Raw genomic sequence first — 105,441 nt, forward strand, 5'->3', positions numbered from 1 at the left:
GTAACACTTCTATGGAAATGGACCAGAAAAGCTAGCCTTTCTCCCTTCACATGCATGAATTAGCTTTGGGTTTTCATTATCCTGTTCTGTTCACCAGCTGTCCTTCCTTAAACCACCTTAGGTAGGTAATAACCAATGCATACAAGGAACACTGTTTTGGAAATTTATTAGTCCAGTCACTTAATATCACATTTATTGAACTTAACCTCCTTGGGCAGTCTAAATATGTATTTTTACACTAAAAGCAGACCGTTATATGGGCCGTTTATATTTTTATACAGGGTGATTAAAATCCCCTCTTAAACATCTCTTCTCAAGGGAGAACAGATTCAGTTCAGCTAATCTCTCCTCATAGCTGAGCTCCTCCATTCTCCTACAATCATGGACTGCATATTCCAGATGTGGTCTGACCAATGCTTTGTACAGGGGCAGGATTATGTCTCCATTTATGCAGTCTATTCCTCTTTTAATACAAGAAAGTACTTTGCTAGCTATAGATATTGCAGCTTGCAACCATTGCATGCTTTTATTAAGTCTATGATCTACCAGAACCCCCAGATCCTTTTCCATTTTTTACTCCCCCAAATGTATTCCTAGACAGTATGAAGGATGCATGTTGTTAGCGCCCAAGTGCATAATTTTACATTTATCTATCCTAAATATAATTTGCCACTTGGCTGCCCAATCAAACCATACATCCAGGTCTGCTTGTAGATTATAGACATCCTGTATAGACCTAATTCCATTACATAGTTTGGTGTCATCTGCAAACATAGAAATTGTACTTTTTTAATCCCAAACTCTATATCATTTATAAAGATGTTAAACAGTAAAGGTCCAAACACTGAACCCTGAGGTACACCACTAATAACCTTAGACTATTAAGTGTATGAATCATTAATTACAACTCACTGGATGCAGTCTTTAAGCCAGTTCCCTATCCATTTACAGATTAACTTTTTTAAACCTATTGACCCAAACTTGCATATTAACTGTCTGTGGGGTACAGTGTCAAATGCTTTAGCAAATTCCAGGTAAACTAGATCAACTGCTATTCCACTGTCTACCTGTTTACTTACTTCCTCATAAAAAGAGAGTAAATTTGTTCATCAATTTCTGTCTTTCTTGAAGCCATGCTGACCATCACTTATAATATTATTTTCTAGCAGAAACTACTCTATGTGGTTCTTAATCAAACTCTCTAGGACCTTTCCAACTATGGACGTTAAACTAACCGGTCTGTAGTTACCTAGTAATGACTTTGCGCCTTTTATGAAGATAGGAACCACATCTGATATCCATTAGTACCTTGCCAGTGACTAAAGAGTCTCTAAAAATTAGAAATAATGGCTTTGAAATAACCGAGCTTAACACCTTGAGGACAGGTGGATGTAATCCATCAGGTCCTGGTGCTTTGTCAACCTTAATTTTTCCCAGGTGTTTCTTAATCATATAAATTCTGAGCTATTGTGACTCATTTAAGGCAGTGACATTGCTACTATGAATTTGAACTTGAGCTCTGCCATTTTCCTTTGTGTACACAGAGCTAAAAAAAAAGTGTTTTGTAAATCTGCCTTGTCTTTATCCCCAGTTACCAACCCAGTGACATGCTTTAAGGGGCCTACATGCTCAGATCTGGTCTTTTTGCTATTAATATGTTTAAACAAAATTTTGGAGTTTGCCTTACTTTCATTTTGCAATCTGTCTTTCATTTTGAAAGTTTGCACTTTTTTTCTCCTTTTTACATATTTTGGTATATTCTTGAAATGAAACATTTTTGAAATGCCATTTTCTTGTTCCTAATGGCTTTTCTAACATCAGCTGTGATCCACATAGGTTTTAATTTTAGCCTCTTAAACTTATTTCCCATTGGAATATATTTTTCAATGTGCTTTTGTAGAACAGACTTGAAACATTCCCATTTCTGTTCTGTGTTCTTTGAGGACAATATTGTCCCCCACTCCAAGTCACAGAGAGCCGCCCTTAATAACGGAAAATTTTCTCTCTTAAAATGAAAATATTTTTATCTTTCCTGTTTTGCTTCCTGTTTACAACTTACATTAAATAAAATCATATTATGGTCACTGCCACCCAGATTCTCTTTTATATGCACATTTGTTATAAGCTCTGCATTGTTAGAAACAACTAGGTCCAGCAGAGTATCATTTCTAGTTCCAGATGCCATCTCTTCCAGATCAATTGCTGACCTGTATAAAAATAAAATAAAAAAACAAAATGGTTTTGTTTTAGCTTTATATTAATTTTACACTACAATATTATTGGGAAAATATATTGCTTTTAGGAGAATAATAAAACAGATAGAGTGGTGTATGTTTAAATTACTATCTTTTTATCTACTGGCATACTGGCAGTGAATTTTCCTAATTGGAGTAATAGTGGTCATAGAAACAAAATCTAAGAAGCAATCTAGCCAACAGAGACTCGAGAAAGCAATATAAACAGTGTTAGCAAAAAGAAAAGTATTTCTAACTGTAATTTATAATCAGATTTTATTTTCATTTTAATTTACATTGGGAAGAGTTCTTTAACTTGCTGAAAGTGAGGGGACACAGACTACAATGTCAAAAGTTCCCTTTTAAAAATCTAATTAAAATTTAATAAAAGTCTTACCTGGAGATTCATTAATCTATCTTATGTAATGTTTTTCTTTGTATAAAAATCTGGCTCAATATGTTTGGTATGAAATGGAACAAAACTAAATTCCTTATCTAAATAGGTAACACTTACTTGACATTTTCTCTTAGTTGTTTCACAAGTTTGATGTTAACATCTGCTTCCAGTAAGGCCGTACATACTTCTTTCAGCATAGCACTGAGAACCTACAAAGAAAACACACAAAGATGGTCCTTATAAATGCCAGCTAACATAGCCTAAAAAGATTAACATGATTTTGATCAAACTAAATAATTTCAAAATCAACAGTGATGAACTGTAGGCACCACATCTGTGTTATTCTTTAAATACAGCCTACAGCCGCTTGTTTCCTAGGCCCATGTATGCAGGGGGGGGTTCATCTGCTGCGTACATCAAAAACAAGTCCAAATGCTTTTATATTAAATGGGCACCCCAGCTATTAGAACCCAAAAACCCTAAAAAATGTCATACAACAAAGCATTTGTAGGTTACAGGAGATACCGCAATATGACCAACTGATTAATAACAAGATTAAAACCATAAAACATCCTTTTAAATACATTCTACTCATTGCTATTTTTGCCAGTAGCTCCACTTTCATCCTAGTGTATACACACAAAAAAGGGGGATCATTTTTAGGTGAATCCAATCAGAATTCACTAAACTGAAGTCCGGGCGACACAGGATTTTGCAGTCATTACAGATGTAATGTGCTTTGCATTAGAGAAAGTTGTACTGGCAAAAGATCATTGTACGTGTTAAATCTTCTAGAATATGTTAGCTGGGATGGACAAAATAGTTTACACATGGAGGGAATTTAGTTTACGTTAGTGTGAAATGAATTAAATGCATGTACATCCATTCAATGAACTATGAAAGGCTGGGAACAGCTGGACACAATAACTACCCTGCCGCTGGCATTATCTCTGATGAAGTTTTACATGCTAGTAGACAGAAGTGTGTAGTTTAGGCATATCTCACCTCCTCATTAATGATTGTGGCATTGCTCAAAGAGCGTAGAGCCGACGTAATCTTCCTTCCAAGGTCTGCTAGAACCATTTTGGCTTTTTTCTGTAACGCACTTTACACTACAAAAATATACACAAAGCAAGAATAAGTACATGTTGGCTGAGGAAAAGGTAGCAAGGTTTGCGTAAATATTTACCCGTCATTACATTTTTTATAGAACGAACCTTTACATGAAGAAGCTGCTTAGTGAGTCACTGACCCAGAACAACCAGATACATATTAGGTGTGCAGGCATCTAATATACAGTATACATGCTTGTTCCATGTCAGTGACTCAATGGTAAGTGATAATAACAAAGGAATGTACCTCTGCAAGTCAGAAATAGAAACCCTAATAGCGACAGACATTTCTTTATAAAAAATTACTTATCTTCCCATACAGGGCTTCCCCGTCAAGCCCCCCTCATGCACAGAATGAGCAGGGAAGCCCGTTCGTATCTAGGAAGCATCCGTATGTCGGATGTCCTTAACCCGGGGGCTACCTGTAATATATTCTGCCTTTAGAACATTTACCCAACTCAACTATGTTCTTTTTATTGCAGTTATAGTGGTCGGGCTACTAATACCTTTGTATTAGAGATTCATAGTGATTGTTTGAATTTGTAGCTGGACAGCTTCTGCAATTTATTACAAGGCAGGGAATGCCATGGACATCAGTAGCTGAATTGTGATTATCAACTCAACCTGGTGATTCTAAGGCTTGTTCTACATTTTGTCAGAAAGTCAACCTTCTGTAACCATAAATAATCACTGATATTTTACTAATTGCAATTATTTTATTGCCGGCAACAAACAAAAACAGAATGATTAGCGACTGGCCAGAAAAAAGGGTGCTAAAAAATATCCGCAACCAACCCAGAATCCACAATTATTGTGTGTGTCTCCCTCATAATACTGTTAGCAAAATAAACTACAAGGCCAGAATAAGACCAATCATTCAATATGGGTCTTTAAAAAATCACCAAGTATATGATTTTCTGTGCATTTAGTCTCAACACCAGGCAGACTTTCTGAAATAACTTTTCTTCTTCACCTAGTGAAAGAAGAATCTTTTTCATTGGGAAGATTACAGCATGGAAGATCAGCAGTGGTGCCAGATACACAGGGATTGCCTTTAGGCCTAGCAGACTTGCATCCATCAAGACTGATAGACACAAAAGTGTTATAAGTATACAATACGTGTGTCTTAACCAGGCTTAGAGGGTATGATTCCTTGTTAGAAGTCAGTCACAGTCCCCAAAGGCAAATGTCTCATACATAATATCTGGCAATCTCTGAAAATGGCAGCACTACCAAATCTATTGCTCTACCTAATGTTTTACAGAGGTTCTATAAGTGGAGAAAACAAGAACATGCTGGAAAATATAAACAAGCAGACCTGAGATCTGACATCACTTCCTATGGTTGTCCTATCATGCCCAATTACCAAACTTAATTTTCCAATCTATGACACAACTAACGAGAAACAACCTACAAATTACAATGGAAAACAACAGCACCTGGGAACTGTCATTCCAAGTATTTTCTATTACCTATCAATGTGCATTGGGATTATTAATCTGATATTACTCTGAATAGTCAGTATGCAATCCATGCTGGGATGTGTGTATATGGGGCTCCTGTAAAACTGTTTACATGAGAGGATGTGTTTTATATACACTGCTCATACAAGGCTGACCAGGTTTCTTGTAGGGATACAGTGTTCTCCCCAGGCCCATTTTAGCCGGGCGCACCACCCGGCACTTTCCAGCAACCACTTGGCTGTTTTTGTGTGGTTACAGATGAGATGGGCCACAATTCAGGGGCTCACACACGCCTACAATTACTTCCCACACGGCTTAAAAAAAATTCTGGGTTGAGCACTGGGATGGGGAAGCCTTAGTCTAGTCATACATGATGCCCTCTGACTGGGCAAAAAAACATGGCCTTACAGATTGCAATTTAGGTCAGGTTTAGTCATGCAACAGAAATCAAGAAATCCCACCTAAGTGCTCCTGAAAGCACTTAGCCGGCTTCTTGGTCACTTGCACCGTAGCACTGGCTCTTAAAGAACAAGCACCTGCAGATTTGACAGCGGTACTGAACCACTCACTGCCACCCTGAATAATTTCTATGGGGCTGCAACAGTTAGAAGTTACACATAGTGTATCCCCCATGGCAGAAGTTCACTGGCATGAGGAAGCGGAAACTGCGCCACAACCTCATACCAGTCTGGACACAGCCAAACTGTACAATCTCTTTTAGACTTCAAACTGTAATGTGAGTGCCACCCAGAATAATGCAATTTATATCTCATCATAAGGCAAGCCACTGAGCTATATAATCACTTGCAGAAAGTAAAGCTGGCTGTACAATCAGACTGTAAGGTGTAGAGTCGGCTTTACTATACATTACTATAGAATATAGAAAACCAAAGTCAACAACCCCATCAATGTACAGCCAGGCAGACACACTGATCCTCACACTGCAAACCTATAGGAGATTGTACAGAATGTGGTTGGCTTAACCTCCCTGGCGGTAATCCCATGTGTGGCTCGGGGTGTATTTTCCATACAAAAAGTGGTAACCCCCGAGCCATACTTGGGGTGGAATTGCCAGGGAATTTAAAAGTCCTAACTGATTCCCATGTTCCAGTGGTGACCTCCAGCGGTGCCATGGCGTCTTCTTCCCCTGGCGATGCTGGCTGGGCATCTGCGCAACCTGGCGATGCCCAGCCAGGATCCATGTTCCCGGCATGTGATCGTTGGGGACACGAGGCCAGGGGAAGCAGATGGCGGCCAGGCATCTGCACGTGAGTATGTGGCTGGAGGGCAGGATCGTTGGGCTGGAAGCTGGGAAACTTAAAATACTTTAAGTATTTTTAAATGTACCGCTTTTACATTTTAAAATACTTTATTATTCATACTGCCTGGGAGGTTAAACACCATTTACATACAGATGAAGGGAATTTAATCTATAAGCCTTCCCTGCCTGGGATCTCTCAGAGGAGGACTTCACCGGTTCCCGCTCACTATTTCCCCATATGAGAGAGCAAGAGGATATCTAAGCCTTTCTATTCATAGAAACAAATATTTTATAGTATGAAAATACAGACATTGTGTGTGATCAGGCAGACAAATGCTCTGCCTGCCTATAGATATTTATCTTACCCAGTCTGCCATGTATGATCATTGTAAAATATATCTAAAGCCAATAATAATACTTTTAGATGTAAACAGGGGACCATGTGCCAGTTTTGTGCTGTTTATCCTCACTGGGGAGATTCCTCCAATAATTGTTCTGGTAACCATTGCCACCAAGACAGAAAGTGATGGGAAATCCAATCATAATAAGTTGTCATTAGATCAAGAAAAAAGAGAAATATCTAGAACAGGGACACCTACTTCCAGGACAACTTTGTTAAATTAATATTAAACAGTATTTACATAGCAACGACATATTATGCAGCGCTGTACAAAGTCTATAGACATGTCACTAGCTGTCCCTCAAAAGAGCTCACATTCTAATGTCCCTACCATAGTCATAGTTTTTTAATACAGTTGAAGGTCAATTTTGGGGGGAAGGCAATTAACCTAACTGCATGTTTTTGGAATGTGGGAGGAAACCCACACAAACACGGGGGAGAACCTGCAAACTCCATGCAGATAATGTCCTGGCCGAGATCGGGACCTGGGACCTATAAAGGCCAGAGTGCTAACCACAACTGGAACACAACTCGCTTTGGCGAGATTTCCTGTTCCTTGGCCAATAATGGAAGTGAAATATAATTGTTCCTATGGGGCAAACAGAACAAAAGTGACTCACATGTTGGTTTATTGGCGTCTATACTCAAAACGTTTTGGAGTTCACATTTGGTCTAAAACCCAAACATTTTATTGTGTTGTGGACAGGATGGGGTATGGATAACAAACCTGTTATTTGTTGGGAAGATTTTTTCTGCTCATTTAAAAGAGAACGCAAAACCCAGTTTTCAGAATTGCCTACCCCATCTTCTTCTGTCTCCTAAACCCTCACTGCTTCTCACCATTCCATATCTCCCCTCCTATTGTGTGATACTTCCCCCACCTCCTAGATTGTAAGCTCTTCAGGGCAGGGTCCTCTCCTCCTCCTGTGTCTCTGTCTGCATTGTAACCCCTATTTATTGTACAGCATTATGTAATATGTTGGCGATATATAAATTCTGTTTAATAATAATAAAAACAAGGACAAAAGTCAAAGCAAATGCATTGCTCCGGAGGGGGATCCCCTCTTCTCAGCTTTCACCTAAACAAATATTACCATTAGGAGGATCCCCTCTGCTCCAGGGACAACAAACCCAAGGGGGGATGGGGGGTCCTGGGGGCCACAGAGAGCTAAAAACCCTGACAAATATAACTCATTCCACACAAAACCAGAATGAAGGCCTGGCCGCTATCTCAGCTGGAAAGTATCCCTGTAAATAATATGATGTCCGAGGCTGCCTGGCTCTTTAGAGACCAGAGGCTCCTCAGCAGCTGGAACCAGGCGGTCAGGCCGGTGTATATTACCGAAAGAAGATTCCTTTCCACTCTGTACAGCCCCCGGCGGGCCCGCTCTCCCCGACGCCTCTCCTCCTTCTTCCTATAAGGAAATCCAACGATCCCCTTCTACAGAACCCCCAGCACGGCAGGCAACCCCAGCAACAACTTCCGCTCGCTAGGAAACGTCACCATTCCCAGGCGACCTCTGACCTGTTTTCTGTTTCCGGGATTGCGCCTGTACCATAGAGTTGACATGACGGCCGCTCCTTCCTGTGATGTTTTCGATGGTGAAGACGCCATATTGGTACACCCAAAGGGTGGACAACGTGTAATGGGTATTGGTAGAAGATGGATCTGCAGCAGGCTCAGCGAACTATAATCAATCTGCTAGCACAGGTGTCCCCGGCCACCCTGCCCAGGGTTATCCACTGGATGAGAAACAGCAGTAAGCAGACACAGTGCTTATTTGTTGCAGTTAAAGCCTTGTGCTCTTATTTTGTTTCCCCAAATAATTTAATGCTTTGAATTGTGTATGTGTTCCTGAAATCAGAACAAATCTAGTTACTAGTCAGGTAAATGTAAATCTACTACAAGTTAGCATCATGCATTTAATTATCCAGCCAGCAGGTGGAGCTCTGTTTGTTTTTAAGATTCCTCCGCCTGCTTTGCTCCTTTCATGGTAAAATGCCATTGTTTACAGTTATCAATAGCTCAGGCAAAACAGTACACAAGTAAGTGAAGGATTCTGATGCAGTCCTTTTTATATACAGGTAGTCCCCGACTTAAGGACATCCAACATACAGATGATTCCTAGATACAACGGGGCTTCCCTGCTGCTCTTCTGCAGGGCTTGGAGGGGGCAGTTTGCATGACTTGCAGAAGAAATCTTGCTAAACACAGCTGAAGTTGTAGGTGATCTTGGGGTGGTGGGGGGGGGGAGCTCTTCTACCTTTTAACACTTAAATCACCAAGACAAACTCTGCAGTTCTTTCTTTTTGCATATCAAAGCACAGCTTGCAGAAGTTAATGAATGTCTAGGCTCCATAAAGTTTTTTTTGCTTTGTTTGTGATTAACTCACAATAAGGAATTACAAAAACTGACACCAATACTAATACTGACATAACTCACAATAATATGTTGAGACAAACATCTGTCCTAATTGCATTTATTAAAATAATGTACCTGTTCTGACTTACATACAAATTCAACGTAAGAACAATTCTACAGTCTCTATCTTGTATGTAACACGGGGACTACCTGTATCGGGTATATTTGTTTGTAAACTAATAGTAAAAAAAATAACTTGCCTATTAACTAATATGTTTATGATTCTGGTGGTAGGGTGGGTAAGAAACCTTTGGGGAAGGGGGCAGATATGTTAAGTATTTTAGTAATTAACCCCTGTATTGCTGTGTTGACTATTGGCCTGTGCTCAGACTATTGGCATTACAGTTTTTACAAATTTACCAAGCAATAAAAGAACCTAAAAGAATCCACCCTGACCTCTCCAGCTGCTCGTACTATGAAATAACGAATCCTTAAAGATCACAACAAAGTTAGTTTTAGTTACACAAGTAGTGCTGTATATGTGATTCACCAAAGACATAAAGCAGTTGATGTTAGCATACTGAATGAGCTTGTATACTTGTAAATCTCTTTATACAGATGAATTAAATCAATTATTGACTTGTTGTTTAGGTGAAATAGAAGATTTAATCAGAAGTAACGCTGATGTGCTCCTAAACTGCATTGCCGATGACTTACGAAGCAGCCTTCCAGTAGAAGCCATGGTGGGATCAGAGAACCAAGTGAAGGAAATTGTGAGAATTCTAACTATTCAGATCTTCTTTATTGCATTAGGCAGTTATTTAGCATTTTGTTTTTTAGCATTTTTTTCCAGTGTATCTGATTGGCTACTGTGTGTAAATACAAATTATATAGAAGGACAACAAAAACTTAATTCCAAATATTCTGATATATACATTGTTACATTTGTAATTCTGGTAATCAAAACGATTGTATAGTGTTATTATTATACAGGATTTTTATAGCACCAACATATTGCACAGCACTGTACATTAAATAGGGGTTGCAAATGACAGACAGATACAGACAGTGACACAGGAGGAGGAGAGGACCCTGCCCAGAAGAGCTTACAATCTAGGATTGTGTTTTCCCCAGATTTTTTTTTCTTTAAGCTAAATGGGAAGAAGCTGTAGGTGGTGGTAGCCCCTGTATTGTGACCCAACTTTTCAGTAACCTCCCAAAATCAGCTGGGTGGTTAATGAAAGTGCCGGGTGGTGCGCCCAGCTAAAAGGGGCTAGGGAGATCACTGTTGTATCTTTCTCATACCTTCTTTGACCGTACATAGTTGAATAGTTAAGTTGAAAAAAGGCACCAGAAGTCCTTCCAAATCAACCACAAGGTAAATTAACATGAAAATTCTAGATCAAAACTTATATGTTGGATCGATCTAGAGGAAGGGAAAAAAAAAACATTATTAAGCTTGGATCAATTTACTCCAACAGGGGAAAACATTTCTTCCTGAGTTCCTAAGGCAATCTGATAATCCCTGTGTCATTCCTTTTAAAATGTAATACCCATTTATATACTCATATTATGTGTTGTGTTTGTTTACAGATTCAGAGTCTTCAGAGGCCCACACTTCATGTAGATGCTTTTCTTTATGATGATGATACAATTGACACATTATGTGAGGAAGGAAAAATGAGCCGTAATTATTGCACGTCATGTGGATCTAGACAAACAGCGCCTATAGGTAAGTCAAATGCTGAACGCACTGTATTGATACTTGGTGTGCTCTTTTTTTTTTTTTCTTTTTTATGAAAAATATGATCTAAATACAGAGAGCATGTAGTGACACTTTCGACGATGGAGGCCCCAACCTCCTTTTTTCTGGTCAAGTTAGGAGAAAGATTGATTTTTGCCTCCTTAGATGTAACAATTTGTGACTGATCTTAGAACAAGCAGTTGGAAACAAGTGATTTGTCAATTAAATAGATCAAAACAATGCATCACACACAGTATAGTTTTACACATTGCAATCAGAGTAAAGTATGATCTGTCTGTCATAAATCCAAAGATTCCATTAATGATTATTGTGTAAAATCTGCATTATGCCTAATACTTTAATACATATTCAGACATATTTTTTGTCGATCAATTAGAATCAATTGTCAAATTTCCCCCAGGGTAGACAAAGTTTTATGTTGCAGCAGAGCCCTGTAAAAAAATTAAAAGGGGGGCTTTTAAAACTTGTATTCAGTTTGATTGATTATGTTACATTGAATGATCATATCGATATGGGGCTGCACATGTACATGCATGGGAGTTACGTCATCCCAGCCCGGCAAATTAGGATAGCCGAAAGTCACGTATCTCCGTTGAGAAGAACAAGAAGGCGCCACCCATGATGCACTGACAACAGGTAGGTATATTAAAAAAAATGAGATCAGGCAGGTTTTAATGTGTTTTTATTTGATTTAATTTATTGCAGAAGGGATATTTGCCTGTCCCTTCTGCAATAAAGCACCTGCATGGTTGCAGCTTTTTCATTTTTACATTTAATTCTGCTTTTCTAGTTTGTAGCCCAAGGATAAAACTGTAATTGAAAGTAATATTAGATTTACCAACGCCATCCAAAATGCTTGATCAACTATAGAGAAACGTTTTCTTTCCTAGCTTTAGAAATGCACCCCTGTCTTTGTTGTAGTAGCAGGTGCTCCTTTATACTGATCTCAGTGATGCAGTCCTGGATTTGAAGAAGATCTCTTTATTATTAGTATGTCAAATTCTAGATTACTGTGCTTCTACATTGCAGGACTATGGAATAGGAGCTTACTTGGTTGTAATCCCCTAAGAGACTTTTAACTAATTTGTTCAGCAAGCATGTGTGACTAAATGGCAGAATTCCAGTATATCACCATCCAATATCTTCTTCGTTTTTATGTTTACAGACTTTATTTCTCACTCTTTTTCTGTGGCGGAGCTCAAGTTTCTGTTCCAGCAAATGTTGCCAGACTTGAGTGGGAAAACCCTAGTGGATGTGGGATCCAGACTTGGAGCTGTCCTATATGCAGTAAAACATTATTTTTATTGTTAATTTGTTTTAGCATAGGATTGTATCTTTATACAACAATGAAGTTGATGACAACTTGCAATAAATATGAGAAAAATTTGCTATTAGACTAAAGCTACGTACACATGTCCAACGGTTCCCGCCCGATAATCGGCTCAGGGCCGATATCGGGCAAGAATCTGGCGTGTGTACAGCGCCAGTTGTCCATTGTCCGAAAGATCGTCCTGCAGGGTGCCGCTCCGTCGCTCTCCCCATCCCCTCTCCATAGAGTAGAAGGGTGATGTATGTACAGCACTCGTTCATGCATTGTGCAGTGCTAGTCGTTGGAAAGGATTGTGAAAGATCCTTTCCAAGGAGTATTATTGCACGTGTGTATGTAGCTTTAGAGCTTACCAGAGCTTAGAATTCCTCACAAAGTATCAGCATTCTCTGTTCATTGTCATCTTGTACCTTAGCTTTACTGAAATTATCTTTGATTATCTCATTACTTCTCAGTTGTAAAGTTAAAAAGTTTCTCTTGGGCCCCTTGAGGTTTCCATTAGAGCTTTAAAGTAAAATTGCTTTGCTTGCTGTCACTTTAAAAAAGTTTTGGTACTATTTGTAAAAAAAGATTTATGCATACAATGAAAAAACAATACCTGTAGTTCAAAAGCACTTAATAAAGAAATCTAAAATAAACTGTTATCCTTTAATGAATGGTACAAATCGGAAGTATATAAGTGCTGAGAATAATTACTACTGAGCTCCCGCTGGCTATTTTTCTGAGATCATGGGTAGCTTAAAGCCACAAAAAGCTTTCATGCCATTCGTTAGCGCCTTGTGGTTGCTTTGTGCGTTCCATTGGGGAAACCCTACAAGAAATGTGTTGTATACAAGGACATACATTCCTATTACACACTTCTAGTTATAGTGAGTGGATGAAAACACTACTTGTACATCAACGACATCAATAATTCATGGTCTGTTTTACATTGCTGATCATGGCAGTTTTATCAAATAAAAAAATGATCAAAAAGTTTGTGTTTTTGTATCACACTTATATTGATAGTAGATCAATTGAAGAGAGGCGCAACGAATCTCAATGATTTAACAGTCTACAATTAATTCTTTACACAGTGTTAATTCATCAATATGAATTGGGCAGCCCAAAGAACCTTTAAATTAGGAAACTGTATGAACGTAAATGTTTTATGTTAGAGATGTGTATATAACCTGTACTGTTTTATCTTTGTTGGCTTCAATATAGGGCTTTGTTTACAGCTCAGCCAGTAAACTACAAGGTGTAGAAATCAATGCAGAGTTCTGCCATTTGCAGGAAAGAATCATAAAGAAGTATGACTTTTCAGACAGAATTCAGGTACAACATAATATAGTTTATGTGTGATTTGGGAATTTATGCTGCATAACAATTAGATGCAGAAACTTAGTAAATGACTGGATATGAACGCTTATAAGAAGAATGAAATAAAGGGCAATGATGATATATACCAAATATCAAGCAATTGAAAATTTCCATCTGTTGCATTTGTAATTTGCCAGATTATAATAATGTAGCTAAACACTATTTAAAGTGGAACTAAAACTATTTAAAGTACCACTTTGAAAATTCATTGATCAGGTTGGTGATTTTTGCAGACAGGGAATAACCTTTATGCAATAACTGTTTTTGCTTGCCTGATCTCTGCCCAGCTGTCAAATTCTGCCCTGCAATGAAGGAGGATAGGATGAGCATTGTGGGTTTAGTTCGGCTTTAATAAGTGAATGGCAGATCCACTGCGGGGTGGTTTTCAAAATATATAGTAATGTATAAGTAAACCTTTTCCTCCAATACTCAGACTCTAGTCTCTGCTAGGGCTATGAAAAGGGAAGTAGACCCAGGGATGGCACTGATCTTGTGGCTTGGGACCAAGGAGGTAATATTTTCCTATTTCTCTACATAAGATCATGATTTTTCTCCTGCTATTACTTTAGATGGGGGAGTGGATCCAAACATGACATCATTACACTCATAGTTATGGGGGTGATAGAGATGCAGTTTCAGAATCTAGGATTTCTTGAAAGTATCCTTTATGTATGAAGCTGTGATTCCTCTCCCCGCTTTGGAAGGGTACTGAACCAAGGAAGCCATCATTACTATCATAGTAAGGTGTAGAGATTCATAGTCATGATCTAAGAGGGAAAGGCATCTTTTCAATCTGGTAATCAGACCAAAGTTCCAGTCTTTTCTATAGCTGTGAAAGATTTCTGTATAAAAGCATGATGCTATCTATCCAATACAGTTGTGGAGGAGCAGTGTCGGGAGCTAAAAGATCATTCTTTCAGGTTATGTGCGTGATTTCTGAATGTTGTGAAAAAGGAGTTCAGTCAGGAATGATACCAATACTATTCAAGTTTTATTGTTTGGATGTAAGTGGATGTTATTGTGTTGGTCACAGAATCATCAAAATTAAACTATTGTATTGTTTCCCAAATTTGTGCAACATTATAACTTTTGGCTTCTATGTATATTGCATTTCCTTACAGGTTTTCAATTCAGATATTTGCTCTCAGTCATCCTTGCTGAACCATGCTGATGTGGTAGTCCTAAATAATGTTTTTGAATACTTCCTGGACAAAGAGGGACAAATAAGGTAATGTACAAATCTGATTTCTGCAATGTACTGACACTGAATAAGATTCAATAATACTTAACCTAGACCTAGTATCAAATATTTGTTTTCATGTTAAATGCACACATTCTATGTAATGTGTAAGTTTACCACTTCCAGTTATTATTTCCCAGAGAGATCTGCGTATACCCCCCACTTGTTTTGTGTTATTATTAGAAGGATGGCACTATCCTGTTCAGCCAGGGTCACAATCATAGACTGGGATGCTGGCTCACAACTGATACAATCACATAAATCCTGGTGTCTGCACAGTTCTTGGTTGTGTTCACAAATACTTAACACACATCGATTCCCTGCTATTGCCTTTCACCATGGCTTGCAACAATATTGCAGCCTGATCACTGGGGAAGAGAAGAAATGCTACCTCTTGTCTTCAGCAACAATCGGTCTTGGCAACCTCACTTGACTGGAACCCAAGTATTGATGTAATAATGAATACAATATACAATTGAATTGTTGCTTTATTTTGTGACAGTTAGGAAGAATTTAAAGTTACTGACTGCTCCACTTTTATGGCATTACAAGCTGTTTGTACAGATTTATCATGGCTAGAACAGTGAATTATGAAAACCCATGCTAACAAAGTCAGCACTGCCCAACTGATGTAATTCCTTCTTATTTGTATATGTGGATTGCTATTGTTATTTTTAAATATCCCATTCTATTTTAGAGCCTGGGTATTTATAATGGAAAACATAAAGAAGACAGGAAGCCTTATAGTAACGGTACCAAGCCTAGAGGAATCATTACACAAACTTCAGGTCAGTGTTTTTTCTACCACTACTAGTTTTTCTGTAATTACTCAGCTACAACAGGAAACAAAAGGAGTATAGAAAACAATTACTTTCTATGCATAGTTTTTTTTTTTTTCAATCAAATATCTCCACCCAAAGACAATTCAAGCATTGTGTCCTTAATAACTAAAGTTGTACTTCCTAGAATCCTAGAACAATGATTTCCTTGGCATAACTGCAGGGAATATGGGGACAACAAAAATGAAAGTTTGCCACTAGAGTCAAGTGAGGCTGTATGCAGTCAAGGTGTTTTTAAATAAAAACTACAGTAAGTAAGTTGTTTTTTTTTTTTTTGGATCTTCAGCTGTTCTGTTTCTCTATAACAGCCAAATCATATTTGTGTTTTTTTACACAAGGAAGGCATTCTGTACAGTGTTTGTGTAAAAAAACTCCCCTGAAATCCTTTTACCTGCTTGTTCAGCTCCTCCTGCTTTTTTCAGAAGTCTGCATTGAGATACACACCTGATACATTACAGAACTTTTCCACAGTTAAATGGATGCAGATTATACTTTCCTTTTGCAGCCTTTAGAATGCTCAGATGGTGATAATGAATGCAGATCATCGTACTTAGTTTGAGACATTTTTGTTGAGATACATTCAAAGGTTCTTCCACACCTAAAGAAATGCAGATGTGATTGATTTAAAAAAATAGGATTGTTTAAGTGGTGGCAGAATTCAGCAGTAGTAGAAGATTTAATTTACAAATCAGTTTAAAAAGGATACAGTAACATAAACAGCATTCAGAACATATGACCCCCATGTTCAGGCACAGGTGTGCTGCTGTGACCTGACAAGGTGTGTGGCATACCTGTAGCCTCTTTATAAATGCACTATTAGCTCAAATACAAAACCTATTTCTGATTACAAGCTGTTTAGCATGACATGGGTGACAGGCTGCAATGCAGCAGTGCTCTGTGAATAAGAGATAAATATGGATAGTGGACAGTGCATTCTCTTTCAAACCACACGCCCGTTCTTGTCTACACATTAGGTTTTTTTTTTTTTCAGCTCCTTCAGTTATAGTGTCCATATTGACCTTTTCATTGGAGTTTTAAATCTGTCTGTTGTTAAAGGGAAACTAATAACACTTTGGAGTGACTTTATTCATATAAACTTAATATCTCCTTAAACTGATATGGTGTACCTTTTGTTCTCCTAAGTAAAATTGTTGTCAAGCTATGGGCATTCACTTATTTAAATGTCCTTACTAAGGACCAATTGGGATATAAAGCAAACCCCTACTGACCTTTATAGCAGCAGCAGCAGGCACTAGAGAGCAATCCAATGTTGTATTTCCACTACTGGGATTTAGCTTTAAATGTTTGACACCAGCTGACCAGAACAACAAAGACTAATCTGTAACAAGAAGCTTGATATCAGACTTAACATTAACAGATCAAATCCTGCTTTAAAACCAAGATGAATTTTGCATGAAGTATACTGAAAAAAATAGTTCTTGCTATGAATATATATTTTTTTCATGCTTTACTTATTAAGGCTATGCTTTTTTTTCTGCAGATGAATATACAGATTGATAAATGGGTGGAAAAAGTCACCCTCAGTCCAGACATCGACCTTGGATCAGAGACTGATGAAGAGTCAATTCGTGAAATCCATGTGTACAGAGTCCTTTAGAAGAATCCACATTATATTTCTTACTATCGGTTTGCACTTAGCCACTGTGATAAAGAATCTTTGATTTTTGGAAGAAGGCTGATTACATATATGTCAGAATTTGTAAAGTTGTATATTACCTAATATAATGGAAAAATAAAAACATTGTTTATTTATTGGTTTGAAACCTTAGCTACAAAATATATTTTATTACAGGTAGTCCCTGGGTTAAGGACATCCAACATACAGACGCCTCCTAGACATGAACATGAGCAGAACGGAGGTTTGAAGGCTTGGAAGGGGGCAGTTCGCATGACTTGCAGGAAAAAACTTTTACTAAACACAGCCGAGGTTGTGGGTGATCTTAAGGACTGAACTTGTAACTCTTTACAAACTCTGAAGTTGTTTCTTTTTGCATATCAAAGCACAGGTTGCTCCAGAAGTTAATGAATGTCTAGGCTCCATAAAGATTTTTTTTTTTGCTTTGTTTATGATTAACTCACAGTGAGGAGTTTATACAGTAACTGACACTACGCTGCCTAATAATATGTTGAGACAAACATCTGATTGCTTTTATTAAAATAATGTACCTGTTCTAACTTACATACAAATTCAACTTAACAAACCTACAGTCCTTATCTTGTATGTAACCCTGGGACTACCTGAATATGACTTGCTGCCACTACTTTTAAAATAGATGCTAAAAAATGTCAAAGAACAACTTTTATTTCTAAAGCATTGAAAAAAGCCAGCCAAAGTAATTATTAGGTTTTCATTCTTTTTCCCACAAAATCTCTTTTATGATGCATTCAAACTGTGCTTTTATATGTATGAAACTAAGTTTGGTATTAAGCTTTTAGGAGACTTTAGAAGGTGTAGCCTGATGACAGATTCTCCAGTCCTGCACCACCTAAGCAAGGTAGGAAAAAAAAAAAAGTCCTAGGGTCAGACGGGGGACCTCGGGATCAGTGAGACAGTGTGCCCACCGGAGTGCATAGCTTTCTTGGCACAATGGCATTTTCTATTAAGGCAGCAGGGGTCAAGGGCTAACCAGAGGGCACATAAATCTAATGCCTGGGGTCCATAGGTTTTTTTTCTGGTCATCATAAGGTCTGCCACTTTGCTTGCAGCCATCTCTTACTTTATTAAAGGACTTTGATTTTTTTTCATTAAAAGGTAACACCTTTTGTTTTCATGCCTTGTGTGTTTTATGTGTTATTATTAGGGCCATTCACACTGCATTGTGGAACTGCTTGGCAAACCACACCTTTTAACCCGATGGATGCTAATATAAAGTACAGTGTGCATTGTTTTTTTTATTCATTTAGAAGAGCAGCCTAATGTACTCAGCCACCAATGCACCTGCTGTACACCCGGATGCCTCCTCATTAAAAAAATAGCAGACATTACTGGTCGATATCAAGAATAGCTGTATTGAGATGACTGCAAATGACAGTGACAAAAATCTGGTGTCTGTACGCAGCTTTACACAAACTCCCTGTGCTCTTAAATCAGGGTGTGTGCAGACAACAATTATTCTGGCTGTCTGGTTTAGGAGATCAGTTCAATTGTGTCTTAACAGCCCTTTCAGTTTTAAAAACTAGAGCATTTTAAAAGATTTTGCATGGAGATCAAGAAATCCTAATCCTAATAAGAAACATTAAAAACAGTGAGGTCCAACAGTACAGTTAATGAGTTAATGCAGCTGCTGGTACCCCAGCCCCTGATGTGATGAAGGCTTGCTGCCATTGTTTCTGCTTGGACAAAAGCCAAGACTGCACACATCACAAACTGAATTCTATTCTGCCAAACAATAGAGAAAAAATATGGTGGGATCACTGTTCTGATGTAGTAATCATTCTCCATAGCAGAATAATATTGATGAAGAAAAGCTAACAAAGAACAGATTTTATATTATATTTAAAAAAAATATATATCCTGAATTTTATATAAATACTAACTTCAGGACAAATATAAGTGTATGTATGTATATGTAAAATATATATATATATATATATATATGTCCTAATATTCTAGACTTCTAGAAATCACATTTCCAGGATTTAGCACCCAACTATTCTTATAATTAGTTCACTGCCTCTCTCTGCACAGGTAAAAATTACAAACTGGATTATTACATAGCATCCTGGCAAAGTCAACCAAAGTACATTTGCATATCTACAGGCATTCTAAGGGTGCAGTGTCTTATATTACAACACTGGGAAATATATGATTATAATTTATATGGAGTGTTTGAAAAATCAGGCCAAACATTTATGATTTAGTTTGATTCTTTAGGAAGAAAATATCATCAAGTGAGCAGTGTAACCTCTGGCTGATGGTCGTCCAACAGCTAATAGGAGCATTGCACACTTTACTCCAGACCAATGCTCCTCTAAATATAGTAAGGCTTTGTACACACGTGCAATAATTGTTGTTGGAAAGGATCTTTCAATGCATGAATGAGTGCTGTACATACAGCATCGTTCTGCTCCATGGTGAGAGGAGGGGGGAGAACGACGGAGCGGCACCCTGCTGCGCTCTCTCCCCCTTCACTTCTATTAGGATCATTTGTCGTCCGAGGATCCACCAGGATGGTCTTTCAGATGATGGACGATGAGTGCTGTACACACGCCAGATTCTCGTCCGATATGGGCCCTGAGAACCGTTGCACGTGTGTACGTAGCCTTAGTTTTGTATCTCATAAATCTCCCCTCTTCTGCTCTGCAAAACAAATAACTGCTAGTGTGCAGGATTTCCAACTTTGTCTTAAATCCTGAACTGGACAGATACCCTACAGCCAACCATAATTTCTCTAATGATAAAAAAACAAAAACAAAAACAGGGTGAATCATTTCCTATTTCATTGACCTGGATGATGTTAGAAGAGAAATAAATCCACTCTCCAGAGATCATAGTACTCTCTGCTCCATAATTCTATGTATAGACCATGTACATCTACAACCCTCTCTTAACTTGCTTCATAGAATATTCCCAGTTCCACAGTCAGATTATCGAATGGACAGATCCAATCTTCATGGATTCACCTCTCCATGGATGATGGAGATTCTTTACTCTCCAGGGAACAAGCAGAAACAGATTTTCAGCTAAATAAAGTCCATGGACTACTTCGAGCTTTACATACCATCAGTTAGCTCCATCACAGACCCAGTCTCGGTTTTCTTCTTCTTTCCACGGCTCGCAATTCCGTCCAGCGTTGCCATCTTTGTTTTTCTGATTCTTCCTCACATCACCCGATCTCACATTGCTCAAGCACAAGATCGGGCGATATGTCTTCCTCCAAACGTAAAAAAAGCCCATTTTTTATCCCCGCTGCAAGTAAAGTGTTGACTAAATGGCTGCGGGCACTTATGTCCAACCCTCAGAGGAAATTATTTGGTTTCATTTATTATAAAAAATACAAAAAATAAGAATTGTAACCAATCCAAGATAACCTCCTGGGAGTAAAACAGGAAGTCACCCACTAAATAATGCTAAGAACCTGATAGGGGGAACCACAAGGAGTAGGAGGGCTGTTTATATGTTGTGGGGAAGCTATGATGAGACCATGGGCCTGATTTATTAAAGTTCTCCAAGACTGAAGAAGATAGACCATCATAGGAGAACCTAAGTGATTCAGCAAATCAGGAATGAATTTGCCATTAGTTGGCAAACGTTCCTAATCATTCCAGGTTTGCTTGATCACCCAGGTTCACCCATGATAGTCTATCTTCCCTGGCCTTGGAGAACTTTAAAAATCAGGCCCATAAGGTAGAGCCAAAGAAGTTAGAAAAGTGATAAACTGATACAATACAGAAATAAACCCCGGGGTCAAAGAACACTGGAGACAGAGGCATTCAAAAGAAATGATCTCCATTGGGCAACACACATTTTTAAGAGCAGGAGCGATCCAGTGATGGATTTGTAGTAACCTGAAATTTTCAAGTGACAAGGGCACTACCAACATGCAAGATTAGTAAAAAGCCAGGAAGAGTGTGAAAAGTGTGGAAAAGTGTGAAATATTCTTTTTGATTAAACAACTATTGACTTTAATAGGAGACAGAATAAAGTAAACTTTTCAGGCTTGGTGCCTCAACCCCGTTGTCCTAAAATGAATGTCTTAAAATGAAACTTTTTTAAGCGTTCACTTTACATAAAAGGGTAAAAAATTTTGATTGCCTAGGCACCTATGTCAGGCATCTTGGCTGCTCCTTCTGTGCATGCCTGAGCTTCTCGGGAATGCGCAAAAGGAGCCTTTTCATTAAAAGGGAAAAAACTGTACACATGCGCAGTGAGATTGGCAAGTTTTTTCCCAATCTACGTCATCCAATCTCACACCTGGGTCGGGTGACGTAGGAAAAAGAACCCGGAAGAGAAGATTGCGGCGTCTGGCGCGCCAGCCTGAAGACGGATACCGGGATGGCATGGGACCTGATGGAAAAAACCTCCCGACGGATAGACTGCTCTGCAGGATTGAAAGTGTGATTTTTTGGGGGGGTTTACTTCCTCTTTATGTGTTTTTATCTTTTGCGGACCCTCGTAAACATTTGCCTTAAAGAGGAACTCTTTCAAAACAAAAGAAAATTCACTTACCGCAGCGCAGTCTGATCCATCCAGAGGTTTCTTCCATCAGGTCCCACGTCGTACAGGTGCCGCCATCTTTTCCTCTTCTTCCAGGTTCTTCTTCCTACGTCACCCAACTCAGGCGCCAGATCAGGTGATGAAGAAAAAAACTGAGATCTGCAATTTTTTTCCCTTTTCACGAAAAGGCTCCTTCATGAAAAGGCATGCGCAGGAGCAGCCAAGAGCCTCCCGGGAAGAGTGACGTTGGTATCCCGAAGGCTTTGCACTCCCATTCATTCTCGATCGCCTAGACTCCTTCACTGCGTCCGCAATCTCCCTCATCGCTGCTGCGTCCATTCTCCTGGCTTCCTGATTGGTCAGGCCAACATGGCGCCTTGTTGTTCACTTACCTCCCACACATGTGTATAATACACAATAAACCGCTGTGTATGTAAGAACAGGATCATGGAAAATAATACATCAAACCATGTGAATTAATACAATGAATGATATTTATTCAGCTATTAAACCCTAGCGGTGACCCATAGCAACCAATGTGATCGGAGTCTGCCATGAAGGGTTGCTATTGGTTACAGCAGCCATAGATGAGTGATCAGGCCGCATGTGCAGAGCCACCAATAGGAGAGGGCAGTGCAGTCAGCACACAATAGGGGAACATCCTCATCCCGCCAGCGGCAACACCGACACAACAACACAGCCCGCCACCTTCCATCTTCCCGCCTACCCGGACCTCCTCCAGCTGCTCGTAACCGGAAGTTCCCGGCGGGACTGGCAGAGCGCGAGGCTATCACCGGGGCAGCTGTGTAGGAAGGAGCGCGGAATACCGGAGATCACATGGGTACCGATATTTGTTCTACATGGGTCTACCGACCTCGTGGCGGGCCTCGTCCTATGATAACTTGTATAATTGTGTGTGTTGTGTCTCCTCAGTGCCATGCCGCTGCTACACCGGAAACCGTTCATCCGAACCCCGCCGCCAGCGGACCTGGACCCCACCGAGCGCCTCTTCTACTGCCGGGTGACCAACGAGGTGTTCAGGGATTACGAGTAAGAGGCCGGCTGCTGCCTTTGTTATGCTGCCATTGTACTGCACAACTTCCCCTCCCCAGCACATGTCAGCGCTATTCCCAGCCTTAATATGAGGTGTATATCACCTCAGCCTGTCACTGCCATTCATGGCTGAGGAAAGCCCTGACTAAAGTTTTGTGCTGAAGAAGTGAAACCATTTCCAAGTTTTATTGTTATCGGAGGCTCCAGACAATGTAAGCAGACCATCACTAAATCTCCACATATTTTACCTGACATACTGTCAGTCGGGGGAGATTTGTCACAGCGGCCAGTGGAACTCACCAAGGTGGCGTGTCACAATATAAAGTGCACGTATGTGTTTTTTGGGGTGTTGTAGCCCAATCATAATGAATGGGCTGCCATGGCACAATGTTGTCACATAATACAAGAATGATAATGTGTGAATGGGCCCCTGATTTATTCACCTAAAACAATAAATAGGCAGGGTGTATTTCTGCAAAGAGCAGATTCACCGTGCACAGAATGTTATACATTGTTCATTTATCTTTGACTTGGAAAAAGACTTTCTCTAGAGCTGCCCCGATTCTCTGGAATGGTCTTCCTCGTACTATTCGGCTTGTGCCTATTTTCTGTTTATTTATTAGAACACTCAAAACCCAACGCTTCAACCTTGCCCACCCGTCTTCTTCTGTCTCCTAAAACCCCCACTACTTCCCACCATTCTATATCCCCCTCGTATTGTACGATTCTTCCCCCCACCTCCTAGACTGTAAGCTCTTTGGGACAGGGTCCTCTCCTCCTGTCACTGTATCTGTCATTTGTAACCCTTATTTATTGTATGTACAGCGCTGCGTAATATGTTGGTGCTAAACAAATGGTGTTTAATGATATTAGTAGGTGATTGGGTGACAATAGGGGGGCAAGGATGGCATTGACCTATTGTAATGACTACCAATCATGGCCTTTATTCATTACAATAACACAGCTATTATTATAATTATATTGTATTTATATAGCACCAACATATTATGCAGAGATGTACATTTTAATAAGGGTTGCAAATGACAAATATAAAACAATGACACAGATAGGAAAAGAGTACCCTGCCCCAAAGAGCTGGGTGGATGACAGCAAAGTGACAACTTAAGTGACTTGAAGGGTGACATTAGGTGGGCAGGATTGGTTTAATCCCATCAATGCTATACATCCAATCGATATAACAGGTGGATGAAGACCATTACCTAAGCAAAGCCTGAAAGTTTAAATAAATCTGGCAAGTTGGGACCTTCAGGTTATGTTGGGAGCCGTAAGATTGTATTGATTCCTCGTCATTGACATTAAAAATGCTAATTGCCACCAGATGTAGCAGGTGGGTGCAAGCTATAAACAAAGTGTGGTCATAAAACAGCCAATAGATATAGCAGGTGGGGGGTGCAAGCTATAAAGTGCATCTTGATGACACGGCTTTTACATGTGGATGCAAATAATGAAGCACAGTTATTATGTAAATACTCATTTATTCCTCGCTGTTACCAGATCTCATAATATAATCCAATCCTAGAGTTAGCTTGAAGTGGAAGTCTACTTTAAAAAAAGCCAAATGTCCTTATCTGACCTTGGTTCAGTTCATTGAGTGGAAGACGGCTGGTAGCCAGGCATTCGGTATATTCAGGGAGGACGATGTTACCCACCTTTCCCAATGACATGTTTCTTGTATCTGTGCTGTGGGAGTTGTGGTCAGGGTGTTATCACTTAGTAGTGTAATAATTTCACTTAGTGATGGTGTCTGGCATTGGCTGACTTTTCTCCTGCACTTGCTGTACTTGTTATTGATTTGTAGTCTTTGTGTCAAGTTTATCTTTAGTTTCACTTTAGTTACAAAATTTCAGTTTGTTTTTTCTCTCCTTTGTATATATGTAACCTGGATCTAGATGTTTGTTTTTTTGATGTTTAAGACTTTTCTTGCATTTTCCTATTAATGATCAGTCAGCACACAGCTGGCTGAAACTTTTGGAGCTCAGCCCTGTGTTTTTTTGTTGCAAGCCATCTTCCTCTTCTTTGTTTTCAGTTGCTTTTGTGTGAGACAGACACAACTCCATGTCTGTTGTTCCCTTTGAGTAGGAGAGACATGCAGAGAGTGCAGCAACCAGCCTCTGAAGACACAAAGCCTCCCTGTAATCTGAGAGCCTGCCGATATGTATTGTTCAAGTAGAAGTTATTGTTCTGGGAACAAACTGCTCAACATGTGCTTTCCTAACTGAAACTTGGCCTTATTTACATCTACACACTTTTTGGTAGAAAATGTTTGTGTGTATTTCTTATTCGTGGTTGTTTCTGTGGTTTTCTTCATGTGTCAGAGTTAAAGGTGGAGCAATAGTATGCGGATACAGCTTGTCCTTTTCTTATAGCAGAACCTAATTCAAAAATATAGTTTTGGGATAATGATTTGTATTTATGTAAGTTTTTTTGATGTTTGCATAAATTGGGGTATTTCCAATGTGTTCACCAAGTTGTGACCAAGAATGTCTGCTGTCACCAACGCTTATTAACACTGACATAATTTATGTGTTCCTTTATGGGTTAGCGACCTGAGTTACCCTTTCCAACCGCGCACAACTCCTTACGCTTTTTGGGAACCTGCAAATAGCTGTCACTGTAACAAAAAATGAAGGCTATCGTTACAGCATTATGAGTAATGAATATTTTATGAGTCGGGCTACAATGGCAAGCAGAGGTGTGATGACGGCTATGTCCTAAGATTCTGCATTTTCACAGACAAAGCTGTAGAATATATTTTTTTTAAATAAATATGTTCCTGTTTTACAGATAGGCTTCTTACACTTTGAATGGTACTTTGAATCATTGAGCATGGTGTAATAAAAAGCAAGTAGTAAAAACAGGAAATCTGACTTGTCGTTTGTTTCCCTGATTCATGTTCTTATGTTAGTTTTACATAGTGTTGCATTGGGTTACTGCCATTTACATAAACTCATTGCATAGGACTAAACCTCTGGGGACATCTGTACAGATGCTAGATTTTTACCCAGCTGAATCGCAAATATCCGTTTCTGGTGATAAAATCTAGTGTCTGTACGTTTTTCTAGGTGTTTTTAGTGTTTCTATACCCCAAGCAGTTAAGTTTACTTCTGTCATATGACCTAACCACGCTGCCAGGATCCCACTCTTGCTGCCTTGGTGGACTCTCCTATTCATCTACAGTGTGTAGATTTAATCACATGTGTACAGAAGCTTGCTTCATACAACTTCATCTTGCTTGTTTATATTCTAAGTTTCCTGACATCTAACTTGTAAAGATAGTTTATTTTCCCTCCTTCTCATTTTTTCACAGTGAATTTTTTGAGCGTACTATCCTGTGCAACAGCCTTGTATGGAGCTGCTCCTTCACTGGAAAGTCTGGACTCACCTATAAAGAAGCGCTTGAATCTGAGAAAAAGGTGAAGAAGAGTTTGCAGAATTTCCCTGAGCCCATAGCAGTGCCGGTGCTATATCTTGTGACACTTGCCAATCATCAGAAAGTATCAGACCTGTGCGATGACATATATGAATATGTGAAGGGTCGCTTCTTTGTTGGTGAAACAGTTACTGTTGTGAGAAACAGTGGTGCAAGGTAATAAATTCTAAAAATGTTCATTTGAAGATAAATTGTGTTCATCATTTTTTGTGAACTTTTTCTATATACTAGCTTATTGTGGAAGGACTGATAATGTTGCCCAAACCAAAACCTTGTTGCAGTGGTCAACAGATATTATTTCCTTCACGTATGGGGAAAGGGGGTTTAGATTAAAAACCTTGTATTTTTTTTTTTTTTTTACAAGTAAGAAACTTAATTCTTTTTTAGTAAACTTACAGTATTTTAAGACAAATCTACAGCTAAAATGTTTGGGTTAGAGAAAGGAAGGTGTAAACCCCTGTCATATCCTGTCATTTCCTGTTCCAAAAACACAACATGAAGTGAGAGGAAAGGGGAAGTGTTCCATCTTATAGCCGAGCTAAACCCTGGGGATACTCATTTCTCTTTGTCCCAGGTGCTGTCAACTTCTTCTGTATCCCGATCTTCAGCTATCTTGATTGGTTGGGCTGGGATGCATAGGCACCCAGAAGGTAATTTGGGCTTGGTAGACACATGCAAATGGTTCTCGTCCGATAATATTGCATGTTTACAGGACTCATCGCCCGAACAACCACCCCGGCAGGTCCAGGGACGGCCAGCGATCGTAATGAAAGTGAGGGGGAGAGAGCCCCGTTGGGTGCTGCTCCGTCGTAGCCCCCTCCTCTTTATAGATTGGAAGGGTGCTGTATGTACAGCACTCATTTGTGCATCGTGCAGTCATTAGTCATTGGAAAGGATCGTGAAAGATCTATTCCAAAGACCGTTATTCCACTTGTGTACGTAGCCTGTACTGGCCACTGACAAGGGAAGCTGAGATTGCTGGATATCCCTGGCAACAAACTCAGCTCTGCCAGTTTTGACAGATCAGAGGTGATCAGGCAGGTAGCAATACTTATTGCAGAAGGGAATTTTGCTGCAGTGCAGATCCTTGGACCACAAGCTCATGTCCAAAAGCGACATGCTCTGATTTTTTTTGCAGCCACGTAAAAAAAAAAAATGGGTCCCAACTTCTACTACTTATTGTATACAAGACAAAAGATCGGTTTATTATACACTTTAAACTGTTTACTTTGTGTCCTTGAGAAAGTTGTAAATGTGTATATGCATTTAAAAGCAACTTTTTTTCTTTAAAAATGTTCTACTCTGGGAATGAAAAGTCTTTGTTCTTGGATCAAAGACTTGGATCTGGATCTGCAGCTTGACTTGAACTTTCTTTGTTCATTTGGATACATCCCTTAAAGCAGTCTTAGCGTGTCACAACTTGTGTATTTATGTAGTGTGATCATCAGTGGCTCACTTTATGTTTTGTATTAGGTTGGAGTGCAGAATTTTGGAGATCAAAGCCCCTCCACAGCAGAATGGGATGACAAACGGTCATGACGTCAAAGATGACACCATTGTCATTAGTGATAGCGATGATGACGAGCCTCCAGTACCAGAAAGCTGGTAAGCAGAATAAAATAAACCTAATCTGTTATGTGCACGGTTAGTAATATTCCTGTCTGTTCACTCACATGTCTTTGTAACAACTGTAAAATTAAATTTGCTTTGTTTTGGTTGCAAGGTCAGAAGCTGTTCCTAATAGAACCAGTACATGTAAAATCTTTACTGCAGCACTACATTTTCTTATGTGATTGTGTGAATACAATTTAAATCTTTCAGAGCTTAAACATAGTAATTGCTTTAGTATTTTTACATTTGTACTGTAATGCCCTTCTAGAGTACAACCTTTTGGCTATTTGTATAGCTTTACCTTTTGTGAAAGGTGGCTACTGTAAGTATTGGTTACTTAAGTCTACCCAGTTACATTTACAATAGTCAGTTTTAGTGATCCTCAGCCCCTTTAAGCCGGGTGTACCATCCGACACTTTTCAGTAAACACTTAGTAAAACAGTAAAGTCGGGTCACAATACAGGAGCTGCCACCCAGCTTAAAAAAAAGTTCTGTGTTGAACACTGCAGTTTAGTGGGATGACTGACAATTGTACAGAGGAATAATGCTTTCCTGAACATATCTATAGAGAAACATTTAGTTAGTTTTAGTTGATGTTGGGGTGCTTGAAACTAGCAAAGCACTACAGATCTTGTAAACAGGAGAATCACAGTACACCTAGAAGGAGTTGATGTGAGTCTCCCTCTTCCTGTTGTTAAAGTGTTTTTAGCATTACAGTTGATAAGGGAATTCCCTTAGATCTCCTAACTTCTGCACTATATATCAATGATGCCATATAGCCGGTTGCTATGAGAGATATAAATACTTGAGTGATCTAACTCTCCATCATAAACAAAAATAGACATCTTTTTTTTTTTTTTTGGGTAAACTGACCCTAAAGAAATGGCAAGCTATATTTTTTCTTAACGTCTTATTTTCGAAAACTAAAACAAATTTATATTTATCAAAATACTTAGTACAAATGATAAAATATGGTTTTCAAATAGTATATTCAATTCCCAGATAGATGGACCAATAGGAGTAAAACTTCCCTAAATAAAGCATTACAAAAGACAGAATGTCTTATCCATCTAGATCAGGGGTGGGCAAACTTGTTGACTCGGGGGCCACAATCTGAAAACAAATTTGACAGAGGGGCTGGGCCAATGGGAGAGTGGGCGGAGTTATGCCATCATGACACCACTGAACGTGACATCATGATGGTATGACCCCGCCCACTTTCCCATCCAAGATCTGAGCCTGCGATGGGAGTGTGGGCAGGCTGTGTCACTGCACACAACCCGCCCACTCTTCCATCTCAGGCTCAGATCAAATGCTTGTAAAAGCAAATCTTCAGCTTGGTAACTCAAAGCAAAGTATAAAAAAAATTCTGTACAGCAGGAACCTTAAAGTGTCTGGTCCTTCTTTCACCATGCTTGTGTTCTTTTTCTGCTAAAGATCCAAGAAATTGTTCTAGAAGCTTATGTTTGCATACATCTACTCGGATCTCTACATAGAACAGAGAATCAGGATGGTAATCGTCTCGGCCCAATGCGTTTCGCCGTTAGGCTGGGTAGAGAGCATTAGAGCAACTGTAGTTTGTAATTAATCTATGCAGGACTTACTGGGTCCAAATTAACCTAGTAGATCATTTTTTTTTCAATCAATAAAAATTTAAACTTCTTGCTCAGTATGTCTCAAATTATGATTTTCAGGCAGTTTTGCAGATGTTTGAGTCCACATTTGTTGAATACTTATCAGGGGGAAAAATGGTCTATCACTTCTATACTACATTTTTTATCAATCCACATACTGGCTTGTTCATAATTCTTGTGCAAATGATTTTTTCATGTGTGCCTGTTTCATTTTGTCTCCTGTAGGAAGAAAATTGAGCCAATCAATCCAACCCTATTCAAATACAAAGTGAAGCCTGTAGTTGAAGCCATGTATGAATCTGTTACCGTCCGACAGTGTCAAGTCAGGTAAGCATGAATGCTGTAAATCTAGTAAGACAGCATTGGGAAGATTAGGAAAACAGCTGATTAAAAATGTAAATCTTCAGTGTGACTGATGGGTAAAGGAATGGTCAAAACTCCTACATGCCCTTTTGTCCACAGCCACGCCTGCCTTCTTAATTTTAAATATATGAGGTATAAACTACTGAAAGCAGAACAAACAGAACTTTCTCACTACTATTTTTTTTGTAGCTCAGGCATCCACCCACACTGTTTCCTTTTTATATTGAGTATGGAATGCTTAGAACCTATGCAGGTCCACTGTCATCCAGTAGTCATTAAAATCCAGATATGTAGAAATAGGAGTTTACACAGCCTGCTTACTCCTCTGTCGTTTTCTGCAGATTGGGAAGTTCACATGCCAGGAGTGGCTATAGAGTAGCTGGCGTAACATGCACGTGCCAGTAGAATTCTGTTTTCTGTATGGCTAGACCTTAGCTTTTCTCAGAATAGCATGTCTGGGAATACTGCATGGGGGAGTGTATGCTGCTGTTTCTACATATCCGTTATAAAACCAGTTTTTCTGAAAAGAATTAGGGAAATATGAATGTGTTTAGAGGTACTAATGCTATATTTGTTTTAGGATAAGGTATGTTGGCTAATAAAGATTATTTAGGTTTGGTAACATAGAAAATGAGTATAAAACTCCAGCCTGGCATTAATGCATTTTTCAGTTGTTCTTTTTATCATTTTTCTTTCCTTTTTTTTTTTTTCTAGTCGAAAGGCTTTCCTGTTTTCTAAAGACAGACTAAAATATTTCCTAAAGCTGCACTGTGAAATACAGAATGGAAGTGTAAAGCCTAAGGTAAAGAAGCTTGAAATGTTGTATTGTTGAAGCCGTGGAAGTATAATCTAGACAACTAAATTCCACTTTTTTACTTTTAGGCAAATACAATTTCAAAGTATCAGATCTTAGAAAAAAATTATTTTCGTTATTTTCCTGATGAGCCTCCTAGATTTGAGATGTCAGCAGACAGAAAACCTCCACCAAAGGTAAGTTGCAAGGCATATCTACAAAAAGGGGCAGATAGAAACTGTGGTTTTATATGACATGGAAGGGTTAGAGCCTTTTGTTGGATTTTTATCTCCTAACTTTCTCCTATCTGTCTTTAATAGAGGAGAAAGTTAAGAGAAATTTGAAAACTGTGACATGGGCAGCAGTAAAATTGATGTTTTTAGCACAGAAGTTTTAGTATCTGCTGTCAAGATTTTATTTGTCTTTTTTTTTTTTTTTTTAACATAAAAAACTAAATTTCCTCTCTGGCTGATTGGTGTCAAAACAGGAAGAGTGAAAAAATCCACCCATACTTTTCTAAACTAAACCAATATTACCTGGAGTTCAGCTTTCAAGCATGCCAGACCTGCTAATTGTTATACATGTGGAAGAAACTCCTCATATGAGTGTTGAGGGAGGGTGCACAGCATGGCCCTGGCTAATGCACAATGATGTAGACATGTCTGGGGTATCTGTTTTTTTACCTAAAGCAAAAGTAAACCTATAGCAATAAAATCACACTTACCTTTAATCCTGCAGATCAGTCTATCCGTCTGTAGGTTTCTTCCTTCGTGTTCAGGGTCGTCCCGGTATCTGTCTTCGGCCCACTACAGAGGGAGTGCTAGGTGCTGCCATCTTCCTCTTCCTGCTTCACCCGTTCTTGCACTGCGCAGGCGCGAGATCAGGTGGCCTAAATTTGGGAAAAAACTTGACAAACTCACTGCCCATGCGTGAGATCGGCAATTTTTTTCTTATTGATGAAAGGGCTCCTTTCATGCATGCCTGAGATGCTTGTGCATGCGCAGAAGGACCAGCCAAGAGCTTCCCGGGATATGTGACCTAGGTATCCCGCAAGGCTCTGTGCTTTTATTCTTTCTTGATCTACTAGGCAATTGAGAATTATAGGCTGTACCCTTTTTTTTTTTTTTTTTTTTTTTTTTTTTTTTGGTGTTGCACTTAAAAAAAATACTAATAAACACTAATAAACAAATTTTTTTACTTTGAATAAAAGGTTTGTCTACCCTTTTTTTTTTTTTTAAATGAAAATTCTGAGTTTAGGTACGCTTTAAGCCAGGCATGTCTAAAGCCTGGCCCGTGCGCCAATTTCGGCTGGTGTTTAGTTTCCATTGGCCCACAGCCTCTGTCATCACAGGGAATCCCCTACCTCATTATAGTGGGCTTGTGCTGTGCGGGACCCACACGGACCACGCCCACTCTGATTCCAAGAACATGATCTGCACGGAGCCCGCATTGACATAGACTCTGTACTCAGGGAATCCCTCACGTCACTCTGGTGGGCGTGTACTGTGTGGGACCCGCACAAACCACACCCACACTTACCCTGGTTAATGGTCGGCCCCACACATTTTCACCTCGCCTAATCTTGCCCTCTTTGCAAAAAGTTTGGACACCCCTGCTTTAAGCAGTGAGTGAGACAAAATGAGGTGATGCTTAAAAATGTGAAAAACTTTTTTTTCCGACTTTTTCTGTTAATGTGGCCGGTTACTTTTGTAGGAGAATGGGATGACTCCCAGACAAAGCCTGCTCGCTGCTGCAAAGGAACGGGAGAGAATCATGCAGCACAAGAGGGAGCTCAGAGCTATGGGTAAGATCATTTTTAAATCCATAAATGCTGGAATATTTGTAGCGTCCCATTTAGTAAAGGGGGTTGCCTCCATCAGTTTATAACCCCCTTTCCTGAGTCACTGGAGATTTTTACTTGAGAATAATTTATTGATGGGGCTCTTTCTCCAAAAATGTTGACACCCTTTTATTCCTGTATTCCTATTAGTTTAATGTTGGTAATGTTTATTATCTGGTGCTGTTTTGGAAAAATATAAATGATGCTTCGCTATTGTATCAACTTTTGTATGTTTATGTAGTGATATCACTAAAAAACAAGAGTATAACTATTTTCTGGTATTCCATTGATTGTGTATGTATGATATATGATATACCATGGGTAACCAACTCCGGTCCTAAAGGGCCAGGATTCATACACATTTTTTAGATGTCTTTTACAAAGCCCCAGTAAAGGACTGTTTACAGGAACATTTGGCTTTTATGTACACTTGGACATCCATGGGATATATCCCTAGTACTTGGGGAAACTGTTAAGTTAGAAGAGTTGATTTCGATAAACTATTTTTTTCTGTAGTATTTTGACTACAGTGGTTGTCAGTTTCAAAAAATGCAAAAGTCTTATTTTGAGACTATGAGATGAGACCTATTAAGCTGCAAGCACCAATCAATATATAGTGAGTTTGTATGTTAGTGTGTGTTAAGTGTGTGAACCTTAGAGTAGTATTTATACCTCTGCCCTTTACATGCTTACTTACACACTAGTTTTTAAAAAAATTCTGAATTATATTAGGATCTAGTCAAGCATTGGCAACGACGGCTGCCATTTTTTACCAACTGGATCTTCTAAGTGTTATTTGCATGTCCGGCCCTTTGGGGGGAATATACAGTTATTACAGTTGGTGGGCGGAGCTTTGTTTACTTGCTGAATCGCAGAGACCATTTCTTCTCTATTCAAAAACATGGAGTGTTCAGGAGCTGGACCACAGCTTGCATAACCCAATACCACTGGTTGGATGGTGGCTTGTGTTCAGTAATCACTGTCATTGAGTAGGTGAAGCAAGGTTTTTTTAAGCATGGGCTTCAGATTTCCATTTCTGTAACTTTTAATTATTTTCTGCTGCATCACTTCCCCCCAGTACCTGTGTACAAAGGGTGTTTGAGTCAATACCTAGTTGTGGTTTGGTGTTGTGTTGGTGCTTGTCACTGCTGCACACTTAGTATTCTCTCTTTCCTGTTGCTAGCAACATTGTGGACATATAAATACGGCCTTTTTGTAATATTAGTTTACCTGATCACACGCAATAGTAGTTGTGTAAAACCCCATCCAGGTCTCTTGGCCTCAGACCTCACTAGGCATTACTATCTTATGTTGTTTAAACCTTCGTTACCTCACAAAAAGTGACTTAAAGTAATTTGTTTTTTGCTTTTACCCTCAGATAAGGGCAATGTTTTGGATTGCTGTCTGTCCTAGCAAAACATGTGGAGACTTGAATAAGAGAGTGAACACAACAAAATTTGCTCCATCCTATTCCAAGGAGAAGGATGGATAGTTTTGGAGCGCAATTAAAATGTGATTGTTACAACACATTGGTGTGATCTGTGAATGGTGTGGAATGCTTGTGAAATGCTTGCATTTCACAAGCATTCCCATTGCATCTCTGACAAATAAACCAGTTCCTTTTAGAATTCTTCTCCCCTGACTGAAAAAACTGAGAAATCTATTTCTGTATTTAGTCAGGGGAGAGAAAGAATGTCCCTACCTGTATTTCATTGTGGGGGGACAACAAAGATCGGTCCCCAGCTTCTGTCTCTGGCACGTCTCTGATTCTTAGTTATTAAGGTGCAGAAGCAAGCTACATAATAGAATATTGAAGTCAGCAGTTTTAAGATAGCAGATCTTGGTTTTAAAGGGACTTTCAACACAGAGTAACGGTTCTGATTTCATTTCTAGATCAGTTGAGAGGTTTTATTCAAACCTCTAAACTATCCTGAAGAGGAAAGGCCAGCTCATTCTGGACCTAGAAAGACCTTACCAGTTTTGTATGCATTCATGATAAAATGAAATCAGTCTTTGTCTCCTCCCTTCATATTTTTAAGATTGCCCACCCCCTCGCTTTATCTGCCTTTAGTGCTTTCCAAAAGGTTACTCTACATACGCTGGATATAGTTGGGGGCATTCAAACGTACCAACAAACCATCTCATCCTTTTTGGTGTCACATAAATGAGCCCCCCCCCCCATCTTGTGTTCGTAGCATCCTACTCCTGCAAAAGGCACAGTGACCTACTGGTTTTGGTTGTTCCATTGATCAGGGTTGTTTCTCTTTATCAACTCTTTATTACCTCAGAGAAAAGTGGTATTAGTCTTACGGATTTCCCTTTTTAGAGCTGGAAAAAGAGAGAATGAGACGGGAACGCACTGATCGTATTAGGTCCAGAGCCAAAGAAAGACAAGAACAAATTCAGCAGAAGGAGGAAATCAAGAAAATTGCTGAAGATGCAAGACTAAAGAAAAGAGAAGCGAGAGAGAGTATTAAATTAGAAAGAGACAAGGTAATTGTTTTACTCAAACTGGCACACAAAATATATTGCCATGTGGTTAATTGTGTGTGTTTTCCCCTTCCCTGTGTTGCTCTTGTCTTTTATTATTTGTTATTCAAATTAGTGTCTTTCTATGCAAGTGCATAAGAGATTTAGTCATTTTTGCTTTCATTTTAAGGAAAGGGTGAAAATTCGTGAAGAAAAACGAAAATATGCAGAACGCTTAAAATTGTGGAGTAAACGACGAGATGATATGGAGTGTGATGACCTTAAGGTCAGTATGTTATGTAGAAGTGTTGACCTTCTTATTGCATGGTTAGATAAAAATATATACATATATAGAATCCATATAGATAGTTTTCTATTGTTAGTAGAAATAATTGATCTTGTAAATATTAAATATTGCATGTGAATATCATGCAGTCTTTTAATCTAGCCAGTATAAAGGGCTCTAATATTTTTATTGCGGTCTCCTATCTCCTCTTGGAAGAAGCCCACAGTTTACTGATTCAAATAGATCAATGTGATATTTACACACAAAACTAGATGAGTAAACACAATTACTAATTTTTTTTTCAGTGAAAGATCTGTGTCTAAACGAGAACTACATCTACTGACCTGTCCAATCATCCAAACCATTGCGATCAGGGAATTGTTTATTATTTATAATCTATTTGATTATAGCAGATAATTTGACATTCACTGAAACATTCCCTGGTGGAGAATCTTCCATCTCCATGTGTTTCAATGGCTGTACTTGATTCTCCACCAGGTAAAGTTTCATTGAATGAGTCACTGAGTAATTTTGAGTCAAGAGAATTATTCACAGTTTGGGTTCTCAGTAGTGATTTGTGTGTCTGATTTCTCATCTTCTAATATAATGTATGAAGGACCAACTGGTGGTTGATCAGTTGAACTGGTTTATATTCACAATAAACATACTCTTTGACATCTTTTTACTTCAGATGTATAAATCGTTTAAAACATTATATTTACCAGATTTAGTTACATATTCATGAATATGGAGTATTTTGTGTAAATATTTAGCATTTTCATTTCCAGCTACTAGGTAAAGCTCTGTTTCTGGTCTTCTGTGTGAAAACATTTATTTTATGCTATTTTTTTTTTTTTTTTGAGGAAGAGTCTGTTTAGTCACTGAAAGTGTTGTTTGTAAGTGGTTACATAACCCTGTTCTCACTCCTCCTGTCTGTCTTGATGAAATGAGCGTTTTGCAGATTTGGTGTGTAAAAGCAAATTTCTTCAGCTATCATTTCTAAAGATAATTTTAGAATTATCTGACACAGGTATACCTAATAATAAACCTTGATTTGTAGAAAAAAAAGTATTTATACACTCTTTCAGAATCCTTCTAACACATGACAATGTTTGTTTCTAGAACAGTTTTTTTATAGTGGAAAATGCAGGAAACGTTAATTTAAAACTTTTACATGTAAAATTAAAGCTTAACTCCATTTCAACAGTAAAAACAACAGATAAAATTACAGATAAGATTAGTGTTCCTTGCCATCTAGTCTTAGGAATAAAACAGCGCTGTTCTGTCTGGCAGGGGTACAGAAACAACTTTTATGCTGCTGCTCAGTCTCACTTCTTCCCCGACCTACCTAGTGAACGGTAAAAGGAGAATAAGCAGATTGTTGAGCTCAGCTCTCTTCTATCAATATTGAGCATAACAACCTCACTGTGCTACCTCTTCATCCCTCAGCTTGGGCTCTGCTAGACACGGACTATGTGAGGCTAATACCAAGTCAAATTTAAGTACTTAAAAATGTTTTTTTAACCACTTAAAAAATTTAATCTCTGGGGAAAAAGTAACCACTCTACCATACCCCAAAAAACAGAAAAAATTGGTCACATGATGCCTAATTTTATCCAGAGTAGGGTTTTAACTTAAAATATCAAATCATCTGTTTTAGGAGCTTCCTGCTGCCATTCCTGTGAAAACAAGACTTCCCCCACAATGCTTTGGGGATGCTCTTATGGTTTCTGAGTTTCTTCATGCATTTGGAGACCTGTTTGATCTTAAAGATGAATTTCCAGATGGAATGTCCTTTGGTATGTTTTACATTTTTTTTTGTTGCCTACCATATAGAGGTGTGGGCTACATTTTTCAGCAAATTCTGACAGCATTGTATGTGAATATATATTTTTTTTTTCAGATATGCTTGAAGAAGCTTTGGTCGGCAGTGATCCAGAAGGCCCCTTGTGTGAACTGCTGTTCTTTTTCATGAGTGCCATTTTCCAGGCTATGTCTGAAGAAGAGGAAGAAGTAGCAAAAGACCAGATAACAGAGGCTGAAGCCAAAAGTTGGTTTTAGTTTTTTATTTTTCCAAGATTTGTTAATCACTAGAAGATATTCAATCATTATATAATTGATTTGCGTCTTTTCAACTGTATATGATGTGTGAATCATCCCTAGCAATAATTGCCATTATAAGTGATAGTCAGCATTGCTTCAGGAAAGACCGAAGTTATCAAACAAATGTACTCTTTTTTTTATTTTTTTTTATGAGGAAGTAAGTAAACAGGTAGACAGTAGAATAGCAGTTGATATAGTGTGCTTGGACTTTGCTAAAGCATTCGACAATGTACCCCACAGACCATTATTATGCAATTTAGGGTCAATAGCTTTAGAAAAGTCATTCTGTAAATGGATTGAGAACTGGCTTAAAGACTGAATCTAGAGAGTAGTGATTAATGATTCATACTCTGAATGGTCTAAGGCAGAGGTCAGCAAACTAGGCCGTACTCTCTCCAGTCCCAGCCTAATGGCTCCGCCTCCACCAGAAACGCCCCCTGAAGGGAAATCCCTCTTCTCTGCAATGCATACAGAGTAGAGGGAATGTTCCCTATTTACCCCCGGGGACGGAAGTGTTAATGCCAGCAGCGGTAATTAGGGAAGGGAGCCACAGCACGGAGGCTGAAGAGCCGCATGCGGCTCTGGCTTTGGTAGTTTGTTTCAGCTCCGCCGCAGGTTGCCATCTGGGATTAGGCCGGATCTGCCAGGGGGCGTTAGGCCGGAAACAAACTACCGGCTAGGCCGTATCTGGCCTAAAGGCCAGAGTTTGCCTACCTCTGGTCTTAGGTATTAGTGGTGTACCCCAGAGTTCACTGTTTAACATCTTTATAAATTATATAGAGTTTGCAATTTAAAGTACCGTTTCTGTGTGCAGATGACGCCAAACTATGTAATGCAATTAAGTCCATACAGGATGTCTAAATTCTACAAGCAGACCTGGATGGTACTGTTTGATTGGGCAGCCAAGTGCCAAATGACATTTAATATAGATAAGTGTAAAGTTATGCACTTTACACTGCTAACAACATGCATGCTTCATGCTGTCTAGGGGGAATAAATTTAGGGGAGTCTGAAATGGAAAAGGATCAGGGGTTCTGGTAGATCACAGACTTAATACCAGCATGCAATGCCAAGCTGCAATATCTATAGCTAGCAAAGTACTTGTATAAAAGAAGAATAGGCTGCAGCAATGGAGACATTATCCTTTCCTGTACAAAGCATTGATCAGACCACATCTGGAATATGCAGTCCAGTTTTGGGCACCAGTTCACAAAAAGGACATTGTGGAATTGGAGAGAGTGCAGAGAAGGGCAACTAAACTAATAAAAGGAATAGAGGAGCTCAGCTATGAGGAGAGATTAGCTGAACTGAATCTATTCTCCCTTGAAAGGAAACGTTTATTGGGGGATATGATCACCGTATATAAATATATAAATGGTCCATATAGAGAACTCTTTTCCCAATTATTTACTTTGAGATCATTACAAAGAACAAGAGGGCACTCTTTGGGTCTGGAGGAAAAGAAGTTTAAGCTCCGGTTAAGGAACTGTAAGGTCTGAAAATGTGGAATCGGCTCCCTCAGGAAGTAGTTTCAGCAAATTCTTTAGATTGCTTTAACAAAAAGCTGGATGCTTTTCTAAAAGCACAGAATATAACTGGGTTTTAAGGATTTAAAGCAAAGATAACAGATACTGTTGATCCAAGGAACATATGATTGGAATCAGGAAGGAATTTTTTTCCTGTTGAAGCAAATTGTACCAGGGTTTTTTTTTTTTTATTTGCTTTCCTCTGGACCAACTATGTCTTTATAGGGTTTTATACCTGGAATATGTTTATTTCCCTAGTGGTTGAAATTGATTGTTTTTTTTTTTTTTTTCAACCTAACCTACTATGTAAATATGTCAGTGGTGTCAGTAACAAGTGGTAGCAGTGAGCATCTTCCCCAATGGTGACTGTCTTTTGGCATAGTGCTTAGATATTGTGTCATAATGGTGTCACAGAGGAGGTCAGACGCACTTCCTTACCCAAAAAAGCTGAAAAGTTTTGGCAGTTGAAAAGAGTAGAGGCAACATGCTGATGAGGGGTCATATACAGAGATCCTTGTGCTGCCGAGTTTGAGTTGTCAGATCTTGATGTGTGTTGGTAACTTTAAAACCTGTTTACATTCATGTGAGCAGAAACTGAATATGCTGAAGGTAACAGTTGTAACTCCTTCACCATTCATTATAGTGGGCAGTATGTTCATTTTCTCTGGAAACACATTGAATGGGTAAAATATGTTTGGGTGACATAATATAATGAACCAGTTACCTTACAACACTTTTAACTTTGTTTTACAGGATTAACAGAAGCTTTAGGCGAGGGTACGGACTCTGCAAATTATGCTCTTTTTGCTGTAGCCTCTTTGGCAGCAGCTTGGTCACAGTTAAATCATGGTATGTATTTATGCCTTTACATAATTATATTTTGAGAACCCTGCTGCTCTTTTCAAGCTTGTCAATAATAAGCATCATAAACTTTACTTCATTGCTCAAGTTAAAGTGTACCTAAACTCAGAATTTTCATTTTACATAAAAGGGTAGAGAACCCTTAGATGCAAGGTAAAAATTCATCTTTTTTTTTATTTTAAAGAGTGCCACATCGTCCCCCAACTCTCGGCCGCCTAGGTGGTCGAGAATGAATGGCAGCGCAAAGCCTCCCGGGATACCTACGTCAGGCATTCCGGGAGGTTCTTGGGCGCTCCTTCTGCGCATGCCTGAGCATCTCAGGCATGCGCTGAAGGAGCCTTTTTGCTCAAAGTGAGATTGGCAATTTTTTTTTTTTCATCCTACGTCTCCTGACCCTGGGCCTGGGTCGGGTGACATAGGATGAAGAACCCGGAGGAGAAGACAACGATGGCGGCGCTCGGAGCGCCAGCTCCGGGACGGATGCCGAGATGACGCTGGACCCGGTGCCAGACACCCCTAAAGTCATCAGACTGCCCTGCCGAATTGAAGATAAGTGTGTTTTGTTTTATGAGTATAGTCCTCTTTAAGTTTAAATTGTAAAAATGTATATTGTGTTCATCACTATCTTGGTTTAAATTTGTGTTTAAAATTGCCAAATATATTTGTGCCGTGTGATAATCTGTTCACAATTGTCGTTTCTGGGCAACTCTACCCTTTTACTTGGGTAGGGTAGCTATATGTGCTGTCTCTTTTTTTGTGTGACAAATGAACTAACATGATGCACACATGATATTAATTCACAATTTCATTTCCAAACTGTGTATATGTTTATTTTGCGTTTAAAAAGAAGACCAGAGCTTCACCTGGTGGCTTATTATTTTCATGTTGCAGATACAGGAGTTTGTAGTAACAAATATTCTGTAATTGTTTCCTTGCAGGCTGCAGTCTAAAAGAGCTGGACCTAGATAGCTGCACACTTTCAGAGATTCTTCGTCTTCATATTTTGTCTTCTGGAGCTGACTCAAACTCAGCCAGTGCCAAATATCGATATCAAAAACAGGGAGGATTTGTAGCTACCGATGATCCCTGTATGGAACTTCGCCTCAATCACCCTGCAATTCTAAAAAAATTGACCACTACTTCTGTGTATTCCTTGTCACCTGGTGAGCTCATTCAGACACCACTTGAAATTAAAAAGTCTGACCAGTGTATCTTTTACTGTATATGAATTACTACATATCTAAAAGGCTAAGTCCCTTCTACAGCCAAGTGAGATGCGGTTATGTAAAATTTCTTACATTCAGAATGTAATGATTTGTGCATCATTAGGAAAATTTTAAAATGTTAACTGTGCCTAAACAATACTCTTTATACTCTTAATATATTTATGTAGTTTATATTTATTTCTTATATCAAGCAGCACATTTGCTTGCAGATTTTACTGTACCAACAAGCAGCTGAGATAGCTGCAAATTTGGAATTTATTAAGGGGGACACCTGTATTTGCTTAGCTACAAGCTTTAGAAACTTGTGTTTTTTGTTTGTCTATAGAAAGATAATCTTTCCAGGACCTAACTAGTAAAATAGAAGTGGTATTTGTTCTGTGATAACTATTGCTGCTGGTAAAATCCTAACGCAACAATTTGTTTGAGGTTAGAGATTAAAAACATGGTGGTTTGTGCCACGATTTGATGTATAATGTATTCCTGTATTGTGCTTTTAGATGAAAAGTTGAAGATTCTCCACGCCCTGTGTGGCAAGCTGCTTACGCTAGTGTCCACAAGAGACTATGTTGAGGATGGTGTGGAAGAGCTAAGACAGGCAAAGCAAGAATTCAGAGAGCTGAAAGCTGGACAAAACCGCAAAGAGCGTGAAGAGGCTGCAGCCAGGTTTGTGTATAATGCTTTAACAAACTTCCTGTTCGTTTTTGTGATCTGTGTTAGTTTAAAAAAGTGATCCTATTTTCAAAAATAAACAAAAAGTAGCATTGTTCTCCCCAGAATTTTTTTTTTCAGCTGGGTGGTGGGAAACAAAAAGTTAAAAAAAAAAAAAACTCATCACTGTTGATATTCTATGGGCAAAAAAAAAAAAATGCAAATTTAAGTGTGTGTAAAGTTCTCCTGCCATATTCTGCAGGCTAACAACTCACAGTGATCAAACCTTCATATCTCCTAAATTGTTGGTACACGGGACTTTCATAGCTACTAATAACTAAAATTGCTTTAACCCCCCTAGCGGTAATCCTAAGTCACACTTGGGGTCGCTTTAAACTTAAAAAACACTTATCTTGCTCCGTCGGCATCCCTCGTTGTCCTGCTTGTCCCCGCAGATCCTAGCGACACGTCCTTCCTCTTCGATCTCCAGCCGGCGACTGTAGTGACGATCTCCGGGGTTTCCCGGTGACGTGTGGGCAGGAGGATCGGCGGGAAATTAAAATTATTTTGTATTGATTTCAATTCAAAATAGCTGTATTTAATCTAATACAAAAATCTTTATATATTATATATATAGATATATATTATATTTATAATATTAGAGCTACTGTACAGTTATATTACATGTTTAACTATTTTTTTTAATTTTTTTAACAGCTTTTTTTTTTTTTTATTTAAAGTTTATTATTAAATGTATTAAATAAACCACTGGACATATTTCGGTGAGTTATACCTAAGAATTATAGCCTACAATGTAAAATGAATTTCAATGGAAAAAATGTAACGCTTTTTGCATGGAAATACGGACAGAATTAGAACGTTGGGGGGGAGGGAGGTTAAATAATATCGGGATCACGAGTTTAAAAACCTATGAGAATTGAACATTTGGGTTGCTGTTTTATAAGAAAGGGCACCTAGAAGCCCAAAATTGAAAATGCAAATTAAGGACCCCGGGGGCCACTTATAAAGCAAAGAGCATTGGTGTGGGGCCCCTAAATTTTTTACCTACCTTTCACAAAACTTTAACTGTAATGCTACTCCACATTTTCTGCTTCTGTTCCTTGAACCCCAATTTATCTGGAATGGGGAGGTACAGGAAACTGAAAATGTAGGTGCAAGTGGGTGACACTCCCTCCTCCAATTTTATTAGCATGGCATCATTAGAACATTAAAAACCTCTGCCCATCAAAACATGCTGCCCTGTTACATTTAACTGTCCGCTTCCCTAACTTGAATCCTAATAGAATAGAGAGGTGCAGGAAAAGAAAATTAGGTGTAAGAGGGGGAAACTTTCATCACTATGGCATCATTGCAACATATACTCTGCTCATCAAAACGTACCTCCCTGTTACACATGACTGTACCCTATCAGTACCTGAGCCAGTATTTGATTTTGATGGGCAAAGTTTTTTTTTTTATGATCTAATGATACCATAGTGAAAAAATTTTAGAGTGTGTTAGCCCCAAACATTGCCCACACGTTTTCAGTTTCCTGCTCCTCCCCTTTACCCAGGGCAGTGCTTTTGACATAGTAAAGACATTTGTGTGTGTGTGTCTTTGGGGGGGGGGTGTAGCCGAAGGTGTACACACTGCACCCACATTTTTAGTTTTGTACACCCCACCATTCTAGGGCCATTGGGATACAAAGAAGAGAAGCAAGCAGGGTAACATAGTACAACAGTTATAGATTTGTGACAAGTAGGTATCAATTTAGGGACCCCACCCCAATGCTCCTTGCTATGTAAATGGCCCCAGAGGTCCCCAATTTGCATTTTCAATTATGGACTCCTAGGCGCATTGCTTTTGAAAAAGAAACCCCAATATTATACTTTCACAAGTTTTTTCAATTGTGATTCCCATATCTTTAAATTATCACCGGGGGGCTGAAATTGTAGCTACTATTGGATATGAGGGTCCCCTGTGCACCCTGAATTTTTCAAGTCATTATGACATACAGTTTAAAAGATAGGAAGGTTTGTACACAGAGAGCTGTAAGGATGCATAATGACATGCAGTTACACACACAATGCTCTGATGACCTCATTACACATTGTTACACAAGGTTTTTTTTTTTTTTTCAGAAGACTCAGCACAGCTAGAGAATAGGGGAGGGACAGCATGTGTCCCGATCTCATCCTAGCTGTGCTGCTCTTAGCAGCAGCTGTAATCCTCTTGACAGATGACCACTGAAAATGGAGCAGGCTCTCCATTGTCATTCAGAGAATCGGAGCTGCTTATAAGTGCTGGGTGGAGTGGACAGGGCAGCTGGGCGGCCCGCCCACCAAAAACGGGCTGGGGAAAACTATGAGTAGTTTTTCTGAGTTATAGCATTTTGTGGAGCAATTAATTTCTAGACGAAAACTGATTGGCAAAGTTATATACTGAGCAAGACCGGTGGGTGTAATTAAAAACAAAAACAAAAAACAAAAACATTTTCATCATTCCACGGACATTGTCTGATCCTTCTGCAATGAATACCTGTCTGGTTGCAATTTTCTGTTTGTAAGGTTTATAAAAAATTTAGGCTTTTCCTACTATTTCCAAAAGAATTAGAATTCTGGAAATAGAATTAAAAAACATTTTTAACAAGAAACTGTTTATTTTTGCCCTTTTTATTTAATATAGAATTCGTAAGCGAAAAGAAGAACGACTTAAGGAACAAGAAATGAAGATGAAGGATAAAGAAGATAAATTGAGAGAAGATGAAAATAAGGATGTTCCTAAAGCTGAAAGGTAGGGTGGAATTTAAAGTAGTTGCTGGGGTGGTAGATGTTCAGTTTATATTGTATGCATCCTTTTACCTCACCATCTTAAGCTCTGTATAGTCATTTACACATGCTTAACAATGTTTTTTAGAAATGAAGTGCAAGAGGAATTGCAGACTGAAACTGAAAATAAAGACTCTGAGAATAAGGATACTGAACAAAAGGAGCATGATGCAGCCACTGAAGATGAAGAGATGCCATCTGCTGGCAGGAAAAGAAAAGGTAGCTATCATACTATATAGTCTGCTGATATCCAGATCTAGCTACTTTATTTTTTTCTTGTGCAGTTACCATGATTATGTATAGTTGTATATATCACATCTAGTAAATAAATCTGCATGGATACATTTATGTTCAATCTGAAGTCAATAAAGCCCCCCAAACTTAAAAAAAAAATGAAAAAAGGGTACCATTGTATTTAAAATACATTACACATAAATGTGGTGTCCTGACCTCAGGAATCCTAATGACCCTGCTTCAGGGGATATTCTGTGATAGTCTGGGTTTAGATGAAATGACCAGCTTCATCTACTTAAAAGATGGAGTGCATCTTTTGTGGGGCACCTTTGAGTATTGTAGTAAATCATTGTTTTTTTTTTTTTTAATATTATTATTTATTTATTGCTGTTTTTTTAACTTACCCAGGGCTGCTTCCCCCTCAATCTTACATGGTAATTGCACAGGAGGAGAAGGTGCAAATAAGCCTCTGTAGAAACTTTTTTTTTTTTTTTTTTAAGATGTATTGAAAATTTATGGTATTTTTGTCATTTCTCCTAATACCCAGGTATAAAAGGGCAGAATGGCTCCAAAGAGAAGAACAGAGATTCACTGGGTAATAAAGAAAGTGAACCTGTGGACGAGGCAGAACAGAAACAGAAAAAAGAGAAACGAGAGCAGGAATTATTAGAGAAAATTCAACAATTCACAGCCTGCACGAACATCACACCTCTAGGCCGAGATCGCTGGTACAGACGGTTTTGGACTTTTTTCTCTGTTCCGGGACTGTTTGTGGAAGAGGACTATACTGGAATTACTGATGACATGCTGCAGCCTTGTCTTGCCTCCCATCGAGAACCAGAAACAAATCCTGCAGTCAATGGTCATGATGGTTCTGTCCAGGAGGTAAAGGAGGAGCCAAAGCCTGTGAACAAACCCAATCGCTGGTATTATTATAGCTCAGTAGAGCAGCTAGAGCAGCTGATTGAGTGTTTGAACACACGGGGGTACAGAGAGAGCACGTTGAAGGACATATTGGTACAAGAGAAGTCACGAATATGTCAGATGCTGAGTAGCTTTCCAGCTGAACGTTTCAATATTTCAGGTATTTCCTAAAAAATATACTAAATATACTATATTCAGAATTCGTTAGTATACTAAATTCAGTTCTTTCCTAAATTTAATAATTGTTACTTTAAAATGGGATATAACTAAGGCCAGATTGTTCCCAGAAGCCAGGTATCCAGTGCTTTTTAAAGCACAATTACAGTAATGCATTGGGCTTTAAAACTTTCATTGAGTGTATACTCACATGCAATTTGCACTAAATGGTATTGTTGCTGTGCTGCACATAACCTTTGCTGAGAGCAGAGCTGTAGGAGGGAGCTAGCAGCTTCCTGCAGAAAAGTACTACCGGCTTGGGGATAGTTACAAGACCAGTCAGACTTTACAAATCAGCTATTACTTTAAGCAATTATTTCTTAAATAAATCCAGCTCCTGTAGAATAGTAAAGTTTGACACTGAGTTGTGCAAAACTGGAAGAAATACTCACATTGCAGTCAATCTGTGCAAAGACTGCTAATGGTTCTCCATTTCAGTCTTGGTTCTCTAAAGCATATTGGGAGTCTACAAAGGAAGATATTCTAAACCATGCTTGAATTGTGGCCACCAGCATTCAGAATTTGCAGTTCTCTGCAAAAGATATGAGGTATTTATGGGGAGTAAATATTTTCCTGTCTTTGTCTCCCGATCTCGCACAAGCCTTGGTGATCTTTTACTAATCCTAAAATAGGAAGCAGTATATTTTGTTTAACTTTATTTTAACTGAAAAATGCCCTTTAAAGGTATTTTCCTAGAATCTTGGTACTGACAAGTGTATTGTACCCTGGGGATCTAGCTCAAATGTATGTTCAGCATTTGTGGACTCTGGCTTCCATTAAAACTTAATTACAAGATCAGTAAGTTGTTCTTGTAAAATGGCATGCTTTATTGGGCGCTGTAGCCCAGGTTTAGCTTTACGGTTTAGGTAATTCAAGGTTTTTTATTATTTATGGGAGAGATTAGCAGAAGGATAAGTTCTTTAGTGTACTTACACTTAACTAAAGGCAGAGGAGAAAAGTTGGGTAAATATCAAAGTGACAAAAATGACACATGCTTGACAAATGTCAACAACGTCTCCTATTTAGTCTTGGTTCTTTGTGTGTGTGCTTTGACTGTATTTGGCAGGTTGCTTGGAGTTCAGATTCAACTTCCAGTTAACATCTATACTTGTATGTACTTAGTACTCCTGAATCTAAAGGCAATGTTTTGTTTCCACAGAAAGTCCTTCACCTGAAGATGCAAAAACTGGTCGAGCAAAATCAGTAAATGCAACAGATTCCACACAAACCTCCGGAGAGAAGCAGCTAGAACTAAGGCTTTGTGAGCTTCTGCTGGACATTGAAGATCGCATCTACCAGGGGAGTCTCGGTACTGTAAAGGTATGTCATCAGAGGCTAATGATAAAGTCTTCAATTATTTTTACAGCATGCAGCACCCTGGCTTCATAGAACAGATGTGCTGTGTATCATCTAAATTCATTTCGGAATTGAAAATGTTGGCGTAGGGAGGTGTTAAAGGATCATCAGGAGAGATGTACATGATGACATTCTATAGGTAGTGACTGCTTTCTCATGCTAAAGGAGGTGTCTTGCACTTTCTACCCATCTTTGTAACAGGCACCTATTAGAACATCCAGTTTCATTTGATTGGTTTTATCACTTGGTTTACCACTTTTATTGCAGTTGCTTTAGTAATACTGTGAAGCTGTAATTAGCTATTCAGCCTTAGCCTACTTTTTGTTTATCCAGCTTCAGGTTGTCACAATTTCTATATGTGACAGGTGAGCTCTTGCCCACAGCAAATTTCACACCTTACTATTTTTGTATTGGTTTCTGCAGGCTGTAATTCAGTGTCAAAAAGTGCCAGAGGTCCTTATCTCCAATTTTGTTCCAGGTCATTGACAGATGGCACTGAAACGTTAGCATGAGCATGACTACCTTGTAGCTTGCATTCACAGAAATGATGGCCTACCTACTAATAAAGTGGATTGTTTTCAGGGAGTTGGCTGACCAAGACTTGCATTGTAATAAGTGAGATGAAACTTTTGTGTGGCACTGCAATGCAGGAAACAGAACCTGTTCTTGTAATTCTATGTACCAAGGTGTGTTTTTCGCCGTACATTTTGAAGATGCTCTAAATATGTAAGTTTTAAAGAAAAATGAGTAGTACTTTCAATTCTTAAACAAGCAGCTGTCTAGTGGTGTTGTAAACAAATATTTACATTTCTAAATTAATTGGTCATTGATTGTTTCTTGTGTAAAGGTACCAGACAGGCAATTGTGGAGGGCAACATTGGAGAAATGTTCTTATGAAGTCTTAGATGAAGATTCAAAAGATAAATCCATGAAAGTAGAAGACAATGATGTGGAGGATATGGAAGTTGATGTCAAGCAAAGCACTGGGTTAGTGGTCTTTGATGTTGATTTTTAAATGCTATACATATTAATCCTACACTAAACTCTTTAAATGTGAGGGCTACATATTTAGTATATCTCTTGCAATGTATTCACATTTTTTTATGTTTTGTCACTTTAAAAAAGTATTTTGTTTAGCGGGGAAAGGTTTTCAATCCATTGAGAGAACCCGGGTAGGATTGAAAACACATTTAAGATTAGTCAGACAATCGCATGGCAGCAACTCAAGGCGACCTGCTGAAGTTCATACCGAGCATCTGCGTGGGGAAGAAAGGGGATTTAGGTGACTTTGAATGTGGCATAATTGTTGGTGCCAGGTAGGCTGGTCTGTTTTTTTCTGAAAATACTATTGTGCTGGGATTGTCACACTCAACCATCTCGGGTTTACAGGTCCAACAAAGGGAACATATATAGTAGGCGGCAGTTCTCTATGTGAAAAGGCCTTTTTGACATTGGAAGCGAATGCCCTGACTAGTCTGATAGAACCCCAACCTTAACTCAAAAAATCACTTGTTAACAAGTAAGGCATGCAGGAGAGCATCTCTAAATACACAACACATCATACCTTGAAACTTATGGGCTGCAGCAGGACTGCCTGGGTAATGAGTATTGATTTCTACTGTGACATTTTAGATGGTAGGGTCAGGATTTTGCATCAACAAAGTCGAACTGTTGACACATACTTTCTTGAATCAATGCTTCAGGCTGATGGTGGTGTAATAGTTTAATGGGACAATCTCTTGGCACACTTCGGACTCCATAGTACTAAGTGGAAATGATTTAAAGCCACAGCCTACCTTAACATTGTTGCTGACCATGTCTATCCCTTTATGAGGTACTATATTTATCTTCTGATGGCTATCTCCAGCAGTAAATTCACCCCATGTCTCCAAGTTCAGATAATCTCATACTGCTAGAGCAGATTTGCTTTCTAGATGTACGGCAAACAATTCTGCAGCAACCCTGTGACGCTGTCATGTCAATATGGACCCAAATCTCTGAGAAATGATCCCAGGACCTTGTAAAATCTATGCCACAAAATAGTTATGCCATTTTTTCCTGCATTTTCAGTGTTTCTGTCCAAGTAATTTAAGGGCTTTAGAGCAGGTAAATACCTTTAAATATTCTCTGCTGTCTATGTTGCAATGTGTACACCATCCAACTACCATTGGTGTGCTCTAATTACAAGTGCAGGTAGAATTTTATTGGATGCAAAAGAGCATGTCAGATGTAGTTTCCCTATTGTGGCCAGGATTGGAATGATAACTGGCTTTTTCCTAATAATTGCTCTGTATTGGAGCAGGAATGGCACATTAAAACTAAGACTAGCACTTCTAGCTGGCTGTTATGCTTTGTGTATTGTTTGGATGCTAGCATTGTATAGTACTTTAGTATTATATTCATATGAACACTGGATGTAAAAATCATTCAGCTGTCATGTTGATAGAGTACTGATTAAACTACTGCTCCTGTTGGTTTTCCTGTTAGCACCTCATGAATCTCTGGGGTGATGGCATTTGTAGTTTGGAAAATCATGTTACCCTGTTACTATCTCTGTCTCGCTGGCATTGAGTGTAATCAAGTTTCCAGCTTGGTCATCTAAGCCTTATGGCACGACCCAACAATGCCCTATGGGGTATTTAGCTCAGTTTCTTGCTGATGCTAACGGTCAAGGTTCTTCATGCCCATCAGCACTTTTCTCTGCAGATTCTACCTTCAGTCTGTCATTTGGTGCAATGGCTTTAGTGCCTTTGACTGCAGGGATTTTTTCAAAATAATTCTAGGTCTCTTCATTCTCTGCCTGAAAAAAGTATCCATGCAACTCCGCTTTGTTGGCTTCTCGTTTCACTTTTTGTTATGCACTGTACTGACGTAGTTTTGCACTTCTCTACAGATTGCAATCTATGAAAAATTACTTTGGACAGGCATGCTACCCCAGTCCATCTGTTCTTCTATTCTTTTATGGTTCAGTCCATGTTGGCCTTTGGCTCTGCTGGGTACACATTTTCCATTTCTTCCACTTCCATTTACCAGTGCCTATGTTGCATCATGTGGAGCTTTAGTTGCTTTTCATTACTTGGAAGGTGGCTGCTTTCAAGGTCTTATGGGGGATATGGTGCCAGCTTGGCACTGGGATCCTGTGTGTATTATCTTCATGTTCTTGGGCTCAGTCATGAATCTATGCTCTTCACGCTTCAGGTTTTGGCCCAGTAATTTGAAAAGCTTTCTTCAGGGGAATTGGTGTTTTTCCCTCTGTCTCGCTGCCCCGTTCTCATATATTCACAGAGTTTCATTTTCCAGCATTTCTACTGGATGATTCGCCTCAAAGATATTCTTAGGTGTTCCTCCTATTTAATACTGTTATTTTTCCTTGTTGACTTTTGGCTTGTTTTTTTTGTGGTGCTTAGATAGTGCCTGTTCTCTAAGACAGTTTTTCTCCCTAATTCTGGACTCAGGACGCAATAAAAGGATTTTTGATTTGACATCTAAGTCCTTTGCTGCATTTTGTAAGAATTTCTTGAGCAATTATCTGTTAATTTTCCCAGGTATGCAGCATTCTCATTACTTCTTGTAAACTATCCTGAAAGAAGAAAGTGATTCTTTTGTTTTGTTTGAATAGTACAATCTCATTACCCACCTAAGATGGTGAATACTTATGCAAAGTGAAGTAATTGCAACTAGAAGCTTCTATTGTTTTAGCTATGCAGAAATTGTTTGAATTGGTTACTATTTACAGTTTTTACTGTAAAATTTCCCTGTCGAACATACCTGCTGAAACTTCTAAAAGTTCTAGTAAGTAGTGTTGCTGATGGACTGTAGTACTTCACTGTAGGCAATAGAGTAATAGCATCTGATGTTTGCCAATAGGAAAGAAATAGGAAACAAGGGCAACTCTGTAGAAAATTACTTTTTCCTACATTTCCTACTAAATTAGTTTTTCCTACACATTAACAATGGAATTATTCATCTTGGTAGCCTAAATTCTGCAGTACCAACCACATCTACACCGGAGAAGCACATAAAATTAAACCTTTTTCTTTCCTTTTGAGCAAGCCAAATGTCATAGGCCCAGTCTTTTACTGAGAGCATACTTAGGTCAACATAGCTTAATCATAAAGCAGCATTAAACCATAATAGTGGAAACATTGCAAACAAGCAGGTGCTTTTTTGCAGAAGAACCAGCCTGTGCACAATTTTGCAACTAAACTGTTCTCACTCTGGTGCTAACATCTTCATCTGGTTCTGTTTTGTTTCAGGACCAGTAGGCAAGGTCATGGTGATGCAACTCTCATACATGCAGACAGAAGTGCATTCATTTCAGCTAGTTTAGCTATGGTTCTGCTTATCTAATCAGCATTGTATTACATATATTTTTAATCCGTCTACATATTTTTTTTTTATTTTTTAAGGTTGCAAGGTATGAAACATGAAGAACAAAGTGTCCCATCTACAAATGCCAGCACACCTCAACCAGTGGCTAACTGTGTCCAGTATCTATCTCAAGCATTACTTCAGATTGAGCAAGGTGTAGAACGCAAGTACTTAAAGGCTCCTCTTGGTAAGAGAGTTTTAACAAAGTAATAAGTGCCTCTTAAATGCATTTGTGATGTGTCATATGTATGATGTTATTCGGTTTTTGGGTGTGATCAAAGACCATTTTCTACACAAAGCCTATTTATGTGATCCTGGTATTTGAATTTCCAATGTTTTGCCCCAAACTTAATACTTCAAACTACTGTGGAGCATTTTCATTCTATGTTTAATGTAAGTAACTGATGGTGACAGACGGTGAGAGTGCAGATTCTGTAAATGCTTAGTAAATTCTGAGGTCTGAAAAGGCTTTCAAGGGACTGCAACTTTCTAGTTTTATAACATTCCCATTATTGGCAATAGGCTTGCCAAGAATGATAGGTGTACAGAGAGATCTGCTTAGGTTTCAGGACCCTCCACAATGTACATCTTTATTTGGGTGACTAACAGATGCAGTGCACATCCTAAATACATCTTGTCATTGTTTTTTTGTTAACCCCTGCATGACACATTTATGAAAAGTGATGTTTAATTTGTTTTAAATCTCATTGCTTTTTGGAACTCTGAGCCTCCGAAACTTTGCTAATCATATATTTTGTGCTGCTAAACTGGAAATCATTTGCCGTTTTATTCTACAGGGGATGCAGAAGATACTAAGAAAGACTCAAAATCAGACAAGAAAAAAAAGGAAGAAAAGAAGAAAAAAGATGAAGATCAAACTAGTGAAAAAGATGGTATGTGATAATTTCATTTATGTGTACTGAGCTGATCAACTCACCCTCAGTGTAAAACTACTATGAACCAGAATTTCAGCCCACACATTTTATTTCTTGTTCTCCTTTCCACAGATGCTAGTGATAATGGCCGCATTCAGAGGACTGTACTGGATCGATGGCGGGAATCATTACAGTCATCTGGTAGCTTGTCGCAGATCTTCCTTCATTTGGCTACCCTAGACCGCAGCATTTTGTGGTCACGTTCTATTCAGAACCTTAGATGTAAAGTGTGCCGTAAGAAAGGAGATAGTGAAAGCATGCTCCTGTGTGATGGCTGTGAAAGGGGGCACCATATCTACTGTGTACGACCCAAACTAAAGGTTAGTTCTTTTAAAGCTTGATGCCCAGATTGTTTTACTTAATTATATGTTAAAGTTGGCTTTTTAGCAGATCTTGACAATTAACATAACATTTGATCATTACCTTTGACTTCTCAGATATTGTATGAAACCCATCTAAACAATCCGTATAGTAACCTTATATGTAGATTTGTTGTCAGCAGTCATTTGTATTTATTTATTTTGAAAGCATACATGTCTTTCTTGCAATCTGCCTAATATTCTATTTGGGAAAATTATGGTTTCCATGGGTGTCGCCTACTGCAGCAAATTAAGTACTAGGGGGGCACAGAAGACACCTGGGGTGTAGACCATGTCTCTTTTTCTGCTGTTTACACTCTGGGACACTATTCTTATCCTATGCCTACTTTTTGTTGGTAAGTTATAGCATTACATTCAGAGAGTTATGCAGCTAGTATTTTTTTGGTCAGGGGAAGCAGGAAAGGAAAAAAACCTCAATCCTCTCACTTAACTTGTGGTTTCAGTTGGCCTTACCTGCATTACCTCAAACATTTTGTATAAAGATATAGGCCGTGAAGGACTAATTACTAAACATTAATATTCACATTTTACATTAATTACAAAATGAGTGTCTTTTTTTTTTGGTAAGATGTAGATGATTATCCTTTTGAAGAGAAGCTAATGCAGAAATGCAAACTATTCAAAATGTAATAAAAATCCAAGACTTTGGTTAAGGTATCTGAAGAACTGTGTTTGTGTGTGTGTGTTGCAGTTTATTCCTGATGGTGACTGGTTCTGTCCCGAGTGCCGACCTAGACAACGATCCAAAAGACCTGATCGTAAAAGGCCTTCCATGGATAGTGATGTGGAGGAAGAGGATTTCACAGAAGAGGAGGCGTTACCGGGAGATTCTGCAAATGAGGAGGAAGAGGAGGCAGTTATGTCTGAGGAAGAGAGGTAGGTGATGCACAATAGGGAACATGAAGGCTGCCATTGCTAATGTTGTATGCGATAAATTATTCAATTCAAGAGAGTTCCAAGTCTGTGGCTTTATATATTTAAGCTACAGGGTCATTGTGGCTGACAGGCCGCTACACCTTCAGAAGCAAAGTACATCGTTAGTGGCAACCTCCAGATTATTGTAAAAGGAATCCATTAGCGTCTTCAGTGTATTTTCTTTTTCTTTTTAAATTGCACAATGAAATTGCCTTTGTCTGATCTGGTTATACAATAAAAAAGCTTACCTAATTACTAAATATGTAGCTGTTTTGTTTAAGGTCATATTTTACAGTGAAATGGTATAAGGTGTGATATCAAATGTCACTAAATCCTCTTTTGAAATAACTCCTAGGAAAGTATAAATGTTTAATAGATGTTTTATCAATAATCAGCTTTTAAACTGTATTTTCTGATTACTGTACTGTCATGCCCCAAAAATCTCAGCATCCCTTCTTGCTGACCGTCTTACTGTTTTATTGGGTTTAGTGACATTGACAACTGAGAGGGTAATAATTGATCCTGACCCTTTTTGTAGAAATTGATGAATACCATTCGCCTATTCGTCATTAGCTGTAGGGGGTGACCAGTTTGTTTAAATGACAAATTACATCAAAGTGGAACTCCAGTTTTGTGAACACTTGACTTTCTTAGTGTTGGCAATTCTTGCAGTGTTTTACTTTGCTGCTTTGAACAATTATTATGATTTTAACAGGTCACTAATAAAAGTAACAGTTTGTGCCCAGAATCTTAATAGACCTATTCCAAGTAAAGTAATAGAGCTCAACATACTAAAGCAGTGCTGGATGATATCTAGAAATTTACTTCAAACTCTGGTCAGTATTTGAGTAAATCTGCAAGCCAATCACATAAACAGGAAATAGGTTTTCCAGAGAATTCTGTATATAGACTGCTGCTTTGAGAATTATGTTGTAGTTGTAAAGAATCCTAGTTGGCTGTAGATTAAAACGGGCTTGTATAACTCTGCTCCTCAAAAAAAAAAAATTCTGCTTAAATTGGTTTCACCAACAACTTTTTTTTGTTTTTTCATTTTAGTAAAAAGAGGAAAGGAAGAGCCAAAGTACAATTACCTTTAAAGATAAAAGGAGGCAAAACTACTGGAAAGCCTGGACCTAAAAAAGGTACTCCGAAAAGTCAGCCGGGAACTCCAAAAAATCAGCAAGGTACTCAGAAAACCACTCCCCCTTCAAGGGGAAGAGGAAAAAAAATCAACTCAGCCCCTCCACAGGAGAAGAGAGGGCGTCAATCTGTGCACACTTCACAGCCAAGTACTGAGGCCCATGGGACATCTCTGCTGGAGCTGGTGTCAACGGCAGGTCGTGGACGGGGTAGAGGCAGAGGAAGAAAGATCAAATCTGTTGATAACACACCGGTGGGCAGCCCTTTTGCCTTCCGTCCATTTAGTTTGGATAATGTTGAACAGACGCCTAAAGGAAGAAGGGAAAAATCCGAGGACATTACACCTACACAGAAAGGCAGAGGAAGGGGCAAGAAGCGCTTGTCAGGTGAGTTGTGTTCATGTCTTATTGCTAATTTCCGAAAGATACGTTTTATTCTGTTATTGGATCTCTCGAGTTTTCATATTTCTAAAGAATGCTGACAGTGCTGCTTAAAGCAAACCAAAACCCAAATATAAAATAAAGCGCTGGAGAAATTCTGCTAGAATAAACTCTTATTTCCTAGCAATGTTCTGTTTGTGTATGCTGCCCCATGTTCACAGTGGTTAAAAGTTGCCTTTGTAATTCAATGTGCAAGAAGTAAAAAAAGATGGCATATAACCTATAAGTGAAAGATTATTTTGAACTGTGCTGGCTGAGGAACCTCGCGTAATGAGAGATAAGTGTGGCATAATATGTTCAACACAGAATTTTTTTAAAGCTGGGTGGGAAGGAATTCTAGGTGGGTGGCATCTTCTATATTGTGATCCAACTCTTTACTAACCACCCAAAAAATGCCGGGATTTTACTGAAAAGTGCCGGGTGGTGCACCCAGCTAAAATGTAAAAGATGCTGGGGAGAACCCTGTATGCAAGTATTTTGTCCCAAAAGCCATTTAGCTGCAACATAAGTATTTCTGTGGCGCCAGCATCACCATATGAACCAACTTGTGACCACTATAAAAGTCACACTCAGGGTAGTTAAAAAAGCAAGTAAAAAAAAAAAAACAAACACTTCCCTGGTCCCATCGGCATTTTCCAGGCTCCTGCCATCCTCTGTCCTCTTCCTCAATTTGTCCCCCAGCGAGTGCGCTGACGTTCCCCGGGAGTTCCTGGTGACGTCGTGACGGGAAATTCAAATTATTTTGTCAATACAAAATAACTGTATTGAATGCAATACACTGGATTTATATGTCTAAAAGCGTTACATTGTCTTTCATGAAAATGTATTTTTCAGTATAATAATAGTATGAGTATAATAAAGTTTGAAACACAAAATCATGTCAAAGTTTATTATTAATTTATTTTTAAAATGTATTTAATTTATTATTTTGACAAGATTTTGTGTTTCAAACTTTTTTTATACTGTAATTTAAATTTTCACGATAGACAATTTACTGCTTTTAGACGTATAAATCCAGACAAAAATAAACCGCCCAGGAGGTTAACTTGACACCACCTCCTCCTATTTGAGTTGCAAGCACAAAGTTCTGGATTTTTTTTTAACTACAAATTCTACACTTACAGACAATTTTTGAGACTCTTCCTCCAAAGTGGTTTCCTGCTGCATTGATTCATCAGTCCCTAGCATGATTTTTGACATCTCCTGTCCCTTTCTACAATAATGGCCTGTCTGATCAGGAATTTGTTAACCTGTTAGTTCCACTTTAATCTCATTTACTGTTTTAAATCTGTTTCCTTTGAGCAAGGAGACTGCTGTTTTTAAACCACTTGAACTACTCGTTTGTGTGTGACCCATAGCTTCCTTCTCAAAAGTTCATTTTATAATTAAATTGTTCTCCACTCTTGTCTTTCTAGTTTGACACAAAATTTCACACGATAAGTCCAATAGCTTGAACACAACTTCACAAAAGTGCACACTATAAACAAACATGGCTTTCCTTGGCAACAATACCTTGTAGAATAGTTCCTTAGTGCTAGCCCCTAGATATCACCTCTAGTATCAACATGGCACGCTCCGTTGGGGCGAGATAGTCTCCTTGTGGGAACTTTTGACATGCACCTCATAAATTTTTCACTAATATCATGCAATAATAGGTTGTGCTGTGACATAGAATATCTACAGGGACTTCTCTTAAAATATCGATTCATTTATCAGAAGATCATCTAAAACATTGTATTAAATGTGCATTTTGGTATTTGTGCTCAAAGTAGGAAAAAACGGGGAAAGGGTTAACCCTCTAGGTTATTCCTCATCTTCTTGTGGAGAGGAGAAGGTTTTTTCCCCCCCATTTACAAAGTTGCTCTGTTAGAGGAGCAGAGGAGGCTCTGCATTTCTGTTAAATGAAACTGCCAGTAGGAGAAAGTGACACATTTACAGAAAGGCGTGAATCATGATTGGCAGATATTACTCATCAGAGCGTTTTAAAGGTAAACACAGAGGAATATGCATCTATGTACCGTACTCAAGGAAAAGCTCAGCATGAGTAAGCATCTTTTTTTTCTTTTTTTTTTTTTTTTCTTTTTGGCCTCTTTTGATGTGGGAATAACGTGCTAAAAGCTCTGCCTATTACTCAGCCAGGACATTTGTTCTTTTTTGATTTCTGGCTCTAGTCTACTGAAGGATAATTTATCCTTTTCCCATCAAAGTGCACTACTAGATTTGGGAGTTCTTGGGTTTTTCAGCATCTGTTTCCTAGATTCCAAGGCTGACACCTGATTCTTTTGTTGTCTTATTCTTCTACTTTGAGGGTAAGGTCCTTTTCTGCTTTGAGGGTAAGGTCCCCAGTTTTCTCCTAGCATGCATTTGCTGTTTTGACCATAGAGAAAAGAGGGGTAGTAGACTGGTACTTGTACCACAAACAGTTGCCAGCTGTCAAATGTGCAGACGCTGGTTCTTTAGGTAACAGAACAGCTGGCAAGGTGTCATCCGCCAGGAGCCGTCGTAGATTGTGTGACTCCAAAATAGGTCTAAACCAGCCCCAAGGCATGCTGGTAGTGGGAAATGGTTTTCTTGGCTGGCTATACAGTTTTTTTGTTCTTCCAACTCCAGTAGTACTACTGAAAGGTAATATACTTTCCTGTGTCACTCAATAGACTCAAAGGAAAGGATTGTACAATTCTATTTTAGCACTTTAGTTTTCTGTTTCTAAGGAATTAAAAGTATCTGTGCCTTTGAACTAATTTGACAGAAAACCGCATTTTCTGGAGAACCTATCGGTGGCAGCCTCCATCCTTAATTCAGGTTGTCTCTTTCTGTGCCAGAGACTAAAATGTGCCTTACCCACCATTGTAGTATAGGTTCATGAGAGAGGAGCAGTCATCGCTTATTGTGGAGACAAACTGGGAACAAAAGTTGCTGTTGTTGGTGACTAATCAGAAAACTTATTTAACTATTGAACAAACTATTAAATATGACGGGTCAGTATGGATGACAGCTTTTTTTTTTTTTTCATTTTCTGCATTCTGTCATCTGCATGTTTCTTTTATTCAATGGTTCATAATGTCATAGATGCAGGGCCTTATATTCTAGTTGTTCTTTTATTATGATGGGATGTAAAAGTACTGTAAAAGAACTTTCCAATGAAACCTATAATTAAATCTATATATAAATAAAACAATATAATACTTTCACAGCCATGCCAGGCTTTTCATGGAAAGCTTACCATTGAGGAATCTTCTTATATAGAAGAGGAGGCTTTCCTAAATCTAAAGGTTGTGGGATCATAAAGGGCATTTACTGTATGAAGATGCGAGATTTTGAGAATTCATTAAACCTGCCTTCAGGTAGATAATGTGCAAAGCAGGTTAATGTCTCATCCAAGCCACTTTTATTGGTGTGAGAAACTCAATGACACTCTAAGAAGAATCCTTACTGCAGCTTTCATTAATGTTATATCTGTGCTTAGCTCCAGAAATCTCTTCAAATGATCAAGGAAACAGAAGGAGCTCTGGACGACATCAAGGTGTACACGAGTTATCTGCTTGTGAACAGTTGGTGGTGGAGTTAGTGAGGCATGATGACAGCTGGCCTTTCATGAGACTGGTTTCCAAAGCCCAGGTAACAAAAAAACAAATGTGATGATATCTTATAGGACATTATTGATATTGTCCTTTATATTGCACTGACCGCTATCTGTCAGAAATACTCTTTTGAAATTAATTTTATTTATTTTTTATCTGTTCTTTTGTTATTGTGATTTTTCTTTATCCTACATCAGAAATTGTCCTGATTCTTGAAAAGAGAAATGTTTGATTTAAACTTAATATTTTTCTTCTAGGTTCCTGATTATTTTGAGATTATCAAGAAGCCAATTGCCTTAAATATAATTCGTGAGAAAGTGAACAAATGTGAATACAATTCTGCAAGTAAGTAATGTGGTTAACCTGTCAAATATGGCTTGGATGTGTTTCCTTAAAGAAAATGCAAGAATAAAACATAGGAAAATCATTTTCTGAAGAAGTCCGAGAAATATGACTGCTCACCTGTCACCAGCCTATATTGGTTTTCAGAGGCAGCCAACAAGTGAGCAGTAAGTTCTAGCAATATTTACCCCTTGTGATAGCAGTAAAGTTTATTTTTTCCTTGTAATAAGGGGTTAAAATACTGCAGCTACAGGTTATCCGCAATTGGATTATATATTGAGTGTTTTAGATAATCTTCAGTCATAAAATGTATTTTTGGCTTGGGGTTTTGGAGGCAAGATCAAGATTGTATTAGGCTTTGTACAATTCATACAATCAATTATAGATGCGATTCACATACATAAAGGTACACCCCATTAACCTCTCTGGCGGTATGAATACTACTGTTAAATGTAAAAGTAGTACATTTAAAAATACTTAGTACTTTAAATTTCCGCCTCCCAGCAGCACGCTCCCACCCTCCAGCCACACACTTGCGAGCAGATGCCGGCCAACATCTGCTTCCCCTGGCCTTGCATCCCCAATGTTCACACGCCAGGTGAACACACAGATTCCCTGCCGGTATCGCAAGGGAAAGAAGATGCCAGGCCTCGCTGGAGGACGCCGCAGCATCGCTGGAACCTGGGAACCAAGTAGTACTTTTTAAACTCCCTGGCAAATTCCACCCCAAGTGTGGCTCAGAGTTACTGCTAAGGGTATAAAAAATTCCCCCCGAGCCACACTCGGGATTACCGCCAGGGAGGTTAAGTAAATCATGGGGGTGGTTCCTGTCAACTATACAGATTGGTAGCTACATATGCTTAAAAAAAAAAAAGAATGTCTCAAGCCCGATGTGTTTCATAAATTGCCTTCATCAGGGGATATGCTAAGAACCTAACATAGCTATAAGCCTCCAATGATCAGGACAGCGCTATGTGTATAGCACTCATTCATTCATCTGGCACTGGAAAGGATCACAAAAGATTGTTTCCTGCAACAAATATCTGATGTCCATCTGACATTTGTGTGAGACTTAAACTTGTTTTCCTAAGAATTAAGCTGCAAAAATAGTTTCAGATTGCTTCCAATGTTAGAGTGATTGTCATGTAAAAAGGATATTGTAGGTTTTCTTTAGCTTTTAAAGTGTCTGGGGCTATCACATGATATGCAAGTAATTTATTTACTTTTTTTTTTGCAGTTGAATTTGTTGAAGATGTTCAGTTGATGTTCTACAACTGCTTTGAATATAACCATCTCAACAGCAACGAGGCCAAAGCAGGGGTTCGGTTGCAATCCTTCTTCATCAGTGAGGCTCGAAAACTAGGCCTGGAGGTTTCTTGCAGCAAGCCGAACATTCCTTCTGGACCCTCCAAAAAGTCACGAATCTGACGACCTGCTGGTTTTTATCATTGAGACTTTTGGGGTCATGGTTTTCTTTATTGCAGTTTGTTTTCAGAATAAGAATCTCCTGATGAACTAAATCACCAACTGTTACTCAGCCGCGTCAAGCAATAAGTCCAGCCGTCTTCGTAATGACCAAGCACTGATTTTTTTTACACCACAAAGCACTCAGGGTGTTTGCAGCAAAAAACTGCTAAATAGGGTCCAACCACGTATGTGTATTTTATAAAAGTATATATACTGTATATGTATATCAGATTTACTACTGTTTTGTTTTTTTGGGGTTTTGTTATTTTTTGCTTGTTTATAGCTGGAAGAAAAATGTTCAGACTAAAACTGACATTTCAGTTTTTGGTTGATAAAAGCAGGTTGAATAACCCACCAGATCCTCATCAACTTTTTGGCACTGATTTCTTTAAAGACAAGTCCCTGATCTGTTATGGGGGAGTTTCATTCAGTCCTGCAGCTGGATGCTCATGGTATCAATTTATTTTTTTAATACAGGGAATGCAGCAGCATGCGTGAGACTTCTGCTTGGCTTTATAGTAAGGAGTAGGGCTTAAAACCTCAAGCAACTGGAGGACCAGAAAGAAAAAAATAACAGTACTATGAAATAAAAATGTACTGGTTGTGAGTGTACCTATCCATCAAGTTAACCTGAACAACACTACTTGATTAAATTCATTGGGGTATATTTTTGTGGGATGAAATAAGCGCTGAGAGTATTTTTGGTTATTCTAGATATTTATTTAGTATTCAGAAGAGGAAATTTGTGAATTTTTTTGTTTGTATTTATGGAACTTTTGTACCTGAAGTTAAAGTATTTGTTAAGTAAAATGTTTTTCATGTCTTAAAAAAGTTTCTACTATTTTTTTTTTTTTTCTTGAGACCTGGAAATTCGTACGCATTTACATTTTTTTTTTTTTCCACGTTCAGAATGACAAGAAATAAAAGTGTTATGTAATTCTATGCAGAATTGGGTGCTGGATAAAGATTATTTTGTTTTATGTTACCAAGGATCTGCTTCTTGTACACTAGAAATAGAGGCAGTACTGGAAACTGTGTGCTGACAGAAGTAGTGGGAAGAGGATTGAACCTATCTGTTTCATACTTCTTCATTGTTCAGTCACAGACATCAGGCAGGGTGGTGACCTAGCTGTAATATTTAGGTAAAAAAATAAAAAAATTTGTTGTACTTGTGGAGCCTGTGAAGCATTCCTCTTTTCTTGTGATAGAGGATGGCCCTTAAGGGACATTTCATGGTGGGGAGACAGTCCTCAGCACTTTACAGTGCAACAGGGAACATGTGTACAGAGCATCCTTTCCTTGCTCCCAGTGACAATGAGTTCAGCCGGGAAGTAAAGAAAGATTGCAAGTATATGCTCCTGGGGGAGGCAACAATTAAGGGGTTGCTATGTCATATAGAGTAAAGTACAGCTTCACTTTAAAGCAGAACTACAGTTTGGCTTTAAAAACAAAATCTGTGATAGGGCAGCTCTTTATTGCAGAAAAGGACATGTGATATCGCTTCTACAAAAAGCATTTATGCCTGCCTGATTGCTGCCTTGTTCTGTCAAAAAAAAGCATGCACAGCTCAGAGTAGCATGTCGGAATACCCAGCACATCCCAGCTTCAGCTGCTGGGACTGAATATACTTCCTTTGTGGTAGATGTCATTCCAGCACGACCAAACTTGATGGCCAAAGAAACCAGGAAGAGGAGCTGAAAAAAGATTGGTGGTCCCATGGGGGACAGGTGAGTGCAATTAAAAGATTGGAATTGGCCAGGTAATGCTAATTTTTTGCAGAGGGGACATCACCTGTTCTGTACTAAAGAACCAGCCTGGTCTCAGTTTCAAAGTTTCATTTTTAGTTTTGAATATAGAGGGAAAGGTAAGAATGTGTGTGTTTTTTTTTTGTCTGTACCAATGGTAAGACTTCTGCTTACTTGCTCTCACTGTGAAGTAAATTGTGCCATTGAAAAGAAAGACATCTGGTAATCTATATAGTGTTAGAAAACTATGAACACAGGTACTGTCGCGACAATGTGTGGCACTGGTGCCAATAGATCAGATACTCTGAATGTCACCAACACCCCATACTGGTCAATAAAAACTTAATTGGTAACAAAACTACATGTTGGACTTTGTCTTTATGTGGCAAATAGAAGATCTTATTGAACAGTTAGGTGTGTTGGTAAATGTCACAGCTTATCTTCCTACTGATATGTGTAAAATGCTCTATTGTAAATTCTCTATATAGACTTTGTCTTTGATACCCATGCAGTCAGAAGACGTTCCTTTCACAGTTTGCTCCCATACAATCTCTGGGAAGCAATGGTTGTACAGTCCACAGTAGTCCCACCAAAGAAACAAAGCCCTGAAAGGCTTGGAGAATCTGTCTTGAAAAATATACAAAACAATATGCATAAAAACATTATGCCCAGCAAAAGGTTAATAAATGAGTGAGTAAAACTATTCGGATGAACAAGCAATGAATAGTAGAAGCACACAGCCAGTGTGTCATATTTTTGTCTTGAAATTAGAATCTGTCACTGAAATATTGTGGAATGTACAGGTGTCAGGAGGTAACATGCATGTTGCATTACCTGTACCATGAGGTGAAAGGTCTTCTACTTACCTGGTATCTTCCTTCCTCCTGCACATGTGCCATGGCTGTGGGGAATGTTGGAAATAGAACCTGCTGCCATATAAGGAAGCTGGCACTACATCCTTGAAAGATGATCTCTGTAACATTGCAGCTCCTCTATGGAAAGTTTAGGATGTTTCCAGTAGAGATGGAAAAAAACAAGCACTGTGAATAAAACATTATACACAATCTTACTGGCTGGACTCTATTAGAAGACTGTGTTTTATTAAGTCACTTTCTTACAGATCACAAGTGTAGAGTTTGTCAAATGTATCAAAATTTGCAAAGCTATTTTAAAGTATAGGTGACAGCAGACTTGCAAGAAAGAAGACAACTGAACCAAACTATGCAGAAACGTATTGTAAAGCAAATGTTCTAATTGTGCTCAACATAAAGTATTATTTAAATTGTACTTTAGAGTTTACATGACAAAATATGTAGATTCATACACCACATACACATGACAATGATAGAAGCTTGTTTAGTCTACAGAGGTAGGAAAGGGCAGAAATACCTTATTACTCATTCCCCTGGTATGTACTTTTTCTTTCTCATCCATTGAGGGATACAGGAAGTGCTTTGAGGGTATTCTGCTACTACAGGAGGAGCAGACACTGGCACACAAAATGATAGACAAACCCAGCCCAGGCTTAGGTGGACAACGCCAGAACGATTGGAGATCTCCTGACCAGAACTTTACCTTCCATCCCTGTCAGCCATCACATTTTAGATGTGAATTGAACTTCTTTAGTACTCAAGTGTCTGGAGCAGGGAGAGTTATTATACCAAGAAAGTTCTAGGACTTGAGTCACAGGTGAAAGAACACTTGGCCAGATTCCTTACCAAACTAGAAAGGTTTGTTTCCAGGTGGACAGCAAATATCCACCACATCCATTGGCTTCTTACTATTTGATTAGGATGGTGGTGCAGGGAGTCAACTGTGTGGTCACCTTTGTCAATTTCACTTTCTTATGATCAGAATCTGGTTCCCCTTTTGCTTTAGAAGCCACCATCTGAACCCATTAGAAACTTCTTTTATTATCCCATACAAGGTTGCTTTACTTTTACCATCACTTCTGCAGGACATTTGTCTGCACTGGCATCCTTATCCCACAAGGGGGACAAGGTGAAAGCAGCACTTCCTTCTTGCTTAAGGTAGTGTCTACCTTTCACCTTACCCGGGACATTGGCTTTTTTTTTTTAGGCTGGTGTTCTGCAAAAATGTATTTCACATCATTGTCTGAATGTGAATCTAGGCCCTGATTCTTTCATGAAGACAAATTCACTTTTTGTCATTCCAGATAGCCCCCTTGAAGGGAGCCTCGGCTTCTCAAACCATTTCTGGGTGACTCAGGAACACCATTGTTTCAAGAATAGGGTTCCCCTTCTTTGTTAAAGCACAATTTGGTTTTTGAGTGTCTTTTGGCATCAGGCAACTGCACTGCACTGCACACCTTTGATACACATGTTGCAGCACACCACAATACACAATAATGCACTCCTGTACAGGCATACAAAAAGTAGTATTAAGACCTTAATAATGTGGAATGGGCATCCCACACACCAAAGCAGCACAACAGTCCTAATATCTAACATTTCTCCTAAATGTCTTGGCTTTGTAAAACTACTTTTTTCATAATTGTAAGAAGAAGCTGGAAAATGTGTGATGTTTTTCTTCAGGTTAGGACCATAAATATTTGGACAGAGACAACTTTTTTCTAACTTTGGTTCTGTACATTACCACAAATAATTTTAAATTAAACAACTCAGGTGCAATTGAACTGCAGACTTTCAGCTTTAATTCAGTGGGTTTAACAAAAAGATTGCATAAAAATGTGAGGAACTAAAGCCTTTTTATTACACAATCACCTAATTTCAGGGGCTCAAACGTAATTGGACAATCGACAAAGGCGATTTCATGGGGGTGCGCTTGTGGAGGTCTCCATGCAGGTGAAACAAGCCATCCTAAAGCTGAAAAAAACAGAAAAAAAACATCCGAGAAATTGCTACAATATTAGGGGTGGCAAAATCTCCAGTTTGGTACATCATGAGAAAGAAACAAAGCACTGGTGAACTCAGCAACGCCAAAAGATCTGGACGTCCACAGAATACAACAGTGGTGGATGATCGCAGAATCATTTCCATGGTGAAGAGAAATCCCTTCACAACAGCCAACCAAGTGAACAACACTCTCCAGGAAGTAGGCAAGAAAAAAGTATGGAGAAGGCGGGGAACAGCTCATGATCCAAAGCATACCACATCATCTGTATAACATGGCGGAGGCTGTGTGATGGCTTGGGCATGCATGGCTGCCATGGCACTGGGACACTAGTGTTTATCCATGATGTGACACAGGACAGAAGCACCCGAATGAATTCTGAGGTGTTCAGAGACATACTGTCTGCTCAAATCCAGCTAAATGCAGTCACATTGATTGGCTGTATGTTTTGGGACACAATGACCCAAAACATACAGCCAAAGCAACCCAGGAGTTTATTAAAGCAAAGAGGTGGAATATTCTTCAATGTCAGTCACCTGATCTGAACCCTATTGAGCATTTCACTTGTTGAAGACTAAACTTAGGACAGAAAGGCCCACAAACAAACAGCAACTGAAAGCCGCTGCAGTAAAGGCCTGGCAGAGCATTAAAAAGGAGGAAACCCAACATCTGGTGAGTTCAAGACTACAGGCTGTCATTGCCAGCAAAGGGTTTTCAACCAAGTATTAGAAATGAACATTTTATTTTCAGCTTTTTAATTTGTCCAATTACTTTTGAGCCCCTGAAATGAAGTGATTGTGTTAAAAAAAGGCTTTAGTTCCTCACATTTTTATACAATCTTTTTGTTCAACCCACTGAATTAAAGCTGATAGTCTCCAGTTCAACTGCATGTTGTTTCATTTAAAATTAATTGTGGTAATGTAGAGAACCAAAATTAGAAAAAAGTTGTCTCTGTCTAAATATTTATGGACCTACAATCCACAAATTTTTCAACAGTTCTGCACAAGTGATACAAAGCACTACACTCACCCTCTCTGCACTCTTTTTACCTACCATCTCATAACATTTTTACTAACTATGTACAAAACCATTAAACCTTCACTTTACCTGTGTTTAGATCGTGTTTTTTCCCAATGTCTTAAAACAAGTTCCTTGTATTGTCCCCAGACTTGGGTGTTTCCTCTTCTAACAAATGAAACTATTTGGAAGAGCCAGTTACCTAACAAAAGCTGAAATATTTCCCTTTTCTCAGTATAGACGAAATACTTTGTGCAGTATAGTGTCTGTAAATACCAGAAGTCATTGTACCTATTGGTGTAACAAAGGTCACATTTTAAAGCTGAACTCTAAGAACACATTAGTGTAAGTATTTTAGGCTAACGTTATCAGCCTTGCAATCCCTGTACAACAATATTTAGGCTGGGAGAAGCTAAAGAAGCACCAGCGCAGGTTTGCTATAGAAGCAGTAGCCAACCGGTGGTCTGGAAAATTTTGATGGTCAGAGCATTCGTGCATGCGCGGTCCGGGGCCGATAAATGTACTGGTCCGTGGGTCCAAAAAGGTTGGTGACCACTGCTCAATAGCAGCACTGAAGTAAAATGCTGTTAAGTTTTCAGAAAGCTAAGGGCCCCCAACCACACACCATGTACGATCTGCCTGGATTGCCCAGAGAATGAAATAAACACTGTGATTATATCATAGGAACTAAAGTAATGTATGTAATTTCTTTCAAAAAGGAATGAGCATGTTGGGGAAACATATAGCAAAGCAACTGCTTGTAGCGCACAATGACGATTAGTACTTTGGCTAATAAATGATAATAAACTGAAAGAGTAAGAAGTATTCAGCACAGGAGAGATGACTATGCAAAGGGGTTGAGTTTGTATTAGGAGGGTATTTGTTAGGGCTGAATTGAATACAGAGGGAGAGTTTGGGGTAAATTACAGGAATAATTTGGTGCAACTAACAGCAGCACCTAACACTGATCATAACTCCCCCCCCCACCACCACCACCACCACCACCACCACCACCACCATCACCATTATTCTAATGCAGTGTTTTCCAGGGTTCCTCCATAGGTTGCAAGGGGTTTCTTGAGCATTGAGCAGTTTGCACCTCTCAGGTCACCAATGATTCTTTTAGCTATCTGTAAGGGTGATGTGCTTCCCACTGACCACCAAGGTAATGTACAATGAGCTGTGAATATAGTATTTATAGAATGGGTTCCCTAAAAACCTGAAAGTTAGTTCAGTGAGTTCCATATTAGAAAGGTCAACTCAGCTCTAATGTATGCTTGATGAGAGGAGGCTGCCCAAAATCAACACTGACTGCAGAGCTGTGATTAATGAAAGGAAGTGTCCTAAGTCCTTAGAAAACGATGACAGCTGATACTTTTATATGGGGATTGTGTCTACACGGGGGATTGTGTCTACACCTCCTGATATAGAAAATGCAGGCAGACCCAGAGGAGAGGATGGTAGGACATGCCAAAGCTTACAAGAATCTAAAAATGGTACCAGCCTTTTGTCAAAAGTTGGCAGACATCCCTGCTTGAGCACATAGGTATGATCCAAATCAATTCATGGTAATTTGCAATTTGTTTCTGCTTATTTATTATTTATCTCTTTAGCACATCAGTAAAATTGTCTTGTTTTTCTGGCTTCTCTGGATCAGTTTCATGGAGAACTCAAGCTTTGCCTGACTTGTGGGGGAGTGCAAACCTAAGATCTGCTACTTTGGGATCCTGAGGGATGAGGAAGGACAGCAACAGCTGCATCAGCACTAAGGATTATTATCAAAGCAGAACATGCTCCACACTCTACACATACTGTACTGCTCCCTACTCCTTCAGGCAAGTCATTCACAGGAAGCTGGAGGCCAATACTTTCAATGTGAAAAACTTACACATATCCAAAATAATGTGAAAATGTTTTACAGGCTTGCAGTGAATAGAGAAAAACATATGTACTTCTATTTCAATCAAAGATGACCAGATAAGTCCTTTGCACTGAAAGCATGGATTATGTGATATTTGAAGAGATAACATAAAATATTTGAGAATTAACCAACAGCTTCAGATGTATCCAATCCATGGACTTCATAAATGAAGAGCGGTGATGGCTATCAGTGGTTGGTGCAGAATATTGGTGAATAGATTCAGGAAAAGGGATGCAGATCACTAAATGATTGAATAGCACAATAAAGTTTGAACTTCCTGATGACTGCTTCCTCCTCCACCAACCTAAATAATTTTCACCTTAATATAGTACAGTGAAAGGATTGTTTTTTTTTTTTGGGGGGAACCAAGAATGGAACGTTTTGGTTTGAACCAAGAATGGAACGTTTGGTTTGCAAAGTTGAAGTATGTACTGAAAGACTACAGGACCACAGGGAAATAAAATGAGGCAGATAGTGCTTCAAAATAGTATTTAGTACACAGATAATCCGTATGGACACAACTGGTTCCATAGGGCTGTACTATCTAATATCGTTTTTGATGTAATTTATATCAGTGGTCGCCAACCTTTTGGATGTCACGGACCACTAAACTTACGAACTCCGGCCCACGTATGCATGGGGAGCCATGTGTCACTCAAACAGGAGAAACTTCCCCCAGAGTGACGTCATGATGCTAGAACCCATCCACTCTCCCATCACAGGTCTGAGCCTGCAATGGGAGTGTGGTGTTCAGAGAGACAACCTACCCACGGCCCTGAGCCCGCAATCTATACAGGGGCCATGGTCCGTGGCTCTGGCTGGTGCGTCCCCAGTGGGGTCTTCTTCTGACCTCGCTGGGGGGTGCACCAGCCAGAGCCAACCATTTTCTCACCAACATTTTCTCACGGACCACCAGTTGGCAACCGCTGACCGCTACAAACAAAACAACAAATACAGTGTTTTACTTTGTAGTATTTTCTATTTTAGTGTGTTTTATAGTAATATAGAAATAAAATATTGGATATTTTGATATATATTTGTGATCTTGGTACCATCAAAGACCCAGTTTTAATATCATTATCCTGCACATACTATATAAATATATATATATATATTATTATTATACAGTATTTATATAGTGCCATCATATTACACAGCGCTGTACAGAGTCCATAGTTGTGTCACTAACTGTCCCTCAAAGGAGCTCACAATCTAATGTCCCTACCATAGTCATATATCATTAATGTAGTCTAGGTCAATTTAGGGGGAAGCCAATGAACCTAACTGCATGTTTTTGGGATGTGGGAGGAAACTGGAGTACCCAGAGGAAACCCACACAGACACGGGGAGAACCTACAAACTCCATACAGATAGTGTCCTGGCTGGGATTCGAACCTAGGACCTAGTGCTGCAAAGGCCAGAGTGCTAACCCCTGAGCCACTGTGCTGCCCTATCCACAATATAATATCCCTACCATGGTCATATGTCGTTAACACAGTCTAAGGGCAATTTGGGGAAAAACAAATTACCTAACTGCATGGTTTTTTTAGATTCTGGAGGAAACTGGAATCCCATGCAGATAAGGGAAGAACTCCATGCAGATAGTGCCTTGGCCAAGAGATCCAAGTGCTGGCCACACTGTCCCACCCATAATAAAGCTCTAAGAAAAGCCCATTGCTCTGATGGAGTTAGATTATTAGTGGCCACCCAATGGTGGAAAACAAAGTCAGAAAGTGAAAAAAGGATCCAAGAACATGGCAGCAGCAGCAATGGAGCAATATGGGAAAGTGCTGGGGAAGCACAACCTAAATTTTCCATACAGTGAGAACTTGTACACTATGGTGGTTGTTATTTAACCATCAAATAATTTGAAAAAGAAAATCATATGTTTATATATTTCTCCCTAGTGTACATATTTATCTTTGTATCATTTATTGTTTGTAGGTAATATTACAAACAGTAGCCAGCAATTATGTTGTAAGGATTACCATGAAATTATATTCTGCATTGCTACTTTATAGGTTCAATCCTTGGTTTGGCAGCAATCCAAACTGCATTGCTGACAATAAAGAGTTAAGTGTGTGCTGGTGTAAATGACTGAGCTATAGTGCAGCTGTCAGTACAGCATGTGTGCTATGAGCAAGAGCAGGGCATTGAGTGACTGGCCTCCTGCCTCTCCCTAAACTCCCCACCCTACCTCCCCTGCACTATATTACACTTGTGTTCATGAGACTAGCCTCTCTTTGCCTGCCTCCCTCTGCCTGTCCTACAAATCCAAGCATTGTGACTCTAGCCCACATTTGCCTTCTCTCCTCTTCTGGCTGCCTCTTCTTTCCAGCAGTTGTCTGACACTCAGCCCCCCTTCCACATTTCCTGGATTTCTTAGCAAGCTTGGAATTTAGCTGCAAACTCCAGACATAGAGATTTCCCTACACAAACCACATCATGGTAAGAAAATCTGATGTAACAACTACTCCTCTGTATAATTATTATAATTTTTTGAAAAATCTTTTTAATCATGTTAAAAATTCTTAGATGCTTTTTACAGGATTAAAAAAAAAAGTTTACTCTTCTGTAAAGAGCTTTGCATAGCAATTTCTGAATGTCTGATGGTTGGTTGAATGGTGCACCATTTATAGAAATGTTTAGTTAAAGCGCAATTGGCATAGCACACAGCGTTTGGCGATGATGTAAAGCCTTTGTAGTAGGGAATAGATTACTTTGAAATGTTTATATTTTATAAATATCAGTGACAGATTGCCATCCAGTGCTGCCACAGCTTCCAAGCATTGCTGACATAGTTCTGGAAGCGGGTAACTATAAGAAGGGGTCACTTTGTTCACCACCCCGCATGAGTCACCTAAACTGGAAACTTCTAGAGCCAAAGTTTCATTTTTTTTCAAGTTGAACAAAGTTAGGTTTGTGAAGGTGGTGTATATACCATACTGGAGTGAGTGGATGGAATACCTGCAGGATGAAAACATTATATCTATTTTTCCCACAATGACTGCTCCTTATGCAAGAACACCTTAAAAGGGCAAGTGATTGGGGATAATCCTCAGCATGGTTTGGTAGTTAAGACACAGCGCACTGTTCTATAAACTCTTAACGCTGTCTGCGAGAGTTATGTAATGTTTACAGATCAGGCTGAAGTTTAAATATTCAAAATTAAATCATTGGTAAGTCTCGGCAATGCCAGAATGGAATAGGCAGGATATAACTGCAGACAAGTTCTGCTGCCCAGGCCCTTGACACAAAGGCCTTCATGTAATATCATGGTGCAAAGTTCACTTGTGTACAGATATCCATGACAACTAGATTACAGCATTTCAGTTACAATAAATGAAACGTGTTTATGATTGATTAATAAACGTTTTACTCTTGGCTTGACGTAGATAAACCCAGATTGGATGATAACTTATTTGCTAATGCACTATGTATCGTAAACCTTTTATCCTTTGGTGCTGCTGATTTCTTCCAACTATTTGGTAGCCATTTCCTGTCTATATGCAGAGCAGCAGTGGCAGGGTGTCATTGATCAGGGTGGGCTTCCTAATAGAGAAGACAGCCGAATGTAACTGCGTAACGAGCGTTGACATGCTGCTTAGTGCCCTTTAAAAACGCATTTGACAGATGCAAGGATGGGAGCGGTAATTAGGAGACAGGGACAAAGTTTGGTCACCTTACTGTGCAACAAGAAATGCCATTCGTGCCAGGTATAATTTAAATAAAAAGTATGAATTGAAAATAGGAAAATGTCTTTTGGAATGAGGTTAACAATAATATTATGACTGTTAAATAGTATTTATATAGCATCAACATATTACGCAGTGCTGAGAAGAGCTTACAATCTAAGAGGTGGAGAACATGTTAATTGCTTTATTATTCTTTGCAACGTACTGTAAGCTGTTTTGTTAAGCCCGTCAGATTTCTGTTGTAGGAAACGATCTTTCACGATTGTTCCCAGTGACAGATGAAGGAGTGAACACCGTACATACACCCAGCTCCATTCTATTCTATAGAAAGGGGAGGCAAATAGCTCCTGATCAGTCATTCATCAATCCTCCATGGCAGACCAGGTCCGGGGACAGCTGTATACACACTAAAGACAAACTCAACCGTTGGTCTTGGGTGACAATCATCTGACGTGTGTACGTAACTCTACATTGTAATATATTATGCTTTTATGGGTACAATTCATCTTCACTTAAAAATAATTAAGTACAAATGTCAGCCAAAAAGATACATGCCTACTATTCTTTGGGCCTTAAACTGATTTGAAGGCATTTTTGTTACCTGTAGTCCTCTGCAAGTAGTTACAAACCATTTTCACGTCAGAGTTTACTTAAAATAGCCTCTAACATGAACTTTGGCAACCTTGTGCTTAAAGCAGTCAGTTGTGAATGACAATACTAACAATAGGCAGTCTGCAGCTGCTTTTATTCCAGGCCCATTTTTTTCACCCATTTTAGGGCTTTCTGTAGGTGGAAAAAGAGCCACATAATCCACCAGGCAACCCGTGCAGGAGCCTAGGGTTCAGTGAATGTCAATGGGGCCCAGGACTGCCATCGTACTCTGTGTCCTATTGTAATCCTTATCAATGTCAACCCAATGAATGGTGGGGGAGGCACAGCTACTTCCTTGCCTAGGGCCTCATCCTTCTGTAAACCATCTCTGGTTGAAAAAAAAAGCTTCCATATTAGTGGATGCACAAGCAGGAAATCCTTCCTGTAGTTAGATTCAGAGGCCCCATGACATGATTAATATAAGGTCAGTGGACAGGGATGGCAGGATATGCCTTTGATGAGGCTGTAGAAATCAGCTAGAAGAATGGAGGGTGGTGAAGGCACCATCTAGAAGATGGGACCATCACGTGTGGAAGTGCTCTGCATGCTAACTGCTTTGTCCCATTTACCTTCAGTAGCCAAACCTTTAAAAGTTTAAAGTATAGGTCTACTTTATTTGTTAGTTCTAACATCAAATAGATTAGTGTTTAGGCTCTTTGTTGGGTTTTTACTGTTGCTTGTGTCCCCATTGTGTAGATTTGTCACGGTCTTGTCCGGTGTCAAATGGATAGAACAGATAAAAATCAGTTCATTTCTTGTTGATCATCTCAGTAGAAGTATACGCTAGATATTGCTGTAGCCAGGTGGCAATACTGCTTATTATGCAGCAAAATCATGCAGGAGAGTTGTCACCCCGTAGGATAGGATAGTTTTAGTTGGACAATTAGTTTTGTTCAATGGTATGTTAACTCTACAAATATTGCTTAATTTATGCACTGGTGAGTCTGCCAGCCCCCCTTTCATTATTCATCCAACCATGCATTCAAACATGGAAGACTTACCAGCCATTCTCAACCAGAGTCCCTCCAGATGTTGTTAAGGGTTCCTTGGCTTGTGGTTGATTGCCTGTGGTGGCCTTCCGAGTACCAGGGCTCTTGGCAGAGCCAGCTGTAGGACGCCAATGGTTGTTTAAGCTGTAGGGGTATTCTAACCCCCATGGTAAGGAGAGGCAGTCATCCCTCTGACCACCAATATGGAAGCTATTTTTTCTCACTGATCAACAAACAATTGGTTTTAGCAGGGGATTCTTGAGACCTTTTTGGTTTTTGGTAAAAGGGGTGAGAAAGAGTGCTTTAGACCTAGACCTCTGAACTTTTTGCCTGGATATACATGATGTTGTGCAGACACATGACTGTTGATATTGTGATTGCAGTTTTCAACTATATGAAAATAAAACATCCCAGACAGTGTTATATGGCTTATCCCAACCCTCTTATATGTCACTTTTGCTGGACAGCTTGATCTATTATAGGAAGTGGGAAAACGGATCTACAGGTGTTTTACAACATTTTGCAAAACCTTTGCCAGCACCTACCTAAATATTACCAATATGGAATTTAGTGCTGAATATTGGCAGGGACAGCCTTTATTTTAATTTAAATATTTCCATATCCCATATTTGCATGTTAAGCACATCCGTTGTGAGGCCTGAACTGGAATCTGATACAGGATTGCTGAAATTTAATGTACATTTTTTGCTTTTTGTAAGATAATGACACACCCACACCCCTTTCTTTTTATTTTATATAAAGGAATGTTGACATTCCAACCATCATCTCTAACAGCTGAGAACCATTGCCCTGTGCAATGTCAGCAATCACACCCATCCCCAGCCCCCCTATTAATATGATATTTAATCAAATAAATGATACAACACTTTTCTTGTGTCTTATATCCTAGCCATGAATAGATTGCAATATCAAGCACATTGGCTCAGGTATTTCATTTAGCAATCGTGTATATGAGCCCTAACTATAACTTGCCTTGTTTTTCTTTTGGTCTTTTAAACATCCCACTGTAAGTGTCTTGTTATATCTGTTCAATGCCTGTTGTTCTCACTATGAATCTTGTGAACTGATGAACCCTTCCGCTGATGCTGACTGTCACCAGTTACATTGTTCCTAGCTATCTCTATGGCCTTCCCTGTGTTATGGCAATGGGAAGAGGGGGAAAGTGTTCAGTAGTCTCAGGTCACTTGTGTGTGTAAGGACTTCCTTTTACTATATGCCTGAACTGCACTTTGAGGAAAGACAATGGACGGCCCTCCCACTGGTGCTAATACTCAGGGCTTGGCTCTGGGTTTTATTTATAGCCCACTATACCCCAGACAGAAACAAATGATGACATGCTGCCATATTGTCTCCTCCCATTATGAAGGTAAAAATAAAGTACGAATGGGATCAGCATGTGGTTTGTTTATTATATGAACCACTACATATCCACTAATCAAGAGCATCAATAAAGAAATGGAAGAAACCCCTGGTCCTGTCTGTATTTACTCACAAAAAAAAACTTGGGGTTCTTGTATAAAGAGGCAATTTTTTTAAAAAATGACCCATTTATTAAAAATATGGTAGTCCCCTCCTATTGTGATACTTCCCCCACCTCCTAGATTGTAAGCTCTTCAGGGCAGGGTCCTCTCCTCTTTCTGTGTCACTGTCTGTATCTGTCTAATAATAATATACTGTATGTATAGACAACACATGTTTAATACTGGATATAGTGGGTAAGGGTTGTATCCCGTCAATGTTTTACTTCCGTCTGGGTTTCCTCAGCCACCCTCCATATTAGACAGAAGGTACATTTTTTAGTTGTCTTCAGAAGGTGAAAGAAATCGAACAATGGGTGACAAGTGTCTAGGAGAGGCTTTCCTCCCTTTGTTGCATCTCTAGGACAGGAAATCTTTTTATCCCAATGGGACATCAACAGGACAAATAGAAAGACAGAGCTCTAACATCCAAAACTAAAAAAGTTGTTTTGGCTATACAAAACTTTCAGGTTAAAGAACAGCTAGTATTTCATTTGGAAGATAACCTATAAATGATACATTTAGGGTTTAGTTACATTCCAACCATAACTTTTTATTTTCTGTTGGACAGATCAAGGTACAATTAGAGGTTCTATCAGACCAAAGACAACCATTCGCTGGCGTTTACCGAAATGTATGCCATTACTTATACACAAGGCTGTCAGGAATTGATGAGTTCCATAAGGCCATTAACATATCTGATGACCAGAGCAGGATTGCTCTACCCAAGCACGTGTTCCAAAAATTCAAGCAGCTGGTGTTTTTGTCAGAGTTACTAGAAAACCATTCCCTGGTATAGTGAGAAATACCCCATGTTTTTGAATAGCACTGGAAATATAGTCACAATATTAACTCCAAATAATTTTACAATCATCTAGAAATACACAGATATGTATCAATCAAAATTTTTCCGCATATATATTTATATTTATCTGCATTATTTATCCGCATTATATATTTAACACACAATGGTCAAAGTGGGCCCTCTTGGCAAGTATTAAAAAGACTATGGGGCCTCTTTAAATAGCTCCCTATACCATTCTCTATACACCAAACAATTTAAGTGTAATTAATTTATTTTATTATACTTTACTAAACTAATAATACTAATATATATACCGTATATAATATGTAAAACTATTATAAGTGTATAAGTTAGTGAAAAGTAACACTCATGGGTTTATACAAACTTTTTACATATATTTCCTTATGAAATACATATTAGAGACGTGACAAAGGTATGTCCTTTGTCTACATAATTTGTTCTGTGATGTGTACAACTTTGTGTCTCACAATGTTTGCAGCTATGTCCCAGAGAAAGAAATACCTGAAAATATTTAACATTGTTGATCCTTATTTCCACCAAGAATGGTCAGCTGAGGGTGTAGTCCTATGATATCCATAGACATCGGGATTGCTCCCCACTTTGGCAAACGGTTTGAGGGCCTATTTTTCATGGCTATAAGTGTATTTAATACACAATTCTGAAACTTAAACACATTATAAATGAAACCTATTATATTGTACTTTCATGGTTCCCTGGGCGGGAGCAGTGTGCCTGATGGATTTGGCAGTAAAAATGAGAAGGTAGTCCAGCGAGGTAGGAACAGGACCAGGCTGGACAGATTGCTGGTCAGTGGTCAGGGCCCATTCCTAATATGGGCCCTATAGTAGCTGTAGCCAAACAGCCCATCTGTATAGCAGCAGGTGTTTGTTTGTACTGTCACCCGAACCCAACAAATGGTCATAATGAGTGACAAATGTCTCACAGCAGGTTGAAAAACAAAAGTCAGGAAAAACATCAGGAGCTTGTGCGTAAAGCAAAATATATTGTTACATAAACAACACTGGTAATAGTAAAAAAAAAAATGAGATGACTGTCTGAAGGAGTGGATGATTCTAGGCAAGTGTATTTGTAGGCAAACTGCCCTAGGTGACCTCCAGTCAGATGCTAGACCTCCATTGAGGAACTGAAGACCAGGTTTTAAGCATGGTGGCCCAGGGACAGTAAGTAAAGGAAGGAAAGGGTTGGATCAGCAGTCCCCAACCTGTGGTCAGTGAGAACATTTTGGTGGTCCACGGCTATGGCTGGTGCAGCCCCCAATGGGGTCTTCCCCTGAGCCCACTGAGGGGTGCACCGGCCAAAGCTGCGGACCATGTCTCCTGTATGGATCCCAGGCTCAGGGTGGTGGGGGGTTGTTCCTCTGGAGTCCTGCAATAGGAGAGTGGGTGGGTTCTGGCATCATGGCATGACTGTGAGCAAAGATTCTTCCCCTTTGATTGACACACGTCTCCCTGCTCATGCGTGATCTGTAGTCTGTAATATTACTGGTTCCTAATGTCCAATAGGTGCGGGACCACTGGGTTAGATGATACATTGGGCTCTGTTTATAAAACAGGAAATTGGACATTCCCTCAAACATTAGTGAGAATCAATTACTGTGATTGAAATACATGGACGTGGAAGATTCCTATGAGGGGAATGATTGAGGGAATGTCCACCTTGATGTCCACCAGCAGGAAAAAGCGGTAGGCCCTATCTGACATTAAAAATTAATTTGGCGTTAAACTTTTTTGCATCGTGTAAGTGACAATGAAAAAGTGGACTGTTTTTGTATCTAAATATAAATTTGGCTGGGCATTAACTAATCTTGACTAATACCGCCTGAACATGAGTGAGTGGATTCATTTCTGGGAACATGCTGATGGGTAGTCATGCTGCAATATGAGCTTGTTTTGTAAACATGAAAAATAGGACATGTTGGGTAAGTCGTAATGACAGGGCAGATAAGATGTGCCAACCATAAAATGTATAGAGAAGTAAACATCAACAATTAAATGGAACCTAAGGGCACAGTCAAAGTGACAAATATGACGTCAGGATGTCAGAAGCAATAACACAGCAATTTTTTATTTTGTCAGAGTCCTCCCTGCAGCAGGAGATTTGATATTTCTCTACTTAGGGGTCTATTTATAAAGTTGTGAATCTGACATTCACTAAAACTTTCTCTGGTGGAAAATGAATTACTGCCATTAAAACACATGGATCTGGAAGATTCCCCACCAGGGAATATTTCCATGAATGTCAGATACACTGCTTTATAAAAAGACCCCTGGCTGTCATAGGGGGACAATTCTGTGCATTCTGCAGTGAAATCGCAGAGTAGTGTTGTCACCCTGTGGACATCTTAGATCTTAAATGGATCTTCAATCAACTTTAAATAAAAGACAAAAATTAAATTAAATTTTTTTTTTAGTTCTATAAATAAAAGTGAACCATTATAAGACCCCAGAAGATGCAATATTGCATTTCTCAACCTTGTAACATTTGCCTGACAGCTTGACCTGTTACATGAAATAGAAAAATAATTTTCATAAAATAATAATTTTTTTTTCTTCTGACCTCCGTGTGTGTAAAGTGGTTATAAAGGTTTTTAGAATCAATGCAAACTTAGGTGCTCACTTTTGTGTGTTTGACTTTATTATGTGTTTGGATAAACACAACTCTGCTCCAATATAAATCCAGTATGGTGATTGAGTGTTGTCAGAATCACCAGGTGGAAATAACCAGGGTCACCAATGAATGCAGTTTACAAGGATAAAGAAATCGGTGCCTGGTACTTACCGGTATTTACTTTGTTTTACTTTATATAGTGTTTGAGTACACACCGCATTCCCCGTCCTACTGCTTCCAAACTGTATTTTATCTTCATACAAGCCAATGTGAATGTAAAGAATGGCAAGTCGGAAGCATTTCAAATTGATCTTAAAGCCAAAACTTTTTTCCTTAAATAGCTGCACATAACCTGAATTAGTTACACTGGCATTTCAAGGCAACAAAATTAAGTTGTAGTATGATCTAAAATATTAGAAATAATTGTGTGCTGTTATTACTAAGTAGTTCAAATCTGCAGTTTTTAAAACGTACAACACTGTTACAGAAGCATATAGGTTTCCTTCCAGGCATCCCACGTGTCATATCCTATAAAGAAAACCTATTCATTTTAGGAACAATTTTCCCAGAGGATTGTAAATTACCACATTTTATGAATGTTATTTACCCATAAAAGCCTCCCTTGTGTAGACATTGAAAAGCCCTGTGTCTTGCGGCTGTAGACTACCTTTCCTGAATGTGATGTCAGCAGACCTAGGGATGTCACTCAGTAGTGTTCTCCTACATAAAAGTTTATTTAGCTAGGTAATAGGAGGGTCTGAGGAGCTGGGACAATGCACAGAGTACAAGGGAACCCCTAAATAGGAGAGGGCTATGACATGAAGTGGAGGGGTGCTGGGGAAAAAAATATTAATGTAAAAGGAAACCCCTTTTTTGTGCTTATGCAATATTTTAAAGTTGTCAGGGTCCTTTTAATGCTACACTGACATTTTACCCATACCTTAAGTCCTTAAGTCCCCAACCTTTTGAAGCTCACGGACCACTAAACGCATAGACTCCAGACCACGCATGCATGAGTGTGCCCCCCCAAGTAGGGTCCTTCTTCTGACCTCGCTGGGGGGGTGCACCGGCCAAAGCTGCGGCCCACCAGTCAGACGGCCGCGGACGGGGGGTTGGGGACCCCTGCTGTAGAGAACATTACACACTATCAGAGCTCTGATCATTGTCCTGAGCCTTCAAGGGCTTAGACATTGGACCCTAATGAAATTGTAACATCAACCTGCACACTGATAAGGTCAGTAGAATGTTCATTTATTGAATTTGAGAAATTCCAAGCATAATTAAACCAGCTTCTGTATGCAGATTTTATCTGTGTATTAAGCTGGTTGCCTGAAGTTCAAATTTACCAGTTGTGTCCTTTCCTTTTTGTACTTTTATTTAACCTGCCCAGTGTTTCAGATAATAACAACAGGGCAGCAAAAGGTTTACATTAATGGTGGTCCCATAAAGCTGGTCACCTTTTTTTTTTTTTTTTTTTTTTTTTTTTTTACATCTCCACGGTTCCATTTTGCTGCTGGTAGTCACTCAAATTAATTTTTAATCCCAATTGTAAGTTAATATCTGACTTACCTTCCCCTAAATACCAGTACTGCTACTTGACTAAGGGCCATTCAGGCAGCCAGTACTATTACACAATGGTGGATGGAAGTTCCCACCTCCCAAACGTAGTAGCAAGGATCAAAGGGAAGGTGGCTAGGTGCATCCAGTGGGGCCGCTATTGAACCTGTTGCTTTGTCATATATATATATTATATGTTCACTGTGATCTTGGTGGATTTTGGTCTCTTTACTTACTATTCCCTAATATAATTTGTTATTGAGTAGTATACTACCTGCTGTATATTTTAGTACAAAGACATTGGGTATAGTGAGGACCTCTTGGGGTTACTGGACAGATTCCAGGAAAGGAAGGGATATCCATTTTTGGGTGGGAATTTCCTTTAAGATCAAAAGCTATAGCACTGTTTTGTATGGCTTTTATCTATGTTTAGGTTATTACACGATGGTTTATGTAATGGAAAATATGATGAATAACTCTTTCCTAATACTGTTAGCAAATTAACCCAATGATGATATAACTAGGGCCCATCATTGCACTACACACCTTTAGTGTTGTATACTTTTAGCAGGGCTGCCATCAGAAACTTCTGGGCCTCATTGCTAGGTGTAAACTTCCTGGACCTCCCTCCTTCATGTTTAAGCATCCAGCATTGCAAAAGTCAAGAGCCAAGCACAGAACTACCTCCTGTCCCCCTATTGATGGCGGCCCTGACTTTCAGGTTTGACTGTAGTCAAAGAGCATAGTTTAATCATAATTGAAATGCAACCTATGCTATGACTAACAGTTTTATTATGTTTCTTAGTAGCAAAGGATAATCCTTGACAGTTTTAGGGCATGAAATCACTTAGAAGTCATTGTGAATGTCATTTGAACATATCTCCAAAAGGCAAGAGGGCTTAGAGACCATCTGATACCGGTATGTTACTTTCACTGTCGAGGATGCTAAGTAAAAATAAAAAGCAGTAGCCATACACAGCACACATATATTGAGCATGATTTAGTTTGCTTTTGGCATTGTTTAGGATTTCTTATAGAATATTATGTAAATGAAACTCATATACATGAGACATTGCTAGTAACGACCCTGCTTTCAGGTGTAGGATCTGCTACAAAGTTTAACATTATTTCAGTGTCCACAAAGCCAACCATCAGCCAGGTCCAACAAATGTCGAGTGATCATGTTTTATGTACTATGGAAGTGGGGTTCTTCCCCATTATGGCATTATGTGCCTACATTCTAATATGAGTTGAGTAGTGACCAATAAAGTCACATACCTTAAGTATATGTTTTAAACATGAAAGGATAGGGAAACTGGGGAGGAATGGTCTGGATCAGGGGTCCGCAAACTTTTTCGGCCACTAGGCCATTTATGGGGTGGGCAGGAGCACCCTATGCCGGACTCTCTCTGAGTCCTGCCCTAATGGCTCAGCCCCCACTAGGAACGCTCCCTGAAGGGAAATACCTATCTTCCGCATGCATTGCAGAGGAGAGGGAATGTTCCTTTTTACGTTGGCGCCGGAAGTGTTAACACCGGCTGCAGTAAATAGAAAAGGGAGCCACAGCAAGAGGAGGCTCAAGAGCCGCATGCAGCTCTAGAGCTCTGGTGGCTCCAGTGGTTTGTTCCGGCCTAATCCCAGCCGGCAACCTGAGGCTCCGAAGCCACGCGTTGCCAGTAGGCATTAGGCCGGATCAGCCAGGGGGTGTTAGGCCGGAACAAACTACCGGCTAGGCCGTATCTGGCCTAAAGGCCGGAGTTTGCCGACCTCTTGTCTGGATAATGCTTGATGTGATCAGTTGGGAAATCTGATAGGCAAGTGACTAGTTGCAGCTTCTTATGCTCAATGTGAAAAGTCTGTACAGTCAATTCAAATTCAGTAGAAAATAAAATCTTTTACAACTGTGCAATGTTTGGGGTTTAACTTTTAAACACCTAAATACAAGAGATGATAGTCCTTTAGTCGGGCAATTTTAATTCAAAAACTTGTTCCAATTGTCAATACATCCCGTAAGCTGGTAAAGACCACCTTCTCCTCCCCTACTTCTCCTTTCCACTCTTTCTGCAGACATACATTTTGAGAAAAAAAAGCAAGGATCATTCATGACATGGTTCTCCATCTTCATATTATAATATAGATCAGACATATCAGCAGTCATAATATTATGAATTATAGATCACATCAAGATCAAAACACTCTGCAGGGTACATACAGCTTTTCTATGAGTAAACTCATACAGAGACTTCTATGAGTCCTGAGCCAAGAGTTGGACATCTCCAGCCAGCTACATGCCTTACATCACAGGTCTTTACATTATCTATACCATGTTATAAATAGCCTTGTTCACATGTGTAACACAGATACTAAGAAAAAAAAACTGATAGGTTAATCTTTCTCAACCTAATCCAAAACTAAAAATAAGATGCAAAGGCAAGAGTGCTAATCACTGAGCCACCGTGCCGCTCATCTCAGACATTATATGACATTTGGAGAAGCAAGCACAACCTATCTTTCTTTATTTACACCAGACTCCAGATACGACTGTCCATATCCATTCTTTGCAGAGGGTGGAGATCTTATGCTTCAGACACCCCAGACTTGGGCAAATTCTTCTATATACCCTACAGAGCATTTGTGCACAATAAAGCATATTTATTCCTAGTGTGCCATACTCCAGTGATGAGAAAGAGGTCCATGCATCCCCTGGTTGCTGCCACTGCTTTATACTGAAGTCTACTGTCTTTCATATTCTACCACTGTCTGGGCATTGGTGATGGTAATTCCATACACATAGGCTGTTGAAATCCCAGGAAAAGTTAGACATAAACACAATTACTTTGGCAGGTTAAAAAGCTGCCATATGTTTTACCTGTGTATTTACCTGTTTGACCATAGCCTCAATTACTTAGAATTAGTAGTGTTCTGGAATGGCCAAGTAGGGGGCTAGGCCTCAACCCAGCAATTATTTGAAGACAAAGATTTATTAAAGATCTCCAAGGCTTGAGAGGATACACTTTAATAAGTGAACCTGGGTGATCGGGCAAACCTGGAATGGATTTCCTAAAAGACATTTGCTGTTTGTTAGCAAATGTTTTCAATCCTGGACCAGATTCATTCCAGGTTTGCTGGATCACCCAGCTTCACTGGTAAAATTTTATCCTCTCCAGCCTTGGAAAGTTTTTTTTAAATCAGGCCCAAGGAATCCTAAACGTATCAAAGCTTCAAAAATGATTTTGCAATGAGCTATAGTTTAAATCCTAAAAGTCTAATCTCAAATCTAAACAGTGTATTGTGACGATCTATTGTGACCTAGTTGCAGTTCAGGACACATATTTGAATATACTTTCTGCTTTTCTTGCTAACTTGATAGAACAGTCAAAGACAAAGGAACACAGTCATGTGTCTGGGGCTGTGTATGTGAGCTGATTAGAACTTTTAAGATCTGATTTTTTTTTTTTTTGTAGTCACAGTACTACAATAAAAAATAAACTGATAACTAGACATTGTCGGCTAATATAAGGACATATGTTTTTGGAATGAAGGTGCTTTTCATATAGTTTTAGATAAAGCAGAGTAAGGTTAGTCTATCTGTGAACTTTTTTATTGCACTCCTCTTTTCAGAAGTCGGGAAAAATACAATATTTTAGAGTTGTCCCTAAAGCAAGAGACAAGGTGTAAATCAGTCATTGGGAACTCCAATGTTAGCTCTATAACTTTGGAAAGTTTTATTCTCAGTTTTTCCTGTTGTATCTTCTAAAGGAGAAATGGATGGGAAACATCCCAAGGAGCTATGGGTGTCAAAATAAATCAACTTGATAAGGTTTTTATCACTTCCCTATTTTACACCCCTATAAGTATTCAAGTGTTGGCTTTACTTACTCTTTCCATTTCAAATCATTTTATATTTATAACACTGCCATGATATGTGTGTGGTTACAATGAGATTGTAAAGACACTACAGTAAGTACAGTATTCATATCTTGCTGTCTGTAGACACAGGAGGTCATGAACAGAAACCAGTATCATAGTATCCATGTTCCAGAGGTGTGCATGGATTTCCAACTTGGCAGAGACTGACAGCATAGGGAACACGGACTGGCAGCCAGTAGTCTAGCCAACTCTAAGCAAACATGATATATTATAACATTTGCTGTAAGCTGATTGACTGGCCAAGCTAGATGATTAAGGGAATTTATTTAGCAACGTGATTAATAAGAGAAGCAGAACAAAACTAAAAGAAAAATATTAGAAAAGTGTGGACTGTCTCATTGTGTACTCATATTGAAGTGGGTACTAAAAATGTAAAAGTAAGTGTTATTCTTCATCTGGCAAGTGATAGGGTTAGGTGTCCCCCTCCACCCCACGTTATTAGCGTATCAAACAGATTAACTCTCCACAAACAAAACACCTCCTCCACCCTTCCTAGAAAAGCACTGGAAATTGCAGTAACTGCTGCTTAACTATGACCACCATTTTGTTCTTCCATGTAGGTTTATTGAGCCTATTCAAAAACCATGAACACTGAGAAAGTCCTTGCCTATGGCACTCATTATGAATAATATAATATCTAGCTCAATCCTATTATCAGGATGGTAATTCCCTCCTATATTCATATTTATCATCTGCCACCCAAGCCACTATTACAAATATCAGTTTTAATAAAAGTATGCACTGAGACACTGCTATAACCCCCCCAAATTCTCTTAAATGTCAGCTAAGCCTGGCATGTGCCTGTAAATTGCTTTTGGAAAACGGGAATGTCTAGGTCTGTCCCATACCGGGTATAACCTGGACTAACTTGGACCAACATAAATGGCAGTAGTAGACAGCAAGGTTTCCTATTGTACAGTTTGGGTATTGGGATGTATTAATGCCGAGCTATAATGGTGTGCTATACATTATATACTCCGGTATTGCTGTACATTGTGTTTACCAATTTATCCAATTTCCCAATAGGCACACTTTTACTGCTGATATAACTAAGGAATAATATCAATTAATTATTAAATCATTTTATGTTATTTGCAGGCATCTGGTGTGACAGTCAATGATGAGGTCATCAAAGTTTTCAATGACATGAAGGTGAGAAAGTCTCAAACCGCAGAGGAGGTAAAGAAAAGGAAGAAGGCTGTCCTGTTCTGTCTGAGCCCCGACAAGAAGGAGATCATTGTGGAGGCAGATAAGCAAATATTGGTGGGAGATATTGGCAACAAAGTCGAGGATCCATACAGGACCTTTGTTAATCTTCTGCCACTCGATGACTGTCGTTATGGACTGTATGATGCCACTTATGAGACCAAGGAATCCAAGAAAGAGGACCTTGTCTTCATCTTCTGGTACATTCCTTAGAAGGGAGTTGACATGTGGTGTCTCCAGAATAGCAATAATACTAAAGCAAAATGTGTGCACACATGGTTTTGTTTGCCCCACTTTCTGAAGTGAACACGTACATTGATAATAGATGGTGAAATTAAATTCACCAGATAAAATGAAAAATAGTCCAGTAATATTTCTGATATAAGTTAGTATATATATTCCCATTCAGGGCCCTATCTGACCCATATGTATGAAGTGCATGAATTAAAATTAATAAATAATGCACCTGCATTACTTCATGCTAAAATATTTATTTTCCAAGGCTCCAAGTATATGTCCATAGTAAAACAAGCTGCAAGCCATTCCCATTTACCATTTAACTATGCTCATGCTAAATGTTATGTTTAGCCCTTGCTTGTAAAGGCCTGGGTTGTAACTGAGGTGGTGGGGGGTTAAACTTGAAGTTGATCTCCAGCCTAAAATAACCCCTTTACTTCCTGTCCTGGTAAAACAGAGGGTGTACATCTCTAATTACAAGATCAGATAGCACTACAATCTGACAGTGGTTCTTCCTTCCCCACTTCATGCAAAACCAAGAAAAAAAGATTTGCTGGACCAGGGGCATTTAAGTTAAACTCGTATTCCCACCAACCTCAGTGCATTAAGCATAGAATTAGCATGATCCAGAGCTACAAAAATGTTTGTGGCTTGACACTTTAACACAAGGTTAACACTTTTAGGCGTTCAATACACACATTTAGTGCATGCGGCTTTTTTTTTGGACATTGGAGTGCATTGTGGTGTGGTGCTTTACGCTCCAAAATGGAAGGTGCATTACAACAGGTTGTGTATAAGTGTTACATAGGTTGAAAAAAGACACAAGTCCATTAAGTTCAACCACTAGGGAAATAAATATATCCCAGATATAAAACCCCCATGGACAGTTGGTCCAAAGGAAGGCAAAAGAACCCCTACAATTTGCTCCAACATGGGAAAAAATTCTTTCCTGATTCCATAAGGCAATCGGATGTTCCCTGGATCAACAGTCCCTGTTATCTTTACTTTAAATCTTTAATACCCAGTTATATTCTGTGCTTCTAGAAAAGCATCCAGCTTTTTCTTAAAGCAATCTATAGTAGTTGCTGAAACGACTTCCTGAGGGAGCCGATTCCACATGTCATATTCCCTGTTACCATAATATATCTGTGTGAACAAGCTTTTATTATTCCTCAACAGAGAATTGGTAGTTCTTATAGCTAAATATGAGCTTTGTGTTACCAAGGTGAAATGGGAGTGGCTTTTGGCATTTTATTCAATATTTGACTCATGGTACCAGTTGTAGTATCTGTGGCTACATCAGTTACCAAGTTAGACACATAATTTAAAAAAAAAAATAATTCTATTTACCTAATTTAGGTGTAGCCATAACTAATACTTAAGTCAGCTCTACATCTGTTCGTATTTCTAGAATGTAGAACTAGATTTTGTGACGTATGGCTCATGTGATGTAATATATCACAAGGTCATCCGTAGTTGTCCAATATTAGTGGTATGCCAAATTTAATGGCCTTAATGGCAAACAGATTTGTATGGATACAGGTTCAGTACAATAGTATGCAGAATACTGTGGTTATTGTGTAAGGTCAATATGGAACTTTGGGTAGTCCTCATTTAGAATAATGTGCACAAGTATTGAAAGCTTACTTGCAAAAACATATTGTTAACACATAGGTCATCCAAAGACTGGCAACAAAATGGTGCAAGGTTTAAACATATTAAGAAATACTGCAGAGGGGCTAGGTTAGAATGGAGGGTTATTAGACACTTCTGGAATAGGATGGGATTGTGACATGCAAGGAGGGAAGCAGTATGCTAAGGAATTGACTCTTCCTAAGGTAGTCATACTTGCTAGCAAGTTTCGACACATTTTAAATCATTTATGGAAAGGAAATCCTCTGTAAGTAAGCTTTGAAAATACTTGATTTATTTGCCTTTACGTGCAATATTATGAGTCGGCCTTTTTAAAGGGGGGAAAGCATTAGCAGGAAAATATGAGAAATGTTTGGAAATATTATTTTACCAGAGTAGCAGTTAATGCTTAGAGCAGACATACAATAGAGGTAATCAGTCAGGCAACAGTAAGAGTTAATTCACACTGCCCGTGAGGCTGTAATCTATAATAAATATAGTGCTTAGCTTAGTGACTTATTATACATTGTTTCAGAATCCATTCTGATCCAATCCAATCTCCCAATTATCCTTGTCACCTTCTCCATCCCATTCTGTTTTAAAATACCAAGGGTGTATTTTCCCACATTGCGCTTTGTAAGCCTTCTTCTGCACATGATAGATCCAAGTCCCTTACTGCTACTTTAGCAACAATATGCTATGGGTATATCTCTTATTTACAGTACATTATTAATATATCCCATAACTCACTACAAACTAGAAGGGGGTACTTTGTAAATTATTCTTGCAAGGGAGATGCAGCTGGCACAAGCTGATAGCTGTGTCATCTGTTGCTACAAAAAGCTGGGGCTATGGATGATGCAACAAGTATATCAGTTGAGATGGCAAGCCTCCAAATGGAAAGCAACTCAAGAAAATCACTGTGGGAATGAAAGAGCATAGCGATATATTGTCCTTAGAACTTTGTTTCTTGGACAAAGATGATTTACTTACCTTGAAGGAGGCAGCCAACAAATAGGAAATTGTATTTCACTAGTGGTAAGTTACATTTGGCCAATGGGAGTGTAATCAATAAAAATTTGCAAACCATGGACATATTGTTAGGTGGTTGCTAATGCTTTGCATAACCCAGCAGCTCAGTGGAAAAATAATTTTCCCATCGCTTGTGCAATTAGTGAATATCCTAATGCATTAGTGATATTGCAAAGTGTAACTCCTAAATGGAAACAGGATGCCTTTCAGTTCCATAATATATATAGCCACAAATACTAAAGTTATATAAATAGCTACATTTTTCTTTTCTGAGTTTAGCTCTACTGTAAGTGTTTTTATACCCATTCATGCTGCCAGTTTATGCTGTTCATGGTCTTCTTCATTTTTAGTATGTCCATCAGATACCGATGTTGAAGGTTGGGGTTCACCCTGTATTATCCAAACCCCTATAGTCAATGAACTATGTTTCTTCACGGACAGCAGCTTTAACCATTTTATCTTATACCTTTCTGTAACTGCCAGTTTTATTCCAGGTCTGCTAGATCATCCAGCTTCACTGATGAAAGTATATCCTTTAATAAATCAGGCCCAATGAAGAAGTATGAATTTTGTTTTTCAAGGTGGTACACAATAGGTTAAACCTCTGACAGTGATCCACCTGTAAAATAAATAGATAATTGTAACTAAATAAGTATTATTTTTCAAATATAGTGTTACTTATAAAACAATATGCATCTGAATTACTTTTACAAAGTTGTTCTGGTGTAATGGTCAGTTTTGTTTTCTATTATACCCAAGGTCATGAAATTAAGGCACACCATAAATCTTTTAAAGGTTGTAAAATTTGAGCCTTGCCAGTGGTTTTTCTGTCCTGCCTATAACATATCCCCAGTCATACAGAAGTTAATGGCAGGTGAGACCAGGCCTAGCCTGTGCAGAACAGGAAAAATGAGGACTATAAAAAAATAGGAGGTTATAAATATTAATATAGAAATGCTGCTAAACAATAAACTACTTTCAGCAAAGCTAAACTTATCCAAGCTAAAATCAACAGCCAATATTTAAACCTGCAACCATAGACACAGAGGCAGCCCATTAATCATAATACCACATTCAATTACTGTAAAAACCAGGAATGCAGATTACTATTTATTTGAATGCAAGTTTCAGTTTGGAGAAGTGAATGTTCTTGTTTGCAATTTGCCCAGAGGTATTGTATGACACTACATTGCATACAGATCAGTGAGAGATGGATTGATGGTGCTTGTAGTCCCTCAGACAAAAAATAAAAAGGATTTAGAATACCTGCTGCAGCTTCTAATGGAAGGTAAATGGTTCAGGGAAATGGGACTATTCCCTTTCATGTCATGAAAGTGTAGATAGAAAACGTAAGGTTGGAGATTAGCTTTAAGAAAAGCTATAGGCAAGCAGCTAAATATTTAATACATACTGTACATAGAAATAGAAACATAAAACACATATACATAAAATATATATAGAAATATAGGTATTTCAATGACATATCTCAGTTTCAAGTGCTGGGGGATCAGCAGCTCACTAATTACTTTGTTTTCTCCTGTATTGCAGTATCATCATTGTGGCTGCTTCTCCTCCTTAAAACATAGTTATTACCAATACACAAATATGTCATCTTGAGCTATTTCTACATAGCGCCCTAGTCTTTCTTTCTATTAAGTTCACACTATTGGTTTTTGCATTGGTATTAAGCATTTTTATATAAATCTGGAAACCCCTTGTTAAAAAAAAAAAGCAAATGCCTACAAAAACCACTTCCAGGCATTAACCGAAAGGCATAGCACAGGTTACAAATTACAGGTTCGCTTTCATCTGGTTCTGTTTAAAATCCAGGTGACCAAAATAATATATCACCCCTTTCATCATGTCACTTTGGCCATTACACAATATAAAAACAGCATAAAAGTGGCCTAGTTGGTACAAATTTGATTACCAGCACTAACTGCTGTACATAATACATGATAAATTTACTTTGCTGATGCTTCATGAATGATGGTCTGATGACTACGTTATTGTATTAATTATTGCTATCCTTTTTTTTCTCCATTTGAGTCTATTTTTCCATGCTATAATATAAACCTGCAACTCTTTAGTAACCTATAATAAAAATTCTGCTATTTTATCTTTTAGGGCTCCTGACACCGCACCGCTGAAAAGCAAAATGATCTATGCCAGTTCCAAAGATGCCATTAAGAAGAAGTTTACAGGTTGGGACATTTACTCCTTTACTCTGAGAAATATGTCTAATAGCCAATAGTTATTTTATGGTGGATAATGTAAGAAAGGGAAAGTTTCCCTTCCTTTCTGTTCTCTAAGCACAATGGAAATTGAGGGTAAAGGCCTCCTAGATAGTTGTTACAGGGAATATTGTCCCTATTGGTAAATTTACACTTTATTGCTGTTCTGATGACACACTTCTGGATATTCTCTTACTTTTATTATTTAGTTTTGTTTAGGAACAGAGAAGAAGGGGTTTCAAACTTTTTTTGTTATTTGCATTTAATTTCATCACTGTCTTTTTTGTTTCTATGAAAAAAACTTATAATATTTATAAAAAACATTCAATAGTTAAGGCATTTATGCCCAGCTGAACTTTCAGTTAACAGAGGTGTTCAGAACAGTAAAATTTTAACTTTATCGAATTTGATCATATTTGGAGTTCCTGGATTTTTTTTTTTTTTTTTTTCTATGAGTTGTACTATACTTGTCAGTGACAGGTATAATGCAGCTCAGCCAATCCAGCCACTAGACCAGACTTTCTTAAACTTTCTAACATGGGGGGACCATAGAAATAACTTTCAGCTTACATTAGTCTGATGGTCAATGGGATAAGTGTCTACTGGGAAGAATGCCACCCTACATATAGTCAAATAGACAATTGATGTCAGGGCTAATTGGCCAAAGGCACAAATTGCTACTAGGGCAAGAAACCCCTAGCAGATTCTGGAGGAACACCTTTTTGAGAAACCTTCTACTAGGCAATGACCACTTTCATCATCTGGCTGCCTACCATGCCTAATAATGACATGTAAAGTTATGACATAGTCAGTGCCATGTATACTAATGTCAGATCGGAACTGGAATTAATCAAATTACAAGTTCTGATCTGAGATTGGTATTGACTCCAACCGTACCTGTCCATCCATTACTATTTACAGTGCATTAGCCACATAAAGTTTATACACGTATACTATATAATGGATGTACAAAGTCCTGCATATTGGAGGTTTTCTTAAACAATCAAAACAAAAAAAACCTGTACCCTGCCAACAGAAGGACCCTTTGCTGTGTCCGAGCTAAAGCTGTGCAACCTTTACTGATTGTGGAGCCTAAGGTGATATGGCAGGAGGCAAACCTGACCTCTGCAGGGAGATCACTGCTTCAAAACAGAGCACCAAGGTCATTCTTTACAACATAGATAGGCTTTAATACTTAAGCCGGTTGCTATCTTAAGAAAACAAACTAAAAGACTTTGAAACCTTTTGTTTTGATGCCCCTGGAAGTTATTTAGTTAATGTAAACTGAAAGTTCATTTAAGAATTAATGCCTGCAGTAATTACTACATAACTGTTTGAAGATCCATCAACTGTCTCCAACCTGTTATTTTCATTATTCCTAGGCATCAAACACGAGTGGCAAGTGAATGGCATGGATGATATCAAAGACCGAAGCACTCTTGCAGATAAACTAGGAGGCAATGTGGTTACTTCACTCGAAGGTGTTCCATTAAAATGAACACAATTCCTTTTGTTGTGGAAGCTTATAGTACCTACCATATCAGTTCCTGTTCTGGCCACATGGAGGGTTTTAGGTTTTTGTTTTATTTATTGAATTATGTTTTTTGAATATTTTCCTCTGTGAAAACAATAAACCACGTTGGTGCTTGAAAAAAAAAAATGAATTGAACTAACACCGTACAAAACTGTGCCATCAATAAAGTAGAAGGAACAGCATGTTTATACAGGGCTACCTTGGGTTTACTCAATCTGCATTGCATTTTTCTATAGGGATTCCTAAACTACATAGAATGGGAGTTACCCCTCAGTTCAAATGCTCTTTTTTTGCTTTAGTAACAAGAAAAATTATGATCCTGTGATGGGTTATTGGGAGTAAAAAAACATGGCACCCATACAGTGCAACTGAGCTTGTGTAGGTGCATCCATTAAAGCATGCATGGGAATATACTTGTGGAAGTGTATAAGTCTATGCACGAATGGTGGCACACTCATCAGGACCAGAAATGTTGCTGGATTAAAAATTGTACAGCCACGAAGTATTCATATCTTGCTTACTGTGCCTGTTACAATCTGACTGTACAATCTCCTTTGTACATACCGAACGGGTAAGGTTTGTAGGTAGGTCATCATATTAAATATTACAATATCTCAAGGACATTGTACAGTCAGATTGTAACATGTATGGTGAATTGTAATTGGCCTAAACATAGATAAAAAATAAATACAGCAGTAACATAAAAGGGGTGAAAAAGCATGTAGGAAACTCCAAACTATCTCATCCCAACAATGTAAAGCTTAAACCAAAAGATAACGAAAAATACTTGTAAATCCACTAAAAGTAAATGAAAATTCCCATCACAAAGGCATTGTATCATTGAAATCATCATCCTTCCTAACAAAAATAGTAAAGCTTTGATCATTTACACACCTAAACATTCTAAAACTATGACGATCAAAGATTTTTAATCAACAGTTTTTTTTATACATGTTTTTAACAATGCCCTGTATGTTAAAAAGTTGCAGGTAAAGGCATATTTTATAATATCAATAATCCGTAATGTTTAATTTGGTCATTTATGTAGCTACTGGGGTATAGCAAAGGGTAAAACTCTAGAGTAGCCTTTCTTAAGTTTTTTTACCTCTGTGGAATCCTTAAAATAATTTTCAGGTCCCAAGAACTCAGCTAAAACCAAATATTCATTGATGGCCAGTGGAAAGAAAGTGTATGCCCCTACAGAGGGTAATAGCACACCACATTTATAGACAACTAAAAACATCATTAGAGTTACGCAGTTGGCTTTACCGAGTGGTGTCGGCCCCAGAACTATGAAGGCATCATTATATTAGGGGTCAATCAGCCAAAGTTTGAGGAACCCCTAGTGACCTCTGAAGGGACTCTGATTGAGAATGGATGCTCTAAAAGTCTGCTGGGGCTGCTGACATTACATCCAAGAGAATGACAATGAGCAGTCCCATGGCTTTAGAATGTCTGCACCAGGGAGGCTTTCATTGGTAAATAACATACATAGAATCAAACCATGGAAAGATTTTGTTGAATAGTCTGGCAACAAGGTTTCTTTAAAATGTAAAAGGATTGCAATAAAGGTACTGCAAGTTGCTGTCCATCAGAGGGGGGTGCAGGTTGTGCCAATGGAGGGCTAACCTTTTTGGAATGCCACATTCTGCACTAATAAGCTGATGCTTTGTTCATTGGCATGTCAGGTTGTAATAAGACAGTCATGTGCATTTTAAGGGATTAGTAGACTAAAGAAAAGTGCATATTTATTGAAATATGTTGTCGTGTGTGGGCAACTGATTGAGTTGCTTTTTCACAACTCATTAACGTATCAAGGGAAATGCACTGCAAAGCAATGAGCCCTAGAGGTATCTAGACTTCATTCACAATTGAGACCACATTATGAATATATATATATATATATATATATATATATATATTATAAATATATACACACATGAGGAAGGTATACATAGTACATAGTTACCTTTAGTACCCAATCAGCTTTTTCTATTTCATTAGTGTTATAAAAATGGAGGGGCTGATGGGCAATTAAGCAGCACAAACCTGAAAAGGGTCTCAGCCTCCTGTAAAAAAACTTTGGAAGTAAACAGGATTTTGTCCAACGCACCCAATCATGCCTAAGCATAACTTTCCTACTTCAAAAGAAATAAAATACTACTGGAAGATGATTGGCTGATTTTGATATCTTCTTTCTGTTTATAAAATGCAAAATAAAAGTAGTCACATAAGAGGTATACACATATTGTTCTTTCCATGTCAGTTTTGTGTTACAGCACCTAATTGTAGATTGATTATAGATGGGGTCTATGTGTCAGAGATTGAAAATCTTGGGTGAAAGCATTGAGGCCTAATTCACATCTCTGCAGTGCAGAACCCATAGCAATGTGGCTGCATAGAACCTGGCCCGATAAAAAGACCCCCAAGAATCCTCAACAACTCACAAGGTACAGTCACATAAAGCTTAAAAGCCAAAGTAATAAAAATACATTTGCATCTCCACCTGTCACCCCGCAATGTTCCTACAGTTGTATGAAATATCTTAGAAATGTTTTGTCCTTGACACTCCGTCCTGCACCATACACGCCTCATAACCACCATCATCCCATTTGGAGCTGCCAGCTTATGTATTCTTGGACACTTGACCAAACCTCTCCATAATAAAATCTTTCCGCATTGCACATTGTATTGCTGCTCCTGACAGACACCTGAAAGACATGTTTTATTATTTAGATCGCCAACTAAAGCAATGTTTTAGGAAATATTGTGCCAAACAAGAATAAACTTATGTTCAATTAATACACAAAGCTTTGTTCAAGATCAATACTTTGAATGAGTGATAGACTGATAATAAATTTTTATTTCTCTTTGTGTGTTCATGTGTCTATTAAAAAAAAGGATTTGGATAGAGTTGGTAAAAGTAAATGCATGTCTTGTGTGTTCATTGCATTGACACGATGGGTGGATTTCACCACGCTTCCTGTCCTTGCTTTGGAAAGTAGAATCAGAGTGTAAAAAAAGAAGAATCAGTACAAGCAACAAATCAGTTCATGTGCTGGCAAGAAGCATGAGGAGGAAGCAGAGTGACAGATAAGTTCACAGCTTCTCCTTTCACTGTCCATTCACAGGTTGGGTGGGACCAGAATGAGCTAAGCTCAGAAGAAATGAGTTGAACAATGCTTGCTCTAGAGGACATCTAGTGGCACATAGAGGTACTGCAGGGGAAATCTAGGTTTCAGCTGTAAATGGCAGCAAACGCAGGGTTTGGTATTTATTTCTCTTTTTTAATGTTCTTTTTGTTTCCATTTTGTTAGTTTTGGCTGGAATTTGGCCTTGGTTCAATACTTTTAAATTAATGTGTGTCCATGCATGACCCTATTGTACATATCCTTTAAAGAAGAAATATGGAGACTATAGTTTCTGTCCTCCTCTAGTTTTACAGTCTGTCATACTAATCCAGTGGCTTCAGTATGCAGATTAGCAGTTCTTTTTCCAGATCACTGTTAGAGAAGGTCAAGGCAGCCTGTCAAATAGTATTTTTAGAATGAGGTCAACAATGGCTCATCCCATCTACTACTGATTAAAAAATAGGGACTGTACCATAAAAATAAAAACTGTTTGATCTATGGGTATGTAAATGTAATGAAAGATGTAGAAAGATAGATATATAACCAATTTATAGATTAGCACATTTGTTGTACACAGAGTGGCACACTCCACTAATGTACACTGGCAGCACTGTCTCCTATTCACCTCTATGGAATAAAGTATACACATTTTGCCCTATATGGAGCTCTATAATCTTATAAGTAGCGAGGATAAAATAATGACAGTAGGGTTTAGCAACTAGTACATTAATAAAAATGTGTTTACAACAAAGGAGCTTTCATGTCTGCCCAGTCATTATAGCAATGAAAAGAATGTCACTAACATTGCTTTAGGCAATCTTGCAGGATGGAATGTTTTTTCCTCATGTAATGTGGAACTAAAAGCTAATGTGAAAATCAAATTGTGACTGCCCATGTCCCTATAGGTAGATTGCTACCTTTATTTGCCAAAATCCTATTTTTAATACAATCTGTTAATTGGTTTTGACATAGCTCCATGCATGCTTGAAGCTTAACTTTCACTGTTTAGTACACCCATGCTGCAGGTGTATCTTACTATATGGACATGGCTGAAAAAATATGTATCACCCAAGTGTTCCAAAAGTTAAGCAGGGCAGCTAAAATTGTCCCTTCTTACAACTTTCCCCACCCACAAGTGACCATACAACAATCTCTCCGTCCAGAGGCTCATTTTGGGAAGGGAGGTGTGCTGTCAGTCAAGGTGATGAGTGGGCATGGATATGTATGAGAACATTCTTGTTATCTATGGGATTTGTGCTATTGCAAGGGGGTACCTATAATACATGCATGAAGAATGGCATTTTGTGGTGGCACAAGTGACCCTAGGTGACAACAGTGGGCACCATAAAACCGCTAATTATTATTATTATTATTATTAATAATAATAAACAGGATTTATATAGCGCCAACATATTACGCAGCGCTGTACATTAAATAGGGATTGCAAATGACAGACGAATACAGACAGAGACACAGGAGGAGAGGACCCTGCCCCGAAGAGCTTACAATCTAGTAGAATTAGGAAGGAAAGGATAAGCCATAAAAAAAGTGATTTTTTTTCTAAAAATATAGGAAAAAAGTGAAATAAAATGAAGAAAGGAACATAAAGAATACAAAAAGACAAAATAAATAAGCCTTTAGATACATTTTAATATTACATTTAGGATAATATGATGTATTACTATACTGCAGCATTCACTTCCCTTTTTTAAGTGCTCAATCTAACATTTCTTTATATAACTAGCATATTACAATTTTTTTTCTTCAGAAATCAAATTTTTATTTCTGGTCCTTTACAGGAACATACAAAAATCCTCCCAAATACATGTTCTTGAATAGGATGTTCTGATCCATTCTCTGCAGCATTGGGTTAGGAATACAGGACATGTAATCTGCAGGAACATTAATCAGTAATATGACCCAGCATCCAGCTCCTCATACACCAGACCTATTAATAGCAAACACATTGCTGGGCTTGTCATCGCTGGACACAAATGGCAAAGCTGTGCACTTTAGGCTGTCAGTCCAGAATGAGTGAACTTTTTAGAATAAAACATTTCTTTAACCTTCAGGTTTGCACAAGGTATTAAAAATAAAATTTGGCTTGTTGTAATATATTGTACAGAAATTATATCAAGTTGTAGTTCTTCACTCCCTAGACAAGTGTTTTTTTACTAACTCATACATGTATTAATTTAGAATATATATATATATATATATATATATATATACATATTGGATTATTAGGGTTTTTAATACACTTTAGGTGAAAGTTTTACTTTCTGTCTGCAACTACTATATAGTTCAATAGTTCTACTACACCTAAATCAGCAGACAGGTGTCTCCCACAAAAACTTTGTTCACCAATTCCCTATGAATAAAAAAAGAATCTTAAAATAGATACATCATTACCCCCAAGAAGACAAAAACAATTGAATCCCTAACATTTGTGCATAGTAATCCCACTCCCTATAAAAACAATAGGGCCCTAGGAGTAGTGAATAATAATCTCACCACCACCAATGAAGAAATAAGGCGTAAATATAAATATGTAATAAGTTCGGCCAACTCTTGCTACAACAGGAAAAAGAATGAACTCACTTCTACATACTTCTACTTCTACAAAAATAAAAGGCAAGCATTATAATTTACATACAATAAAAGTGTAGTTCAGGCATTCAGGAAAATTCAAAGAAGAATTCAAATATGGGAACTGCTTGCTAGCCTTAGTATTGATTATTCTGTCCAGCCAGCCCTGTAATTTAAATGCATATGAAAAAATGTAGAATCTTATCCTTGGCCACCCATAGGGAATGGATGGGGCTGGAGGATGCAGTTCAGTATTGCCTGATGTAATATGTTGCAACACAGCTCCATAAAGAAATAGTGCAGCAGCTGGAGTGGCTGAACCACTGGCAAAGTGCCAACTGCTGAGAGCTGCCCGCCACTGTTCCCACCACCTGTCTGAACAAGCCCTAAAATGAAAGCAGTTACAAACATTCCATGTGCATCAAAACAAAAAATGTACAAAGTTACCAAAGAAGTAAAGCCCAGAAAATACATTTTTGCCCTGACAGAAGAGATAATTAAAATCACATGGGCTCAGCCTGTAAAACAGTTATTCCTCCTTTTTTTACGGGTTAAAGTTTTTTGTACTTTTGAATTGGTTATGATGGGTTTCTTGCTCCTAAATGATCTTTTGTACATTTTGTTGACCACCAATAGATGGTGCTGTGTCCTTATCTAAAGCAGTGGTACCAACCTTTCACAGGTCGCGGACCACTAAATGCACAGACTGCGGACCGCGCATGCGCGAGGAGCAGTGTGTCACTCAAAAGGGGAAGAAATTTCCCCCCAGAGTGACATCATGATGCTAGAACTGCCCACTCTCCCATTGTAGGCTCAGACCTGCCTGTGATGTCTCTGGGAGATGTGGTCCGCGGCCCACCTGTCAGACTTTGATCCAAAGGGTACAACCTTTGCCTCGGATGGCAGGAGTCCGTACACTGTACATGTGCCACACACACAGTGCCATTGGTACAAGTTGAGTATAAAACAAGAATTTTTTTTATATGGCGATTTCAGGTCAAAATAATCTTGGTTTATCCTTGAGTATCCAAAGCACGGCTTTGCAAATCTCAGAACTAAAGGACAGAAATACAAAGCCTTTGGCAGGAAAAGCAGCTCTCATACACAAATCTCTAGTTCGGAATTGTCATGTTAAGAGTGATTTTATTGTTATATTGTAATACTGGCAATGGCTGAACAATATTAGTTATTTCATTGCTACTTGTTCAAAAGCTCTTATCGCCTGAAGATGAATTGCTTTTAAATATGTGAATATTCCTGAACTTACTTTGTATGTAACACCTTTATAATAAATAGCCTGAACACTGTAAGCTCGCTCCAACGATGGTTTGAATGAATGAAGCCCCAGTCATCTCTTGCTGCTGATCTGCCAGTGTGTTGAGTTACAGGTTCTTGGTAAGAGGACAACATACCCCCACCAGCTGGCAGCTGTCATGTCCCATCAGAGGTCAAATTCCTTTTTTTTTCTCTTGAAGATAAAGCAGAGGTTGTGGATTGGTGGCTGTTGAGTTGGGCTGTGGACAGTAAATCTGAGTGGAATGGGAACACAGCTACAAAGTGATCAAGATTAAAGAACAATTTTTTAACCACAGGGCACCCAACGTTTACCAGTAAAAAATATGATCCTGTTGTGTTAAATCAGAATTCCTAATTCTGGTAAAGAAATATCTGAAAATCACAACGGTCATTGAAGTAATATCCGGTTACACTTATTTACTTCTTTTTAAGTCTTGACATGCTGCACAAACCTAATAGCCCTGCCCATTGTTGGTCTGCTAATACTAGGAACCAGTTTTTCTAATTGGAAAATATCTACTGCTGTTCCTGTTCTAGTGGCAAATCAAAATTTTGGAATACAATGAGTACATCAAGACTAGAGCAATAGAGTGAATAAAAACCTCAGGGCCTTTTCAGACTTGTGAATAACCACAGCTTTCTACTTCAGTGTTCTACTTCAAACCAACCAACTTCAACCTATTTTCCAGGTTTCATGGAACCCTTAGGTCCCTCCAGATTTTTTAGGGGTTCCTTGAACTTAGGCTGACTAACCTTCTATTCTATTGTTCCTGCATAGTTCTGGGTCCAAAAGCAATTGTCAGAGCCAACAAAATAAACCCTTGATCTTTTAGGCTGTCTGTAAGGGTGACATTCTGAAGAACAATGTAAGGAGCATTTTTCCCATCAAACCCTGATTAGATTATTTACCAATGATTCCCTTAGATCCGAAAATGAGTTGAAGGGTTTCTTTGGGGGAAAATGTTGAGAAGATCTGATCTAGATAAATGTTAGGCCATCAGAATATTACTCCAGCATCTCTAGCATATAATAAATATGATGATGATGACTTGCATGTGGTGTGTAAGCACTATTGACTTTTTCATGACTTTGCAAGTCCTCTGATAAAGTGTGTTGACAGAAAATAGTAATTTGTGATTGGAGAAATGGCTACTCCTCAGAAGGAATGTATGGATGTGAGTTGCTTTTCAGAAGACCTTGGCCAAATGTTTTATGGTGTACATCAGAGGCTTCAATAATTTATCTACAAGTGAACCTTATCTGGTAAGAACTTTAGTGAAGCCATTTTGTGAAGCCATTTGTGATCCCTTGGATCACAGGATGGGGATTCCTAAATAAGGTAAGAAAATATGCTTTAAAAATTAAACGATGTAGTATATCAGACTGATTATATTTTATTAAATAAAGATAATGTAAACTACTACTGCAAAGTTATCAAACTTCAGCTAGAGTGGGGCTACCTCCTGACAGGTGGCAGTGAGATTTCAGGTATATGTCAACATATGTTTATGCCTCTGGAGAATGGAAGAGAAAATAGGAAATACATTGTGCTGATGGATTTTAGGAGAAAATAGTACCAATGGATGGAAAAATCCAACATCTAGGTTAAACATAAACTGCCCATTACAACATGGGGGAGAAAGAGTATAAGTCCAAAAACATGTGAGATATAGGTAAATCATCTACTGACACGTTTCACCCAATTGGCTTCTTCAGGAAGAGAATTCAGGAATTGTTGAGAAAACACATTTTGGAGTTCAGATATGGAGAGGGAATAAATTGCATGGAATGCATAGTAGTTTATGTGGGTCAATGCCTAAAAGATCAATAGACAAACCAGATGTATTAGGGAAAGATGTGAAGCAAAATTTTTTTTGGACAGGGTCTTTCTCCCAAATGGGCTCTTTGTGAGCATCACAGAACATAATATTGGATGCCACCGGCACTAGCAAGATAGGGATGTACTGTATGGACATCTAATTTTCTGTCCATGATTTTTAAGAAGTTAACTGACCTCTCATAGTATTTAGGCTGTCATTCTCTAAGCTGCTTGGTAATTGTGTTCAGCTGCTTTATCATGCAAATATCGACCTGCTAAAGTTTAAACCAAGCATCAGAATGTGGAAATTAGGTGATTTAGGAGAAATTGAACATGGTATGCTTGTTGGTACCAGGCACTCTGGTCAAAGTATTTCAGAAACTGCTGATCAGCTGGGATTTTCATATACTGGATGGTCTGAAAAAGGAAGAACATCCAATGATCTAGAAAAAAGAGTCTGAAAAAGACAGAAAACCGTCTCTGAATACACAGAGACATGTCAAACCATAAGGTAGATACAGCAGCGGGAGACCACCCTGGGTCCCGCTAAGAACAGGCACCGGAGGGTGTAATTCAAACATTAAAACAGAGCACCTTAGAAAAAATTTGCCCAATCTAAAGTGTCTCGATTTCTCCTGCAACATTTAGGTGGAAGGCTAAGAATTTGGCATCAACAATATGAAAGCATTGATCCATTCTGCATCAGTGGTTCAGGCTGATGGTGTAATGGTGGGGGGATATTTCCTTGGCACAGTTTTGGCACCTTGGGATCATTTAAATGGGGTCATTGGCAACTGAGGGTCATTTAAATTCCATAGCCTACTTAGTATTGTTGCCGACCATGTCCATCTGAATATTACCGTAGTGTACCCACTTTCTGATGACTATTTGCAGCAGGATAACACACCATGTCACAAAGCTCAAATCATCCCAAACTAATTTCTTGAACATGACAAAGAGTTCACTGTATCCAAATGCTATCTACAGTCCCCAGATCTCAGTGTAATATACTTTCAGGATGTGGTGGAATGGGAGATTCTCATCATGGATGTGCATTTGACAATTCTGCAGCAAATGTGTGATGCTAAATAAATTGGGAACCTGACTGAATTCTGTTATCAACACAGAAAGCCCATCCTTTAGACTATCATAGGAAAATCGGGGTGATCCAGCAAACCTAGATTTAAAGAGGAAGTAAACCCATAGCTAATCCAAAAACAAAAAAATCACACTTCAACCTCGCAGATCAGTCTGTCCGTCTGGAGGTTTTTTCCATCGCGTCCCGCGTCGTCCCAGTATCCGTCTTTGGCTCTGCGCAGAGGGAGCACCAGGCGCCAACATCTTCTCCTCTCTTTTTCTATATTCTTCTTCCTGTCTCACCTGATCTCACACTGTGCAGGCACGAGATCGAGTGATGTAGATTGGGAAAAAACTTGCTGATCAGACTGCGCATGCGTGAGACCTGCAATATATTTCCCTATTGATGAAAAGACTTCTGCGCATGCTCGAGATGCTTTAAGCGTGCGCAGCTAAATATATATCAGCTTATTAAAAATTCTTCTTTAATTTCCTTCTAGTGTATAGTTATATTTTTGGTTGCTTCAAATTTTTGCACTTGTCCTAACATGAGCAAAACTTTTGGGATGACTATTCTGAAAAACCCAACTTTGAAGCCTTGGAAGAGTGCAGCACTGTTATTACACCCAGAGACCTCTAGATGTCACTGTAAAACAAACTATCCATGATGCTGTATGTATGTATAGCAGGTACTATTTGGTACTTTCATACAGTTACTGTATTGACAAATTGAAATGAAAGTATCACACTATTTTTTACTTCCCATTACAGTCATGTCACTTACTGTTCCTAAGTAGAGTTATAGTTACATAGGGATTTTGGCAGGGTCAACTGAAGTCAGCAAGGTGCCCCTATACAGAATTATAATTACTTAAAATTGTATTACTGACACCCCTTGCTATGCAGTATTGTTCTCCCACACACCACTTGGCCAACTGCTGTTCCACACCCATCACTAGGCACTGTTGTTTTCCCGAACTCGCTGCTGGGCACTATTGTTTTACTAAACCTTTTACTGGGCACTATTGTTCTACTACACCTCCAGCTTGGTCCTGCTGTTCTCCCAACCTCATAGAGGGCATTATTTTCTCCCAATCTCTCTGGGCACAATTGTCTTTACCTCCTTCTGTTGAGCACATTCTTCCCTTGCATACTTAAAGCAAAAGTAAACTACAAAAAACTCACTCACCTTTACCTTTGCAGACCCGACAATCCCACTGGAGGTTTTCATGATCGGTTTCCTAGTCATCCTGGAATACAACTTTGTCTTAGTGCAGGGGAAATGCCAGGGCACTGCTTTCTTCTTTGCCCTTTTTCTGCCTACATCACCCAATCTCGCACTGGGCAGGCGTGAGAACAGGTGATGTAGCTTGCGGTAGATGGGGAAAAAGAGTGCCGATCTTACTGTGCATGTGTGAGATCTGCATTTTATTTTCCCCCATTGAACAAAAATCAGGGTAGGGAAGAAAAGGATTGTCCTTCTTTTTATGCAAGGTAAACATTTTAGTTTGGGTCTGCTTTAAATCCTTTAGGTGCAACTAAGTGATGGGACAGTGCAACTAGTGTGCAGCTTATCTAAGTAAGTAGATGAATGATATAGACTGGGCCATTGGAGCTTGGGCAAATTTGGCATTTGTTGAAAACGGACGGGGTCTAAAGAGGTATGGTATTGTATAGATAAGTACTTAAGCAGAAAAACCATAATGAATGACAAAAGTGATTTATATTACCTGATAACATTCTTCAGCCTCCACTATACCCCGTAATGTGAAGCCCCCTCATATTAAGCTTCCATTAGGCCCTTTCCCCCAAAGGAAGCACCCAATAAATAATCCTGCAAATTTACATTCCTTCCCTAATAAATGCACACTGGTTTCAGCAAAGAATCCCCTATAACAGAAAGAAATGACACAGACTGCCAATATGACAAATAACTATTCAGCAACATAACATATGCCTTGAAAACGAAAACCAATGTAGTGCATGTACACCGACTAGCAATAAAATGAGAGCAATTGGGGGTCAGTATTATTTTTCTGTTAAATTAGTGGTAATTATTCACAATCATTGGTGTTTAGTAGGAATTGGCAACATTGACAATTTCCTATGCCAGGGAAATGTACAGTTCATGATAGAATTTTATCAAAAGATTATGATTTTGTGGACAAGGATTTCCAATTCTGGTTATCAGATTAAAAATAATGGAAAGTGACATAAGCTTTAGCTGTCAATGACAGGCCAATGAAAATCTTTAAACTAAAATGTAAATTTAGTCCAAAAATGTAATAATAATTTTCTGTCAGATACTACCTACTCATATTTTGCTACCTCTAGTGCTGAAATTGCATAGTATTACCTTATTTTACCCCCTTCTGGGTGCCTAACCCCCACCCCAACCAGTGCCTAAACTGCACCCCCACCTGGTATCCAACCCTAACCCCTAACCTGGTAATCTAACCCCTCCCAGTAAACAATCTCCATTCCCCTTGCCTCGTGCCTGCGCTACCCAATACCTAACCCAACCCTTAACTCCCCAAGTTTATTATCTTTCAGGTAGCAAAATCCGATGAAACTCTGGCATTGGTGATAGTATATAAAATGCAATTATTTCACCAAGAAAAAAAAGTTCAAATGAAAGAAAATGGAATGTAATTTAAAATAATCTATTTAATAAATGCGTGGAGAACAATTCAGGGAACATATCCCTGGACAGAAGAGAGGAAATCATCAATCTGTATTACAATGAACCCATCACTAAGGACCAATCTCCCTTATCCCTCAACAAACATGGCCGCTCAGGCTTCTACCAGGAGGCACGTGACACTTTAACCCACCAGCAGGCTTGCAGTTCGGTCCAGCTGTCATTCAGCTGGGCCCCCTCCTCCTATCACGTGTCCCCGCCGCCATCTCTCCTCCCCCGATCCTCGGTTGAGCCAGTCCCCAGCCTGCCAGTGACCGTCTCAGCCATGATGGTGAGCAGCGGAGGGGCGGGTGGGTGAAGGGAGCCACAGCGGGGCATGGTGATACCTGTGTGAGCCGGGGGTCTCTGCCAAGTTCTATCCGGGGGTAATTGTGGCTGTTTTGTTGTCTCTCTGCAGCAGGAAGGCCTGGATGACGGACCTGACTTCCTGTCAGAGGAGGACAGAGCGGTAAGTGACCCTTCCCCTGGCAGACTGGCACATCTCAGGGCACTGCTCAGCCATTGCTGGAGAGATCACAGGGAGAGATACATGGCCCTCATCCATTGATTTACATGGAATAGACTTCTCCCCATTCATTTATCATTTTGCTATAGACAGGTCCTCTTCTACCTCACACCAAGACAAAGACTTCTTCATTCATCCCCATG

At 38.8% G+C, this 105,441-nt stretch overlaps 5 protein-coding genes across 5 annotated transcripts in view; 4 read left to right on the forward strand and 1 right to left on the reverse strand.

Moving 5' to 3' along the window:
* Positions 1 to 8,384, reverse strand: part of SRP54 (signal recognition particle 54) — a gene marked incomplete in the record, with an annotated part of 16,560 nt that extends 8,176 nt beyond the window's left edge. The window contains 4 exon segments of the mRNA XM_072428424.1: positions 2,175 to 2,207; positions 2,749 to 2,840; positions 3,637 to 3,743; positions 8,210 to 8,384. Of these exon segments, the coding sequence (XP_072284525.1) occupies positions 2,175 to 2,207; positions 2,749 to 2,840; positions 3,637 to 3,714 (203 nt within the window).
* Positions 8,385 to 8,479: 95 nt separating this feature from the next.
* LOC140342291 (uncharacterized) lies at positions 8,480 to 17,540 on the forward strand. Its single transcript, XM_072428428.1, has 8 exons — positions 8,480 to 8,627; positions 9,882 to 10,003; positions 10,824 to 10,962; positions 12,161 to 12,282; positions 13,529 to 13,639; positions 14,806 to 14,912; positions 15,622 to 15,712; positions 17,265 to 17,540. The coding sequence occupies exons 1-8, from the start codon at positions 8,531 to 8,533 to the stop codon at positions 17,379 to 17,381; spliced, it is 906 nt and encodes a 301-aa protein (XP_072284529.1). The 5' UTR covers positions 8,480 to 8,530; the 3' UTR covers positions 17,382 to 17,540.
* Positions 17,541 to 22,461: 4,921 nt separating this feature from the next.
* BAZ1A (bromodomain adjacent to zinc finger domain 1A) lies at positions 22,462 to 61,765 on the forward strand. The gene is made up of 28 exons (XM_072429069.1): positions 22,462 to 22,782; positions 22,875 to 22,991; positions 26,323 to 26,601; positions 27,919 to 28,050; positions 29,916 to 30,017; positions 30,768 to 30,855; positions 30,936 to 31,043; positions 32,560 to 32,650; positions 35,013 to 35,179; positions 35,346 to 35,441; positions 37,102 to 37,240; positions 37,345 to 37,491; positions 39,824 to 39,919; positions 40,870 to 41,094; positions 41,655 to 41,820; positions 44,491 to 44,598; positions 44,722 to 44,852; positions 45,415 to 45,951; positions 47,167 to 47,327; positions 48,211 to 48,350; positions 51,773 to 51,921; positions 52,532 to 52,627; positions 52,742 to 52,989; positions 53,741 to 53,925; positions 55,021 to 55,490; positions 59,011 to 59,162; positions 59,383 to 59,470; positions 60,705 to 61,765. The coding sequence occupies exons 2-28, from the start codon at positions 22,879 to 22,881 to the stop codon at positions 60,893 to 60,895; spliced, it is 4,605 nt and encodes a 1,534-aa protein (XP_072285170.1). The 5' UTR covers positions 22,462 to 22,782; positions 22,875 to 22,878; the 3' UTR covers positions 60,896 to 61,765.
* An 8,957-nt stretch (positions 61,766 to 70,722) lies between these two features.
* Positions 70,723 to 95,052, forward strand: CFL2 (cofilin 2). Its single transcript, XM_072427788.1, has 4 exons — positions 70,723 to 70,939; positions 85,404 to 85,711; positions 90,540 to 90,616; positions 92,029 to 95,052. The coding sequence occupies exons 1-4, from the start codon at positions 70,937 to 70,939 to the stop codon at positions 92,142 to 92,144; spliced, it is 504 nt and encodes a 167-aa protein (XP_072283889.1). The 5' UTR covers positions 70,723 to 70,936; the 3' UTR covers positions 92,145 to 95,052.
* A 9,807-nt stretch (positions 95,053 to 104,859) lies between these two features.
* The window catches only part of SNX6 (sorting nexin 6), a 19,943-nt gene continuing 19,361 nt past the window's right edge, over positions 104,860 to 105,441 (forward strand). The window contains exons 1-2 of the mRNA XM_072427828.1: positions 104,860 to 105,064; positions 105,191 to 105,241. Coding sequence (XP_072283929.1) covers positions 105,059 to 105,064; positions 105,191 to 105,241 — 57 coding nt within the window. The 5' untranslated portion in view covers positions 104,860 to 105,058. The remainder of the gene's footprint in view (positions 105,065 to 105,190; positions 105,242 to 105,441) is intronic.

This window comes from Pyxicephalus adspersus, chromosome 12 (assembly GCF_032062135.1).
Source record: "Pyxicephalus adspersus chromosome 12, UCB_Pads_2.0, whole genome shotgun sequence".
NCBI lineage: Eukaryota > Metazoa > Chordata > Amphibia > Anura > Pyxicephalidae > Pyxicephalus > Pyxicephalus adspersus.

Coding starts and splice junctions, on each gene's coding strand:
- LOC140342291 (XM_072428428.1), top strand. CDS start 8,531: ATGGATCTGCAGCAGGCTCAGCGAACTATAATCAATCTGCTAGCACAG. Junction 10,004..10,823: donor AGAACCAAGTGAAGGAAATT/GTGAGAATTCTA, acceptor GTTTGTTTACAG/ATTCAGAGTCTTCAGAGGCC. Junction 14,913..15,621: donor GACAAAGAGGGACAAATAAG/GTAATGTACAAA, acceptor ATTCTATTTTAG/AGCCTGGGTATTTATAATGG.
- BAZ1A (XM_072429069.1), top strand. CDS start 22,879: ATGCCGCTGCTACACCGGAAACCGTTCATCCGAACCCCGCCGCCAGCG. Junction 22,992..26,322: donor GAGGTGTTCAGGGATTACGA/GTAAGAGGCCGG, acceptor ATTTTTTCACAG/TGAATTTTTTGAGCGTACTA. Junction 55,491..59,010: donor GGGCAAGAAGCGCTTGTCAG/GTGAGTTGTGTT, acceptor ATCTGTGCTTAG/CTCCAGAAATCTCTTCAAAT.
- CFL2 (XM_072427788.1), top strand. Junction 85,712..90,539: donor GACCTTGTCTTCATCTTCTG/GTACATTCCTTA, acceptor TTTATCTTTTAG/GGCTCCTGACACCGCACCGC. Junction 90,617..92,028: donor CATTAAGAAGAAGTTTACAG/GTTGGGACATTT, acceptor CATTATTCCTAG/GCATCAAACACGAGTGGCAA.